The following is a 143,418-nucleotide window of genomic DNA, read 5'->3' on the forward strand; positions in this document are numbered from 1 at the left end:
AAAGAGTTCATCCATATTTATGTCGCGCCTTTGAAGATTATCATACATCCTTTATATCTCATGAAATTATTCCATAATTGGGCGATTATCATCAAACTTAAAATTATTGAAATTACTTACAAGAAACATTTTAATTGATGCATCTTCGGCCATATATTTAGTTTCAAGTGAGGACCATATTTAATTTTTAAACACTATTCGTCAATCACTCTTAATATGTTCTTTTGGTTTTGTTATGGGCGGGATACACTGGGTATGATGATGATAATGATGACTCTTAATATGTGCTTTGTTCTTAACCTATAAATTAAAACATAGTCAGATGAGATCTTGCTTTATTCGTCTTAATGTAAATTTTATTAATATCAACTTTTTATAATTTTTACTCAAGCATAATTAGAGATATTTAAAGTTAAAATAATATATTAACAAATGCGCCAAAACCAAATAGAACAATAATAATGAATGAATATAAACTTTCATTTATTTTTGTAATGTGTGGATTTGGTTATAACTAAATGGTAATATATGGATTTAAAAATATAAACTTTGCCCCTAAACCTTACCATGTAATGCTATCTAATACAATGTTTACTTTAAAATGAACCGTTATGTGAAAGAACATTTTATATACAAGTTTTTTTAAATTGTTTTGAAAGTCATAAATACATTGCTATGTCACATAGTGCTTTTGGTTTTGACTACAAATAAAAAAATAAAAAAAATGCTATTCTATGTGGGCAGTAAAGATGTAATTATTTTCCTCCAAATTTTGTATGAAATCGTTTTACTATAAGACATATCTATATAATTAACACATTTCAGAAATTGATCACTCTAAAAAATTTAAATGATTATTTAGAGTTATAACTTATAAGTTATCACTTTAAAAATAATCAACTCTAAGATTATAATTAGTCATTTTAAAATTATATATAATTAATTTAATACTATAAGTGTATATAAAATCAGATTAAAATTATAATTGATCACCAAGTATATATAAAATCAGTATAGCTATTTTAAGTCGATAAAAAAAATTTACTCCCTCCAATTCACCATCATAGTCTCATTTCTATATTAGGTCAGTTCACCATTAATGTCTCATTTCCTATTTTAGTAATAATTTTTTCCCATTTTACCCTTACTAAAGTAAGTAAATAACCCTTTACCCTTACTAAAGTAAGTAAATAACCCCTTACTTTATCTAATTACATCTATTCCTTACACCTTTTTAGTGGTTCCCAATGCATTTCTTAATATCCGTGCAAAACCAATATGAGACTATGATGGTGAATCGGAGGGAGTACTTTGTTAAGATTCATTTTTATGCAAGTCCTTTTTTAGTGTTGTGCATCAGAAAGTTGCGTTAAGCAAAATTGGAATTTGGAGAAAAGTTGCTACGCTCATATTCTTTTTTTCTTTCCCTCTTCCCTTCTTCTCATCGCTATTGTTTTTTGTCTGCCATGGCTGCCGAATCCGCTTCTGCAATTCACAGAAACCAAGTATATCTCCTTTTTTTTCTCTCTTAAAGTCGTTTTTTTCCAACTAAATTTGCTAGTAATTTATTCGTTATAATTATAATTATTGCTTTTGATGTTGAAAGGTGGATTTGTTGGAGCATATAGATTGGAGTGAAGTTGAATGTCTCAATCAGAAGAGCAGTAACTCTATTGCCAATGCCCTCAAGCAGGTTCTTCTCTCAATATATTCATTTTTTTTTTAAATTATTGCGTTGAATGAATTATTTGAGAGCTTATGTGCACGAAATTCATACCCAATTGATAATTAGGGTTTTTTAAATTGATAATTTGTTCTAGGTTATCAACATTCAACAGTCTATTGTGTTTGCAAAGAAACCTTCTTCTGAGAGAATGCAGGAATGTCTTGAATTATTTTGAAGTTGTGGTAGGGCAGTTGAGAACAGCAGTAGCCACAACATGCCATTATGCGGGATTTTGGGGGTTAGATGTACCAAACTCACCTTTGTAATAGCAACGAGTTAGTGACTTGTGACCTAGGGTGATTGAGAACATAGTAAAATAGTAATGGAAGGCAATTAAAATTAAATTCGTCTTTTGGTTATAGCTGGGGGGTTGACTTCATTAGTTGAACTTTGATTAATCAGATGTTGTACTACTTTGGCTATTTGGAATTCGAAACAAGCCTTGACTATGATAAAGCAAGTATAGTTGTACTAGCGTAAAAGAGATTGATGGCTATGGTTCTTCTGGTGCTGTGGACAGATGTTCATAGAATTATTGGCTATCACAACCTTAAAAGAGAAGAAGCAAGAAGCTGTTTTGAGTTTTTCAACATAGTACACAAGAAATAAGATTGTTTTGGGAATTATGATCGACCATGAATGGCTTCTTGCCTAGGCACAAAGTCATAAGTACCTTTTAGCAGATTTCACATTTTCATAGTTCCTAGCACTTGAGTACTTGTGTCTTGTCCATGTGGCCTACGTTGCTACTTTCCAAGAAATTTCCTTGATTTTGGCCCAAAATAATATGTTTTATACCCTAATGAGCGTTGAAGATTCAGCCTAGGTATGGCATATGTGAGTTGAAATGAAGATATCTAGTAATTTATACATTTGTCTAGATATTCATTACCTCTGCCTTCGTTGTCCTTCACCTCTATTTCTTTTTTTTTCAATAGCTTTTATGTTAAGGTGCCTAACATAGGAATTGAAGTTTGTACCCTCATTTTCATTGATTTATAATTTCTGTTGAAATTAATGTTTTGTGCAACTTTTTTTTTTTTGTTGAAGAAATTTAGCTCAAAATGGTTTACAATAAATTAGTGGAAATTAGCTCAAGCAAAAGGCTTGTCGAAGAAGCCAAGAAGTGAGTTAGAGATAGTTTGTGCAAGGATCCAAGATAGTGTAATTAATATAGGAAATTAGGGAGAAAGGAGTGCCGTAATGAATTTAGAAGTTTGTTTTACTTTGTTTAGTTTTTTTGGGAGTTTCAAACTTCTCGAAAATCTTGAATCTATCTTCACTATCTGCTATATCTTCTGCAATACAATTCCGCACTATCTTCTTCAAATGTCTATCAACATGTTTAAGATTCTTGTTCATAGCAGATACCCAATTACATAATTGACCAACATAGGTAAGAATGGCTACCTCAACCTAATAATAAATTAAATTATTGAAAAGCACAACTTGTTTTTAGCAACATTTGGAAATTTTTTGTGCCCCTTCGAATTGCCTTAGTTTGAACTCTGAATTTATTAATCACAATGACTCAAACATGTGAAATTATATTTCACACCTTTTGCGATGGGGTGGATCTACCTTTAATTATGAGGGTGTACTATTTAAAATTATAACTACATTGTTGTAAACAATGATACTTTAATTATGAATCAGGGATTAGCCTACCTTGAAACCTTAGGGCAACGTTAAATATGGAGGAGTTGGAAATCTTTGATTTTGACTACTAATAAGCACCATCTCATTGAATTGTTAAGAGAAGGAGGATGAATGATATTAGGAAGGATATTTGTTGTCTTGTTTAAAGAGAACTGAGTAGTATTGGGGACTACAAGGAGAATTACAATGAAACATGAGTAATTTTTGGGCCATACAACGTGTTCCAAGGAAACAAAATTTGTGGAGTATTGGTGGTAACCGGAGTACTATGAATTTTAAAGATGCTAATTATTTTTATGTCTAACAAAGATATTTTGTTATAGTCGAAAGTGCAGTATAAAAGTTAGCTTCCCACACTTGATCAATTTTGTTATCAACAAGGACAAGTGACATTGACAATTGTTGACCTTTGCTTGCTTTTTAATTTGGCTTTTGAGTTTTTGACTATTATTATAATGTGCCTTACAAGCTGTGTTGTTTGTGAATTAGGGTTACCGTGAAGATGACGGGTTGAATCTAGAGAGTGATGCTGACGAGCAACTTTTGATCTATATTCCATTTACGCAAGTCATAAAGTTGCATTCTATTGTTATCAAAGGACCAGAAGAGGAAGGTGACTATAAACTTATCAGAATTGTTTCCTCCCCCGCCCAATTTCAACTCCAACCCCAGACCCAAACTTCTGACAAAAGTGATGAAAGAAAGGGATTGGGAAGGAAATGTTGCATGTTTTAGACCTAGTATTTGTGCTCTTATCTTGTTCCCTTGAAACATATCAGCTAAGCAGTCTATTACTGGCATGTTATCTTGTGGAAATTTTTTTCTGGTTTCACTTGTTGATAATCAGTTAATCATCATGGAACATATTTTCATTATGTATTTTGATTCTTTATCATGTCTTACGATCAATTGATGCTATTGCTACATGCTTACGTTGCTAACTATAGGAGGTAGCATTTTTCTTGCTTATACTTGTCTAAAACACAACGTGAGCAATTTTTTCGACCTGGCAATTGACAATTGATTATTCTGGTTTATACTATGCTTATTGAATTATACTGGTATATTTTGCGTGTGCAAGGAAAGGGCTATATTTTGAATTATCCATTGGTTACTGGTAATGGTTTTTAAAGGTTAGAAAAGGTCTAAAAATTGAACTTTAAATTCTAAGTGTAAGCTAAAAAGAAATTTAACAAAAGTGAATTTTGCTTTTGATGAATGACTTCAAGGTGAGGTGTATAGAAAGGGAGAGTATAACACGTGAATTTCTATTCGTGTAGCATTTGTTATATATAATTTCATAGATGAACATTTTTTTCTCGAATTGAATTTATTGATATGATGATCGAAGAGACATTGTAGAAGAAGAAAGGCTGATTTGTAATCTATAAAAAGCAAAAAAGATAAATGATAGAATATACTAACAAGGAGGGACAATAAAAGGAATAAGGTAAAGAGGAGTGACACGAGAAATCATAAGGGAAGATGAGGTGGGACAAAGAATATACATTTGAATCAGTCATAGGGATTTATTCTAAGTTTTTAGAGTTAAAAGTAGTAAAAGAAAAGTAAGTGGTAGTAGCATTTGAGATTTGCTTTATTAATTCTTTTTTAAAAACACTTATATAGATTCCTTCGTCCATCTCTTTTCTCATGTGTTTGTTTGTGTATAATGTGAAGATTGCTTCTTCATGTCTCGTGTTGGTCTCGGGCAGCATTGGTGGGAAAGAGGGGAGAAAGAGTAGGTTAAGATAGCAAGAGATGTACTAAAGTTAGGATGAATCTTTGGTCTGGAATAGATTAAAGTGGATATATGCGCAAAATACACTAAGTTATTACACAATATTTTCAATATGCAGTGTGATAAAGATTGATAATACAGCAAGGAGTTCCCTTTGCACATAGGTAGCAACAATGTAGATTGAAGACACTGAGCTTCTTCGCATCAAGCAAGCGTTTGGGATTCTAGCATTTCTATCAAAAAGAACACTTAAAATCCATACCTCAGCCATTACCAAGTATCATCAAGACTCCCACAAAACCAAGAAGCCCAACTATTATATCAAACATCTCTGATTTATCCCATCCACAATTTTCAACGAGATTATAGGAGTAACCATAAGTAATCTTCAATATCTTAATTAGACTCAAAGAGAGGTGAATAACCTCAGCTACAACCGATGGCACAAGGAATTTTCCCTCACTATCTCAAACACACTAAAGATAAATTAGCCAAAAAAATATCTTGCAAAAAATAAAAGGAAAAATTAACATTAATAATCCAACCTATTATTGATCACCTAAAAATAAACCCACCTTTCGATCATCCATTGCACGTTTTTGCTGAAAATGTAACGAGTCTAGATAACTCATCTTTATATTTAACCATATTTGAGTCCTTTATACACCTTAAATCTTCATTCATTTTCCATGAATCTTTATATTTCTCTTAACAAAGCTTTTAAACCATTAAAACATCGGTTTTCATGCAGGTTTGATGCATTTTCAGCTGATACGTGCAAGATGGGATTATTTTAAAATAATTGAAAGATAGTTTATTTTCATTGGACACACAATAGGATTGGAGTATAAATGTCAATTTTCCCAAAATCAAATCAACAAAACTCCATACGGAAGTTGAACCAGTCATATCAACGGGAATGGATTATGGGAAGGGGGAAGCAGTCATATGAAAACAAGCAATTAGCCAACAACACTGTTGTGGACTTATGGCTTTCAACATAAATTACTGAGGTCAAAGGCTTGCTCTTCAAATTTAACAAAATCAATTACCGTGCCTAACTGGAGGAATGAAGCTAATTGCAATCGCAAGTAAAGCGACCAACTCGGCTTCGTATTCGGCGATTCCTCTCCTTAGTATCCGAACAATAACCCTAAAACCCGAATCGATTATCAATTATTCAAGCTAATCTAGCACAAAAATCAGAATGGGGAGTTTAGAGATTAAAGGTTGGAAATTGGAAGCCATTTGAGGAATTTTGTGAAGCGGAGATGAAGGAAGGTCATGGTGATGGAGTAACGCGTCGTTTTAGTAATAGATTTGGGGATTCTTAAAATTAAAAAAAAAAAATGGAATTTATTTGAGCGACGTGTACAATTTTTGTTGTTATTTATATGTTCAATGAAAGAAGACAGATCAATATGCTTGTCTTTCTCAACTCGAGTATCGGTTGGCATATGAGGTTCTTGCAAAAGAAAAATGGAAAAACAGAAAACAGATAACACAAAACATACTTCATAAACACAATACCATTCAAGAAAACAAATCTAACCAGATTACAAGCAGACAAAACGACTAAGACACACTAAAAATAGATGTTTAAAATATATTTTGTTGAAAAAAATTAAGAATGCTCTTGATTTCAAATACTATGGGTGCGTTTACCATAGCATTTTAATTAGCTATTAGTGATTTAATAAAGCTAAATCGTGTAAAAAAAAATTTATTCTTCGATTAAGTAGCAGTTTAAGGTAGTATTTGGTAATACATGTAACTATAACCTTTACTAAAAAATTCTAATTTACACAATAAATTACACAGCTAATATTAAAAACTACAACTATAACCATCCAAAAAAGCTAATATTCAAATTTTCGGATCTGTCATCCAATTTTAAACACCCTCTACAACTTTTGAGACATCAAACAAGGGACATATGAATTACTATGTGAATAATCAGGGTAATAAATTAGGAACTTCAAGACGCATACTAAATGCAACATTCAAGTGACATATTCCATATATGATAAGAGGCTAAAGCTATGGCCTATGAATTATGGTGCATTTCTGTGCTTGTTTTCTTTGCCTTATAGCTCCAGCAGCTACAAGCCAGAAACAGCACTTTATAAAAGACCACGGTAATTGGTAACACACTACAAGAGTTTCCCATTCTTATTTCAAAATCGAACTAAGAGTTTTCACTAGCTCAACTGACGGGCAAGGTTCATAAGAATATCATAATCCCATTCTGTAAATACAAATTCTTGTGAGAGACGATCCCTTTGGACTGACCAAAAAGAAAAATATAGAGTAAGTTTCTCGGTAAAAATTACGAGTATTGTCAGTAGACATTTAGAAATATTATAAGTAGACATTAAAGACATGATAAGTAGGGTAGTAGGCTAAGATTCTCGGTAGACATTAAGAATATTGTAAATATGAATTTAAGTTTTTTTTTTGGTGGACATCAAGTATATTATAAGTAGACATTAAGTTAATATAAGTAGGTATTAAGAATACACTAAGTGGACATTAAGGTTAATTGAATTAGGCTTGAGAGACATCTCAAAGAAATGAGAGACCGGCTGTTCTGCAAAATTGTGCTATACCAAAGCTACAATATTCAAGTTTGACAAGGTACTTTAGAGGGCCAAACCAGGTTGCACCAAATTGACAAGAACATTTTTCATTTATTGCATATTTGATGTAATCATGTAACCAATGAGGCAAATGCCTTAGTTCATTTCTTAAATTCCGGAATCAAAAATATATATTCGACATCCGCTATAGGTTAATAACTTAATATGAGCATCTGCCTGAGTTCATTTCTTGAAGGCCAGATGCCCACAGTTCTGCAAACCAGTACAGCTTATGCACATCTTTGTTTAGCTGATATATGAAGATAACTACGTCAATCTAGTGTTTCAAATCAAAATTTTCTAGCGAGTTTTAGTTTCTGAATGTCTGCTCAACAAACTTTGCAGGGTCACCCTTGGAAGTTAGCAGGGAAGACGAGTGACAATAGTAAGACAAACCCTACCATGGTGACCAAAGGTATCTGTAATTGATTTGCCAGCACCTGAACTTCAGTGTTCTTGAACATGATCAAAACCGTATAGTAACACGTCGAAAGACGTCCATAACTCGGGAACTATCTCCAAGTTCTTCTAGGCTTCAATCTCTTGTAAGCCATATATGTCACAGCAGCTGATAGAGAATACCTGTTTGACATGAACATCATATGTTACCAAATAAACTAATAAAACTTCTATTTCCTTATGGTCGGGAGTTGATTTTTGTTTGGTATAAGTTATGATACTAGTGCGTTATGATTCTGATACAATGTAATTTAACATTTAGTAAGAGGTTTAAACTTTAATACTTTTCTTCCTCAACTAAATCTCACAGCATCAATTTTCCTAGCATCTTGCAACATGGGACATGAACTTTCATACATGAACACAAATATAAGGACACCAATATTGCATCAAGATTAACATAAGCAGTAAATCATCGGGACTCCACAGGCCTCTTAGATACTAGACTAACAACTTCACTATATAAAAATGAGCAAGAATCATGTGGACATATGTTATCAGCTGGTCAGATGGGCCCTCAGAAAATTGGAATGCATGATTGTAAAATTGTTCTGAATCATGTTAGGAAGTAGGCCATCATACTGACACATCACCGAGATTTTTGCTTCATAATGATTTTCACTTCAATTTGCTTCAGCTAACTTCTTATTCAAACTCATTGTTTCTACCTTTTTAAGTAGGAGTATAAACATATTAGCTACTATAATTCAAGGAGGCACCACATCTTGAACGAAAATGATCCAACTCTCCAAATCCCATTCTACTTCATCTAGGTGTAAGAAAGAAAATGGTGAATTTAGTAGTTCTCTACCATATTTCCATATAGTTTGGTTTTAATGTTGAATTAGATGCTTTTATCATGTTACCGTGATCTTGAAAATATATGTAGCTTAACATTCAAATTTTCATAATCAATATTCAAGCCATCTAGGTGCAAAAGCACTACAAAATTATCCAATTCAAAACTGCTACCCAGAAGTCAATATACCAACCCCAAAAAGGGTAAAAAAGAACATAGAAATGGCCTTGAGATGATTTAAAGAACAGTGAAAAAGGCTGCAAGGGCACAGATAAGATAAAGTCAAATGGCAGAATATGTACCATGTCAATGTGTAATTTAGATGATCTTGAGGCATGACTGAGCTGCGAATTAAAGTTCCAGCATCTTTTGGAATAGGGTATGGATTGCTAGGGCTAACGTTTTCATTAATATCTTCAATATAGACTGTATTCTGAGGAAGACCAGATGCATGGGCAATAGCAGGAACATCAACAAAAAACCACTGACCAGAGGCAGGATCATTTTCTGGAACAAAAATGCTTGGCTTCTCACTCCCACGAATCACACCGACTACTTCTACTGGACTAACAGATGGAGCTTGATCTTTCACCTACTCAACAGGGAGATGGTGAGAAACTCTCAGCACGTATACTATGTTATAAAAACAACAATAGTAATGCAAAGCAAACCTCTGTGGGTAGGGGTGTTTTAGACCAAAATCGCCAAAAATAATGCTTTTCACCAGTTGATGAAGCAGTGCTAGACAAATCTTTAGCTTCTTCAACATCTTGAGAAGATTCAAGTGCCTTGTCCCTCCAGCTTCGCGGGACCCATCCCCTATTCACTAATACGGGGGACTGGACACTGAAATTTACATCATCAGCCAGAAGAAAACATAGCACAACCAAAACATACAGCTTATTAAGCATAAATACATATTACAAACAGCGAAGTATCCACAAAAGAGATGTAAAAGCATTCTATGTCTACAGCTATTTGGAAACATCTAGTATTTCGTAAATGACTAAGATGAAATTGTTCCGACTCTAAGCACCTCCTCAGTTGCAAAATGCTGGCACTCTTTCTCTGTTCTAACATCTAATGCTCTCTCTCACTCCAATCTCCTCGGTTTTCACACCATCCATCTCCAAGGGAAAACAAGGGTAAAAGGAGGGAAAAATAGTAAATATCAAAAACATCAAATTTCTTTTTTAAAGTCACATAAATCTCATTAATGACAATTGATATAATTGATTGGGTCACAAGTGCCAAGTTTTGCTTGATTGGGTCACAAGTGCCAAGTTTTGCAAAAATTAGGTCCTAATGTACAATTCATGCAACAAAACATGGAAATGACGCCAATTTCTATTGAATGACATTCTTGATAGATAATCAGCAGTAAACAGAAGTTTGCTCAGCAAGATAGGTACTGGCATTACGCAACAACACATCAAGGATTTCATTCCATATTCACTTCTTCATATCACACAAAGAGAAGATACCCAGATCACTAATGACAAAATAAGGTGAGACAAACAAAAGAGGAAAAAATAAAGACCACATTTTAATGAAAAGCAGCTTTCAATAAAAACTGGACAACGGAACAGGTAGACATCCACACATGTCAACAATTCAATTGCTCACCTGTCAAGATTACCGGTAATAGGCACAAGGGGTGTTACAAGGTAGTATCCATTTTCTGTAATTCCGGAGATACTTCTAGAGCGTGGACCCACGAATATTGACTTCTTCTCATCAAAAACGCCTATGCAGACCACCTTTTGGAACTCCAAAGTATTTGAATTTTCATTAGAAGCTATAGCATTGAATTGAATAGGCTCCATTTCCAACCTTTCTTTTCTGTACTCCAACATTTTGATCTACACCAGCAAATATCTAAAGTCAAACAAAACAGTTTAAGTAAATAATATAAAAGGTACTTGGATTCAAGTTACGAAATATATTTCATTTAGTTAAAGACTTGAGCTCTTGAATTATAAACAAGCATCCACCAGAAAATAACATCATTTAGTTGAAAGGTAGTGGGTAACAAACAAGCAATTATATAAGAACAAGAAAGGCCATCGTTGATCATCACAAGAATAAAAGAACAATAAAGTAGTAACAAACAAGTAATAACATAAGAAGCAAGACAAGCCACCGTTCATGCATCTCTCACAAGCATAAAAGAGCAATAAGAATAATATTGAAAATGAACAAAGTTTTCATACTCTATTAAGACTCACACCGGGATATAAAGGATATTGAGTCCTTCCTGATTCAATCCAAGACAATTAAGCTGTAGTGCTTTTGCAGGTTGCTAAAGCAATATAAATCTGATTCTAGTTCCTGACGACAATCATGAAATTCTGTGTCATCAGGCACTAAGAAACGAAATCAACACTATAAACGAAATCAACATCCATAGAAACTTGAAATGATCAACTATTTTTAGTCATTCTGAAAGCAAGCTGAATCTAAGCATGATGCTGATGTACTAGTTAGAATAAAGGAGTAACAACTTCATACACTAAACAGGCATGTCAACTTCTCAAAAATGAACAAAGAAACATTTTTTCTTATACATCTTACACTTATCATGTCATGTAAGCCAATAGGAAGCCCATAAGATTATAGCCATATTGGTATATCAAGATATTACATCCTTCATCCATTAAAATTTGAAACAAAGGCTTAGAGCTGTTTTATTAAGTTTTGGTTGGTATATAAGGCAAAAATACAAGTGGATAGAAGAAATATATGAATAAGATGAAGACAAAAATGAGTTTGTAGATGAGATAAAAGAGGGAATGAACCAAAATAGAAAAAGTGGCGAATTTAAAGGGACGATTTAAAGTAGTGTGACAAGTTCAAAGGAACGGACGGAGTATTACTGACATAAGAACTAATTTATTGAATTCCACCTTTAATATATCATCATTAAGAGGTAGCATTAGAGTCACCTATTGCACCATATTTTTCTCCTAAATTGTAGTATAATTGTACTGCTATAGATTCTGAGAAAAGAAACCACGGGTTCCCAATCTCAGAATATATATATATATATATATATATATATATATATATATATATATATATATATATATATATATAGAAAAGCTTTCCTTGTGAAAATTTGAGAAAGAAAAGTAATATAGCCTAAACTTGTTAAAATTATTCCACAAGAGAAAAGAAATCAGCAAAATTAGCGATACCTATCTTAGTATAGTCTATTATAATCTCAAATCAAAGAATTACAAAATATTGCCCTACTAAAAATGAACTGGAAGTGAGGTTAAAATCAAGAAAAAGATGAGAAAGTGAGTATCAATCATCAATAGTGTTCCAAAAAGAAAAAAAACACCCACAAATTAAGTAAATTCTGAATTCACTATGCTTTTGATCATCTCTTGTCTCCAACTATCCTTTCTTCCTCCTCTTTCTCTTTCTTCTCCCTTTTTGTATGAACATCTTTTATTTGAAATGATATGTGAACCATCTCTAATAATGTTACGTATCGTTTTGACGGACATGGCAATGTGAATTGTTAACTTCAAGAAAAATTTCATAGTAATTTAAGTTTTCATAAAAAGTTAATCTAAAACTTATAGTATACTTTTTAGAACCGAATAAATATTTTTAAGATTATAATGGCTAATATGTAAAATTACAGTCTATAATGGTTGTTAAACCATGTTCTTAAATCATAGGTAACCTAATGGAATTTCGCGGTGCAGTAAACTCAAAATTTGTTATAAAGAGCCTATTATTTAATGAAGCGTCCTCATTTTTATTTCATGAGTGTCATGTCGACACAAGTACAAAGGCTCCTTGCCATGTTGGAGTAACATAGCAAGAAGGTACTATACAAAAATTCAACAAATTTTCAATTTACAAATCCTGACCCAAGGATTCATCAAAAGCTATGATGCTTTATAACAGCCAAAAAAATTCCATGAAATAGTAACCAAACTCAACTTTAAGTAAAACTTTAAATGCTTCACATACATTTGACTTCGATCCATCCATTTAAGCACAAAAGTACACACAAGATCAACAACCAATACAAGCTTATCAAGTCTTAATAGGATCATATGAACTAACCTAGATTCTTTGTTCAAAATGCTAAAAAGATCAAGAATCACGGAGTAGAATAGAAACAAGTAAATCCAAACTCATAGTACACAAAACATTTTTAGATCAACAAACAAACAAAAAGTCTTCATCCACTCAATAAACCTCAATCGAGCTCATATATATCTCAAGCTCCCCAAAATGCTTTATATGGACTTTCAATACTATTTGATATACTCCTTCATTTTATTTTTAAGTTCGCAAACTGAAATGCATCCTATAACCTTTGTACTGACAATTTCACATGTGATTGGAATAACTCGTCTCCCTCAAAGAACTCCATATCTCAAATCTTGCATTAACAAATACTCAATCCTATTGTCCTATCAGTTAGAGCAAAATGGTGCACTAATTAACAACAGCACGACACTTCAGTCCCAGCTATATTGGCAATTAAACACAAATATGAGAGCAAGCAAATTGGATGGCATCAAAATAAAGCATCTTACATCAAATGTGAGTATACAAGTCAATTATCAAGTGTCAATAAAAAACAAAAAAGAAATAAAAAAATAAAAAAAAAAGAAGAAAGAACCTTATCGTGTCGTCGGAAGATCTGCCAAGTGCCAAGACCAAAAGCAATAGCCCCAGGAAGAAAGAGAAACATCTTGGACCATATTCCTTTCTCTTTTGCTGCACAATAATCAAAATTTCAATTATTTTAGCATCAATAACTGTAAAACGAAACAAAATTCAAATTATAGAGAAATCAGAAAACCTTGAGGTTGAAATTGAGGACATGGATTTTGAGGAGAGCCATCAATGGAAGAGATTGTTGATGCAGATGAAGTAGAAAAGTAACGAGGTTGTGAAAGGGAAGATGAAGGGCTAGATGAGATGATGAAGCGAATGTTTTTAGTCAAATTTCTGGAAATGGAGGTTGCCATTTCATAATGAAGCTAAGATGAACACCACTTTCCCAGATTCCAGACCCTGTTTTAAAGGGTTTTCGTTTGATTTTTAGCGCTTTGTAGCTCGTACGACTAGGGCGGAATGTGGGTCAACTTAAATTAGAATTATCAATAGTTGGGGTGATTATACTTATGACATAAATTTTGTGAGTCTATTCCCTAAATAATGCAATTTTGTAAAGAATTTCCCAATTTGCTTGAATTGCAAAACTAATTCCCACATTACCGTCCACGTAGGATAGCTTTGAGAAATTTTTTTTTTTTTTTTTAAATATAACCGCTACATGAGGTAGCGGTTTTGTTCAGGCACCTGAAGCAAAACGCCATCTGAAATGGCGGTTTGGTAATTTATTTTTTTTTAAAAAAAAAAAAAAAATATATGTTAAGTAAACCGCCACTTGAAGTGGCGGTTTGGTAGCAGTACAAAACAGCCAGCATCTCGTCGGTTCATTCATTCCATTCCATTTTCTTCCATTGCCGTCGGTTTTGCTTAAAAAAAAAAAAAAAAATCTTCACTCTCATTTACTTCAAATTTACAATTCCTCTCTTTGAACTAAGCTAATCAACTACATTCCCATCTTCTACTTCATTTTCATCCTCATTTAAGGTATGAATAAAACCCTAATTTTTGTTCAATATGCAAATTGTTTTTTTTGTTCATTATTGTTTGAATTGAAGTTATAAAAACGTTAATTGTTTGTTACATTCTATTGTTTTCATGATTTAAGCTTACGTTTTACACATTTGTAGTTGAATTTTAGGATTTGTTTTGTATGCATATAAAGTGTTTGATGAAATGCTTCAATGAAAGTTTATTACTTTGTAGGGTTAGTTTAATGGTTTTTGTATATATTCATGGTATTTTTAGCTTTTATATTTGAAATGAACCTTATAATAAGTGTTCTAATACCTTAGTATCACAAATTCTTGTATTCAAATTGGTGGAGATATCACATGAAAGATCATTATCCCATTGAAAAACATGTTGAATTGGTTGCAAATTTGGATAATGCGAGGGAAGTCATGATATTTTTATGATTTTTATAACACTTATGGCGATGAAAAACACGTAACAGCGATCATGGCGATGCCGGGCCCAGTTGATCCATCAGTGCTTACGCTTCAGGCGACCCACAGGAGCGTAGCTGTGTGGGAGGGCTCCACTGCCCAATTGGTTACTCGTCAGCACTACCAGGCGAGTACGTTACAGTGGGAGGTGGATGACAGGGTGTTAGAGGTAGTCGACATGGCAGGTTTCAGATACATTCACCGGTTGTTGGGCGGGGGCTTGGAGCTCGATCGAGCTCTTATCACTGCATTGGTGGAGAGGTGGAGGCCGGAGACACATACATTCCACCTCACAGTTGGCGAGGCAACGATCACGTTGCAAGATGTGGCAGTTATCATGGGACTACCGGTTGAAGGACAAGCAGTCATTGGTCATGGGGAGGGAAATTGGGCAGCATGGGTACATGAGATGCTTGGGGTTTGGCCGGAAAACCCTCAAGACCCCACCCAGCCCAAGATCATCGTTGGATCATCATTGAAGCTGACTTGGCTCCGACAGCATTTTAGCGCGCTTGAGGATGATGCAGATGATTTGACGGTTGACAGACATGCCCGCGCTTACATCTTGTACCTGTTTGGATGCATCTTGTTTCCAGACAAGAGCGGCGACTCGGTACAGTTGATCTATCTCCCTCTTCTGGGAGACTTGGAGCGCGTAGATGAGTACAGTTGGGGAAGTGCTACCCTAGCGTATCTATATCGTAACTTATGTCGAGCATCTCGTAAGGGTGCCAAGGACATTGGTGGATGCTTGATGTTATTACAGATATGGTCATGGGAGCACATTCATATAGGGAGGCCCATTATTCGCACGGTTCGACCGGATGGGCAACATGATCAGCAAGATGACGCGGATGATTTTGAACCGATATTAGGGTCACAGCATCGGCGCGGGATGGATCCTTTGGCAGTAAGGTAGCAACACTCAATTCACTATTCAATTTCATAATTTGACTATTTTATGATAGATGAAAATGTTAATCAATGTTTATTTGTTTGCAGCTGGCTTCGCGTATATCTTTCGAGATCCCACTCCCCACATACTCTCGTCTACTACAGGGACGCACTAGATCGACAACGGGACGAGCAGGTTAGTAACATTTACTATTTCTATTAGTTATGAATAAATTGTATACATTACTAAGCATATTGATTTCTATTACAGATGACATGGCAGCCTTACACAGCGGCTAAGATGGAAGCTCTACCGCACATATGTACATCGGGCCACGAGATTTGGAGATCGCGTTGTCCTCTTATTTGCTTTGACATCGTCGAGCTACATCTCCCGGATCGTGTGATGCGTCAATTCGGTTTGGAGCAGGTAATTCCGCAAGCCTGTGACACCCAACGTCAACTACATGCGATCGATCGGAGGACTGGGGACAAGAACTACCTCGTACGACATAGATTGCATGTAGATGCATGGAACGACCGAGCATCTACATTGGTTGCAGGAGATAACTTCACAGGTCATAGCTCTGCTATGTACATGAGTTGGTACAGGCGCATCTCCATATTACGCCTGACGAACACCGCATTTGCGCAGCCAGGATCACATTACCATCCGACATCTACGTTACTGGTACGTTTTCTTTCTTTCAACACTCATAACAAATAGTAATAGTTTTAAGTAACTGTTTTAACAAAATAATGATAACAAACAGGCTGAGCGCATCTGATCGGTGTTGATACAATGTAATGACACGATTCAAGGGGCCGCTACAACGCCAGTTGACCGATGCATTGAGTCAAGCGGGTTATGAGTACCTCATACCGACTCCACCCGTCATTGGCGACGTAGATGACACATTCCACACTCCTTCTCCAAGGAGTTCAGCCCATCGAGGTAGCTCTTCCGGAGGATCCAGTTCTCGGTCCACAAGAGGCCGCCAGCGTTCATCTACTATGTCGCCGTTCGTTCCCCCGTCTTCCATCAACACTCCTCCGCCACATCCATCGCCTCCGCAAAGGATTATCACATATCAGCGTGCTAGTCAACGACGAGCTCCTACTCTTAATGTCATTGCGGAGGTTGACGAGTTCACACCATCATCATCCACCGGTGCGCAAAACAAAAGGGGTCGGGGGTTGTAGTTTAACAAACTTTGTATATTATATGATTTTAACTTCTTGTATATTCTTGTATGATTTTAACTTTGTATGTTCATGATTGTAATATATCTTCGCATTATTTTCATAATTAATTTTTTCAAATCAAGCTGGTTCGTAATTGATTAATATGGAATAGATGGTATTGAACTAGTTTAGTGCAGGTCACGTTCACTATTTAGGGGAAATGAAAGAAAAAAAAAATTGTTGCAGGCCACCAGCAAACCGCCACATGAAGTGGCGGTTTACCAGGGACCAAACCGCCACATGAGATGGCGGTTTGCCTTGACCAAACCGCCACTTCATGTGGCGTTTTGGTGCTTTATGTAAACCGCCATCTCAAGTGGCGGTTTTGTCTAAAAAAATATAAAAAAAAATACTTTTCCACGTGGATGGTATTCTGGGAAATACTTTCCCAAATTAGATAAAGTGGGAAATTTTTTTTTTTTAAGCATTATTCTAGGAATATGCTCAAATTTTGTAGGTACTAGTCACTAGTGGCAATTTAGAGTTCAGACTTTTACGGGGCATCAACAATTAAAATTATATATTTTTAATCCTGCAAAATTAACAACGTCAGACGGTTAGGGTAATATAAAAGATAACGAACAAACTACAATTTTTATAATTTACGAAGAAAACAAAGGTCAACAAAATAAAATACAAAGTACGAATGAAGTACAATTGTTCTCGCCTAGTTTTCAGAATCGTTGTACATTAGCATTGATACTAACATTGAGAAAAAAAATCCTTCTCTAAAAAGATAACTAAACTACATTGAATAATTTAGAAGAAAAATGTGATTCAGATGCAAGTCTTTTGAATATCTATCCATATTGCATAGAATACACAACAACCATGAATCAATATATTAGGTATGATTCATTACTATATATATTATTAATCACTATAAATAAATTCACCCAATTTAAAAAAAACCCTAAAATTAAAAACTCTAAATGTGTAATTGCAAATAAAAAATTAATGAAAAATTTCATCATCATTCCAACCACAGAAATGAATCACTATAAATTAATTTGATTAATTTCAACATTAAGATTAAATGACAAAAATTTGCAAAGAAAAAGAAAAAAATAAACTTAAAGAAGAGAAATCGTAAATAAAAGTTCTAAATAACGGTTATTTGTGAGGTTAACAAATTACCCTTAAGTGATAGGATTTGATAGAGTGAGAGTTTTGTTGTTTTAATTTATCTTTTTTGTTATGTTTATTTTATTATTATTATTTTTGTCTTTTTATGATGATTTACAAATCACGATGATCGATTAGGAATTTTTAAATCAGAAATGGTCCAATCAATAATAGTGATGGGAGAGAAGAGCAAAATTGGCTGCTGGAGCGGTGCCGCAGACGGCAGGTAAACTCCGGTCTCGGGATCGTGGTCAGGTGGTAGCCGGTGACAGGTCATTAAAGACGCAAGTAGGCAGCAGGTGTAGAGGGTTCGGGAGAGGCTTCGACATTCAATGCATGAGTCATGAGGGCTTTTACTTTCTTTGGGGATTGGGGTTAATTAATTGGGGTAATAGAAACAGAAAAAAATTAAAAATAAAAAAATAAAAAAATAAAATAAATAAGTAAATTCTTGTATCTTCAATAATTGGGTCGACCTATAAAGATAAATATAGAGTAAGAGTATGCATTAAGCTTTATTTGACTGGGCCTGAAAAACGTCTCTTGAAAAGATGATCTCTCAGGAAATTAGTTGAAAAATATATAGTTCAAGAATCATACTATCATACTATCATATCATAATTTATATCATCATATCATACTATCATATCATCATATCATATCTCATACTATTATATCATATAATCATACTATCTGCTAATCATATCATCATATCATACTATCTACTATATAATTCAATAAAAGAATCTGACACGTGTCAATGATACAAGAGAGCTCTTCCCGCCAAATAAAACTTTTCAAAATAATCATCACAGATTCACATCATACTATCATCACACTTCATATCATACTATCATATCATATTATCATACTATCTACTTATACAATAAAAGAATCTAACACGTGTCAATGATACAAGAGAGTTTTTCCCGCCACAAAAAACTTTCCAAAACAATCATCACATCATACTATCATCATACTTCATATCATACCATATCATACTATCTATTAATACAATAAGAGAATCTAACACGTGTCAATGATACAAGAGAACTTTTCCCACCAAAGAAAACTTTTAAATACTCTATCAAATGCACATTTTGTTAACTTTTTGATTGAATATAATATTGACTTTACTCTATCAAATGCATATTTGTTAATTGTTTGTTTGAATTCAATATTGATTTTTTAATCCGTAAAATACTCATTATACATGGGATAAAAAATTAATTCATTATGAATTCAAATTAATATTATCTATTTAGAAAAATAACAAAGACAATGACCAACAATTAGAATGTCACTAACAAAATTATAGAGTCAACAACAATATATTCAGGTAATTGAATAAGAAAATTTTAATTTTTTAATTAAACTTTATTTCTTAAATAATATGAAATAATAATAATACTAATAATAATAATAATAATAATAATAATAATAATAATAGTAAGAAAAAAGTTAATTTTTGAAACTTTGATTCATCAATTAAACTTTTCTTTAAAGAAAAAGTTAATTTTGGTAACTTTGACTTTGGTTGATTTAAATGACTAAAAATATTGATTATACCTTATTTGCGATATAAAAAAAGTCAAATTTAAAAATTATTGTCAAGTAAAAATACCCTTATATTTGAAATAACATTAAAATATTCATTTACTTAATTATTCTGCTAACTTCAATATTCTATATAGTATAATGTATCAATATTTAAAAATAACATTAAAATATTCATCTACTTAATTAGTCTATGATAACCAAAATCTTATATAGAATAATTTTACAATGATAATTATTATAAAGAAATTTTATTTGTAACATGCCATGAATATAGTGTTTGTGTATAGTTATATCATATGTTTATTTCATAGAAGAAGTTTGATACAATGTTTGAACACTTTAGCCTTTATTTAGTAAATCATAAATTGATATGTTTACTTAGAAAAAGCAGTTTACTCAGTAAAAAAATTGCATTAGTAAAAATTATTTTTTATCAGTAAAATAGATTTAACTAATAATCTTTTAAGTAATTAAAATTTTGTTATGAATATTCAATAAAAAAATTTCATATAAATTAACAAACTAACAGATCTGTGCATTACACGAGAATATATAATAGTGCACGATGAATCCGAGTCCTTTTTGTGGGAGATGAGAATTTTAACCAAATGATCTAGTATATATTTACTTATACTATCTGATTTTATTTTAAATTTAACTGATGTTAACTGAGCTCGTTCACCTCACTTTAGATCTGTCAATGCACACATCTAACATGTTTCTAATAAAATTAAAAAGTCTTTATCTTGATGGAGTTTTTGCTCAAAGTAAAGCTTAAATTAACTCAAAATTTTCAATCAAGTGAACCTTTGATTTTATTTCTCAAAGTAAGATCTAACATGTAAATGAGATATGTACATGCCTTGTCAGATTGTATTTGTTAATTACTTCATAACGTTGATTGTGGACTGTTGAGGATTATGTTAATTTTACAATTGGGAAACATCATACATATTTGATGACTTGTGCTTGTAGGTTTCCAGTTCCACCATATAAAGGTGAAAAGGTTTTGGCTAGATATAGACATACCTTTCAATTCTTTACCTATTAAGGTTGGACCTCGTAAGCCTAGGAAAATAACAAAAATAAAAACGTGTTAGGTTAATTTATTTTATTTAATTTTCGACATTTTCATTTTGAGTAATGTCTCAACACTTTTTTAAATTTTAGGGATATTCTATATGGTAGATATATACTTTTATAAAATGCCAGTAGTAACAAATTTTAAAAAATTCACAGAATGATATTGTAATATTGTACTTAAAGCTATAGTAACAATAATGGGCTAAAAACGTTTAATTGACCGTTAAGTTGTGAAATATCTTATTTGCACTTGTCTTTTTTCATTAAAGCTACAGTAAATTTTATAGTTAAGATTTGCCACCATTGGCGTTTCATAAAAGTATGTTGCTACCATATAGAATATTCCTAAGATATTTCACAACTTAACGACTAAATTTAACGTTTATAAGCCATTAATGTTACTTTAACTTTAAGTACAATATTATAATGTTATTTTGTGGAATTTTTTTAAGATTTATTTCCACTGATATTTCATAAAAGTATGTAGCTACTATATAAAATTTTACTAATTTTTGTTCACATGTTTAAACACTTAATGACCCTTTTGGTAGGTGTTAATAAACGGTGTTAATGAGAATGAAAATTAGTGTAATCTTGGTTGAAAAACCTCTTGGCTACCTTGATGGCCATACTTGTCCAGCTTTAATCATCTCATTTTCTTCATAGAATCCATTTTAACGCATTACCATTAAAAGGGGTGGTATTAGGTAGTAATGAAAATTTATAAACAAAAAACTTTTTTGTAATTGAGTAGATTTCTTAGGAAAATTTATGTGCCTAGTAAAAATAAAAATCTATCGATGATTGAAGATGAAATTGTAGATGGAGATTGTGATCTAAGTTATTGAATGTTTGTCCAGTAGTTCTTGGTGTTGGCTATTTCAGCTAATTTGTTTAATCAACTGACATTTGGAAATATTTTTTTTTATTAGTTTTTAAACTAGCTGGATAAATTAGTTATTGATTATATATTGACCATTAACTATTTATTAAAAAAGATGAATTAACAAGCCTTTAGTGGATGTTGACTAAAGCCAACTTTATAAGGCATAATCAAGTTAATTTATTTTGGCTTATATATTGACTCATTATATATTGACCATTAACGTTTATAAGCCATAATCAAGTTAGTTTATTTTGGCTTATATATTGACCATTAACGTTTATAAGAAGTTAGTTTATTTTGGCTTATATATAGACCATTATATATTGACCAATAACGTTTATAAGAAGTTAGTTTATTTTAGCTTATATATTGACCATTAACGTTTATAAGAAGTTAGTTTATTTTGGCTTATATATTGACCATTAACGTTTATAAGAAGTCAGTTTATTTTGGCTTATATATTGACCATTAACGTTTATAAGAAGTTAGTTTATTTTGGCTTAAACTTAACCCATAAATCATTTACTGAATACTCCCATCACTCAACAGTTGCATGCTGGACAAATGATTTTTTCTTTTGTGGATAATTCTTTACAAAGAAAAATATTATTGTAAATAATTTTTGACGAAAAAAATTTCCAAACCGCGTGAAAGGGTTTTGTATAAGAAATGTACTCCATAAACCAAAATAATCCATCAACCAAGCCAAGGAAATGTCATCTCCATCAACCAAAATAATCCTTTGTTGATGTTATTTTCTCTCTTCCTCCAATTTAATTGATCTTTACTTTTCTTTCTTACCTATGGATTTACATCAAACTAGTCCTTCAATAATTGATATCCATGATGATATGAATCACTCTTCAGCTTCCATGATACACAAAAATCAAAAACCCTGGAATCTCTTAAAGTTTACAATTTTGTACAAAAAACTACTTCACAGAAACACCCAGCAGCTCAGAAACAGATCAGCAGTTGGTCGTTCATCATCTTATATTTCCATTGAAGTCCCTAATTCTGAACCTTCTGTTCAAGAGATTACCCATGATCCAAAACAGCTCACTTCTATGATTAGGGAAAAAAACCTTGAATATCTCTCTGAACTTCATGGTGTAGAGGGTATTGCTTTGCGACTAAAAACCAACACGAAAACTGGTCTTAGTAGCAACGATACTGATGATCTTTTTCATCGAAAGACTCTGTATGGATGCAATGTTTTCCAGAATCCATCCAAAATAAAGTTCACAAGCTTCATCATTGAAGCCCTCAAAGGCATACCTAGCATCATACAACTGGTCCTTGCCATTGGCTCATTAGCATATGGCATCAAGGTCCAAGGAAAGGAACAAGGGTGGTATGAGGGATTTAGTAACCTCATCTCCTACATTGTCAGTTTTTTCATCCAACTCATTGTTATGTTCAAGAACAGTCAAGTAATGGAGAAGCACTTCGAGAAGTTTGGAGACATACCCGTTGTCCAGGCACTTAGAGATGGCTCTCGCCAACAGATCTCCATTTTTGACGTTGTTGTTGGGGATGTCATCTTCTTGCAATCCGGAGATTACATCCTGGCTGATGGGCTATTTTTGGATGGGAAATCATTGAAATTACTGGACATGGTTGAGCAAGTTGAGAGAGAAAATCCTTTTTTATTGTGTGGTTCAAAGGTAGTAGATGGATATGGAAGGATGTTGGTTACTTCTGTAGGAAACCTTGATAACCCAAATAGTAATATGCCATTATTGCAATTACAAGTTAGCCTTAAAAAAATTGCTTTTAAACTCTTTTTGGTAGGGCTAATTATGGCATCATTGCTTGTTGTAGATTTGGTGCTTTGGTATTTTACAGGAAGAACAAAAGACAATAATGGAAATCGGGAATTCAAGGGAAAGAAAACTAAATGCAGTGAGGTGATGGTTGCTTTTGTGAAGATCATATTTGCAGCTGTTCCTATTTTAGTGACAGCATTTTCTGAAAGTCTCCCTTTGGCTGTATCCTTATTTTTGTCTTGTTCAATGAAGGCAATGTCAAACCAAAAAATCCTAATCAGAAACCTTTCTAGTTGGGATTATATGGGGTCACTTACTGTCATATGCACAGACAAAAGTGGCATCATTAAACCAGGTGAAATGAGTGTTTCTGAATTCTGGGTTGGCACAAACGAAGTTGAAAAGCCACCTTTCAAAGAAAAAGTGGGTGTTCTTGAGTTGCTCCATGAGGCTGTTGGTCTGAACACAAGCTGTGGTGTCTACCAATCATCATGCACTGAAAACTCTGAAAAGTTTGGGTGCTCCATTGAAAAGGCAATCCTGAAATGGGGCATATCTGATTTAGGGGTAAACATGGACGAACTAAACAAGAATTTTGAGGTTTTGAGAGTAGATTCTTCTGACTCTGTGAAAAGACAAAGTGGGATTTTGATAAGGAAAAAGATAGGTGGCGTTGAGATACAACATTATAAAGGAGAAGCTGAGGTTATATTAGATAAGTGTTCAACTTACTTTGATCGGAAAGGGAAACCAGTAGCTATGACAGAAAGAGATCAGGAGAATTTCAGAAGCATTATCAAAAAAATGAGAAAAAAAAGCCTTACATGCATTGCTTTTGCTCAGAAAGAAAAAGAGCACGGAGATAATGAAAAGGGTTTAACCTTGCTAGGGGTAATAGGTCTGAGAAACCTTTTACAACCTAATGTACTAGAAGCAGTAGAATCATGCAGGAATGCAGGGGTTTCTGTGAAATTAATAACTGGAGATAATTATTTAACAGCAAAAGCAATTGCTGCAGAATGTGGAATCCTCAACTCATTTGATGACAAATCAGAAACTGTGATAACGGGTATTGAGTTCAGAAACTACTCCGACAACGAAAGACTTGAGAAAGTAGACCGTATTAAAGTAATGGCAAGTGCATCCCCAGAAGACAAGCTCCTAATGATACAGTGTCTGAAGCAGAAAGATCATGTAGTTGCCATCAATTGTGGTGGAACAAACAACACTCGGGCACTAGATATAGCTCATGTAGTATTAATGGGTACCGACAGTGCTAGTTTTATTATGGAAGGGAGTTACAACATAGTGATTGTAGACGGAAACTTTAGGTCTATAGTTACCATCTTGAAGTGGGGGCGGTGTATGTTTGCCAATATTCAACATGTGATTCAAGTGCAGGTCATAATACTAGCCGTTGGCTTCCTTTGCAGCTTCATTGTTGCAATTACATCAGGAAATGCTGTACCACTTCTGTGGGGAAACATGATGGTGGATACAATGGTTGCATTAAGCTTGGCTACAGAAAAACCCTCTTACAAGGAAGATCTCATGAGGAAGACACCCAAGAAATTTTTTGTTGGAAAGGAAATAAGGAGAAACATAATTGGCCAAACCGTGTATCAATTAGCTGTCTTGCTAACGTTACAGTTTATTGGGAAGTCCATCTTGGGGGTGAATGATGGTGTTAGAAACACACTCATTTTCAACTGTTTTGTGCTCTGCCAACTATTCAACGACGTGACTGCTAGAAAGTTGAAGAAAAATATATGTGCATGTATTCTTGAAAACAAATTGTTTTGGGGAACTGTGGGAATAACTGTTACTTTTCAGATAGTTTTGGTGGAGCTTCTCTGTAAATTGCTTAATACTAGAAGATTGAGTGGTGGGCAGTGGGCTGCATGCATTGTAATTGCTGTCCTCAGCTGGCTTTTTGGTCGGCTGGTAAAATTTCTAATTCCTGTTTCGGAGACTTAAATTGGTTGGTTTTTATCTTTCTTAGCTATCGTTTTAGATGACACTAGTTAGTAGATAGGATGGATAATTCATTATCTATTTATTTCCCTTAATTACTTATGACTAGTTGTGGGGGTGCGTACCGGCGCACGCGCTCCTCCTAGTGATGCTCTTGAGTTATTAATGTTATACAAAGTGAAATCACTTAAAATGTAAGTCATCTTAGATCATTTAATCCAATTTCTCACAAGAATCCTTGTATCCCCTTCTCTCTTGGGACTTTTTTCTAGATTTCTCCACGACTGATGCTAAATGAAGAGTAAACCAAACTGCTGTGTACCTTGAAGTGACTTCAAAAACTCCAATGTCGCCATTCTCATTACCTTCGCTGCTTCTATGAAAACCTTCATATCAAGAACAAAGTAGAGGACTCCATTCAGTTACTACAATCAATTGATGAGAACAGAGCAAAAGATCAAAAGATCTTATTGCTCAAAATCTGCAGCATTCTTTCACAGTGAAAATTGGATGTAGGTTCTAATTGTACCAAATAAATTAACAGCTGTGAAAGAGCGTGTGACTAGAGTCTTGTGTAGAAAAGTTTAGTCTTAAAGGTTAAAGTAACAAACTATAATTGCTAGACCTTAAGCATGTACTATTATGAGTAGTAATGGACACTCTAACTCTCATTGTGTGCATAAAACAAGTGTATGGAGTGTGTCCACATGGGTTTGTCATTGACATATAAGACAATGTAGTACACACAAGCTAAATGAAGCTATGGGAGCATAGAGGAGACCATAGGGGAGCTAGAAGACTGCAACAAGCTGGAAAAAGGCTTCAGAAACAGCCTGGCACCTGCTGCTTGCTTGATTCTGATTTTTCCTTAGCTTCCCAAGTCCCCCGTTGGCCTATTTATATGTGTAGTGCTATATTGTATAGAGTAGAGCCAAGCTAAGAGCTTGAGCCTCCCATTCTCCTTACCATTCTCTTCTTTATTCTCTGCTCAAATGTATAGCTCACAGAACTCTCCATTGATGTAATTCCTTCAACATTGTAGTGAGACTCTCAAGCTCCCCTATCCTTTAAACACATAATGATACACTAGCCTAGGATGGTGGATGTAGCCTCATTAATGGTGAACCACCTTAAATTTTAGTGTTATGTTTACATTACTTTAATTAGTGCACCTTCAAGCCATGGTCATTAACATTTCATGCCACCTTTAGACCCACGCTTCCGCATTCGTTAGCTTACTCTAACAAGCTACATTAAGTGAAGGAAAATTATTACCTTTGTCTGGTCAATACGCTAACATTCTAATTAGTAATTCCCGCACACAGGCCATCCATCAAGTACTGAACAAGGATTACAGGCTTTACAAATATGAGCATCCATACTCACGACAGCAGCTCTTCTCATCTGAGTTACATCCCATCTGCATATTGGCTTACTGGGGTCTTATAGACTTCTGAATCTGATCTTCACAAACATCTGAATTTAAATTCAACAAAAAAAACAGGTGAGACGATCATATTAATAACCATACTTGTGTACAAAACAGATTTAGGCTTCTAAGAAAAGGTAAACTATTACTTGAACCATAAACCTTAGCGTGATATTTTTTTTTTTTTTTGCATTTTAACTTGGTGCGTTGGTGGGGATCCTTGAACCCATTTATAACAAAAATTAATTCTCTCTCATAACACATTTCGGCAACTAAGAAAAGGAAGACTATTACTTGAACCATAAACCTTACCATAATTGCGAAAACAATGTTCTAATTAGCATGAGTAAAATGAATATATAACAAACATCAATTCTCTCTCACAACAACAGTAAGAAAAATATATCCAAGTGGTGTCCCTTATCTGCCTCAATAAAATCCAGGGACACGGCTTCCAAATTTTAGCTCCCATATCCCAACGTCCACAAATCATGCTCCCAATGTAGAGCGTATGGGGTGGATTGGGAAAGCAAGGAGGCTTTAATCAAGGCAACAAGAGGCTCTACAAAGGGTTTTGGATGATGCCTTGAACGAGGCAAGATATGGCATTAGGGTTGCTCGCTAGAGGCAACACAAGAAAACATATTAGAAGCTTGTAGCAGGGTGCTCGTTCGAGCAGGTGGGGTGCTCGTCCGAGCAGGTGTGTCGGTAGCAAGTAGGCCTCTCATTCGAGCAGGTCATGGCTCGTTTGAGCACCTGTTTTGGATTCCTTTTCTTATCAGTTTGATCTTCATTGATGGCATTGAAAGGTTGCATTATTTCTGTTTTGATTGTTATGTTAATTGTAGATGATAATTATAGATTTAGAGGGTGCTTGATTCCTTGTTTAATTTAATGTTAGGTGTGAATGTGCTTTGATGATGAGTTAAGTGAGGATTCTAGAATTATGTAAGAGCCTCTATATAAGGGTACATCATTCATAGAATCAAATCACCACAACAAACATAAACAACTTGTTGAGAGGGCTATATATTGTACACAAATTCTTGTGAGAGACGGTCTCTTTGAGAGACTATCTATCTCTAATTGGGCGGGCCCAAAAAGGAAAATATATAGTAAGTTTTTTGGTAGTCATTAAGAATATTGTAAGTACGCATTAGAATATTGTAAGTACTTAAGTAACTACTCGATGGGCATTAAGTATATTGTAAGTAGGCATTAAGAATATTATAAGTAGGCTAAGTTTCTCGGTAAGAATTAAGAATGTTTAAGTAGGCATTTTAAGTACTTACTCGGTGGGTATTAAGTATATTGTAAGTAGGCATTAAGGATAATGTAAATAGGTATTAAGGATACACTAAGTGGACATTAAGGTTTAACGGGTCGGACCAGAGACGTCTCTTAAGAGACCGTCTGTACATTGTAAGGGGACTAGGGTAAACAACAAAAGAGTTTTTCTTCTATGTATTAGTATTGTGAGATTTCCATTGTGAGATGTATGGCTTGAGAGGTTGTTCTCATATATAAGAGTTAAGTCATTGATGTATTATTGAATCCATTAATAAAAGTAAACATTTGTTGAGGGGAGGTAAGATACCTCATAAAACTTGTGTTTTGTCTCTGTTGTTAATATTCAGTTTTTCATTAACTTTTACATTTGTTCTTACAATTGTTGGGTCCAATCGCCCCCTCTTTTATGAATCAAGGCCCTCCTTGTGCAACTTCTTGCCTTGTTCAAGACACCTTATACAAGACACTTTGTATGCACCTCATTGATCAACTAATGTAGTGATCTAAACCTCAACCTCTCATACTTCTTTGCAAACCCATTTTTATCCTCCAATATGCAAGCTTTAGATTGGGCTATAATCATTGCCCATCTAGGAGAATTGAAACTTGTACTAACAAGAAAAATAAATCAATCATCGATTATAATTCCACTAACGAATTATGTAAAGGTAGTCGATTTACACAATTACAGTTTGTAACAAATCAAAACCAGAACCAAAACAACCAATTCTAAACTAAGTCGCAATATGAAACAAATTTGAGAACAAAAAAGTTCTCTTACGTTCAACAATCATCTATTCTACAAAGCTAAAGTTGAATTCCATTGTACGTAATCGAATCATTAAAAAAATTACAAGCTAAGATAATAATAAGAGAAGGAGCTTACATGTTGGAAACGATTTACATCAAAATCAAAAGCTTTTAATTTCCTTTTTAATGAATTTCATCACCGAAAAGGCACAAACCCTAAGAATCTGGCCGGTAGGAAATGGTTCATCGTCTTCTTCTTGAGTGTGTAAATGTATATTGTATTTGAAGAAAATGGAATAGGATACGCCGATAGGGAGTTGGGGACGGCAGGAGCATAAGGCAAGATGGGGCGGTATGGAGAAATATTCCGTTCAATTACAAAAAAAAATATAAATAAATAAAACAGCCCGTATGAGATCGTCGTCCACGGTGAAGCAACTTCAAAATAAAAAATTTGTAAGTTAAGTGTTTTATTATTGGGCAATCTAATTCGATTATGAGGCATGTCTCACGGTGAGACCGTCTCATACAAGAATTTGTGTAAATAACAATAACATGGGGTCTTGTTTTAATTAAGAATATTTTATATGGTTGCAACATACTTTCATGAAACGACATTAATCACAATTTTCCAGAAAAACATTGTAATGTTGTACTTAAAACTACAATAATATTAATGGGCTAAAATATTTAATTGACAGTTAAATTGTTAAACATCATAGGAATATTCTATACGGTAGCAACATATTTTTATGAAATGCCAGTGGTATCAAATCTTAACTATAAAATATATTGTAGCTTTAAGGGAAGAAGAAAAGGACAAATAAGATATATTACAACTTAATGATCAATTAAACGTTTTTAGCCCATTAATGTTACTGTAGTTTTAAGTACAACATTATAATGATATTTCGTGGATTTTTTTTAAAGATTTGTTACCATTGGCGTTTTATTAAAATATGTTGCTACCAGAATATCCCTTTTAATTATTACCTTGTTTAAACAAGGTTATGGGTTTAATTCTTACATCATCCTCCCATCTACAATGTTATCAAAAAACTAAAAAAATATTAGATCACTTACCAAAAAAAACAAAAATTATTACGTCATTAAAAAAATTTTGGTATTCGACATTTGACATTTAATATGTAAATGACCCAATTCAAAAAAACTTGAATAAGGTGGATCATATTCGATCTAACATGATTTGACTTATTTTGACTCATTTTTTGAAGAATTTTTTTTTAAATTAGTTATCGTTGTTTAGTTGTAGTTCATTATACTTTCCGTAAGATTTTGTGTTTTTCATAAACAATTTCTTGTTGAATCTACAGCTAAATATTTCACTTAAAATAATACGTGTGTACGTTGGTTGATATCAATCTATTAAAATGATGATTGTAGTCTTCTAATATGTTATTAACTCTGCCAAATACCTTATACCAGTGCAAGTAACAAGCTGCTGGATCAGGCCTGGCCAACTTTAGTGCAAGCCTGCTGCAGACATACAGTCCACTGCCCACACACCCTTTTTTCGAGCCAAGCCGTGTTCATGAAAACCAGCTTTCACCAATCAAGCATTGTGCAGGGTCATACTTCAAGTTGTGCTTAGTTAGCAGACTAATGTGCTATTGTGCCGGGCCATACTCCAAATCACAAGTACATGGAGGCTAACACACCTCCATTAGATCGCACTCAAAAATAATTCTTCTTGAAAGGTCCGATGAATATCAACTCGTCCTTTTTAAATCCTTCAGCAATTAACAAACAATACTTCTATATTTATAATGAAATATATAAATTGTTACACAGTTTTATGATTTGGACTTTGGTATTACATTAGAGAATAAATGAATAAGAGGAAATACGAGCAATTGATTTTAGCTTGTCCCGCTTAGTAGCAGAGTTGGGTCTAAGCTTAGAACGACTTTATCTTGCAACAGATTTTCCATTTCTTCTTCGGGGAGAGTCACAGTCACTCTTCGTGATAAGCCTTCCTCGGGGGAAGGCATTACTAAGATCAAACCTTCACCTTCCGCGTTTTCCACATGATAAGACACGTGTGCAGGCTTCTGATCCTTCACGAACTCCACCCCATACATCAATGGCTGAGATTCACTATTGTGGGTTCCAATGGGAGCTATCATGCTCTCCATATTAACACACGTCAGCTCAGGACCGTACATTCTAAATGGTGGGAAAAATTTCCCTTGATCGTCCTTCCTAGAGCTAAGCCAATCGACAGCAGACCAGAATTCCTCTTCCTTGAGCCCTGTCACATGGCGGTGCACAAGTTCTGCGAGCTGGCCTATATCTCCACCACCCATCTTGTTAGAATCCACGGTTAGTTGAGAGAAGTGTAACGCATTGCCAACATACCCGTATGGCAAAGAAGCGTGCAAACGTTTCCTCATGTCCACGCAGATTGAAATGGACTGTTTAATGTCATCGTTTCGAGTGTTTTGAGCCTTAAGTTTTGCAATTCGCGTCCAAAAAAGAGCACTTAATAGGTCAAATGGGGTTGCATCAGGAAGAGTAGAGCACATTTTGGCTAGAGATTCCTTGATTTTTGAATTCGAGAAGTTGAAGGTTGCGGAGGCCATTTTCACTTCAGAGTCAGGATTTGGTGTACTCGACTTGGCAACATAGTGAGTAGTAGCCTTCGGTAGATTGGCAAAGGATGGTGGGATATTGAGAGCAGGAGGATGGATGAACGGAGGGTGAACGATAACATCTCCGTGGCAAGCTTCAGCCCATGACTTGATGAGGAGGGTTGCACTGATTGGATCAGCAAGCATGTGAGGGTAGCTCAAGGATATGGCTGTTCCACCACCTTCAAAGTCAGTCACCTGCATCAATTATATATAGTTTTGAATCTAAGTTAGAAAGAAGCGTGTGCCCTAGTGTCACATGATTCGCTAATCAGCCTTGCGAATCGCAAATCGCGAATCGAAAAAAACGAATTATGGTCAATTTTAGGCTATTTTTGAACCATTTTGAGCAAATTGCGAATCCAAAAGGCGAACCAACAATTTTTGAACCATTATGTTTCACTGGTGTGCCCTGAATTTTTTGCTAAAATATAAGATGCACTATGTTATTAACATGCACATAAATAATCCTCAGGGGCGGAGCAAAAATTGACAAATTCTTTGAAAGCCCTGTGCAATTTCAAAAATTATAATATGTTTCTAACGATTTTGTATCTTTTAACACTTAACATACACAATGTAATATAATATTGAGGCCCCTAATTTTTCGGGGACTGTACGGTCGAACATATTGAACATGCTCGAAACCTCCGCTGAATTTCCAAGAGGTACCATAGACCATAATTAGTTTAAAATTTCAAATTTTAGTCATATAATGGAATATAGTAAAATGACTTATTAAGTTATGTGCACTTCGTATTTGTGTGAAGTTGCGCCAAGATTCAATCAGGAACAACCTCTTTATTAATGTTATCATTGAAAATGTAAGACTACATACATCTGATCCCCAAAACCCCACAATAGATGGGAGTCATCTTACCACATTAGGCTAATGGAGCTGTTTAAGTTCATTGTTTTCTCAACACTAGATATTGAAAATATGTGATGGTGAGCTTGTTTTATAATTTCATAAAATGTACGTTGGCGTTATTCGTCTGTGGTTGCAAATTCCACATTATGATGGAGTAAGACTTGTTTGTTGGCAGTTGAGTAATTTCAGGAAGGATACACAATTTCAGTTATACTAGTGGGACAGTTCTTATTACTAAATTTATTCAATGTGAGGTATTGTGATCTGCTGTTATTATTACATCAGAACCCTACTTTGGCTACATATTTGTATCTGGATAACTATCCGATCTAAAATATTTGGTATTAATTTCAAAACCAAGATATTTTATCCGGCTTTTAAAAACCGGCTTATTCTGATAGTATAAAACTCTTTTATTATCCTATATTACTTTTTCCTATTTTTAATTGGTTTTTATAATCTCAATTGACTGTTGGAAATAGTTTAAATACAACTCAATTCCTTAGTTGGTATGTTAAATATATATAGTAATAATTCGAGAATTATAATATCTATTGCTTGATAGGTTGAATTGAAATTAGAAATAAAATAAAAATTGACTAATTTACCCTCACAAAAATAATTTGAGAATTCAGAGTTATATCTTTTGTTTAGTTTATAAATTTACCCATTTACAAGGGTATAAATGTCTTTTAATATTTTTCATTTAATTCTACTCATCTAATACCAACCCCTTGGTAATCATTTGATAGGAATTGACCAAATTTTAATCTCATTCCAAGGTTGTTTTTAATTAACCGAACATAAGTATTCACATTTTAAGATTTTTAATCTCATTGTCATCCTCAATTCCCTTCTACCACCAAACCCACCCATACAATGCAATATGAGCAACATTTTATTTTATAATTGATGAAATTTACAAATTAATAAATGTTTTATAATTGAAAATACATTTAATCTACTATTAAATTTAAACTCATCTGAGACAGTCACATATGAGATTAACCCATATAATTAATTTCTTTCTTTAATTGATCACTTTAAACTTGTATATAATCACTTTTACACAAATATAAATGAATTAGCTCAATAGAATTAGTCTCATCGTTTATATAATTTGTGATTAAATTTAACAATCTTAAAAACTTAAATATAACATTGATTAATGCATCCTAATAATCTTAAAGTCACAATTGCGCCTTCAAATAGTGTAAAGATATATTTATTTCGTTCCACTATAATTGTTGACTTTTTATGAAATCTAATATATTATTTTGATCATTTATATATTAAATTATACATATCTAAATAGTGTCTATAAGGAATTAATCACACTATAGCGAGTATTTCAAAATCGGAAAAGGACTAAAAAAGAAAGATTAAAAAAATATACCTGCATTCGATAAGGTGCCCAATATTTAGGATCATCAGGCATATCCTGCCGAAGAGTAAGAAACTTCTCATCATTAGCAGAAGCAGATCGAAGCCATTCATCAACACTAGTCCCCACCTTAGCACGGTGCACCCGCACTCCAGCATCCGTACATCTAATAACCCAATTACCATCTTCATCCTTGGCTAACCGCCCAATAACATTAGGGTACAATGTAAGAACCTCATTAAGAGCCGGTCTAATCCCATCAAAATCGATGGAACCGGATCGAAAATAAAAGATTACATGAACCGAATGTTGACCCATTGCCCGGTCTAATGGTGTAAGGGGGCAAACCTGATCGGGAGGGTTTACCGGTGTGCTCGACACCACAGTTAAAACTGACTGCAATTCCACATCTCCACCGTTGATCTTTTTCCGGCCATTTTCATGATCAGCCATTGTTGGAGAGATCGAGTATGATGATTGTGTTGAATGATTTGGTGATTGTAAGTAAATAGATATGGCCGTATGGGAAGGTTCAAGGTTATAAGGAAAGAGTCGGCCGCCATTAAAGAGGGATGGTATTAGTTGTGTAGATTGAGGAGAAGAACTACATTTAAGACGGTAGGTATTCGCTAGCTTGTTGTAGCATTTAGTTCTATCCCGCCCTTTTTTGTTTGGGGGTTATGATCATAAATTGATTGTCGTATGATTTGGTGATGAACAGATGGTTAGTGAGTCAATGAATTACACAATTTGTGTTGCACAAAATCTCATCTGAAACGTTCTCATTAATAAAAGGTTTTAGTATACTTCATAAGTAGTTTCTTAGTTTGATCAGCTCATTTCAATGTGAAACTCACAAAGCAATTAATTAATCTCTGTGTTGTAAGGTTTGATGTGTCATTGATAATTTTGACATGAAATAAAAACGATTTGAAATTTTAGATAATAAAGATATTATGTGGATAAATAATATCGCTAATTAATATAGAAAAGGTAAAGACTATAAACATTTAAAAAAAATACTTTTTTCGTTGATAATAACACATTAACACCCATTAGGGGTAATATCGTCATTAATATATCAAGGGTAAAATTGTAATCTTTGAATAAAGCCTTGTATAAAAGCTTCTGGATGAAGCTTCTGTTTTCGGTAATTTTTCAATTGATTGTTCTCTTCTCATTATCAATTAATAAAAGCATAATCTCCTTCTTCCTTCTTGATTTTCTGAGTTCTTCATTAAAAATTTCGTCATTGAATATTTTATCATGGTATCAGAGCAGGAAATCAAAGATCCTCAAAGTTTTCAATTGTTACAGTAAAATCAATTGCTCCAAATTTCTGCAGATCTCTTCAAGAAATCGTGAGAGTTTGAGTAATTTTCTCTAAATAAAATCACGAATTGAATCAATCAATTTGTTGTTTCTTTTTCGCTCATAACAGATTGAATCAATCAATCTGTTGTTTCTTTCAATTGTTTCTCTTTTCTTTCATTTTCTTCTTCCCTTAGCATGAAAATGGCGGCACATCCGTCAATTCCAATAACTTCCGATCCAACTTCACCTTATTACATTAATCCATCTGAGAATACTGCACTACCAATCATTTCTGAGAAATTTTTCGGTGAAGCTTATGGAGAATGGAAGAGAAGTATGATGATTGCACTTGCAACAAAGAATAAATTAGGGTTTATTGATGGAACTTTGCCAAAACCTGCTGAAGATGATCCAAATTGTGATGCATGGAAAAGATGTGATGCTATAATCATTTCCTACATTTTAAGATCTTTGGAAAACTCGATTGCTAGGAGCGTTTTGTTTTTAACTACTTCCCAGGAAATATGGAAAGATCTTGAAGAAAGATTTTCTCAGACTTCAGGACCTCAATTATATTCTTTACAGAAATCTTTGACAGAATTGAAACAAGGTCCAGAAACTTCAATTACTGAGTTTTTTACTCAGTTAAAGGCTCTTTGGGATCAAATAAACCAGATGAATCCATTACCTTCTTGTACAAGTAGTGGATGTACTTGTAATCAAACCTTCATGAAGCAGCAGCAAGAAGAAAGACTTGTACAATTGCTTATGAAGTTGGATAATAAGTTTAATGCTGTAAGAACCAACATCCTGATGATGCAACCCCTGCCAAACATTTCCATGGCATATAAACTGCTCATACAAGAAGAAAAGCAAAGGGAAGCAAGCTTAATTGACGAAGAATCAAGTAATAGAGCCATGGTCTTTGCTGCAGATTACAAAAAGAAACTACAAGAACCATTATCAAGGTTCAAGAATGACTTTTCAGTCATCAAATGGAAACAAATTAGTGGTAGCAGGAAAAAGACCCTACTGTGAACATTGTAGAATTCCTGGGCATACAATTGAAAAGTGTTTCAAGCTCCATGGATATCCTTCTACTTTTACTAAAGGAAAAGCAAAGAAGATTACAGCAATAGCACAAATGCAAGAAGAAAATGAAGAGAAAGCAGAACAAATTGCTCATATTTCTTCAGAACAATTCAACAGTATTCTTAAGGCTTTACAGTCTCAAAGATCACAAGAATCTCAAGTACATGTGGCAGGTACATGTTTCTTAATTTGTTCAAACCAAAATTGGATCGTTGACAGTGGTGCTACAGATCATATTTGTTCAAATCTAGATTTGTTTAAGGATTATAAAGTGTTTGATAAAAGTCCAAACACCATTACAATTGCTGATGGTAAGCATGTGATAGTTGAACATATTGGAACTGTACTCTTTGATAATGGTATAGAACTGCAAAATGTTTTACATGTGCCTGGATTGAAGTTTAACCTAATCTCTACTTATAGACTATGTAGAGATTTAAACTGTGAAATAATCTTTACTCATGATAAATGCTTAATTCAGGGACCAACTTTGAGTCAATCAATGGTGCTTGGTAAATTGGTATCTGGGTTATATGCTATTAATGACAAAACTATGCCAAAGATAGAGAAGACACAGAATCAGGAAGTTGCAGTTGTAAATTCAGCTGAAGTTGGGAAAATTACAGAAGATGCAAAACTTTGGCATCTTAGAATGGGACATATGCCCTTCAATAAGTTGCATTTAGTTAATCCTGTTTTTGACAATAAGGTAGGAAGTGAAGTAATTTGTCAAGTTTGTCATAAAGCTAGGCAGACTAGGAAACCATTCTCTGTAAGTTTGTCTCAAACCAAGAAGTGTTTTGAATTACTCCATATAGATACATGGGGACCTTATAAGAATAAAACTCATGATGTTTTTAGTTATTTTCTTACCATTGTAGATGATTTTTCCAGAAATACATGGACATTTCTTATGAAGAATAAAACTGATGTTGTGAGCATTATTTCTGACTTACTTGTCTTTATTAAGAATCAATACAGCAGCACAGTATTATGTATAAGGACTGACAATGCCAAAGAATTATGTGAAGGAGACATCTTGCTCATTTACAGAAAGAATGGAATCAAACATCAGAAGTCTTGTCCTGATTCTCCACAGCAAAATGGAATTGTAGAAAGAAAGCACAGACATTTATTAGAGACTGCAAGGGCATTATTTTTTCAGTTAAGAATACCAATAAGGTTCTGGGGTGAATGTTTGTTGACAGCCACTCATGTTATCAACAGAATGCCATTAAGTTCAGTAAATCTTGCTACTCCATATGAGCTTTTGAATGGAAAGAAACCAGATCTGAGTCACTTAAAGGTATTTGGCTGTTTATGCTATGTATCAACATTAAAAAATGGAAGAACAAAGTTTGATGAGAGGTCTTCACCTTGTGTTCTATTAGGCTATCCACCAAATCAGAAAGCTTACAAGGTTTTTGATTTGGAGAAAAACAAAATTATCATTTCAAGAGATATAATTTTCTATGAAACACAAGAGAACACCACAAAATATCCCATTTTTCTTCCCATAAACACATCCTTAGACCTGAATATGAACTATCCAATACCAGAAGCATTTCAAGACTACCCTAACACTGATGTTACTACAGAAATCAGTGAGTTCAGTTCCTCGAACACTTTAACTCCACAAAATACACCTTATCCTGTTTCTCAAACAAGACAATCAGAAAGATCAAAGATAAGACCTACATATTTGAATCAGTATGTGTGTACAACCAATTTTTTACACAATCATTGGTGTAATATTGTACAATTTGATACTCTGCCTTTACAAGTGAAAGTGCTCATAAACAAAGTCTCAGAAATTTCAGAGCCATCTAGCTATTTAGAAGCTTCTCAAAATGCAGGATGGACAGCAGCCATGAAAAGAGAATTAGATGCACTAATTGCAAATGACACATGGGAATTGGTACCTTTGCCAAAAGAGAAGAAACCAATTGGTTGTAGATGGGTATACAAAGTGAAACTTAAAGCAGATGGAAGCATTGAAAGGTTAAAAGCAAGATTGGTTGCTCAAGGATTCACACAAAGGTATGGAATTGATTATTTTGAAACCTTCTCACCAGTAGTAAAAATGGCTACTGTGAGATGTTTATTGGCATTGGCAGGAAATAAGAAATGGAATTTATATCAGTTAGACATTAATAATGCCTTTTTACATGGTGAACTCACAGAAGAAGTGTTCATGAGAGTTCCTCAAGGGCTTGACAACCCAAACAATTATGTTTGCAAGCTTAATAAGTCTTTATATGGACTAAAACAAGCCTCACGCCAATGGTATGCAAAGCTGAATTCTAAATTGCAGAACATGGGTTATAAACAATCTAAAAATGATTATTCTTTGTTCATTAAAGAGACTACTGATGATATCACAATAGCAGTGGTGTATGTTGATGATATAATAGTAACAGGCTCAAATGAATCAGAAATAATTTGGTTCAAGAATCATTTGCACTCTGTATTCAGTATCAAGGACTTGGGAGTTTTGAGTTATTTCTTGGGGATGGAGATCAGTAGACTGGAAAATGGGAATGTCATGACACAAAAGAAGTTCACCAAGGAATTACTTCTAGATTGTAATATGGATGTTACCAAGGCTGCTAAAACCCCTTTACCAGCCAATATGAAGCTTATGATTGATAAAGGAGAATTATATGCAGATCCAGAGCATTATAGAAAGATAGTAGGAAAGCTAAATTTTTTGAGCCACACAAGACCAGACTTGTCTTTCTCAGTACAAACTCTGAGTCAGTTCATGCATCAACCAAGAGTGCATCATGTGCAGGCCTTGAATCATGTACTGAGGTATGTTTCTCACACCATGGGTCAAGGAATCATTCTGTATGCTACAGATAACTTGACTCTAACAACATACTCAGACTCAGATTGGGCATCATGTCCAAACACTAGAAGATCAGTGACAGAATACATATTGTTATTGGGAAAATCTCCAGTATCCTGGAAATCTAAGAAACAATCAACCCTTTCTAAAAGCTCCAGTGAAGCTGAATATCGAGCAATGGCCTCAGCATCTTCAGAAACAACTTGGCTGGTCAGACTCCTCACAGAATTGGGTATAACAAACCTGAAACCAGTAACCTTGTATTGTGACAATCAAAGTGCTATTCACATTGGAAAAAATCCTGTATTTCATGAACGTACTAAACACATCGAGATAGATGTCACTTTACCCGTGAAAAGGTTCTTGAAGGATTAATTCTACTAACTTACACTCCTTCAACAGAACAACTTGCAGATATCATGACAAAGGCTTTGGGATCCTTACAACATGACAAGCTGAAGTCCAAGCTAGGAATGTATTTAGATACAATTCCCAGCTTGAGGGGGGATGTTGATAATAACACCCATTAGGGGTAATATCGTCATTAATAAATCAAGGGTAAAATTATAATCTTTGAATAAAGCCTTGTATAAAAGCTTCTGGATGAAGCTTCTGTTTTCGGTAATTTTTCAATTGATTGTTCTCTTCTCATTATCAATTAATAAAAGCATAATCTCCTTCTTCCTTCTTGATTTTCTGAGTTCTTCATTGAAGATTTCGTCATTGAAGATTTTATCATTTTTTGTTTTAAATTATTTGCAGTATTTGACTTTTCACGTAAAATAAAATAAAAAACTATAAAAAATTTAATATTAATAATCATTGCTTTGAGACGAATCGATAAGACTCCATTCGACTATAGTTTAGCTATAAATTAAAAATTAATCATAAATTAAGAGTGATAAATAAATAGTGGTATATTTGCAATGTTGCAAGTAATTTAGAACATGAAAAGTATAAAATAGAATAAGTGGGAACGTGGGGATCATAACATTATAAAAATATTAAAATAAAATTAATGGGAAATATGTATGGATCATAATTAAGCATTACAATTATTAAAATTAGGGTGACTAAATTATGTCCAAAAATATCATATAAGAAAAAGGAGAACAACAAATATAATTGTTCATAATGAAAAATGTGAACATCAAATAAGAAGGAAAGAAATGAGTATCATTTACTCTAAAATTAAAATTGTATCACTTGGAGCAAATATTATTTTTTTTTAGATAAAATTGTGAATTTAATTCTTACATAAACTATTTCTTCAGCATTCTATATTTCTATGTAATCTATTTACTCCCTTGATCGTCATAGATACCAATAATGAATAATGGTTCAAAGATTACGAATTAGACGGGACAATTAAATTACGTGGATATAATTAAAAATAAAATAAATTATGTAACATTACCTAACATTAAAATATTACAAAGTAAAATGGATATTTTAGAATAAAAATATAGACAAAATCATAAAAACAGTATTTGAAAGCGGTATTATCCATTCCTTAAATGGATGAACACTAATTCTTAAATGAGACGGATTTACGATGAGACTATCTTTATTGGTTGGCCTAATTTACATTTTTTGTCTTAGATCACTTATAGAGTTATAGTTAAAGTGATCATGTATAATTTTAACATAATCACTTTTTATAGTCTTAGAGTGATTACTCATAACTTTAAAACGATTACTTATGATCTCAAAGTAAATAATTGAAGAAATGAGTTATTATATGAACTCGTCTCATAGTGAGACGGTGAAACAGTTATAAAAACGTCTTTGCTAAAAATTACTAGTTTAATAAGTAAAATGAGTTTGTCATTTTAAAAGTAAAATTTTACTACGTTTTTTAGATATCAGAATTATTATTTTTGGGGACAAAATAAATTATACGATGAAAAATATGGGTATGTTATCCACCTCATAATGTGATAAGTATGAGTAGGAAGTAAATCACCCACGTTTTGCCACTGTGGCTTATGACTCACACCTCTCAATCTTACTCACCAAAATAAAATCCCTTTTTCTAAGTTATATAATTTGTAAGAGTACTTCCTCTACTCTTTCCTTCATAATCATACCATTATCACCTTTTTCATACCTTCTCAAAGAAACACAAAGTTGAGATCAAACTCCACCTTTATTTCTTCATAAAATGAAACAAAAGTCTGAAATTTTACCAACCTTTATCTTTTCAAATTAATAGTGCGAGTAAATCTAAGTAAAAGGTTTTTAATTGAAAACCCTCAATCTCAATTTCATAAAAATTTCACTCAAATTTTATGAAACTATAATCTAATTTAAGTGTTTTGATGATTGTAGCTATTGTAGAAGGAGGACACATCTAATTATCACCATCTCCATCTCTTTTGTGTACGAGTAAGTTTTCTTTATATGTTCTTGAATTCATACTTGTATATTAATTTAATGGCTAATAGGGCCTTAAATTGATATTTGAATGTTATAAAGTAATTTAGTATTTATGGATTCAATTTGGATCTTTGATTCAAATTTAAGCAACTTAAATTTAAGATGAGTATGTGAATTCAATTAGTTATTGGGTTGTCTTTGGTGTTGATTTGTATTGGTTGTTTGGGGTATTTGGGTTTTAGTATAAATTTAGTATTTTGGATATTGACAGAAACTGAGCGTTTTGTTTTGGCCATTTTTGGGTCAGTTGTGATTGTTTTTGGGTTCTGATGTCTTCATAAGATTTGTAGAGCTCTGATGAGGGTCGCGTAGCGCACATAAATCGCCCCCAAATGAGTTCGTATGAGGGAGTTATGACCAAAATACTAACAGACTGTCATGAAAATCGAGAATAACCAATCATGAGATTAATTGTTCAAATTGGGTATTTCTTTAATCAAGTATTTAAGATTATTTTATTTTTTTTATTGGGTAATTATGGATAGTATGAGTTTGTTGATTATTATTAATGGTGATGAAAAAGGGAGCTTGGATTGTTATCTTTTGGCGTTATAAGTTGATGTACACAAGGTGTTTGTTCAAATTTATCAATTAAATTCTTTGGTTTTCTAATTTTATTTTTGGTGTTCGAAATTTTGGATTTTGACTTCGTTTGACTTTGCTTCTAGTCCTTGATCAAAATTATGTTTTGTATGTTCACAGCTTCATAAATATGAGCTTTTAAATATATTGTACTATGAAAATGAGTTATGGTTATTGATTTCAAAGAAAACTAAGTGATTTATTGATTCATTTTATATTGAAATGTTCAACATTGAAAAATGTCCGTTTTGGGAATTGGTAATAGATATTTATATCCGGATTATTGTGAAATCCTATAGCTTGATAATAGGTAATGGTTATTCGAATCGGTCTCGAGCTCCCGATTCCGTTTCGTTCTTGCAAGAACCGTATATTCGGTGATGACGATCACCCGTGTTCTCAGATTTAGATCAAGCCTACTTCCTGACGGTTCATATATTCCCTCATTTTTAAGTGTTGTTAAATCATTGTTTTAATATGAGATTTGAATAAATACGTTTGGTATATAAAGTTTTGCTTGTTTCGCAAATGAATCCATATGTCGTATTTTTTCACGATTGACTTGTAAAGTAATAGCCGCATTTTGATTTTCGCTATTAACTTGTAAAGTTATAGCCGTATTTATGATTCACTGTAAACCAAAGGTTCTTAGTCGTATTTAAGTCGATACCAAACAGTCTTTTAAAAGAGTTTGGGTTTTAATAAATTAATCTTTTATAAAGAGTTACCAAGAGCAAATAAAAAATTTATTTGAAGATATCTATTAACGACTTATGTATAAAATATAATAGTTGGTTGGATTACTCAACAGTTCAATTGATATGTTCAATTGATTCATAATAAAACTATAAAATAAATAAAATTATACTTTTTTTTATTCTATAATTTTGCCTCCTATTATTATTTTATGTTTTCTATTAAATTTGCCATATTTGGATATGAGTATATGACTATTGATTTCACTTATATTACCTAGTATAATTTATTTCTTATTTCTACATTAAAACCTATAACTATATTCTATTAGAGGGCATGCTACAATACACCACTAAAATAGTAAAATACCATTTTTTGTTTTTATTTTTCTTAAACTTTGTGTCATGTTTAAGAAGAGCAATCTAAGGGGATATAGAAGTAGTTTATAAGGATTAACAACTTTTCCAACGCAAACACGTATATGCATAGTACGCATAAGTTTTGGAAAAATTGTTGAAAATAATTTTTTATTTCCATCCATTTATTCTTAAATTTTTCTCAAATAAAATACCCCTTCTATTCAGCTTATGTATCTTATTTCTTTTTATGGTCAAGTCACCTTAATTGTCTAATTTCTATTTTTAGTATGGGTTTTTGACTTTTATGCCCTTAGTAACTTTATCCTAGGTTCAATTATACCCTCCATTACCCTTACTAATTTTCCTCCCTTACATTAAAAAACCCATAATATCACTCTCTTTTCTACCCTTAGGGTCACACTTTTGACTTTTCTTAAAATCCGTGAAAAGTCAAATAGGACTTCTAAGGTGAATAGGAGGGAGTAACAAGAACATCTCAAAAAAAAAAAAATTAAAGAGCAAACATTCAGAAAGTTGCAGACTTTATCATAATTACCAATTTTTCAAAGTCGTTGAAAGAGAAGACGAAGCCCGAACCGTCGTAAATGCAAGCTACAGTCTCCATCTTGAAGATTTAACATGGTATGTGCTTAATTGATTTGTAATTATAATTTTCCATAGTTAATTTAATGAAATTTATTGAGTTGGTATTTATTTAAACCCAAAAATTGATTTGGGTTCATTGTCGTCAATGCAAGCAGTTAGTATTTGTAAATATAATTTTCCATAGTTAATTTATTTGTAATTATTCAATTGTATCATTTTACTAGTTAAATGAATTTGATGAATTTAAAGGTTCCAAATAATTAATTCACAAATATTGTAATCTCTTAGGTTAATTTGTTAACCATATATATAGCTTGAGATATTAAATTAACTCGTCCTAAGTGATTGATTTAGTCTTCAGTCTTAAAAATAATCTATTGGTTTATTAGTATGCGCAAAATAATATATAATACATGTCCCATTATCAGAACGGTCTTAAAAATCTATTTTGTATAAACGACAAGCAGAGATACCATAACATATACTTCTTTGACACACCCATTTAGCCCTATTAATTTTTAATATGTAAATTAGAAATTGAATATACTCCCTTCGAACCAATTTAGATGTCCCATTTATTGGAAATATAATGCAAATACAAATAAAACAAACCGATTTGTATTTCCCTTGTGTGGATGACAATGGAACTCCTTGCTTTATTTGTAAATCACCAAATGGACACCATGAAGATAAGGTTGCGACAATCAGAGAAGTCGCTCGGAAACTTGATATGAGTAGAAGGCGTTCATGCACTTTCCTATTGTGATATTTCTCCCACAAAGGTGCTTGGGATGATAAATGAAATTCACAATGAGATACAATCTACACAACAAAATCCTAGCACAAGGAAATTGCAAATGTAAATACAAGTGTTGTAGTGAATTATGAACTTTGATGATATTAAGAGTTAATTACTCTCTCAATATTATCTCATGAAAGGAAGAACAAGAATAAGAGTATTCTTAAGAGAGAAATCATAAATTATATGAAATTGGGATGGAATGTCCCTTGGCATGCAACCTCTATTTATAGAGCTATGCATCAAACAATACCTCATTTTGAAACAAAAGTGTTTCACCAAACAAAGCTTATGAAACAAAGTAATGTTTCACCAAGCAAAGCTTATGAAACAAAGTAATGTTTCACCAAGCAAAGCGTATGAAACAAAGTAATGTTTCACCAAGCAAAGCTTATGAAACAAAGTAATGTTTCATCAAACAAAACTTACGAATCAAAGTAATGATTCATCAAATTCTTTGAGGCATTTAATTTGGACTTATAATATATTTATTTAAGCCCCAATATTATATTAAGTATGTAGTATATACAAATCTAGGTCTATATACTCTAAATGTTCAACACCATTTGCTTGGGCACAGTTATTAAGGATGGTGTGGGGTCCATTAAAAAGGGTAAGTAGTGAAGGGTAAATAGTGAAGGGTAGTTGGGTAAGTAAGGTATATGAGGGTATATTCGTAATTACTTGTGTGAACTAAGGATATTTAGGTAAAAAAAGATTGACAAAAATAGAAATGGAACAGCTATAAAGACTTTGCCAAATAAAGAAATGAGACAATTAAATTGGTTCGGAGGGAGTATTAGATTAAAACAGTATTAGATTAAAACAGTAGAGTATTTAGAAATGACAGTTAGATTATAGAGAGTAAACTAATTTTCTAGACTTTAGGCTCTTGCCATGATACACTAACATCTTCGTCACTTAAAATCAAGCTAAGCATAAATCCAATAATTTAGGTTCAATCATTAATTTTTTTAGTTTTCAGTCTTTTTTTTTTAAATTTAAAACTAACAATAGTAAATTTAATAAGTGAATTTTACTTTTTACTTATCACTTTTCAAAATGATCAAATTTGATGTTCCAATAATCTTGAAAATTTTAGAAAAGTTATTTATATTTGTGAAATAAGCTCATACATACCTTCTTTTTTAAGTTGCTCTCAGATAACTATTTGTACAGTTTAATGCTTTTATTGGATGGTTTATATCTGAAAGTTATAAAACAAAAAATTATAAAATGTAATAGTATTAAAATATGTGATGAGACGAGTAAAACAAGATCACACATGACTATGTTTTTTCCTGTGTGTATTAACCGTAATAATGTGTAAAATATCATAAAATGATGAATAAGCATAGCTTATGTTGACCTCATCAATGGATTTGTTGAGTTATGGCTCAATAATATACCTTTTGTATGTTGTAATGGATGCAATGGTGGTGATAAAGCCTTCTTGTTTATTTTTGGGCTCTAAAGCGAAAATAAAAAAGGCTACTAAAAATTAAGGCATAATAAATAGTATAATACATAATTTGTTTTGTATTGTTGATATTCGTACTACTCTATTAAGAAAAACATTAATAAGTAATATTACTAAATTAGAAATAAGTACTAGTAACTCATATTAATTATTATTAAAAAATACAAATTATATCTAAATTTAATTCATATTAATATCAATATTGTACATGAAAATATCTCTCTTGGCAATTGTCTTATACTTGGTCGAGTGTACTACTATATAGTTTGTATACACATATTTGAATTAAACGTCTTTTTAATTCACTTGCTTTATTTAGCATTAAGAGAGAGGTTCACATGAAGTTTGGAGAGCATTTGTCTTTGAGGTTGTGAAAGTCACAAAGGGTGACTTTGAGGGTAAGATCTACTGAACTATGAAAGTTGTGTCGTGTTGGGCTACTCACATGTCATATCTATCGTGCCTCGTAGCAAGTTATGTTGTGAATAGTATAGTGCCTTGCTTGTACACCTCAAACGAGGTCTAACATGAAAAATGCGTCGTGTAAGGCCACCCATATGACGTGCTTATCGTGCCTCGTGTCAAATCGTGTCGAGTCAAGTCGTGGTCTGAACAATATTGTGTTGTGTTGTATCAAGTCAAGTTTGGGTGGCCCGCATGTCAACCCGACCCACTTTCATTTTCAATTTAATTGGTTTCCCTTATTTATCACCTCCCATGCTTCTCTTTAATCTTCAATACCTTGTTTTCTTGTTCATGTAACTTATGGATTGTTCATGCTTAGGTGGGCAACCAAAATCTTTTTACTAGCCACTTAGGCCAAACAGGAATACAGGTTTGATTATTAAAATAATATATTAAACGTAATTAAATTACGTAATATATTTTTTTTTGTAACTTTTAAATAATTTAGACTAAAACCCTTCCATCAATCCAAAAAGTTATAGTTTGGAATCGAGTTAGATTCCTTACCTTTTAAATTTGTTGTAAAACCACAACTTTCTATAATGGTGACTTGGTGAGTAGTGATTTAATTTTTCATAATTTTATAAATCTATCTAAATACGCCAATTAATGACTATTTTTTTTTGAAAATCCTTTTTATGAATAGTGATGTAAGTACCTAACAATGTTGTATGGGATGATCTTAACGCATTTTAATTTTGAATTTAATAATCTACTTTTATTTTTTTTAAAAAAAGAACACACATTGTTAAATGATATTGTATCATGGTTAAACCATTTTTATTAGATTGACCAATGAAAATTTAGTATGTTGAAGTGATAATTTACAATTTTAAAGTAATTAATTAAAGAAATAATCTAATTATATATATGAGTCCGTCTTATAATAAGAAGATCTCTTACGAGACGAGCCCAAAAAACACAATTCTCTTTTTGTAGCTGTCAAAATTTCAAAGAAAAAAGTAGAATACAATAAAACAAGTCCCTCAAAGCATACATGCATGTACTTTATTTTTTTCTATTTAGTTTAGAGAATTTATAAGAACAAAAAGAGACATAATTAAAATTGATGTTTTTTTAAACTTAAAATTGATGTCATTATGTTGCGCGAAAAAGCTCTTTGTTCGGGAAAATTTCATTATTGTGATAAAATAATGGATTTTTGGGTTTGATTACCGACTACCGACCTTTTACAGGCATCCTTATTTGTTTATACTTTGCTTCACAGCATAGGAAATCCAGAGATACTGACACGACACAAGATGGTAGCTCGGAAATTCATCGTCCGCCATGAAAACTCTACTTTCGACCTTGATTATGACACCGATGATGGCCTTGAAGTATTTTCATTCATCTTTCTTTTTTATTGCTTTTACTTCATTTTTTAAATAATCATTTTTTTTTTACTTTTTCACTTTACAGGTTTTCAAATTCCAGTTGTTTTCTCTTACTTCAATTCCACCTGATGAACAGAAGGTATCCTTCACTCACTCTTGCTTGAATCACTTTGGATTTGGCTATTTCATGACCGAATTTTCTTCCACTTATTGATTTTATGTTACAGATTGTCAGCGGTGATGATAGCAGAATCATTTCTGATGATTCTGACCTAATTTCGGTTTCGAATAAACTGCGTTTGCTTTCCATCAACGATGATACTGTTGCAGAGTCTTCTACTGGTAACTCGCAGTTTAATGAAGAGTTACTTAAGGCTGATGAAGAATTCGCTCGATTGCTTCAGGTGATCGATGTTAGATTTGGTTCTAAGTTGGTGCAAAATTGCAATTTTGAAATATTGCGTCACAATTATAGCATTTAGCTGGTGAAAGGTTCATGTCATGACTATTGTGATGGCTATCGTCAATCAAACATTTGAAGAAATTATGGTGACTAATTGTAATATAAAATCTGTTATTGTCTTTGATTAGTCTGCGTTTGAGAATACGTTGTTAATTTTTCAAGATTCTCAATCTCCTCTCACATAAGTTGCTGCTGGGCATAATTTAGGGGTTTTGTTTAGCCATTTACTGTTCTTGTTAGAGGAGAATGATGGTCTTACATATTGATATTGAGTAGCTCATGCTAGTGATGTTAATATTAATGACAATTAATTTCAGATGTGTATCTTAGTTGCTAAATACAGAGATATATAGAGGCTTTTTGGTGAACTTTTATTTTAGCTGATAAAGTTGCCATTTAGGCTGAGGAGGAAGCATTGCTTCTTCAACAGTATGCTGCTGCTGAGGATAATGGACAGATGGAGGAACGACTAAGGGGGTATATTGATCAAGTTTTGATGGTAATTAAGTGCTAGATTTTGTTTCTCTTCTCCTTGTTTCAGGGTTGTTTAGTAATCATACCGTTTGTGCTCTGTTGTTCAATGTTACAGTATGAGGACCCAACACGCCAAGAGGCTGCTCGTAAGACGGTACCTGTTGATGAGCTGGAGGAGAAAGCTCTGGTGGCTATGGCAAAACAGGTGGGGATGCTCGTCATTTTCATTTTGCTTCTATTGCTTGATTTTGTATTACAAGCGCTTATATTTGTTCCATTGTCACTTCACATTTGAGGTACTCTGATGGTAAAATATATTTAGTTGTTGCCTTTAGGAAAGGGGTGTTTTTATGGTTGGATGAGTTCAGGTTTTGTTTTTATAGAAAAGCTAAGAATTGACAATTCTTTCTACTTCATAAGCGAAAATGTTGTGGATGATAAGTTAATATAACTATTCTCATTTTATCTTGATTAGAGATTTAAATCCATAGTGGAAAAACAAGGCTGCATCATAGTATCGTGACCATATCTCAAAGAATTTTAGCTTACTACGCGACCGCTACCACGTCCGTGACCGAAATCCTATTTTTGCACTATGATTAGACATCAAATGCTGACCTAATCAGATACTTGACGTGAAATGTATTGATAATACCTATGTTACTCGGTGGCCGTCGTACCTATGTCGACATGGCATGGACATAGATACATGACATGTGTAGGACCCATGCTTGTCTCATGGGTTACAAGTTTACATGTTAGGCCGTAACAATTCGTCACATAATCACACTGTGAGCCTAGTCGTGTGGACACACCCACGGGGCACCCATAGGTGCAGGCCCACAAACCCACGGGTCATGAACATTGACTTGCATACAACACATAATGTATTTCACTCTTCTTCACATGTGAAGTATTTCCACACTCCACCTCACATGTGAGTTTTATATCCAAGAACCACCATCGGCTCTAATACCATGATAAATTTGTTATCAAGCTCGTACACAACACGACCCGCATAAGGGGAGAGATGACTGCATATAAACCCAATGAGTTTTCATTCTAAAACCAATTGGTATTTGGAGGATTACACGCTAAGCATTATATACAAGTCTACAACCCACTATTTTAGTGATGTGAGATCTTCCTTACATGTGAAGTATTTCCAACATCACAACATTACAACAACATTACAACAACCTCAGATTTTGATATGAAATTTTTAAGCTTCATTTTTTCAAAGTAGCAACTATAAAGTAAAATATCAAAATTAAAATTTCATTTCTTTAGTTTTTTGTAAAAAATAGTTCATATTATCGATAAATTTGACTCTTGGACACGTTTGGGACTCACACTTGGACATGTCTTGTTAACAGACAATATTGTGTTTCCAACAAAGATTTCATACTCAATACCCGTTATTATATGAACCTGAATGACCCATGAATAGAGGGTGAAAGCCCACTAATTATCCAATAATCGTTACATTATCATTACATTTAATACTACATTTTTGTTGGACTTTAATGTCATTTATATAGTTAAATGTAGTCATAAATCAACCAGTTTGTATAACTTGGTATTTGAACAAGATACTTTCTATAATTCTATCATTACATTTGATACAACTTTTTCCTGACGCAAATGTCACTTATATGGTTTAATTTGATCATAATTTGTTATAACTTGGTGTTAGGGAAGAATATTTGTGCATCTGAAGAGATGTTCTACGTACTGCACTAAACAACGAAAATAAGATACAAAAAACAATTTTCATAACCCATTGGGATGACCTAAACTCTAGATTCCGGTTCTTGAACAATCAGTATTTAACCTGAAAGTATCTGATACTGAAATTAATTTACTATAACCGGACACTGACACGCTTTTCTAATCTTGATAGTGTTGCACCTCCCATTCATTGAATTAAGGAACATAGGCCTATAAAACTTGAACTCTTGAGAAAGTTCTCATCTTCTGTGGGTGCCAGGTATCTGTTTCACATGCATTTTAGTGGTTATCTGTTTACAGTATGCTGCTGACCATATTTGTGACTGGTTGAGACATTAGAACTTAAGGCCTGTAAGTAGGCACGTGCGTGGCTTTTGTTAAGCTACAAATCTATATTGTGATATTCATGAATTCTGGCCTCCTAGGATCTAGTTAATTTTTTTTCACACTTCACATAATGTTAAGTTCATTTGATATAGACAAGCGAGAAAATTTCTGTTTGCAAATTGGACCTTTTGGTTTTACCCCAAGGCATAATTGCATTTCCATTTTCAGTTTCTAAAATATAAGATGTTAACTTTTTTCTTTTTGGTCTTCTTCCAAATGATATTTACACTTTACTTTATTCCTCTTTTAGCAATGCCTTTCTTTCACATTCTTTCTACTGTTTATGTGGTTATAACGTTCTTACTCCACCCACTTTCCTTGTCCTCGCACTTCTGTGATACTGTAAACATTATTTTGGAAATGTAAGCAGCATTTGGGAACAGTGGGCGTACATCTTAAACTTTTTTTATATATGAGCCTCAAGAATCATGACATTATCTTTTGTTTTCCAGGAGGGCAACTTTGAACCAACTAAACCTGAAAAAGATCTTGCTTTTTTGCTGGAGTTGCTGATTTGGTTCAAACAATCATTCAGGTGTTGTAGTTAAATAATTATTGTGTCACCTGCTTATTTCAAAGCTTTTTGTTTACTCTTTTCAACATGAGGATCCATAACTTGTCGTTACCCAAATGTCAACTGCTTTCCATCAAGGTTTGGAATGTTGGATATATGCAACCTTACCCTTGTAATAACAAGAATGTTGGTGGCAAACATTATCCTCAGATAAATAAGTAGCACAAATGATTTGATAAGCTTAGAGTTCATTATAATTTAAACTAAAGAACTATAAACTTGACTCCATCGAGAATAGACACTGCACGGATCTCATAAATATATTAAATCTACAAGGTACTACTCCAACTTGCAATTCAACAACAGAATGATAAAGCCAAAGCCTAATCCCAACAAACGGGGCCGACTACATGAACCAAAACAATCAACTTGCAATTAGAATGAATTATCTACATAGTAATCTTGAGTTCTATGTTTGAGTTTGAGCAACATTCTTTTCAAGAGGTATTAATGTGAATATGGAAGTGTATTTCTAAAAAGTATAAATGTGAATATGAAAGTGTATTCTAGAGAAGTGTATACGTGAATATGAAAGTTCATTACAAGAGGAACCAAACTATTGGAAGGAAAAAAGTGAACCAAAAGTAAATATAGTCAAGGATAAGAAGAAATAATATACAAAAGGAAGTCTAAAGGAGCTTGAAATAAGGAATATGTGGTTCAGTTTTTTCCCATCAAAATTATGTCAGTTAGCGATAATGGAAGGAGTGAAATACGAAGGTTTGTTTTTCTTATTAGAATATATTACCCAACCGAATTCATTCTGCATAGCTCACAGAATGAATATCTTTCTTGATCTGAACATGTGTGAAATTGGTGATTCTTGATTTACCTAAAGAATTAAGGTAGCCAAGGGAGGATTCACAAGTGATAATTGATTTCTGTACCATCTAATGTATGCTCACTCATTCTAATGTCATATCCATATTTCAAACTGGTGTTTCTTTTATGCATGTTTTGAATGGATTATTACTCTCTGCAGTTGGGTCAATGCACCAGCTTGTGATAACTGTGGAAACCAGACTATAAGCCAAGGCATGGGAGTAGCAGTGCCTGCGGAACTGCAATATGGAGGCTCACGCTTGGAGCTATATCGGTATGAAATGCATAATTTTGGTTGTGTTCAGTTTGGTGCTTTCACATGTTGTGGGTGAAGCCTTTCCCCTCTTTGCACATGTTATGGGGAGTAGGAATATGCACGTCTAATGAATTTCCAATTTGTATTTAATAAACAGTTAATACTCTTGCTATCTACTGAAATCTGTAATTATCCTGATATAATGCCCACTTATGTTGAAGTGCTTGCATGGGAGCTCTGGAAAGCTGTCTGTTTTCTTTTGTATATGCAACAATCAGATTTTGATATATTGTAAAAGTGCTGTCCTTTGCACTTGTTAATCACTAAATATTAATTTCATAGTGGGTAATTAGTTTGCAAATTGTTATGGTTTTGGAATAAGGAATGTAATAGGGGAAATATGGTTTGGAACTTGATTCAGTGTACCATGTGGTTGGTTTAACCTTGGATGGAATTTGACCGTCATTCTAAGTTTACTTTTTTCTTTCAAGAAAATACTGGTTCATGAAGACTAAATATTTTGACCTATGAAATATACACGAAGTCGCAAATCTCCTTTTTGATTGCATTGGCCATCTTATTATTGTTTCCAAATGAAAGATTAGACTTAAAAGATTGCAATGATCCACCACCCTCTAAAAATGATTTATTATTTTTTTCTTGGCAAGAGTATAAGTATTGGAAGTTTTGATATGCTATGTGCCTATGTATCATGAACATTAGAGGATTTGAATATAATGAATAGATAAAGGTTATCTGCAGAGCTGTTTACTTCCCATGAGTATTTGTTTAATATGTCAAAATACCTGCAAGCATTTATACAAGATTCCAAATTTCATCGATTCAAATAAGGAATATACAAAAGAACATATAAAAATTAATGCGAGAGAACTGATGTCAGAAGAAACAGAGATGTCTGCTTGTCCACACAAACTAGTTGGCAACTAGAGTTGCTGCTACTACATAATTCTCTTCTCTCTACCAATGTTTCTAAACCTAATACCTTAGGGTTTTGAGGCATGGGTTTAAAAGTTGATATTGTATAAAACAAATACTAGGTCTACGGTTTAGTCATTCCAAACCCATACCTAGTACTTGGATTTAGAAATTGATATTATATATAACAAACATTAGGTCTAGTTATGTCATTTGGACTTGTATACCCAAGTTGGACAATGTTATGTGTCCGAGTGGCCTATTTTATTAAATAATTTTATTTTTTGTACCAAATTGAAGTGTCCAAGTGCCCTATCCATGTTTGAGTGTCAAGGGTCTAATAGAGTGCTTGAGGTAAAGTGAAGAGTAGAAGCAGAGGTCTAATATGTGCAGAAGCTATAAAAGTTTATTTCGCAAAAGATTTTGTTATTTGATTAATTTATGTTGAGAATATACAGAACCTCTAAATATGTACATTCATATCATTATTTGTCAATAGCAAATTCTCCTATCATAATTCAACCACCTTTAGATGTAGATGATTCATTTATGAAGATAGAAATAGATGGTAGTTATTAGAATGTAATATTTTTCCTTGCTCAATATCAAATTGTAGATGCAAATTCATATATGTTCTGATTCTTTTAAGCTCATGTATGTTTTAATTAGTATCCAAAGAAAGTAGGCGAGGGATCAGAATAGCAAAAGCTATATAGTTCCGACTTAGAAGCCCTCGGTTCCTTTTTTGTTTTATTATGCATAAAAGTGCTCCTAATACTTGTTGTATTGCGTTCTATATTACTCAGAATTTTTTCTATCAACCTGCAGCTGCAGCGTTTGCTCAAGTATTACTCGTTTCCCACGCTATAATGATCCGATCAAAGTACTTTTTCTGCTGGCTTTGTTTTTTTGTCACATTTTCTTTTGCTGGAAGTATCTGTATGAACAATGTGAATCCTTTGTCCATCCAGCTCTTGGAAACTAGAAAAGGGCGGTGTGGGGAGTGGGCCAACTGCTTTACTCTGTATTGCCGGGCATTTGGCTATGAAGCACGTCTTGTAAGTATCTTTATCATTTGTCTGTTATTTAACTTACTGATTATCAAATTTCTGCCAATTATTACTTTCCCAGAGCTTGATTTCTAATGTTGTTACAATTGAAGTCACTACTTGTGAACGTATGCTTCAAGTTTCCCGTAGCTTCATAATCCTGCAGTGAACTTTTTTTAATACTATATTTGGATAAAAATTTTAGGAGATGGAAGGTGAGGGAAGAGGAAGAAAGGGGAAGGAATAATAAGGAGAGTCTCCTTGTTTGTTTAGGTTGGAGAGAAGGGCAAGGGAAAGGAAACATGGGAATGAAATGATGGTCAACATAACATTATCCTTCCAAATCTTCCTCTTGTGTATTGATTGGATTCAATCAGTGCATCTCTTTTTTTGCATCCTAAGATGTTTCTTGGAAGTGAGGGATTTAAGATAATGTATCGAGGATCTTTGTCAATGTGTTTGAGCCTTTGAAGGAAGCAAGTACTTGCACTGGCCGTGCTGCTAGAGAAGGGGGCAAAAAGATCAATAAAGTGTCCATGTGCAGGTTGTTTTTTCTTTTCTTGGTTGAGAGGGTAGGGGCTGTTTTACTCAAAGAAATTCTTACAGGTTTGATCCTTACCCCTTGCAACTTTACTGTAGTCAAACCATTTGATGCTATGGATAAAATTGAAATTTATCTTTCATTGAAACTTATCATATCAAAGCTAAATTGGAAATTTGGAAATACATTAAAGTCGAAATATTACGATGAGGAATGTCCAAAGCTACTTTTCTCGGTTCAAATAGTGTTTCAATCAATCCAAATTTACAATTAAACGAAAATTATCTGATCACCAACAGCAGCAATGCCAAAATCTTATTCCCAATAGATTGTGTCACAGCATGAACGAATTATTTAGTTGTAGTGGTCGTCCACATGAATTTTCCTTCAATCATCTCAATTTTCTTTGGATCTATCACTCAACCTTTAAATCTGAATTCTTCATATTCTTTTCCACTCTTGTGTCATCATCGGTTTTTCTCGCCTTCTTTTTAAATCCTCAAGTTCCAACTTTCTATCTTCGTTATCAATTTATCAATACCCTGTCATTGCATTTGTTCAAACCATCTTAAATGATTCTCATTCATCTTCTCCTTAATATTGAAACTCCTAAACCCTTTTTTATATCTCCATTTCGTATTCTATTCCTCAAAGTTATCCCCTCCAACATTTAAGCATCCTCGTTTCTGGTACTCGCATCTTATGATTCTTTTCTAAAGGCCCAACATACTAATCCATAGTGTTGGTCTAATGGTCATTCGATAGAACTTTCCCTTTAGCTTAGGGGCACACTTCGATCCTAGTGCCGCTCCATTTTTTGGATCCACCCTTAATTTTGTGTGGGTCACATCACTTTTGTTAATCTACATAAAGGCTTCCATGATTCTGAGTACCTGACAGTAAATCCCTTAGTTTCTAAGCGCCATTATGCAGTAGCTGTCAAATTGAGCTTAACAAACTGGAAGATGCACGTTCCCAATAAACTAGGGTGTAGGAATACAATGAGATCCCGTGTGCATGCTATTGGTATTGACAATCACCTTTATCTAGGTGACATCTAAGGAGTGAACCCAATGCCGTTGCTTAAAAGAAATATTGATGACACAGAAGTCTCCATGCTTCTACAGAACTTTGCTTCCTAAATTTCCTAATGTTTCTACAGAAACAGTGGCAATGCCAAAGCCTTTATTACATCAGATAAGGTTTGTTGCGTGAACGAAGAGTTAAACTCTTGTCTTTGTCCACATAAATCTTCCTGTATTTACCATCTCTATACAGTGAGTCAGTGATAAATGGTCCTGTAAACCCATTTACTTCGGATCACCTATAATTTCTACATCATCATAGTCATTTTGGCCTTCCTCAAATTCTTTCACAACCCACATATTCCGAAGTCCAACCTATTCACTTTTCTAGCAGTGCATATAGGGGTCTACCTCCTTAAAACAAACAAATTAAGTTCTCTCTTTTCGTATCTTCAATACATATTTCGCTTTTCACCAAGTATCTTCAGTCCAAGTTTTCTCTTAAAAATATTTCACACATCCATATGCATCTTCGCGTCCCCCATCATATTGATATGGTCCTTCTTAAATATATAACATATGGACCATATAATATGTTGAAATGTTGCTCTAGAAGCCATTCTATATAGAACTTTTAAAAATTCCCTTTCCTGAATTTAATTTGAAGACACTCCAATTGTATGATGATTCCCCATCTTCCCCTAAAAATCCTCAATCTCTCAACTTTAGAACTGCACTACGCACTCCTCAACACAACAAACCAGCCTAGTATTTTCCACTATCTTAGGTCAGCTTTAACCTCTTATCCTCGAAAGCCAATCCTCAACACCATTTCTGCCTTTCGTTTCACCATCTCTGGCCGTTGGCATCTTGAAAAATCAGCTGCATTACTGTTTTAGTTACGTCCATCCCCAACAGAGCAATAACATAAAAAACAAAGGTAAAGAGTGAACTTCAATTCAAATGACATTTATCAAGATGCATGAAGGTTGAGCATAGTGCATCACTCCATCTAGAGAAACTGGCTTAGTTTGAATTGGAACACCAAGACTTTCAATCTAGAGTTTCCATGGTCAACTTTGACCTTCCAAAGGTGTTGTGCTTTCTTCCAATGGTTGTTGATTGAGTTCTGGAGATGGTTCGCAGCAATGGTAGATGAAAGAGCAAGAAGATAATGAAGGTGTATCTTTTTACAGTGACGTTTATTTCCATTTCAGTGGCTAGTACTATCAAGTTCAGAACATTATTTCTGCTAGATTTTGTACTCTGATTACAGCAAAATTCATGTTTATTGCAATACTCTGTACTATATATCCTTTGAAGAGCTGCAATCAAAGATATGTTCACACTACTATACTAATTTCTGGCTTTTCTTTGCAACGGATGGATTTTTTTAGTAGCTCAGAATTCCAATATATGCTTACCCAAGTGGCCAATTAATTTTGATTATGCCAGCTTTGTTATAATTTATAATGATTGCATGATTACATACAATACATTTCACGTCATCAAGTTTAACTTATTCAGCTCTGATCTATTACCGTTTCCTGTTGTTGCCATTGAGCTCTTAGTATAGCTGGAATTTTGCTGCAAAGCCAGAGCATATTTTCTTCATAAATTGCATTGAACCAGAAATGGAAATGACATCGTTTTACTTTCTCTTAGTCCTTTTATCAAACTGTTGCTGGAGAGTCTTACATTCACTTAATGTTTTACTCTTGCTTTTGTGGTATGTTGAGAACAATACCAATAAGCCTTACTCCCAACAATATGGGGTCGGCTACTTAAACCAAACCAAATCATGATGTCGTTAACAAAGGCTATTCTTCATTGGCCTATATAATGCTAGCCTACAACAATGAAAATCAGCTCTAATGATTAACAGTTTGTCAACAGGAAGAAACCATTTTCCCAAAAGCGTTTACTTTCACATTTTTCACTTATTGGAACTAAAACTGAAAGCTCTATACTTGGACTCTTCACTTTAACTTAAGGTTTTGTTTTGGACCCTTGACACTCGTACATGAGTAGGACACTAGGATACTTTAATATGGTTTAAAATATTGAGATTTTAAATAAAATAGTGATACTTGGAACGTATCCGAGTTGGACATGGGTATACGAGTCTAAGTAACGGGTTGAAAAAGGAGATAAGTCGACTATTTTTTCCCAGTTGATAAGTCATTTCAGTGCAAGAAAAAGTAGTGAACTATTTATTTTGTTGTATAGTAAAACTTCCATTTTTCACATTTTCATTTTTCATTGCTCTATAAGCTCTAATCAGTTCACTTTAATTCTAATAAACTCCAACAAGTTTAGTTTAGACTTCAGTACCTATGAGGGAAGAAAACACTTTTGACTCCGAAGTTTGAATTCTTTCGTTTCCGCAAAGCACTGGGGGGGGGGGAGAAATGTTGACACCATAACTGACTTCTGAATTAGCCTAGGGTGAGGCGTTAGAAAGTAGACTAAGGAAGATGTTTCTAAATTTGATGTTACATGATCAGATCCGATGATAATTATCTCTAATATGGCACATCAATGATTTAAAAACTGAGGACAACATTGAATGGTAGCAATGTCATTTTCTTCAGGTTTACTGAAATGTCAAACTCATTAGATTTTTTGTATTTACTTTCTGGCAAAGTCAAAGGAACAATGGTCCTCTTCTGATTGGAGAAGTGAAGGATGGAGTGGATTTAGAGTTTGATGAAGTTTACATTCCTGTTGTTTTATTTGATAGCACCTGATTTTAGTCCTTTTCATCTCCATGAAGTAAAGACAAGGAAGGAGAAGTAGGAGTGGTGGGAATACGACCACATGCCTTGAATGTCATTGCTGCCTCGATAGTGAACCAACTTCATGTTTAAGAGGAGAAATTAGCGTTTTGAGAATGTTGAACCAAACACGTTAACATAGTATGAAATAGAAGTTAAATATATTACATTCCCTTGCCTAACCCTTTCATTTCATTTATTTTTTGGGTTTTGGATCATGCACACTTCTTATTTATGTGAAGTTGAAATTGATGCTTACTATCTAGTGTCAAACGGAAACAACCTTTTTATTATCAATGACGAGTGTATAACAAGGGTAAGGTTGGTACATCCGACCCCCAACCCCACCCTAGGGAGCCACTTAATGGCATTGGAGCAATTGTATGTTGAAATCTTGTTGCATCAAACATGCTCCAAGTTGATTTACTATAGCTATTAAGTTCAGTTTTCAGCTTGTTCTTGCATGACAGTATTGCCTAATTGAGTGTATCATGTCAATTTGCTTCAAAGAAGATTTTGTATTTAAGATGTTCTTTTGCTGTGTCAGTGACTGCTCAAAAATAAAACGCAAAAAAAACAGAAGTAATATGATGATATAAACTATTGTTGAGCATGAATTTATTTTAAAGTGTTTGTTTCTTGGACCCTTCTCTTTCACTTATACCACACCTGATGCTTCACATTTTGATAATTACCTACCTGATTTTCATTTTACTTTAGCTAATCCTTAGCAACATTTACCAGTTATATGACTAAAGACTTGCACTTTGCTTGCAAAAGTCGTCATGGTGATGCCGTTTTTCTTGGTAAGTTTTAAAAAGAACATTCAGCTTACATGTGTACTATTCCAGATTTTGGATTTTACGGACCATGTCTGGACAGAATGCTTTTCACATTATTTAGGGAGGTAAGCTTATTCATACAGCTTCGAGAATATGTATGCGTTTTGATAGTGGTCCTTATCATGTGGAAAATTTGAACCACTGTGATTTGATTTGAGTAATAAACTTCATGCTAATTGTATCTGGCTGTTTGATTATTCTGTTTACTGGCTCTGCTTCTTTTTCAATTCAAACAAGACTTAAAGGCCCATATTGAATTATTGATATCCCCACGAGTTAGCAGTATGTCTTTTCAAAAATCAACTAATGCTTAACTCTTACGCATTTTGGTAAAGATTGCTCAATATGCAATGCCTGTGGCACTCCCTCTGTCCACTTTGTTTTGCACACTCTCTTCAAATAGTGTCTCTATTTGGTTTTCGCCTATCTCTTTTAACCTATAAACAAAACACGGTCTGCCATGCAAACCTTCTCTATCCATCCCTCTTCTGTCACTATTTTCCCTCTCTAGTCAATTCAATCTAAAATTTACATTTATTATTGTTTTTAATCGTCGTTCCAGATACAAAATGCAAATATTGTGAAACATAGGGGAAACATCAAGTAATAAATTCTTGCTTCAATAGCTTAAGCTTAGTTCTTTTTTTTTTTTTTTTTTTAAAAAAAAAAAAAAAATCGAGTTCAGAGAATATGGTCTGAATTCAATAAGGTACTATAATAGAACTGTGTATGATGATCTAAAAAGCATTGGTAAAACTTTAATGGATAGCTGCTTGAAATTGCTCTTCTTTTATTCTATTATTTTTCTTTTTTCCAAGGTCTTACCATTGCATTTGGAGGTCTGATTTGGGATGGATTTGTATTTTTTATTTTTCAGGTGGATGCATCTTGATCCTTGTGAAGGAATTTATGACAATCCATTGTTGTATGAGAAAGGGTACACCCAGTTCTATTGTTGTTTGCATATTTTCTTCTCTATTATTTTTATGTTAAAGTAGATTTTTGAATGACTAGTACTTCCTCTTTGCATATTTATTGTTGTTTCATCATAATGTAGGTGGGATAAAAAATTGAACTATGTGATTGCTATTGCCAAAGATGGGGTATATGATGTCACAAAACGTTACACCAGAAAGTGGCATGAGGTAATGCAATGTAGATGTCATCTACTGGCTGCCAAATTTTGTTTTTGTTCTTGATCTTTTATTGTTCCGTCGTCGATTACGCTGTTATATCCTTAAAAATTTATTGCAGGTGCTGACCCGCCGAAATATGATTACAGAGACAGTTTTATGCACAGTTCTAGAAAGACTGACCAAACAATGCCGAAAAGATTTAAAACCAGAAGTCATTTCCATGCTTGAAGCACATCATAAACTTGAGAACGAAACTTTAGAAAGAGATCTTCACTCCAAGGCTAATACTGCTATTTCACTTCCTGGGAGACTTAGTGGGGACAAGCAATGGCGCATCTCAAGGTCAGAATATGCTGGGAGGGATGGTTTGAGTTGCTTCTCTTGTCCGGTTCGCTTGTGTGTGGATGAGCATGTGTCTAACATTTATGATGCATTGGGCCTAACCTTGTCCAAATTTGTTGAAAGCTGTTTCTCAATCTCCAGTGTGATTGATGCCCTAAAGACCTTAAGAAGAATCTTAATAGTTTTTCGAAAGTGTCCGTTTAAGTCTAGAAAGACGATCAAATCTTCACTTGTTTTACAACCTTCTTTGCATAATCTGCTGCCTATTTTTGGTGAGCTACTAGACATCCTACAATTGAAGTGTGAGCTGGACACAAAAAATGAGGTGTTTTTACATTTGGTTGGTCATCCTGTAAAGGCTTCATTGGCTTTGCCTGTTGCATTAGATGCTCTAAATGATGTGATCCAGAGCCTTGCTAAATCAACCAGCATTGGAAAAGATTCTCTCTCTTTGCCGCTTTTGAGACTGAATAGATTACATTCAGGCTCGGTCCTTGCCAGTGGAGAAGAGCTTCCTTTTGGAATTGTGAGTTGACTAATTGTTTGTTTCTTATTTGTTGTTTTATGTCTGGCATGAGGATTATTCTCCAAGTTCTTTTATGCTGGTGTGAACATAAACTGTTTTTGCAGTCTACGTCAGCTTTTGATGGGTTACAATTGTCAAAGTGGGAAGAACCGAATGGAGCAAAAGGTGTGCTTTACTCATTTATTAAGACATTGGTAATGATTTGATCTTTTGATCTGTTAATCTTCTGAGTTGTGGCATTTCAGGTGGTTGGATTGCATATAAACTGAAAGAGGGTCAAATGTGCAAGCTTGTGGCATATGAGCTGATGTCTGCCAACGACGCTCCAGAAAGAGATCCCATGGACTGGTATGATCATTTAACAATAAGTTTATATAATCATTCCTCCCTCCAACCCTGTGATAAGGATTAAGTAGACTAGATCATCAATTATTAGAAAACACAAGAGAGAGCACATTCTGGTTCTTTAGAACGAACGAACAGCACAGAGCTCAACTTGCACATTTATGGTGCTTTTACAATAAGCTGGTTTGTTTTTGAAACTCGACGGCATGGGGCCACTTGAAATCCACTTTTTTGTGTGATGAACCAGTCCCTTTTTGCACAAGTTCTTGTAAAGACGGCCAATGCAGGTCTCTTCTCAAGCAATGGTGCAGTATGATAATATTTGTTCTTTGTTTCTGATTGATACACAAGTATGACTACCAGCTTTTGTTTTTTAGCTCCAGTGCCTAGTCTATCCCAAGATTGGAGGTGCATCACTTTAACCTGACTTCATAACATATTGCCATATGACTGATGTCTGAAAGCTCTGAACTTAAAAGAACACCTATAGAGCTACCTGCAATTTCCAATGTTCTCATATCTATTCTAGCTCTGATGAATGATCAAACATTCTGTTGTGAATGGACAAATCTTCTAAGCGGTTGAATTTCTTCTAAAGTGTTTTTTCTTATCTGCCATTCCAAGAGTTATCCACTTACATCATTGACCAAATCTTAAGTTTGCTGCTCTTTATTATTGTACAGGGTTAATGCTCTCTTTGTGCTTTTGGTTTTGATACATTTTTCATTTTGGATCATTCCTTTGATTTAACTAGATATGTATTTTCGCTTGTGGTTCCACATTCTCTTTTAATATTGACGACATAATCATTCTCTCTCTTCGACTTGTTCACAAACACATCCACTTCAGACTGGAACATACTGGTGGGCCGGTGGCTACTATGATAATTTGTTTTTGTTTTTTTGTTTTGCTAGGGAAGTTGTCAATCTTCTGTAGGATGACCTCCTACAGTCCTAGGTTTCTTCCATTTATTAGGGCTTGATTAACAAGTTCTGTTCCTGAATTTGCATGGTGCTATCTTTTCTGAACCTTTATCAGGATTCTTGAAGGGAGCAAGGATGGAGGGTCCCGGTGGTATGTTTTGGATAGACAAACTTCTCAGAAATGTGAAAATCGTTTTCAGCGCAAACTGTACAAGATAGAATTAAGCAACACCCAATCAAACGCCTTCAGGTATCTCACATCCACTTCTAATTTCCCCACTTGCTTTCGCAGAAAAGTACAATCGATAACCTTTAAGATTGTGAACTTTGCAGGTTCACCTTTTTATCAGTCAAAAATGTTGACTCGACTTCCAGGTTACAAATTGGAAGTATCGACTTGTATGCCGAAAGCAACAAGTGTCCATGTGGGGAGAAATTACGGCATGACTAAAAAAAGAGCAGGTGAATAATATAGAGAAATCAAATAAATTGAATAAATCTTAGTTATTACTGATTGCAGGTACCAGTTTGATATGTGACATTTAAAACCAATCCTAGATTTTAGGATGATCTAATGTGAGGGTTGTATTTGTTTCAATTTATATTAGGTTGTGGAAGGACCCAGCAAATGTTGTGTACTTCTGACAGTTTGTATTGTGGAAATTTGCAATAATGTTATGTCGAATGACCGTGTTGTTCAAGTGTTATAAAAATGTATATTACTACAATTCAAGACATTTTTACTGATAAAAGAACAATTGTTATGTTTTGTTGAATTCATATCGATGTTATAGACACGTACACCTGTCAAACAGATCAGGTTGTGTTGGATTTGAGTTCGGGTCATAAATAAACAGATAATAATATCCTCGACCCAAACTCAACCTGTTTAATTAATTGGTTTTGGTCGAAAATTACAACCCTGACCTGACCAGTAACAGATCAAGTCGACCTGATTTTGACCTACTTAACCCGTTTATAATTTTTTGTTTTCAATTTAAGGTTTTTAATATTAATTAGATTTAATTTTTAGCTTTAATTTTAAACTTTATGTTTTTTTTTTGTTTATTTTGTGTCTACTATGAAAAATAAGAAAATATTAAATGTATTAAGTTTAGGGTATACTTATTGATTTAATCGAAATTAACATGTTTAATTGAATAAGTTTGTTTTAGAGTTAAAATTTTGACTTAAATCTAATCCATTTAATAAACAGATCAAGTGAGGTCGATCCATTTAATCAATTGAGTTAAAAGTCTCAATTCAATCCCACTTATTTCAAGTTAGGTTCAAGTCGAGTAAGCAGGTCAGGTTAGCTTTTGACAAAAAAGATATAGAGTTCAAAATCTCCAGTGACATCAAAATGACATGTACATGCACAATAATCTATAACTCTCAAGCCAAGGCCAAAATAATACAGGTCATTCATTAATCATACTCTCCTCAAAATAGTGAGAACCTAAAAGATTTATTAAAACTGAAAAACTTAAAACAAAACAAAGTCTAACAGGATTAACAATAGGATTGCTCCATTATTTGTGATAAGAGGCACACAGCCCATATAGGGTCTTTAGGAGTAGCAAAAGTTTAGCAGAACCAAAAAAATTGCATAATTGAACAGAAATTGGTAGGAATTTAATTTCATAAAGATCACTTGTGATTATATGCACTCCTGTCTATCTCAAGTTGAGCAGCCCAAAAATCCAGTTGACTCGACACGCATTCTGAACCTGTTGAACCATATGAACAGAACTTCTTGATGGAATTCTCTACCCCAAGATAATCGTACACATCCTCGCTAAAAACTGGACTAATGCCCCTGAGTTCATCAAGCGTTAGATCTTGAAGCTGACAACCCTTGGCGACACACAGCGCAACCGATCTTCCTACAATGTCATGACTAGTTCTGAATGGTACCCCCTAGTGGAATTGTAAAGTGAGAGATCAGGAGGGGCAAGGATATACAAAAAGAAGATATATACTAGCTACTAACATGAGTGTATGTATTTAAGCGAATTGCAATGGAAAAGGAAATTGGAAAGGTTACACAACTATGGTGCTACATGAACCCCAAACAAATTAGTGTAAAAAACGCTGCTAACATAGATTATTTGATCCTATCGAATACTAATTATATCCAATATAATATCTAGTCTACAATTGAAAAAAATCAATATCAATGATCCTTTACATATATTTTCTTCCTCCATTTTATCATATCTATTGTCATATATTGGTCCATAGATAAACTTAATACATAGAATTCTATGAAAATGCAGTTAGTCATCCATGAAACAATATCACGATGAAGGTAGACTAATGAAACTGATGAATGATATGTGATGAAGATATGCTTAGAGCCTCAATCATGAAAATACCACAAGGCTAATGAAATGAAATGAAAAAACGAAAACATAAGACGAATGAGGTTGTTTATGAATATTGAATATCCTGTAAAAACTTCCTGAAAATTCTCACCTTCTTTACAAGATAATCTGCAACTGTTGTAGCGTCAAGATGACCGGCTGGCAGAGAGTTCTGGATTCTATCTTTGTTGAAGGTAACGTTTTGTGCAAACTCAGAACATACCTCTAGCATCCCTACGATAGTCTTCACGCTGTCAAATACGGGCTCCTTGTCTTCCTGTTTAGAAGAAAGATGATAGCATCAAGTCAGCCAACTACCAAAAAGGGAGAGAAAGCGAGTGCAAGTAGCCTCGAGATGTAGTTTTTCATAATGAAAAACTAATTATCAACGTGAACGGTGTACCTGAAGATCACGGTTATAAGCTTGGGGAAGACCTTTGCATAGTACAAGAAGAGTGACTACGTCGCCTACAACTCGTGCACATTTTCCACGGACAAGTTCCATGGGATCTGGGTTTTTCTTTTGCGGCATTATACTACTTCCAGTTGAAACCGAATCATTCGGGGTCAAGAATCCAAATTCTTCAGAAGCCCATAACACCCACTCTTCACCAAGCCGAGAAAGATGAATGGCTGTGATAGAGTTTGCTGAAAGGAACTCCAGCAAGAAGTCTCTATCGGAGACAGCATCTATGCTGTAATATAAAAAAATAATTGAGGGCCTATCACTATATCAAAGTAGTTTACAAGTTTTACAAATTATGGAACGGAGACCTAATTAATATAGTCTAGAAAAAAATATATCCTACATCATATTATACATATGCAAGGATAATATAGCCCAGCACACAATAGTTTAAACTTTAATCGTAATTCTTAGAAACCTCAAAACTTAAATAACAAAGCATGCAATGACAAACAAGCAAACAAAAGCAAGCAATAGAAAACCGTGAAACTTCTATCTAATTCTAGTACTTGTTTGTTTTATGGTCTCATCGTGAAAAAGCGATTATGCAACTAATGTTTCTCTCATCTAAACGTGAAAACAATTTCTCACTCAAAAAAACTGTTGGCCTTTCTGAAAAAATAGCACCCATTTCATGTAGTCAAGTTCTTTAATATCAGATTTTTAATAAAGACATTGTCAACTTGTGTGAGACATTTGCTAGTAAAATTTTCACATGTACCTGTTTCTCAAGGGAGCAGTGAATCCTAAGGCATCAGAAGTCATAATTCTATCAATTGGTAGGCCGGTGCCCGCCAACGCACACGCACCCAACGGACAGTAATTCAACCTAGCTTTGCAATCAGTGAGACGACCAGCATCTCGATCAAGCTACAGAAGAAAGAGAAAGACCAAGGCAACATCAGATTTGCACAAATGTATCATGAAACAACAAACAAGACATGGATAATCATTCTATTGTCACACTCCCCAAATGAATTGAGGTAACGTAAAAATAAAAAAACCATAACGGCCCGTTTGGTTAGTGGTACTAAATGATGGTAATGGGAATGATATATAGTGTAAAATTTCATCATAAGTTCCATGTCATTCCCATAGTGATGAACTTTGATCACAAAAGATTTTTGTTTACAAATTTCCATTACCACCTAATACCACCTCCAAATAGTAATGCATTGGAATGAATTATATGAAGAAAATGAAGAAAATGAGATGCTTGAAATTGGACAAGCATGACCATCAAGGTAGCCAAGAGATTGTTCAACCAAGATTACACTAGCTTTTCATTCCTATTACCACCGTTTAATACCAACTACCAAACATGCTGTAAAAGTTGTTTAAAAAGGAAAGAAACATGTGTCTATCAATTGATTCTTAGTGGAATCTTTCAAAATAATAGTTTTTAGTAACAGTGTCAAGAAACATCTAAGAGAACTGATGAGATCATTGACCATTCTAGGACCTATGTTCTCTAAAAGTTAATGAACTTTACAACAATGCCAAAGTCTTAATCCGAAAAATGAATGAACTTTGAGTCAAAATGGACCTGCTCAACATAAGCTAGAAGTAGATGTTCCAGCAAAATAGGTTGCGCCCTTTGCAAATGTGTGTAGCCGGGAACAATAGTACCTTCATTCTTTAAAGCCAAGGTAACCAGTGCAACCTGCATTATACATAATATAATATGTAAGTTTCATTATTTAACAACCATATCGAACAATATAGGGTGTTATGTGCATCATATATCAGTAAGATAAGTCTTTTTACACTCTTCACAGATTGGCAAGCCATAACTAGAAGACGAGGAAGTCAATTTACATAATACTTTGACTCAAAAAAAAAATTATCGGTCTAATGTACCAAGTACAACATGATTAGCAAGTTAATTTGCTTTTGAAATTTGCGATTCATTCAAATGGTCCAAATATAGCAAAAAGCCAATCATAATTCGAATTTTTCGATTTGCGATTCACGAGGATATTAGCAAATCATGATACACTAATTGTACCGACAGAGCATTGTTAAGGATCGGGAAGGAAAAATCTAATTTTTAATTAAACTATGCTTGCTCAGCTTTGCTAACATGAAACAGTATCATTTGTCTAATGTATGCCCATCTGGAAGAAAATCCACATTTGATTAAGCCATGCATGCTGAGCTTTGCATAAAACATACAAAAAAACAAAAGCCAGCAAGCTGCAATCAGAACAAAAATATGAAGTTAAATGCATTTCCTTGGCCAAATAAATTAAATGACAAGGCAAAAACCTGAAGCTTTTTGATCTTCTTGAGGATATCATCAATGGCATCTCGACACCACAAACGAAAATCAGTAACAACTTGATCATTTCGGCTTCGTGCAGTGTGAAGCTTCTTAGCAGGCTCACCAATAAGATCAGTAAGTGTTGCTTCAATGTTCATATGAACATCCTCCCTATCACTCCTCCATACAAATTCACCAGCCTCTATACGCCTCTCTATCATATCAAGACCTTGGAGAATACTATCTCTATCTTGTACACTGATTAGTCCCTATAACCATCAACAGATTTAGATTCTCATATACTTCGTTTTATCATCACAAACCACGTATAAGAAGCAAGTGCATGATAGTATTTTATCTCAACACACTAAACATATAAAATCCCATATTTGCATAATTAGGGTTTTGAAGGCTGCTTTAGCAAATCTATCAACTAATAACCATTTCCAATGGTGTAAACCAAACCTTAACCACAATTATGTAGCTAGTTTGTAACCTAAAATCCCTGATAAATCATTCAACATCTAAAAAAATTAAAAATCTAGAAAACTGAGCTAAAAGGAATTAACATCAATAAAACAACCATTTACTGTTTACAACATAGATTATGATCGTGTTTTGCTCGAGAACAAAAATCAAAGCGACAAAATAAAGAACCCTAATTGGAGTATTCTTTACTACCCAAAAAAGATCTACACATTTCCATTGCATAAAAACAAAAATTAACCTTAATTATAGAAAAAGAACGAATCCAGAATCAATCAATAAGCTCAACAAATTGTGAAACAAAGAAGATGTGCGAATCTGAATTGAATAAAACAAACAATAATAACACAACATTAAAAAGTCCAAGTCCGTTTCATTTCATATAACTTCATAATTCAACAATTACATTAAATAAGAGATTGTAATCTCTTTCATTAACCTTAAAACATAACCCAAAGCAGCAAAACAAACTAACCCTAAAATAACCAAAAATAAAATGCAGATTAATTAAAATACCCAACTCAAATTAAACTCAAATAATCAAAACAAGTTCGGGTTGTATTAAGAATATTAATCATGCAAGAATCCCAAATTTGGGTAATTAGGTCTTTATATGTCACTTTAACGAATCATAAATTAAACATCTTTTATACCTACCCAAAAATGAGTTTGAAAATGCAGATGAATTAGAATACCCACCACAAATTAAACTAAAATAATTTCAATTAATTAAAAAAAACACAGAATGGAAACAAAAGTTAGAACCTGATTAGCAAGCATGGTAGCATGAGCACGACTACCCATAATATCATGTTTGTAAAGAGCTTTATCGAAAGAGATAGACTCAGTAAAATTCTCAACAGTCTCAGTAACACTTTCTTCAAATCTCCCTCCCCATAATTTAGCCTCTTTATCATCGTTCTTTTGAGAACTCATTGTACTCCTAGATGAAGAAGAGGAGGATGAACAACGTTGAAGCAGTTTTGGGGTATAGGAATTTTTAGGTATTTGTAATATTTGATTAGATAGGAGAGTATTTTGAGATTGAAAGGTGTTGTTTCTGGGCGATTGATAAAGGGAAAAAGACTGGTGAATAAGTGAAGAGGCAGCCATACATTCGATGGTAAGCTTTATATTACTAAACATTGACAATATCGCCGTCGATTATTGAGTAAATTCGAGTACGCTGCAAATGTAAACCTTATTTAGAAAAAAAAATAAAAGGAAAATCATGCATCCAATTATATTTAAATAAAAATATCTTTGATTAAACATTTACAAAAGATTTGAAAATCAATCTCAATAAACTTACTCTTTAACAATCTCAACAAATTTCTTACACTTCAATTGAAACTATTAGAAGAATATGAAATCAAGCTTCCCCTCACATTGAAGATTTATATTAAGGTTTTGAAGAAAAAAGTTATATACTATCATTAATTGGGATTAGACATTTATTATCAACTTATTAGTATTACAATATAATGAAAATGAATTCAATTTTTAATTAATTTTAAAATAATTTGACATGCATATGTGAGCCAAAAGTGTATGCAACCTAGAATAAAATAGGTACTATATTTAAGTTATCTCGATCATAAAAACGCCTGAAATCTTTAGCAACACCTATTTGAAACACGACTCTCATAAACTCAAACCAACAAGATTAAAAAAACCTTCCACTATGGTCTTACCTAGCAAGAGCACGAATATGGTGCAATTGATGTATATTTCACTGTTTAAGATTTAGAAGTTGTGGGTGTTATAGTTAGGGTAGTGCTACATTAGCCCACCTATATAGGCAATTGTGTCGTGCATCCTGAAAAGGAGCAAAGGATTTAGGAGGATGTGTAGTACTCCTTTTGATATGGGCATAAGAGCCAACTCATATTAAATGAACGATCAAATATGGAGCGAGGAACCCTCTTTATATATGTTTTATACTCTTTCACTTCTTTTATAATTAATTTAAGATTAAATGAGTGTATTTGTTCATAGTTTGTCCTTTTTCGAGACGAAATGATGTGGTATCCATTACTGCATATCAAAATTATTATACTTACCACTAATTTGTAACACAATTATTATACTTGGTTTCAACAGTTTATAGTTCCTTTTCTTATAGATGACATGGTAGCCATTTACATAGACCATGATGGCTCCTTTTCTTGCAATATGCATTGATGATCCACATACAATGAGTTATGAGTCTATTGATATGCTACAACATTGTGGAGTTCCATCAGTCGTGCTATGTGTCAATGCGGGTTCGAAGAATTGATTACAGGCCCAATTAACAGCAGCATCGACTTGCATGGGAATGAACCTCACCATAGAAACATAAATTATCCTATGTGACATGAAAGGGACGGGTCCAGACTTCAAACGCTCCAGGGGCACCAATATATGAAAAAAAATTTACGAAATTTTGATCTTTATTTTATTAATTTCAGTTTGAATTCTTTTTTTTAATTTTCTCACTTGATTAACTCTGGATAAATACATTTAATTATAAAATTAAAATCCAAAAAAAAAAAAAAGAAAATGAAGGAAGAAAGAAATGGGGTAAATCAGGAAAGTATTGATTTTTAACTCATGTTCATCATCTATACATGGAATTTTCATCATATATAATAAGTGTATGATTGCTTTTAGAAGAGAAAACCCGTAAAGAAATAAAATTAGATTTTATTGCTTTTTTTTTACAAATTTTTAAGCAAACATAGTAAATGAGCATAAATGAAAAAATCCATAAAAAGTATTCATTTTCATCTAATTGGAAAAAAAATCTGGGTGAAAAGGAGCAATCTTTTATTGTTATGTTGCTCAAATTTAGTATATATATTTTTTGAATAATCATTTGATATTTCTAATAAAAACAAAGCCCTGACTTTTGGGGATTTCAAAAATCAAAATAATACCTAAATTGAATTGAAGGTGGGTTGGTTTGGTGGTGGGCCGTCGGCGTTGATGGGCCTGGTGACCTTGATTTCACGTTCACCGGTTCACGGCAGCAGCAGTAGCAGCCAGCAGTGGCCTTGCGAAGTGCGACTAGGCGAACAACGAACTGAGTTTTAGGGATTTTAGGGTTCGCTCAGTGAACAGCAATCAGGGGTGGCGACTAGCGAGAAATTCCGGCGAGGGGTGGGTGGTGTGGGTCGTCACTCGTCACTCGTCCAGTCGTGGGTGGCTGTGGCCCTGCGGGTAAATGGGTTTTAGGGTTTTTGTTTGTGGGTGGGTAATTTTTTTTCTTTTTTTTTTTTATGATGCCTAGAGGCACGTGCCTCCTCTTGCCCCCATTTAAATCCGCCTCATTTTACTGTGATGGAATGCATGCAGAGGGTTGAACTGAGTGGATCGCAAACTCTCTTTCTCTTATTACAATTACTATATATGTCCGTACAAATACACGGTTGCATAAGTATGTAAATATATAAAAAAAAAATTAAAAAGGATATAAACTAATAATAATAGCGTATGATTTTGATATATTCTAAAAATAGAAATATTAAAAAATTCATCATGATTTAAATGTAATCGATTTATATGGGAACCAAATAGTTTTAGTGAGATTTATTTTATGCAACATACTCATACATAGATCATCATATAACCAAATTAATTAGCTTATTTATTATGTGATAATGATTTATTATCTAAGTTAAAATAAAGATTTATATGTATATTTTTTTTTTGGTTTATATAAAGAAATAAAATATTATAGATCATCGTATATAGTTATAGTCAATCAATAAATATTACATGTTTTAATAAGTTATTTGTTTCCTTAAATATCAAATTAAATATCTAAAGCTTCTCTGTCGATAATAGAAAAAAGAGGGAAAAATTCTTAATGACAGTGTGACAAGTGTCTCAAGTCGTTTCTTCATTAATTTATAATATTGCTTGATGTACAAGCTTCATATGTAAACCCAAATTCCTCATATATTTTATTTTAATTTATTTCGTGTTTGCAAGTATCTCCACCACCTCATCTATAACCTCCAACACCACGTTTAACCCTATATTGACGTCGAGCACCATCATTTGATTCCAATAGAGAGGGATTTACCCCAAATTTATCCTTTATTGGTCTAAGCTAGAGGTGATCAAACACCTGCCCGGGCCGAGCGGGGCCAAAGTGCGGGCCTAAAAGTTTCTGTCCAAACCCGTAATATGCGGGCTTTTTGCGGCTTGCGGGCTTATTTTATATATTATTTAATTGTATCATACAATAAAACTAAAATTAAAATATTAATTTTTCCTTTTCAAATTAATTGCAACTTAGAAAAATATCATTATTAATTCTTTACTCTTAATTTTTGTTTAATTTTTTTTATTTATAAGTTGAAATATAATTAAGTGATATCTTGTTTGAATCATTTCATTGCAAAGATTATTAATATATAACTTTTGTAATTTTCATTACATATAATTAAAAATATTAATAATTAAATTAGTACATCAAACTTCATAACAAATAAAATATTGCAAGAATATTAATAATGCTTTACTCTTTTTCGAGCCGAGCCGGGCCGGGCCGGCCCGCTGGCCAAATGTCAATCCCAAACCCGTCCCAAAAAAATTCGGGCCACTTATTTTCTGCCCAAACCCGCCCATCGGGCCATATTTTGATACCCAAACCCTCACTTTTTCGGGTCGGGTCAGGCCGGGCCGCCCATGATCAGGTCTAGTCTAAGCATACGAGAAAGTCGACCTTAAATTTTAGGTTTTTGTGTATAGCATGAAAGTGTAAACAATTGATTTTTGGGTTATGTAGATTATATATAAATACTAGCATAAAAACTTATGCAATACACGAAATTTTTAATATAAAGATATTATAAAATATATTTTAAATTAAATGTATGTAATAACCAAAAAGCTACTATAGCATATCCCCATAGTTGCTTATTTTTATTAATTTACTTTTAAAGACTTTGTGTATATTTATATAATTACATGATTTAGTATATATAAATATAATAAAATAAAATGTTAATTAAAGGATGACACATAAGCTATTTTATCACCAATAAATTTAATCCACTTAAGCAAATTGCTAAGAGATTGCCATGTGAAATTATTACTTCATCTTTATAGTATACTATAAGTATATAGTATATGATATAATATGATGATTCATTTATCTGTGTACAGTGTGGTTTTAGTTATAAGTTATAGGCTTATAGCGTAAAATTTTATCAAAAGTTCCATATCATTACCATGGTAATGAAACTTTAATAAAAAAAGTTTTTTTGTTTACAAATTTCCATTACCATTTAATACGACCTCTCCTAATGGTAAACATTGGAATGAATTTTATGAAGAAAATGATATGATTGAAGTTGGACAAACATGACCATCAAGATAAACAAGAGATTTTTCAGCCAAAACTATAAGATAAACGGACCATAAATGTATATAAAATCATATTAAAATTATAAGTGATCACTAACTATATATAAAATCAGTATAGCTATTTTAAGTCGATAAAAAAAAATTTACTTTGTTAAAAGATTCATTTTTATGTGTCCTTTTTTTAGTGTTGTGCTGTGCATAACAAAGTTGCGTTAAGCAAAATTGGAATTTGGAGAAAAGTTGCTACGCTCATATTCTTTTTTTCTTTCCCTCTTCCCTTCTTCTCATCGCTATTGTTTTTTTGTCTGCCATGGCTGCCGAATCCGCTTCTGCAATTCACAGAAACCAAGTATATCTCCTTTTTTTTCTCTCTTAAAGTCGTTTTTTTCCAACAAAGTTGTTAGTAATTTATTCGTTATATTTATAATTATTGCTTTTGATGTTGAAAGGTGGATTTGTTGGAGCATATAGATTGGAGTGAAGTCGAATGTCTCAATCAGAAGAGCAGTAACACTATTGCCAATGCCCTCAAGCAGGTTCTTCTCTCAATATATTCAATTTTTTTTTAAATTATTGCGTTGAATGAATTATTTGAGAGCTTATTGGCACGAAATTCATACCCAATTGATAATTAGGGTTTTTAAAATTGATAATTTGTTCTAGGTTATCAACATTCAACAGTATATTGTGTTTGCAAAGAAATCTTCTTCTGAGAGAATGCAGGAATGTCTTGAATTATTTTGAAGTTGTGGTAGGGCAGTTGAGAACCGCAGTTGCCAAAACATGCCATTATGCGGGATTTTGGGGGTCAGATGTACCAACCTTACCTTTGTAATAGCAACGAGTTTGTGACTTGTGACCTAGGGTGATTGAGAACATAGTAAAATAGTAATGGAGGGCAATTAAAATTAAATTCGAGTTTTGGTTATAGCTGGGGGGTTGAGACTTCATTAGTTGAACTTTGATTAATTAGATGTTGTACTACTTTGGCTATGTGGAATTCGAAACAAGCCTTGACTATGATAATGCAAGTATAGTTGTACTAGCGTTCAAAAGATTGATGGCTATGGTTCTTCTGGTGCTGTGGACAGATGTTCATAGAATTATTGGCTATCACAACCTTAAAAGAGAAGAAACAAGAAGCTTTTCTGATTTTTTCAACATAGTACACAAGAAATAAGATTGTTTTGGGAATTATGATCGACCATGAATGGTTTCTTGCCTAGGAACAGAGTCATAGGTACCTTTTAGCAGATTTCACATTTTCCTAGTTCCTAGCACTTGAGTACTTGTGTCTTGTCCATGTGGTCTACGCTGCTACTTTCCAAGAAATTTCCTTGATTTTGGCCCAAAATAATGTTTTATACCCTAATGAGCATTAAAGATTCAGCCTAGGAATGGCATATGTGAGTTGAAATGAAGATATCTAGTGATGTATACATTTGTCTAGATATTCATTACCTCTGCCTTCGTTGTCCTTCACCTCTATTTCTTTTTTTTTCAATAGCTTTTATGTTAAGGTGCCTAACATAGGAATTGAAGTTTGTACCCTCATTTTCATTGATTTATAATTTCTGTTGAAATTAATGTTTTGTGCAACTTTTTTTTTTTGTTGAAGAAATTTAGCTCAAAATGGTTTACAATAAATTAGTGGAAATTAGCTCAAGCAAAAGGCCTGTTGAAGAAGCCAAGAAGTGAGTTAGAGATAGTTTGTGCAAGGATCCGAGATAGTGTAAATAATTTAGGAAATTAGGGAGAAAGGAGTCCCGTAATGAATTTAGAAGTTTGTATTACTTTGTTTAGTTTTTTTGGGAGTGTCAAACTTCTCGAAAATCTTGAATCTATCTTCACTATCTGCTATATCTTCTGCAATACAATTCCGCACTATCTTCTTCAAATGTCTATCAACATGTTTGAGGTTCTGGTTCATAGCAGATACCCAATTACATAATTGACCAACATAGGTAAGAATGGCTACCTCAACCTAATAATAAATTAAATTATTGAAAAGCACAACTTGTTTTTAGCAACATTTGGAAATTTTCTGTGCCCCTTCGAATTGCCTTAGTCTGAACTCTGAATTTATTAATCACAATGACTCAAACATGTAAAATTATATTCCACACCTTTTACGATGGGGTGGATCTACCTTTAATTATGAGGGTGTACTATTTAAAATTATAACTACATTGTTGTAAACAATGATACTTTAATTATGAATCAGGGATTAGCCTACCTTGAAACCTTAGGGCAACGTTAAATATGGAGGATTTGGAAATCTTTGATTTTGACTACTAATAAGCACCATCTCATTGAATTGTTAAGAGAAGGAGGATGAATGATATTAGGAAGGATATTTGTTGTCTTGTTTAAAGAGAACTAAGTAGTATTGGGGACTACAAGGAGAATTACAATGAAACATGAGCAATTTTTGGGCCATACAACATGTTCCAAGGAAACAAAATTTGTGGAGTATTGGTGGTAACCGGAGTACTATGAATTTTAAAGATAGCTGATTATTTTTATGTCTAACAAAGATATTTTGTTATAGTCAAAAGTGCTGTATCAAAGTTAGCTCCCCACACTTGATCAATTTTGTTATCAACGAGGACAAGTGACATTGACAATTGCTGACCTTTGCTTGCTTTTTAATTTGGCTTTTGAGTTTTTGACTATTATTATAATGTGCCTTACAAGCTGTGTTGTTTGTGAATTAGGGTTACCGTGAAGATGACGGTTTGAATCTAGAGAGTGATGCTGACGAGCAACTTTTGATCTATATTCCATTTACGCAAGTCATAAAGTTGCATTCTATTGTTATCAAAGGACCAGAAGAGGAAGGTGACTATAAACTTATCAGAATTGTTTCCTCCCCTGCCCAATTTCAACTCCAACCCCAGACCCAAACTTCTGACAAAAGTGATGAAAGAAAGGGATTGGGAAGGAAATGTTGCATGTTTTAGACCTAGTATTTGTGCTCTTATGTTGTTCCCTTGAAACATATCAGTTAAGCAGTCTATTACTGGCGTGTTATCTTGTGGAAATTTTTTTCTGGTTTCACTTGTTGATAATCAGTTAATCATCATGGAACATATTTCATTATGTATTTTGATTCTTTATCATGTGTTATGATCAATTGATGATATTGCTACATGCTTACGTTGCTAACTATAGGAGGTAGCATTTGTCTTGCTTATACTTGTCTAAAACACAACGTGAGCAATTTTTTCGACCTGGCAATTGACAATTGATTATTCTGGTTTATACTATGCTTATTGGATCATACTGGTATTTTTTGCGTGTGCAAGGAAAGGGCTATATTTTGAATTATCCATTGGTTACTGGTAATGGTTTTTAAAGGTTAGAAAAGGTCTAAAAATTGAACTTTAAATTCTAAGTGTAAGCTAAAAAGAAATTTAACAAAAGTGGATTTTGCTTTTGATGAATGACTTCAAGGTGAGGTGTATAGAAAGGGAGAGTATAACACATGAATTTCTATTCTTGTAGCATTTGTTATATATAATTTCATAGATAAACATTTTTTTCTCTAATTGAATTTATTGATATGATGATCGAAGGGAGACATTGTAGAAGAAGAAAGGCTGATTTGTAATCTATAAAAAGAAAAAAAAATGATAGAATATACTAACAAGGAGGGACAATAGAAGGAATAAGGTAAAGAGGAGTGACACGAGAAATCATAAGGGAAGATGAGGTGGCACAAAGAATATACGTTTGAATCAGTCATAGGGATTTATTCTAAGTTTTTAGAGTTAAAAGTAGTAAAAGAAAAGTAAGTGGTAGTAGCATCTGAGATTTGCTTTATTAATTCTTTTTTAAAAACACTTGTATAGATTCCTTCGTCCATCTCTTTTCTCATGTGTTTGTTTGTGTATAATGTGAAGATTCCTTCTTCATGTCTCGTGTTGGTCACGGGCAGCATTGGTGGGAAAGAGGGGAGAAAGAGTAAGTTAAGATAGCAAGAGATGTACTAAAGTTAGGATGAATCTTTGGTCTGGAATAGATTAAAGTGGATATATGCGCAAAATACAGTTTTGGATGTGTTCATAAATACTAAAGACGTATATGTAGGGGAAATTTGAAGGTTTGCACATCCATTGTGGTAGATAAAATATGTCCCGTGGCAGAATGCTTAGATTTGATGAACAATTTTTTTATATCACCATTGGCGTCATGAAAAGTTTTCTCGCAAATGCAATTGATGTAAATTAGGCCATCATATGGTTTGATAAGTAAAAATATTTAAAGGTATAGACAAAAGATCAATGCTATTAGCTATGCATGGTTGTGTTCTGCACCTTCTACATCTGGCCTTTGATTGAAGTCTGTGAATCAATTCAGACATGAAATGCTTGAAGCTCAACATTATTTAAGCACTTTCCGTATTATGATGGAGAAGCGTATGGCCTTTTATTGTTTTTGACTCTACATTTGCTTGGGTGCAGTTAATGTGACCTCTTATCTGTGCCACCCCCTAGAACTTTAGTATGTTGTCAGAATCCTGAAGTCTTCATTTTCAGGTCCTAAAACTGTCAAACTTTACTCAAATAGAGAGCATATGGGATTCAGGTATGTTCTTATGTTTACATGTATCTCTCTACTGAAGAAGCTTTGATTACTTTCTCGATATTTACATCTGGCAAATGTTATGACAGTAATGTTAATGACTTCCCTCCAAGTGATACAGCTGTTTTATCAACTGAGAATCTTAAGGTAACAGCTCCCTGTTTCTAATATCGAAACTTTTTAACACTTGAACCACCTTAATAGAAGTCATCATTTTCTTACCGTGGGTACTACATTATCAATTGCAGGGAAAACCTGTAGTTTTGAAGTATGTCAAATTCCAAAATGTTCGTAGGTATGATCAATTGCCAAATTGACTTTTGTGCTTTTACTCTATAATAATATTAGGCTGACTTTTGTTATCTTTTTATTATTGGTTATATCAGCTTAACGATTTTTATTGAAGATAATCAATCTGAGGCAGAGATGACCAAGATCCAAAAAATAGCTCTCTATGGAACAACGTAAGTTATCCTCTTTCTTTGTCATTATTACATCTTAATAATTTGTTCTAGGCATGCTAGTAGTTTTGCTGCTCCAAGATTTTGTATCATTATTTGCTCCTGTAGTATTGTTTATGCAAATCTCTGATTTTATGTTCTTCCATAAGTATGATAGAGGACTGATTACAGTCAAGAAAGATGTTTATAGGTGACCAATTTTGTACTGGCTAGCAGGCCTAGATGACCCCCAAGTTTTTTTTTATAACTGATTCCAACCACTCCTTTCTATTTTGATTGTACAGCTACACTGAAAAACAGATTTTGCTTATGAAATGTTGCGCCTCTTCATGCATCATGCAATCTTCCATTTCGTAAAAAAATTCCCATTAGTTATGGATTAAACGAAACTTGATAGATTGATTCAGTTTAGTCAAAAACATTTAAGTTGAGCAACAGATTCCTAAAATAGTCATTGGGGTTTAATTAAAAGTGTCAGTGAACTATGGGGTCGTTTATCATCATAGGTGCTTGTGCTGACATGAGATGTACCGCTACGTTCTTTGTTTTTGGACATTATTGGTGCTTCATTTGAGATTAATAAGCTGATTGTTTCTTTCCAATTCAGGGTCGAGACAACAGATATGAAGGGTCTGAAAAAGATTGAAGACCAGCATTAATCCGCTGCTATCTAGAAATTCCGAGTCTGGGATAGAAGTGAATGATTGACCTCAAGTATTTTGGCCTTCCAGTCTTATGTCTGCTTTTTTTATTATTCTTGGATTGGATTACAGTAGCCATGTATTTGGCTTATACCCCAAAGCTGTGACATATCATCTTATCTGCAATAGTACCCAGGATTCGTACCTTTTTTTAACATTACAGTTCAATTTTCTGGTTCGTGGTTTAACGTTATATGGAATTTGGATCTAGGATTTGGGTACGGAAAACATTCACTGGATCTTGAATTGCAAAATCATATGCGGTCCTTATTCTCTTCTCTTTTGTGCTACATTTTGTGTTCTTGTTGCTTTGAAAAATTATGCATTTGTTCACATGACAGAAACTTATGAAATAATTTAGCAAATAATTGGTTTTCGGTTTTTTTAGTTTTGGGTTTCGTTATTAGAGTTCAAATAAGCGGGGTTTGAAATTCTCGAGTTTTATTTGAATTTTGAAGGTTATTGTTTCCATGGCATATTAATCTTAAAATAATTTTGAATTTGTTTAGCTTAATACCCCAATCATTTTTGTGTAGTTAGTAGTTATTATGCATTAGATTGGAGTATCATTATGACTGTTTAGTTCTAAAGCTCTCGCGTTTCTCTTTTCTGTGTGGTTGGTTTCTTAGTTTGGGATGTTATATGATAACTTTACTATATTTATAAATTTTGTAATCTTGTTGGATCTTACTTTGATCATGTCGAGTTGGGTCATGTCAAGTTTGAACGATTTCGGGTCCATGTAATTTAAGGGTCGATCTACGCCTATCATATACCGAAACGGGTCTAAGTAATTAATATGCATCGAGTCCATATTGACAATAAGGTAAATTTAGGTTAGGGTAGAATTTGAGTCGTATTTTTGAGTATCGTTTGATTTTACGAGTGATTGGATTAAAATTAATTTAGAGTTGAGCAAATTTTGATTATGTCCAACTCTTTTTAGGGTAATATATCAGGTATTATGAGTTCTAGTTACAAATTGGGTTAAGTTGGATCTTGTGTCACTATGAGTAAGGTTTATCGATAAAAAATTGAATAAAATGAGTTTTTTTAGGAAAAAGTTTTTAATTCGCAAAACAAATTTGTTTGTGTCCGAGCTTAAGGTCATGGACTCATGGCTTGTTTGTTGTTACTAACAACGAATAAAGAAGTTAATAATAACAGTCAAAATCTTATGTTTGTTGTTACCAATAGCGAATAAAAGAAAGATAATGACAAAACAAAAGGACAATAATATAATAACGTTTAAAAGAAAAAAAAAACAAATGGAGTACATGAAATTTAATTAAGAAATAAAAAAATTATCAAGTACAATTTTTTGCTATTTTCCTACAACAATACCAACTTTTTATTAATCATAAATAATATCAACTTAAAGGGGTGTTTTCTTAGAAAATCCCTAACATATTAAAAATCAAATTATAAGCCAAAAAATTGGTAAATAAGTTAATAAATTAAAGTTGTACTTGGTATTATTCAAGGAAAATACCCTTAAGTTGATGTCATTCATATTAATCAATAGTTGGTATTATGATAGGGTAATCAATAGTTGGTATTATGGTAGGAAAATCAATAAAAGTTGTATTATTCACGATAATTTTTCCTTAAGAAATTATGATCTAAAATTTCAAGTGGCAAATAAACTCTCATTTTAAAGCCGCCACATATTAAAGTGATTTTTGAATTAGTGCGCTATTTTATACACAAAAACTTGGACGAGACGGTTTTATTATGTGACCATCAATTTAGACTGGTCTAATTGGCGCGTGTAACAATATTTTAATTTTCTGGCATTTATTCAATTTTGACCTTAAAGATATCAATTTTGAAAATTGATATCTTTAAGGTGAAAATTAATACCTTTAAAATCAAAGTTAAAAAATATCAAAAAAAAATACCAAATTGTTACAAGCACGAATTAAACTGACCCAAATTAACGGTCGTTATCAGGCGATCTAGTCTAAGAGAGGCCAAGGAACACAAATACAAACATATGAGGCCGTCTCCTTCTATATTCCCATATTCACCTACCCAAAATACAAACATATGAATCCAAGGATTCAACCATCTTCATCAATCTCATCATATTCACAATTCACAAATCAAACCAATTCATACAAAATATAAGTAGATATTCAATCCAAGGAACACCATTTCTCTCCCAAATCCACCTCTCATTTCCCTCCATTCCTATCCTCCAATGGCTTCCGCTACTTTCTCTCTCCTTCCTTCACCAACCTCTTCCAAATTCCTCAAACTCCATTTCCGTCGAAACTTCACCACCATTAAAACCCCTTCCTTCACCATCAAATCTCTCTCCTCTCAAGCTCCGGCCTTAACTCAAGACCAACTCAAAAAACTCGCCGCCGAAAAAGCTGTCGAATCGGTTAAATCCGGCATGGTTTTAGGTCTCGGAACTGGTAGTACTGCCGCGTTTGCCGTCGCAAGAATCGGTGAACTTCTTTCCTCCGGACAACTCACCAACATTGTTGGAATCCCTACTTCTAAGCGTACTGAAGAACAGGCGTTATCTTTAGGTATTCCACTATCGGTTCTTGATGATCATCCTTGCATTGACCTCGCCATTGATGGTGCTGATGAGGTTGATCCTGATCTTAATCTTGTTAAAGGACGTGGTGGTGCGCTTTTAAGAGAGAAAATGGTGGAAGCTGCTAGTGATAAGTTTATAGTTGTGGTTGATGATACTAAACTTGTTGATGGTTTAGGTGGTAGTCGTCTTGCTATGCCTGTTGAAGTTGTTCAGTTTTGCTGGAAGTATAATCTCAACAGATTGCAGGCATGTTTTTCTGATCGTCTAACACATTTATAATTTGTCACAGGAAAATGCTATTTTCAGGCTAAATTAGAAACACCAAGCATTAATTTACTATGAATAATTCTTATTTTATCATAAACTTTGTAACTTAATATGGTATGAGAAGTGAATTTAATGCTTATAGTTACTAGTTAGTCATGTTGTTCGTGTATATTTGTCTGATTTTATTTGTTTTCCAGATATAATGAATCCATATTCAATGTTAGCACAAGGATTAGCAATAATAGACATGAAATTAGGTAGTTTTTTTCAACTTGGAAGAATAAATATATGACCTTTGCAGCTTTGCTGGGTGGCAAGGAAGGTGAGAAACTGATGGACTATTAGGGAACAGATAGTGTGGAATAGGAAACCTTACTTAATTGAATGGTCTAGTGAATAGAGTATGGAGTAGAGCATTCCACCTATGAAGATGTTTATATGTCGATTTTTCTGCTCCACATTCTTCAATCAGAAATCAGTCTATTTTTGTCAGTATGTTTATTCCTTTTCCCTTTATTCATTTGCATCATTCCTTCTATTTCCTTAACTAATAATGAATTTAATATGTTGATTATACCTAATCAACTATCCTTATGAATAAGGAAGGTTTTTTTTTTGATAAGGTATGTTGCAAGGTAAAAAAGGTTTAGTTAGTTCTTGCAGTTGTAGCCAACTTAAAGTTGGAGTTATTGCTAATATTCATGAATTTGTTAAAGAAAATTATTTGAGTATAGCTGAGTAGCATTGAAAGTTTGCAACTTCTTCCTGATAAGCATGAATTTGAAAATCTTTTTTTCTAAATTTTGAATGCATTTTCATGATGTTTATGTCCTTTTTCTGGGGGTTGCAGGAAATTTTTAAGGAGCTAGGCTGTGAGGCAAAGTTGAGGATGGAAGGGAATGGCAAGCCTTATGTGACTGACAACTCTAATTATATCGTGGACTTATACTACTCAACACCGATTAAGGATGCTGAAGCTGCAGGGCGGGAAATTTCGGCCTTGGAAGGTGTAGTGGAACATGGGTTGTTCCTGGGTATGGCTACTGAGGTTATCATTGCAGGAAAAACTGGGGTGAGTGTGAAGACCAAGTAAAAATTCCATCGGTTGTTTAATAAATTTTGGGTATGGAATAGTCTTCCTCTTCCTACAACTTGTTGTACCTCTTTACTTATGTTTTCTCACTTCGTGTAATGTTTAGTTGGGTTTCTAGGGTCTGAATTGGAAATTTTGGGTCTTCATGTATCCTTATTTGTAGATGAGAATCTGTGGCGAGATACATAGATAACTTGTCGAATTGTGTACATTACTCATTGTTGCAATAAAATTCATCAACTTTGAAATGGCTTGCAATTCTTATTCTTGTATTAACTTGTCATATGACTATTTTTATCATTTATCTGACTTTCATTTTGTCCTTTTGTTCTTGAACTTGCTTTTTCCCTTGATGGTCTACTTCCTTTGATTTTCTTTACATGATTGGAATTTACACTTATTATGGAAGCTTCTGTATTCTTTCAAAAAGACTTCTAGACTAAGGCATATGTAAGTAGTCTGCTGTTCTCGTCTGACTTCAGATATTTTTTTTGGGATGAGATTTGGCTGATCATAGACGCAATTCTAATGATTTGATGTGTTGTAGCATTGGGATATCAGAAACATATTAGTTGATACGTATAATAATGTATTGATGTTTAAGGGGAGGCTTAATGTACTTAGAACACTCACATATCACTGGAGTAATAGGAATTTATTTAAAATGAATTAACACTCACAAGATGACAAAACAATACCAATCAATATAATAGAATTCTAATTCGTATGCTATAGTAACAATGATAGTAATAGCCAATAAGCCTCTCATAGACTGTACGAACTATAAGCCTGTTGTCTCATAACTAGAAGCGTCCTCGAAACTCAGTAGAACTATGGTGGTAAATGAGCAGCTTCATTGTCACAAACATACCGCCAGAGACATCATTGTGATAACTATCCAGTTGAACTTCCATGACGAACCTGATAGGAACAAAATTGGAATCAACATAGGCAGTACGCTTTATCAGGAATGAGATTGAGACAAGAAAAGATATTCAAGTGGATAGTTTGATTAGGAATAGAGGGAGTAATGATGAACTTTTGTTTACCTTTTTTTTTTTTTAGAAATCGGAATGGAGTTTGAATATTTCGTGGGATCCATTTGTTTACTAGGTTGAGGCATTTTCTACCATTGGATGGTTTTTTTTTGTCCATTTACCCATGCGATGATCAAATAAATCCCAACGTTGGCGATCAAGATCAAGTTTTTTGCTTTTTGATTATGAGAGGGCAATGAGGATGGTCTAACAAAACTTTGCTAGAGTGGGGAAATTGCCTAATGTTTGGTTAACATTCAACTTACCATGGTTTTCACTTCCTGAAGACTGCCTGGAGCTTTCGATTGGGGCTGTACTTGAACCCGGACTTATTGATGCCTTAGAAACGTTAATTCCTAGCTTGGAGCAATCAGAACCGACAGCACCTAATAATCAAGAACGCTGATATGAGTTTTTGCAAAATGACTTATAGATACATTTAAATTCCTTTAGATCTCAAAAGTCTGAATCTCCTCTTACAGTCACTGTAACATGGGAAGTGTGATATGTTAAAGAGATTATAGGCGCCTGGTTGACATTCACACGTATGCTTGTAGTCTGACGAGTTTCTGCATGTCCCTTGGCCACAGTAGACCCAATAGCAAGCTAGAACATCAAAAATTTTACAACACTTTTCAATCCATTTAGTTCCTTGAATAGAAGATGTTGCTGGTAACATAGTATTAAGATTATACTTACGATTTAAGATAGAAACGTCATTTGGGTTTGTTGGGATCGGAGGCAGGGGAGGAGGAGCGGGCATGCAGGAGTAGTTGATAGAACCTGTTTAAGATGTTAATACATCCTATTAGATCATATGTATAGCTTTACTCGAGTATTCGTATCATTCTTTCTCCATACATATGATGCATTCATAGTATGCTCAATCTATGAAGAACCTATCAGCGAGCTATCCATTAGATATGAATCCAAAGACGAACACTGAAACTTCTCAAGAAGAGGAACTTACAATTTGGAATTATACATGGCAGAAATTGCAGATATTGTTCCTCATCGTCAGTTAACGGGTTCTTCTCGAACCAGAATCACACTCACATTCGTAACCATGTGGTATGTACTCTGGTTTTGATTTACACGTTCCTTTTCCGCAACTTATCTGACTGCAATTTTCTGTCACTACAAGAAACATCAGAAAGCACGAAAGAAAATTTCTTTTCGGTTATGTTGAGTTGAGAAATGAGTCAGGTTAAAACTCCTGTCGACAGTCGACAGTAAGCAGAGACCATTACCAAAATCTCCATAAGCAGTAATCGGGAGCAATACTAAAAGTAGAGCCACAGACGCTACGATACTAGAGCTACCCATCGGTTTTCCTGTAAATACGAGGATATTAAGCTCAATTTAGTTGGTCTGTTCCTAAAATTTGCAGCTTGTATTTATAGAGCAGCTTGAGCTAAATACAGACTGCTTTTTTTTTTTTTTTTAAACTTTTATTTTGTTTTATTTTATTTTTTTCACCCTGGTAGGTTAAGAAAATTGCCACTATAAGCATCGTAGGAGCTTTTTTCTAGCTATTCCTACTCCGACCTCGACTTATACTTTCTCCCTTTATCTTATGTTTACTTTGAATAATCAATAACTGATGAAAAATGATGCAGATGATTTAAGCAGTTTGAAGATTTGTTCAAATGTTCTAGACAAAGATAATATTATCATGATTTGCATGCTACCTTCTTTATGAAGCTTCTGAAGAAAATTTCTGGTATTCTGTTGAAAAAGTAATGTGAAATCCAGATATTAACACCTACTGCAAATTCTTTTTTGACGGGTTGCAGTTAGAATTCAAGTTCAACTGTTTGGTTAATGGTATGATAAAGTTGATGGTTTAGAAGTCAGCTAAATAACGATTGTATAAATGTATTGTTACCTGCTTCAACTTTTATAAACCTTCTTTCTGGCTTTTGACATTTTTTGGAAGGAAAGCACTAACGAAAAGATAATAGAGTTAAATTACATCCATGTCACAAAAGAAGGAACACTCTCCTCTAACTTAGGGGGAGGGGACGAGAAGATTCCGAAAAAAAAATCCCAAAAAATAAGTAGCAATCTGGTCGACATTGTGGAGGGCTAGGGGAACTCTAAAAAGCTGGTGCTAAGAGGTATTATAGATTCTGAGTTTGATTTTCGATGTCCTACTTCACCTACTCTTAACTAAATAAAAAAAAAGAGACGATATCATATTCGTCAAGCTAAGTCGAGCACAAAACGGAATATAGTACTATAATGACATAGCGAGTACCAAAAAAAAAAAAGAGAAGATATCATCCGTTCCAAGTCGTCTGCAAATGTGGCGTAAATGCAAAATTTACTAATCAATAACCGTGATTTATTAAAACAACAAAACTCTATCTTATCACATCCTACCACATAAGGGTGATTTATTAACCTTACATATAACCGTTATTTACTAAGACTTTCTCGATGTAAATGTGCACATGATGAAAAAGAAAGGTGCATTTTCAAAGGAACAGAGAATAATTGTCTGAGAAACGCAGAAGTGTCAAATCAAAAGAAAACTATATGTACTATTGAATTTGAACATTACAGCAAAAAGTGCTGAATTTTAACCATTCAGATAATGACAAATAAAAAAGAATTGTATAATATATAAGAAAGAATAATCAAGTTTGTTAAGAGAATGGTTACAAATGAAGGTAATACACAGCAACTAAGCTGGAAAAAGAACAAGTTAAATGTCAATTTCTGGCAGGACAATTTAGATAAATGATCACCTATCATCAACAAAATACTTGGTCAATTCTAGGAGCTGGTACTGGGAGTGTCAAAATTATTAACAGATGAAAAGGATTAATAACCTGTCAACAAGAATTATCATCAGCAGCAACAATGTTGATGAAACCAAGGTTGACAAAACCAATCAAAGTAGCAAACAACGGCTAAGCTAGCTTTCCGGCTTGACAGAAGTTTCTTTAAAACTTTTCGACAACCAGATAGCAGTTTCCCTAGGCGAAACTTTCTCGGGTCCAAATGGTTTCAACAACACATTGAGTTCGTCAAACCTCTCTTGTTGTAGCAACTTGGCGCTAAACTCGAGCAATCCTTCCAATGCTTCAGCCCTCTGTTGATATGAGGATGTATCAAATCGACGATGACGGAGATCCGATGAATCTTGGCTTGAAGCACCAGCAGTAGCATTTTGATCCGAGAAATTACCATTTTTATCTTTTCCTTGTACTTTGTTATCCCGAATACTCTTCCACATTATGTCGAGGTTTTTCTTGGGAAATCCTGTATCACAAAATTGAACGGAGAATTTGTCCTTGGTGATGGAACAGTCAGCATATACCGGAGATGAGGAGCCCTGTCTAGAGACCATTGAACTCCTTTGGTTTAGAAAGAATGGCTCCACAAAGGACGCTAGTGGGAATTCTGCTATCTTGTCAATGCGAGGTGAGTTGACAGAAATATCGGGAGAATTGATTCGTTTTAGGATGTCCACTGTTGGCCTGCAAGGAAATTCCTGATTTCTCCCTCTATTTGCTAATGGCATTGACGCTCTACGAGTGCGGTTTGCAGAGACAGATCGTTTCACAGGAGTACTTGAAGGGGGCGGCTGCAAATGTTTAAATGACAAAAAAAAATCAGCTAAATATTGAACAGGTGATGATGTTTCACGATGATAAGTACAATAATGCTGTTTAAACATTGAACATAGAGCCTGTAACTTTGCCAATCTTCGTTTCACATATCTTGACGGTTCACACATCAAAACTTACCGATCCTCGATATCTTGACGGTTCCGGTCGTCTTTTAGGAGTACCAAATGTTTTAGCTCGAGTTAATTTGGGCTTCCTTGCAACATCTGAAGCTTTTGTTGGTGCATCTTTGATAGCAGCAGCCCTTGCAAAAGGATCTAGAGCCTTTAACTTTGCCAATCTTCGTTCCAGATCAGACAAAGTAGGTTTTATTCTGTCATCAGTGTAAAAAGAATCAAGCTCGGCTTCTGAAATACTGGGATCTACAGTTCTTTCATCTTCTGCATCAGCTACTGTTGCTTTATCGACACAATTAGAATCAGTGTCATCCCAGTAGTCAGCTATTCCATCACACCTAGGATTGCTAGTTTGAAGATGAATTTTTTCAACGTATGGTTGAAGATGGGGATGTCTGAGCAACTCAGCAGCCTGTCGAAAGAAGCCAACTTCAGCTAAAACTTGAGAAAGAAGCTAAGAAATCAAATAAAAGTATGGACAAATGCTTAATGTACAAAAACTCTTGCAATTGCAGCACAGTATTTAGCAGTTGTCCCCAAATTAATAATAATCGATTACTTCTGACCTGTAGGGAGTATTAAGTATCAACCAAAATATATTGAAATGTTTCCTGTTTAGCTGTAAGCACACGAGTGACAGACTCAAATGTGGAGTCGAAGACCCACTCAAGTTTTACCAAGTACTTGTGCAGTGAGCTACTAAGGTACAGGTAACAATAACTAAAAGACAAAAAATAATGAATCAACGGGGATGCAAGTCTTGTTAAATCGGCAATGCAAAAATACTCTAATAGAATCAAATAATTTTAATTTAAAAGATACTTCTATATAGCAGCTTGAATTACTCAGCTTGCATACATTTGATATGAAGAGAAAACCTTCACTAGAAAATACTTACGCTAGGCCGAAGTTCTGGATTCTTCCTCAACAAGCTTTTAACAAGACCTCGACTGCAAACAAGGAATTGCAAAGATATTTTAGGGTGTCATCTGCTTCACCATAAGCAAACAATGGAAGTAAAGCCTTGCATGCAATAAAGAATCCTGAAGAATTGTATGATACTACCGAATAACGGAATAAGTATACGAAGAGTCTAAGCCACGATTAGAATATACTCCTCCATCCCCTTGAGTTTTCTACTTAAGGGATTGGCACAAATATTATGAGTAGTTTAGTTGAAAGAATAAGACAAAAAATGTGAATAGTGTAGAATCCATAGATGATATAAAAAAAGAACGAAATGTGTGGATGAAAAAAAAAAAGAAAGTGGGGGGACCATTTACATAATAGGAAATGTGTCAAATTAAGTGGGATAGACAAAAGTTAAAAATTGTAGCAAACAAAGCCCCCATATATCTCAACATAATTAACAGAAAGTTAAACTTTCAATAGCTTGCTAGAAACAGACTGGTAACACAATCGATGTAGGTGACAGTTGACACCACCGGAACCATTCCATTTCAGTCCCTAAAGGTACAATAGTTCTTCATAATATTATGATCAAAAGATTAGGATTTGGAGTAGTGGGGGAGGGGTGTAAAGATTCTCTCAAATGTAGCACACAATTTAATAATTATTTAGGTACAAGCATCCGCAAGTTATAATATGCAAGCAAAGGACTTACAAGGCCCCAGAATATTTGGTTGGAAGAGGTGCGACAGTTGACTTGCTAATTTTGCTGATGAGTGCTTGCATGTCCTGTGGCAGTAGGAGTACACAAATATATGAATCGATTTCAATCATTTAACAAACAGGGAAGGAAAGAAATAGATTAGGAAGAAAACTATACACAAAATTAAGATCAGTTATTGCCTGGAAAATTACTCTTATGGTCGAATTTTAAAATTTACGTCAAATAAATTTTTCTCTTCTACAGTTAATGTTTCAAAGAAAACAAGTTTGATTGAATAAGGCTGTTTTTTGGAACATAGAAGTATAAGCTTGGTTCAAGAAAATCAACAACAATGGTTCCAAGTTCAGCACAAAAAAGGGAGCATAAAGTTAATATGGACCTTCACACCAAAACAAAAATCTAATAGCATAAGTTGCTATACTTTACAAACTCCAAAATCATGTAAGACATGAAGTCTGATCATACAGTTTGTCGGTGAACTTGCAAGAATTGCTAAAAGCTCATAGAAGCAATATGCTGCTGGACTTGAAGGCTCTCTTCATCCTTTACCAAGCCATTACATTTTTCACTCCACTAAGCTGTGCAAGAAGATTTTGCAATCATAGATAGAACTATCTAAAGTGGTCAGCCAACTTCAAACATACAATTATGAGCTTAGTTTTGAAGAGAAGAGACCCGACACAGCCATTGTTGATTTAGATGCCCCAGCATCCAAGACCATTAGTAAGAAGAGATTTAAAATACAATGCCAACGATGTCAAACCAGTACAACAGCTTAAAAATTGTCCATAAGAAAGTGCTTTATGACAGAAAAATTTCACCTTCCGTCTCAAATTAGTTGATATGTAAAGTTTAACGTTTTTGGTTTCAGGGTTGGATGGGATCATGAGAATGGATTAAATTGTTGGTTTTTTAATCGAAATCATGTTGAGTAGAGTAAATTAAGTTAGAATTGTAGGGTTGACTTAGTAAAGCTTATTATCAAAAGGAAATATTGCAACAAAATCAAAAAAGCAAGACTTACAAAAGCTTTAAATGCAGGTTTGAGGGCAGCCATTTCATATATACAGCAACCTGAACATATAGAAAGAAAATGAAATGAACATTTGAGAAACTGATAAAAACTTCTAAATTGATGAAGACTGCTATATCATAAATGACTGACCCAATGACCAAATATCTGATTTTGAGCCATAAGGTATGTCAGCTAGAAGCTCAGGACACATGTAGCTGGGAGTCCCAACAACCTGAATAATATATAATTTGAAAAATAAGACAATCTACAACACCATACACAAATTGTAGCAAGTGAGGTTGATGAGCCAAAACTTACAGAGGATGCAAGATCATCCGAAGTCAGCATCTTAGCAAGACCAAAATCACCTGCATTCAAAAATTAAGAATTGTCACGGTTTATCCACTCTGAAAACAGGAAGAGAAAGCTAACTTTACTGAGTAGCTTCAACAAGTGAAAAAGGGAGGGGGATACCAATCAAATGATATTACCAAGTCGTATGTCTTTCTCCTTCGTCAAGAATATATTTGAACACTGAAGTAGCCAAAGAATGAGAGATCAGTGCTAAAGAATGCCATTAGTAAATAAACAGCTTGACAAAAAAAGGGAAATTTCTAACATAATCATACAATTACTGACCTTTACATCACGATGAAGAATATGGTTCCCATGCAAGTAGTCAAGAGCCATTAGCAGTTGAACAAGCCATTTACAGAGATTCTACACGCATTTAAAACAAATTCAGTGTTAAGGGAACAAAGTGCAGTGTGCTTCGACATTTTAGTAACAATGAAAAAGAACAAATAATAACAGGTAAAACTAAAACCTCTTCAGAAAAATGGACACCATTTGCGCGCTTTACAGCTCCTGCCCTAAAGAAGACAAGTTAGCATAAGATGTTAATGCAAAGAAATACAACCCAGTGTCAATTATATACTTTCGATCATCCAAGAAACTTACATGTCACCTGCTTCACAGTACCCGATGATTATGCATACATAGCAACCCTGATAATAATCCGTCAACATGATCAATTTTAGGAAATTGGGTGTAGTTTTTAGATCAATTCTTATCAGTGTCTATAGATATAGCATACAAACACCTCCTAGAAAAATTATTAACTGATCAGAATAGAAAAGGAGCTAAGACATCAGATTCTTGCCTAATTCTTGTTCTCGTGATGGAGAGAAAACACATTAATGGATAAAACATTAGTTCTATACCCCTGACCAGCTCTTCCTAAGAGAGAGAATTAAAGTTTCAGTGCAGTACTTACTCTTAACACAGTAATTGTAAAACTTGCAAAATACTCATACTGAAAATTGTTTTTAGTCTGCATTTAGTTACACCTATCGCATCAGAAACACAGAACTCGAACTTGCTAAAGAAGCTACACAATGATGCTTAAGAGAATGTTAGAATAACATTTAAGGAATGAAAGAAATGGAAGGGAAGGGAAGAAAAGGTAGGCATGGGAAGAAGGATGAATTGTCCTTCCAAATCTCCATTATTGAAAAGAAAATGTGAAACAGTTCTTCCTTCAAGTTTCCTCTCCATCATTTCCCCTCTCTCTCCTTTCGGAATCCAAATGAAGGATATGACACCACTCTATTTCCCTTCACTTTCTTTCCATCTACTTCCTCCCACCAAACCATGGCATTAAGTTTCAGATCCTTGACCTATTTTATACCTGACCATCAATGCAGAATCTCGTAATTAATCAGTTTTGAAACTCAAGACCCCAACTTGTTATGTAAGCTCCACGAGCCTCAAACCACCAAAAGACAGCAATTTTTTTCACTATTTGAATTCTAAAGCACCCTCAACCCTTTTACGTCACCATCATTTATTTCTACTTCTAGGGAACCCATACATTGAATCCATCATTGTCCAACTCATGCATCTATCTCCCTACCTCAGACACCATACAATCATTGGTGGTACATACTTTCAAAGCTAGTTTGTAAAGATCATAGAAGTGCACAGACAAAGTTGGCAAGTCCACTTGCAAGATCAGGTTGGCAACAATATTCACATTCCTCAGTCTCTTTTGCACAAACAAAACAAGGCATGCTACCTACCAACTGAAATAACATGAAAGACGCATACTATTATGCTCACCTTCTCAACCCATGAATCTTTGTACTCGACAATAAATGGATGTCGTATCTTACGAATGAGCTCCATCTGGAAGGTATAAAACAAGTAGTTAGAGCTTAGAGGTACAGATATACTTCGTAATTGGAGTTACACTGAAGAATTTACAGCATTTTCCACATAAACCAATTACAAACACAAAATTAATGTCCTAAATTGAGCTTAAGTGAAACTTACCCGTCTGAAGTAGAGTCTTCTATTTCCAAATTTCTAAGCATGCTCAAATAATCAATGTATGAAATTTTAAACATCTAATTCGAAAATTCTTCTTTTTTTGGTTGTGAAACAGCTAAAACCCACACATTTAGTCTTAAGTCAAAAGGCAAAGAAGTGAAGAACACTTAAAAATTACAGATAAAAGGTGAAGCGAGAACGAACAGGAGTCCAGCCCTTATCATATGGAGCATGATACATTGTTTCAATAAGTTATATAACTTTTAGATAAATGAAAACAAGAGAAACCAATTCATAATGCATTAAAATTGCTTTCACAAGTATTACGGCATTCATAAGAAAACAATACACAACTAAAACATAAGAACACTTGAAAAAATAAAACAATTGGAAAGCAGATATAATACATGCCAATGAGTTCATGAGCATCACCAAACACAAATTCTAAGCAAAAACCAAGATATCAACATGGGATAATACAAGATATAGACCTCCTGGTGAGCAGATCTTTTGGTCCTTTCTGTTTGGCGAGCTAGCCGGATTTTTTTCAGCACATACCTATAATTAAAGGTTAAACAATCAAAACCAGTAACAACACATCATGCCTAATATCTAATTCTAGGCAGGGCGCAAACAGCACAAAGACAGGAAGATACTAAATCTTCCTTACTTCTTCTTTTCATGCTTATGCCGCACAAGAAGAGCTGAACCAAAAGAACCCTTTCCGATTTGCTCCAAGACATCATACTGCTCCATCTTTAAATTTCCAACTACAACCTTTCCAACATATGGGTTCAGCACTATGTTGTACACATTCAAAATTCTGTCTGCACAGCACGTTTATAATTCAATATCAAGAAATATTCAAAGATAAGTCATTATAAAAATTTCCAGAGAAAGCTGACTGAAACAATATGGATAATGACTTTAAACTAAGACCACAAGATCAATAAATCACACAAAAAACAATTAAAATAACTAACAGCATATTCAACTTATGTAGCGCAAGAAATTTTCTTTGACCAAGTCATCATTTCCAAATCTCAATTTCTTAAAAATTTTCAAGACAAACAGTATGAAATTAAATAAAATTAGTTGCATTCAAAAGACATTTCAATCACATTAATTAGAAAACCACTAGCTAATAGCGATACCTTCTACATGATAAAGTGATATCTATCAAACAAGAAACAGTTGAACTGAGAAATCTACACAAATCAAGAAATGGACAAAAGACGAATCAAAAAAATGGATATAAAATAACCAAAACAGCAAATTAAAGAACTACCAGAAATTTAACTAAAATAGAATTCAAGTAAGAAAACAGAAAGAAATTAAATTAAAGCAACTAAAGGTACGTAGAATTACAACAAACAAGTGGGATAGTGGATACTACACTAGATTCCACATTCACATTATAATTTCTGAAAACTACATTTTCACTAAATTGTAGCATACACTCAACAAACAAGTTGATCGAGAGTAAAATAAAGATATTATTACCTCAAAGAGGAAATCAATAGTCGATCGGAGAATGAGAGGAAGTGACAATAGCAGAAATCAAGAGTAAGGGAGAGGAAATAAGTGGTCCGCCATTAATGGAGAAGAGAGGAGAGAGGAGAGAGGAGAGAGGAAGATGGGGAGGAAATCCAAGAAAAGGGAAGGAGGAGGCAACACTAAAAAACAAATTAAGCCTAGACAATAATGGCAAAGACCAACATATATATTTATATACTTTTTCTTATCTATATCTATCTATACTTAATATACCTAAACAAAATCAAAAGAGTATCTTATCGACAAGCGTCAAGCTATAGTTGAAAATTTTTCCCGCTTAAATAATCTAGTTATAATAGTCAATTTCATCATTAATTCAAGTAATAGCATAAATCTTATATTTAGACATATACCGTAAAATAATATCAATCAATTAAATAATTTGAAGGAATATTATAAAAATGATATAAAAATATAAAAGAAAAAATATTAGCTAATATGGTAAGGAAATAATAGAAATATTAAAGCTTTACTCGCATATTTTGAAAAATAGCAACTAATAAGATAATGAAAAATACCATGCTAATTTAGGAAAACAAAGAGCCAATATTCAATTCTAACCTATGAAATTAGTTTTATTTGACAAAGTTTAATGAGTTTGTCATTTATTATTTTTCAACTATTTTATTATATTGTATGATAAGTGATTCAAATTAAAAAAAATTGGTTTTTCATATAAAAATAAATGTTGAATGTTGTCACGATATATATAATGTCGTATTACATAATTTATATCTTCAAAAGGTGTCACTACAAAAAAAGTTGCATTTTCCCACGCTTAGAAAGGTTATTTCCCACGCTTCTTTGTGAGGCTAAATTAATTCTCCACGTTTAATCAAGTGTGGGTTAATAAGCGTGGATAAATCCACATTCAGTCACGCTTATAAGTGTGGGGAAATGTACTTTCAGCTAACTTATAAGCGCGGGGACATTATCCTCACCTATAGGCGTAGGGAAATCAATTACATTTCTTTTGATTTCTAAACTGTATTTTCATACTTATAAGCGTGGGTAATGTAAATGGCAACTACTTTTAAAACTAATTTTGGCGGAAAAATTTATAATATTAATTTTTTTATAGTAATAATAATAATAATAATAATAAATTAATATCAATAATTAAAAAAATGGAGTCCAAATATAGATAATGCATATGTTTTCATTTCAAAACATAAATATATATAAATATATATTAAGTTCACAAATTGTCAATCGTAACAAATAAAATATCTAAAAATATTGTTGTCATGATTTTACAATACAAAACTAAAAACTAATGTAAAACGTCTTCATTTATAACTGCTTTTGAATGCTTGTATCTAGTACTTGTGATTGTTGTACACGTTCCTTGGTGGCCACCTAAACACAGAGTAATATTTTATTTTTTTTAGTTTCGTTAGAAAGTGTATATATATATATATATATATATATATATATATATATATATATATATATATATATATATATACCTACAACAGTAAATATGAATGAAACTTGTTTTTCTATACTTTGTAATTTGACGCACAACTTATCTAGCATTTGTACATTAGCTCCTTTGCTCTCGCTCATTGCCTGAAGTTATAAAATAAAGATTAAAGAATCATCAATGCAAATAAAGTAATTACGAAATGTGATAAATGTTACATGATATATCATGCCAAGTAGAAAAAAAAAGTATAAGTTGACTATTCAGATTTAGGGATTCATAAGTTCAAATTACACATGTTTGTATGAATTTCAATTGAGAAAAAAAGAACTATAAAAACACCTGCAGGCTGCAACAATTTAAGTTTGTTCTGGAGTTTATGTTAGAAACATATTCCAAAAGCAAGCCACCAAGAAACCGGGTGTATCTAAGAGAACATACAAGATGACATTCGTTGGATGAAGTAAGCACAACAGTAGAAGAATGAATCTGTAATTCAGTTTCTAAGCATGGTGTCAACAACACCAATGGCCTCAAATACGTTTGTTTTAAGATCTTGATTCCTGAAAATTAAGGAATATCATCAAGGATGTTTCTAATCATAATTGAAAGCACAACATACTCCTAGCCCCTAGGCTAAACAACAAAATTCTAGTGTTGCATTTAGTTATCATCTCTATTCTCTACCTTCTGTTTGAGACTTTACTTAACTAGCCATGTAAATCCTGATGCAGGGCATGCTCTTAACCACTCAGAACGAATGTACTCAATGGAAGCTGATGAGGAAGGCACCACAATTAACCCTACTAATGGTGACAAAGGTGGCCTACAACTCTTAATTGATGACATGTTATGTTTTCCTATCTTTCAAAACTAATTTTGATAGATAACAGCCCAACTATTCTAGTCACTTCAATATGTAGGTTTATATTTTACAATTGATGTTCAAATCACAAAACTTACTGTAAACAGTTAATAGCCCACATTATTGATTATCTAAATGTACTTGATAACGAAACTGAGCACAATAGCAGAGAATAAAGGGCCAACGCAAACCTGACCAAATCGGGTAAATATGAGCATAATTTTTTATTTCTAGCTCCCAAAAACACTTTAAAAATAATAGTGCATACCCACACTTCATTGTGAAACTGCTCACAGCAGCACAGGAGGACGCAGCTCCAACCTCATTGAAAGCAAATTGCAGCACATGAGCAGATTGTTTTACAATTAAAATGAATCGTTAGGGAAGGCTACATAGTGATAAACTATCACAGAGAAACAATTATCCATTCAACCAAAAGAATCAATAATGATCTTGGTACAAAACGTAAAAGAACAGTGGACGCTTGGAATCATGAACATGACTTCAACTGCACAAAAGCCTCACAAAAGAGACCGAGCCAAGTAGATCGGATTAATCCTTCAAAACCTTTTGAATTCTTTTTCTCTGGACCTTGTGTGAATAAGCAAAGCCATAACTGTTCACTATAGTCAATGAAAGGATAGTAAAAGAAAGGGGAGACTCCTTCAAACCCTAAAAATTAAAACCCATGTTTAAAAACCAATTACTGATTGATCTGAACAATAGTCTTTGCATACAAACTCTCCTTGTTTTCCTTTGTTTCACGTACAAATATCAATAGGGTTCCATGAATCAACAAACATATTGTGAAGAAACAATTTGAGTCAATCTGAACCTGAAATATCAATAGGGTTCTATGAAACAACAAACTTAATTTCCTCTCAATTTGAACACCCACTTGAAAAAAGTAGCAAAACCCTTGATAAAAATTAGGATTTAACAGCAAAATTGAACAGAAAGAGGAGGGTTTAACAGCAAAATTGAACAGAAAGAGAATAAATTCAAACCTTAGCAAAGATGATTTGCAAGAATCTTCGATTGGTTTCCATTTTCATTACCTGATTCTAAGTTTCTTTGCTCCATAATTTCGCAATCAGAACCTCAAATTAGGGTTGAACGCAACGAAAAATAATGTGGGAAAAAAATAAGGAAGAAGGAGGTGAAGATCGGGGATAATTTCGCTCGATTATTTCGCACAAAGGGAAAATAGAGATATAGGAGTGTGGAAAGATGAGGGAGCAGCAATGACATTGAGGACAAGGCGTGAAAATAGCAGTTAAGGATTTAAGTTTTTGCTTTTACATTTGCTCTTACCCACGCATAAAAGTGTGGTTATTTTCCCACGCTTAGTAAGCGTGGGTAGATGCGTCTCAATCGTCATACATAACCTTCATTTAATTACTCAATTAGCAAAATTTTCCTACACTACTATATCCATCGATAATATTATCTATAAAATATCTTCCCTTATGTCATCAAAAATACACAAAATACTAATGAGTTAAAAAATTAAGATATTATATTAAATTAGTGTAAATCTTAATAGAGCCTTTAATTCTACAACCTTAGTAATTTACTGGATCACATGAAAAAAATTATATCACTAATACTCTATTGATATAAAGAAAATACAATTTTATTTGACCATTAATTTAAATTTACATAAAAGAAAAAGATTACTTAAATATTAATTACTTTTGTTGTGTTCTAAGTTTTTAAATTTTGTTTTAAGTTTCTAAATTATTGTTGTGTCAAACGTGTATTTTAACTTATTATATGATATCTATCTATCTATACTTACATATTAAAAGAGAAATTAAAAAAGTATCTTATTGACATGTGTCAAGCTATGGTTGAAATTTTTCCCACCTAATTGATCAGGTCATAATAGTCAATTGCATACTAAATTCAATTAATAGAATAAGTTTTATATTTAGACATATACCATACTAAAATATCAATCAATCAAATAATTTTAATGAAATTATAGAAGAATACTAAAGATTGAGTTGCACAATTTTGAAAATTATCAGCTAATAAGGTAAGGAAAAATATCATGTTAATTTAGGATAATAAAGTGCCAAGTAATCAATTCTAACCTATTTAATAAATTCTTTTGGAAAAATTTTAAGAGTTTGTCATTTGTCATTTTTCAACTATTTTATTAATATTGTATGATACGTGATTCAAACCAAAAAAAATATGTGTTTTTCATATAAAAAGAAATGTTGAATGTTGTCACGCTATATATAATGTCATATTAAATAATATATATCTTCAAAAGGTGTAAGTATTCTCAATCGTCGTACATACGTTTTATTTAATTACTCGATCAACAAAATTTTCCTACACTACTACATCTATCGAAAATATCATTTATAAAAGATCTTCCCTTAAATCATCAAAATTTACAAAAGCACTCAATATTTTAAAAAATTAAGATATTATATATTATATTATATATATATATATACAAAATTACACATAGAAGTATATATTCAAAAGATTTAATTGTGATTACTATAATACTCGACATTACATGCATAAGAAAATGCAAAGTGATATGTTTAATTTCTCTTACATGTCAAATATTATTTTCTCTATATTAATTATTGTAACACCCCAGAATTTCCGACCCCTTAACGAAATCAAAACCGTAAAGGACGGGAGAAAATTCGGGTGTTACATAAAAGAAAAAGGAAGAGAATTAAGATAAACGTTAAATATTAACTTTAAAAAGGTGAGTGGAAATTTTGGCAGCATCTCTTCTAAAAATCGAACATGCGGTAGAACAATTAGCACAATAAAACATTAAACTAATCTAAGACATCATTGCCTTTAAAATCTCACATAACAACGGGATGATTCGTCGTTGGCATCTCAAATCAACATGCCAAGCATGGATCGTGGTTCCAGTGTCGACGTTTGCGTTTTAAAAAGACTTAACTCCTTAAAACCATACAGAGTTATAAACTACGCAACAGAAATACAAATATACGAGGGAGGACACAAGGCCTCATAACAAAACATATACAACCAAAGTTTACAAAAGATAACCAAAGCTACAAAATCGAAAGATAGCGGTATGATACAGGTTATGCTTCGCCCTCATCACTCTCCCCCAATGCAATGCAATGTAAAAGAAATTCCAGCACCTGCTACGCCTGCCTATGATCCTCCTGCTGCTCGACATTAGACCAAAAGCCAATGTGTCATAGCAGGACAATCATAGAAAGTCATCAACAATCAAACATAAACACAAACACGTACACGTCAGTAACTAGCATCAAATATAATAAGGCCAACTACTAGATAGCATTATATCATAAAACAACATAAGATGATTTCAAAAAACGCAAGCACAAATAGTAACCGTTATCGGTCACTTATACTTCTTAATTTCATTACGTGCTTTCCAACCTGAACCATCTGTTCTTGGGTAGAATGCAGGTCTTCACACTCCTCTTTTCAAACATTAACTCTTGCAAAACACGTATAGTATCAACTCGACCAAGGCATTAATAGAATACCTAACACATGACCTTATAGAGCTTGTCTATCTTAAGGTAAGTGTGATCATAGTCTGTAATACCCTTGAGGTAACTTAACTTAGGCACACTTCTCACTAACATAAACTATTCTATCAATAAGTAGATGTTCTATCAATGAGTAAATATTCTATCAAAAAGTAAACTTTCTATCAATGTGTAAGCTTTCTATCAAAGAATGAACCTTCTATCATTAAATAACTTTCGATCAATGAATAAATTTTCTATCACTGAATAACTTTCTATCAGTGGATTCTTCTCTATTTCCTGGCATAGTGACACGGCCAAGGGCGTTATCGGCCATCCGGCGCCCATGGCAAAGTATGAGCTCATGCCCCCCTTCAGCTGACCTTCTCGGGTCCTACCTTCGGGAAAAACTAACACACTGGGGTTCTAAACCAGTGAAGAGGCCACCATATTGGGGTTTGCAAGGCCCGCATGGTAACACCTCGGTCAAGGGGCGATATCGGCCATCTGGGCCTCTGGCGCCCAGTGACCCAAGCATGCTCATACCTCCCTTACGGTGGTCCCGTTGAACCTCACCTAGGAGATTACTAAATCAACCGGACATAATTCAGTTGAGTCACACCAGCTAATCATAATCTAATACTTTATCAGATGGGAATAACTTTCACTTTCGACTAATAATGAGTGCCCTGGGATAGCAGCACGCCAAAACCCATTGAGCCACTCATCAAAATATGAAATTTACCTCTAAAGGAGTCATTCTAACTTCAAGTAAGGCATAATCCAATTCTTAAATAGATAAGGGGGTAGTTCTCGCCCTCTATTAACACTCTCATTCTCTAAAATATTCTAAGCGCAAGAATTTCATAGTCGATAGCTCTTCATATAAAGTGTACTCAGTCACTGGTACCTCATAGTTTCGATACAATGCATACTATCACAATAAACAATAATGTCTTAAAGCAAATTGCATATAAGGGTTAGTTACTGCTTGTACGTACCTGTAAGCGTCACTGCACGATCAAAAGTCACAAAATCACCCGACTAAGGCTCTACTGTCCTCTTACAAAATGGGCACCTTTATAAGTTATGAGTAGAACTAATAAGTTCCCTTATCTACTTTGCGATACCAACCTAAATACCAAAGTAACCGCTATCACCCATTCAACATGAGTCACGCACACAACTCATTCAATACAAGTCAAAATCATTAACTCAACACAACATAAGTCTTTCCATCAATTTAAAGTAGAAGTATGTGTGAATCGTTTCTTTACATTTTTGAGCATATCGGCTCGCGTTACCCAAAAACAACTAATCACAACTAAATCTTACAATTTTAATATAACATTAATATAATGATAAGGCAAATCTTAGAGTTATCATATCGGGATATCATTTGTTACATTCTCCGAAGCTATTAAGAACTATAGTCAAAACAACACAACAATTAACTTTAGCAACCATCGACGATAAGTTGACATTGTGCTCTTGGCTTACTAATATCATGTATCTATAACTTCAATAACAACCTAATAAGGGTATTTGTAATTCACAACAATCAAACCACAACAATTAGTAGCTATTATTCTCAATTTAATCAATCAAAATCACTTTCATAGTCAACTAACATCATCACCATCACTAATTATTCACAATAATAACTAATCGACCAAATCTTAAAACAACTTTTAAAGTTATTTAATCAATCTTCACCAAAATATAGTATAAAACACACATTATCAGTAATTTCATCTTTAAATCCAAGCCCTAATCGTTTTGTGTTCAAAGATAACATATTTAATTACTACCCATACTAAGATTCGAAGAAACTAATACAAAATCAACACACAACCCATAATTTCAAATAACACTTCAAACCCTAAGTCATAAACATGTTTAATTCATCAATCAAATTCTTACCCACAAAAAGATTCAATGAAATTAACACAAAACCAACATCAAACTCAATACACTTAATAAAACTCCAATTAAAACTAGAAATTAGTTAGAGAATAAAAGAGATGGCTTACAATGGAGGAACTAGAAAAGGAAAAGATTGTAGGTGGTTGTTGTGGAGGTGGAGGACCAAGATGGGGAGTTGGTGGCACTAGGGGCCGCCGGCTGCTGTGAGAGCAACATGCAGCCCTGGTCGCGGCTGGGAACAGGCGACACAGCCCACTACTGCTCGTGATTGTTCGTGGAGAGGAAGAGGGCCTGCCTTGCTTGGTGGCTGCTCACGGTGGAGGGAAAAAGGCAGGCTGCCTGATGGTGGTGAATGATGTGCGTGTTTTATATACTATTTCTTACCATGCCCCCATTGCATTTTCATAGCATTTCTCGCGTATTATGCTTCATTTTTCCATTGGTTTTTATACTTGGTTGGAGTGTTTGTTTCCCATCTGTTTTGTAGGAATAAAGCTCTAACTATGCCAGGAATCGACCCTCGGAGCGAGATTTGCAAGTTGAAAGGTCGTAAGCTACTCGAAGTATCAATTTTGTGCTGACAAAGACACGCACCCGGACGGGTTTCCACATACCCGGCCGGGTCAGCACCCAATACTTAGAAGATTTTTGAAGAGGCTTTTTGGCAGAAATGCTATCACACGGACCCGGACGGGTTTCCACAGACCCGGCCGGGTGAACCTCTCATACCCGGGCGGGTTTCCTCATACCCGGCCGGGTCTGTTCCCAAACTTAGAAAATTTTTGGTCTTTGAGATTTGGCTTTGCCTCGTACCCGGGCGGGTTTCCCCAAACCCGGTCGGGTCCAGCGGTTATTTTTGTAACTTCCGGTAACCTCCGATCTTTTTGGAAGGAGATATATATAGCATTGGAAGGGAATTTTAGGGCACGTTTCTTTCTCTTTTTTTTTTTTCTTTTCCTTAGGGTTTGGTATCAATGGGGATTTCTATTATTTCTTGCTTTGGAAGATTGTAAATCAACAATCGGAATTTGTAATTTTAATTATATTAAAGGTATTTCTTTCAATCCTAATTTCTTGTTCTCGTTTATCATCGTTATCTTTGCATGATTATCTCTCCATTAAGTTTAAATTTAATTTCCTCCATGAATTTCATTTTTGAATCTCTTGTTAGTTTTAATATGCTTAGTGAGTAGTTTTATTGCTAGGGCTTGGTGAAACTATGCAAAAAGTCATGATTTTTGTTTGATTTTAGGATTTAAACTTGGTTTGTCTAGGTGATTCAATTGATAGGTTTTGTATTGATTGCATGTTTGGCCAATTTGCAAGTTTTATTCACTCAATTCTATAAGCGAAAGTTGCGAGTTTGAGTGAAAGATTTCCTTCTTTGAACAGTTAAGCTTTAATCGCGATAGCTTCTTTTATTGTTTGATTGTCGAATTTGTTTGCGAGAGCAACACATTCCTTCGCCTATATTCATTCCTATCCCAATTATTGTTCATGAATCATGATCGATGCATAGTGAATCCTTCTTAGCCCTAGGTTTTTAATTATTGAATTTCATTCATCTCTTGTTTTTGCATTATATTAGATAAACAAAAAAAATCCAACATTTGATTGTTAGCGTTAGTGAACTTGGTTCAAATTGTGATTTTACTTGTCCTTCCACAGTGGTTCGACCCTACTTACCCAACTATACTAGTTAGGTGAATTAGGAATTATTTTTGGTAGCAAAACGACCTATCAAAAATTGGCGCCGTTGCCGGGGAGGGGCAACAGTTTTGCTTTTTGAATTTAGCGTTTGCTTTTGCTAACCCACTCGAGGAACAACTGTTCTTCGAGCGTATTTACGTTTGTTCTAGTGTTTTTGTGCATGACCAGGAGTACCAACAAGCAACCTTTGCTTTTTGATCCTGAGGTTGAGGCAACTGCTCGTAGAACACACGCAAGTGCAAAGAAAAGGAGAGCGGAGGCTCGTAAACAAGCTAAACAAGCCTCTCAATCTCTTGACATGGCGGCTCAGGCTCCCGAGAGAACTCTTAGGCAGTCTACACAGCCCAAGGCTAGCAATGTTACCGCGGGGATTAGGATGCCGACTACTAATGCTGGAAACTTTGACATCAAATCCCATGTTATGAATATGATCACAGGAAATCAGTTCTATGGTCTTGACAATGAAGAACCCGTTGATCATCTGCAGAAATTCCTTCAAGCATGTTCTCTACAAAAGATTACTGGGATGACTGACGACGAGCTCTACTTATACCTTTTTCGTTTCTCTTTGGCGGGCAAGGCTCAACGTTGGTATAACTCTCTTCCCAACACCATCACTACTTGGGCGCAATTGTCTGATGCTTTCTTAGTGAAGTATTATCCCGGTTATAAGACTCACGACTACAGAGTTAAGCTCTATAGTTTCTCACAAGATGCGGGGGAAACTTTTCATGATGCGTGGGAGAGATTCAAAGATTACCAATATATGTGCCCACATCACGGTATTGAGAAGGAATTTCTTATGCAATCATTTTATAATGGTCTTGATAATGAGACTAAGAGGATGGTAGATGGTGCGGCTGGCGGCTCTTTCATGAACAAACAAACTTCTGAGGCTATTTCACTCTTGGATACTCTTGCTGAAAATCAATGGAATAGCTCATCTAGGCGCGCAGCTCAAGCACCAAGGAAGGGGAAACATGAAGTTGAAACCTATTCCCTTCTATCATCACAAATTTCAGCTTTGAATGAGAAGATCGATGGGATGCGCATGAATGCTAATACATCTATGCCCGTCAATGCTATGGCTACCTCTAGCCAAGGTGGAGTTGCTTGTGATTATTGCGGTGTACATGGTCATTCTCTAATGGAGTGTTCTGTAAATCCCAATGGAGCTATGGGAGTGCCAGAGCAAGTCAATGCATTTCAAGCTCGTCCTCCTTTCAACAACAATAGCTACTATCCTGGAGTTCGAAATCATCCTAACTTGTCATATCGCAGCAATAATGTGTTAAATCCTCAACAACAACACTATCCACCACAAGCACCACAACAACAATATGGGCAACATCAGCAATATCAGCCCAATCAAGGACCACCCGGTTTCCAAAGGCCTCCTCAAGGCCATCAACAGCAGCAATTTCAGAACCAACAACCCCAATCCGAATTAGGGGAACTGAAAACCATGATGGCTCAAATGGCCAAACAGCTCGAGCAACTCAGTACTCATAATAAGATGCTTGAAACTCAAGTCGCTCAATTAGCTGCATCTAGCTCCTCTAGACAGGCTGGAGCATTACCTGGCCAACCCACTCAACCACATGGAAAGGAGACCGCCAATGCAATCACTACAAGAAGCGGGATGAGTTATGATAAGCCACCCATGCCTCAAGAGGGAGAGTCAAACTCGAAAGATGAGAGCACTTCTGAAACGATTACTAATGAAGCATCTTCTGAGGCAGTGCAAGAGAAGGAGAAAGCGAAAGATGAGGCATTGCAAGTGCCTCCCATCAAACTTCCTTTTCCCAACCGCCAAGTGAAGCACAAACTCGACAAGCAGTTCGGTAAGTTCTTGGAGGTAGTGAAGAATTTGCAGGTAACAGTTCCTTTTACTGAATTAATCACACAAGTGCCTGCTTATGCTAAATTCATGAAAGACATATTGACTAGGAAAAGAGCTTTTAGTGAAGTAGAAACAGTTGCTTTTACTGAACAATGCAGTGCTTTGCTACAAAATAAATCCCCTCCAAAACTGAAAGATCCTGGTAGTTTTTCCATCCCCTGTCACATTGGAACATTGTTTATTGATAAAGCTTTATGTGATTTAGGAGCTAGTGTCAGTGTGATGCCTTTTTCTGTCTGTTCTAAATTGAAAATGGGTGATCTAAAAGTTACTAACATTACTTTACAAATGGCCGACCGTTCTGTTAAATATCCTTTGGGTATTTTAGAGGACGTCCCTGTCAGGGTAGGTAAGTTTTATATTCCTGTTGATTTTGTTGTTCTTGACATGGAGGAAGATCGACAAATTCCTATTATTTTAGGAAGACCTTTCCTTCATACGGCAGGAGCAGTAATTGATGTGAAAAATGGTAGACTTACACTTTCTGTGGGGGACGACAATGTAACTTTCAATTTGAGCAATGCTTTGAAAAGTCCCATGCTTGAGGAAAAATGCTATGCTATTGATGTAGTTGATGTGATTTGTTATGATAACTTGCCCCTAACTCTTATGAAAGATCCTTTGGAGGCCGTTCTTTGTCTTGAATCTTCTATAGGTGATGCTAGCATTTGGAAGACTGAAGTTGATGCTATTGAACAAGCTCTTTGTAATGAAGAGCTTAGTCACAGCGAGAGCAAGAGAGTGCAGAGGTTAGTTCGGCCTATATGCCAAGTTGAAGTAAAGAAGCCTGAACTAAAACCTCTCCCTTCACATCTTAGGTATGTTTTTCTTGATGAGAAAGAGCTCCATCCTGTCATCGTCAGCACTACACTCAATGATGCCCAACTTTCCCAACTTTTGGATGTTCTGAAAACTCATAAGAAGGCCATTGGGTATAGTGTTGATGATTTGAAAGGTATTAGTCCCGACTTTTGCATGCATAGGATTCATTTAGAAGAAGGTCATAAGCCTTGTATTCAACCACAAAGGCGCTTAAACCCCAACATGCAAGAAGTAGTGAAAAGTGAGGTTTTGAAACTGCTTGACGCAGGCATTATTTTTCCTATAGCTGCATCTAAGTGGGTAAGTCCTGTGCAAGTGGTTCCAAAAAAGGGTGGGATGACTGTTGTTAAAAATGATAAAAATGAATTAATTCCCACTAGAACTGTCACTGGTTGGCGCATGTGCATTGATTACAGGAGACTGAATTTAGCTACTCATAAAGATCATTTCCCTCTCCCCTTCATTGATCAAATGCTTGAAAGGTTAGCTTGTCATAAATATTTTTGTTATTTGGATGGTTATTCTGGATTCTTCCAAATTTCCATTCATCCTGACGACCAAGAGAAGACAACATTCACTTGCCCTTATGGTACTTTTGCATATCGTAGAATGCCATTTGGGTTATGTAATGCACCAGCTACTTTCCAGCGTTGCATGATGAGCATTTTTTCTCATTTCATAGAGTCTATCATGGAAGTTTTTATGGATGACTTTAGTGTGTATGGTAGTTCTTTTGACTCTTGTTTGACTAATCTCACTAAAGTTTTGAAAAGATGTGAAGAATGTAATTTGGTTTTAAATTGGGAGAAGTGTCACTTTATGGTGACTGAAGGTGTGGTTCTTGGCCACATTGTTTCTGATAAGGGCATACAGGTAGATCGAGCCAAGGTACAGGTGATTGAGCAATTACCACCACCAGTCAATGTGAAAGGGGTAAGGAGTTTTCTTGGTCATGCGAGGTTTTACCGCCGCTTTATTCAAGATTTCTCTAAAATTGCTAAACCACTAACCCAACTTCTTCTTAAAGATGCGCCTTTTGACTTTACTGAGGAGTGTGTTGAGTCTTTTAACAGGATAAAGCAAGCTCTCATAACCGCACCCATCATTCGCCCTCCAGACTGGGAACTCCCGTTCGAGATTATGTGCGATGCTAGCGATTTTGCGGTTGGAGCTGTGCTCGGTCAAAGGAAGGACAAGGTCTTGCATGCCATTTATTATGCTAGCAAGACTTTGGATGAGGCTCAGGTCAACTACGCCACCACAGAGAAGGAACTCTTAGCTGTTGTTTATGCCTTAGAAAAATTTAGATCATATCTTCTTGGTTCTAAGGTTATTGTTTATACTGACCATGCAGCTTTAAAGTACCTTCTTGCTAAGAAGGAAGCCAAACCAAGGCTTATCAGGTGGATTCTCTTACTTCAAGAGTTCGATATTGAGATTCGTGATAAGAAAGGAGCAGAGAATGTAGTTGCAGACCACCTGTCGAGAATCAGGTATGACGATGGTAAGATCTCCTCCTCTATTGATGATTCGTTTCCTGACGATCAGTTGTTTGCGGTCACATCACAGGGTCCGTGGTTTGCAGATTATGCTAACTATGTGGTAGGCGGCATTTTGCCTCCTGATTTGTCCTACCAACAAAAGAAACGATTCCTACATGATGTTCGATATTATTTTTGGGATGATCCTTTTCTTTTCCGTGAGTGTGCAGATGGAATTTATCGCAGGTGCATTCCTGAATGGGAGGTCCATGGGATCCTCCAGCGCTGCCACAGCTCACCCTATGGGGGACATCATGGGCCAGATAAAACCGTTCGCAAGTTGAATGAATCGGGTTTCTTTTGGCCCACGATGTTCAAGGATGCTCAGTCATTTGTTATGTCATGTGATTCTTGTCAGAGGACCGGCAACATTTCGAGGCGGCATGAGATGCCCCAAACTGGTATTCTCGAGGTTGAAATTTTTGATGTTTGGGGTGTGGATTTCATGGGACCTTTCCCATCTTCTAATGGAAACTGCTACATTTTGGTCGCTGTTGATTATGTCTCTAAGTGGGTTGAAGCAGTCGCATCCCCCACCAATGATTCTAAAGTGGTCATAAGGCTTTTAAGCAAAGTTATATTTCCGAGATTTGGGGTTCCAAGAGCTCTCATTAGTGACGGTGGTTCGCATTTTCATGAACGAAAGTTGGATTCTCTTCTTAAGAAGTATGGGGTTTATCATCGTACTGGACTGGCATATCATCCCCAAACAAGCGGTCAAGTTGAGATTTCCAACCGCGAGATCAAATCTATACTCGAAAAGGTGGTTGCAAGGTCTAGGAAAGATTAAGGTATGAAGCTTGAAGACACGCTTTGGGCCTACAGAACAGCTTTCAAAACACCTATTGGCACTTCCCCATACCGGCTTGTGTACGGAAAATCCTGTCATCTTCCCGTCGAATTAGAGTACAAAGCTCATTGGGCAATTCGCGAGCTTAACATGGATAACAAGTTGGCGGGTGAGAAGAGACTTCTTCAACTTAATGAGTTGGATGAGTTTCGATTGTCCGCCTATGACAGTGCTCGAATTTACAAGGAGAAAACTAAGAAGTGGCATGATAAGAAGATCCTCCCAAGAGAGTTTGCAAAAGGAGATAAGGTGTTATTGTTCAATTCTCGACTCAAGCTCTTTCCTGGAAAGCTAAAGTCTAGATGGTCCGGTCCTTTCTTGGTTACTAGTGTGAATAAGTTCGGCTCCGTGGAATTGAAAAATGAGAAAGGTGACGTTTTCAAGGTTAATGGACAACGTTTAAAGCTTTACCATGAAGGAAGTGTGGTTGGAACGATGGAAGTTATCCACCTCCATCCTTCTTCCTCCTCTTGAGTTGGTCGAACAAGAGGGTCGTGCGGGACCTTAAAAACCAGCACTTGTCGGGAGGTAACCCGATTTGAGAGTTCACATTGTGTAAAAAAAAAAAAAAAAAAAAAAAAAAAAAGCAAAAGAAGAAAAAAGGAAAAAAAAAAAATAAAACACACGGACCCGCCCGGGTTTCTGGTGACCCGCCCAGGTTTTTCTCTCAGAACCGCCCGGGTTTGCTACCCACACCCGCCCGGGTATATCTTGACCCGCCCGGGTCCGCTCAATACCCCAACCATACTTTTTTATTTTTATTTTTTTCTTTCTTTTCTCTTTTTCCTTTCCCTCATTCACACTTCACTCACAACTTCATCTTCTTCCTCCATCACTTTCTCTCTCTTCCTCCATTACTCTCAACTTTCCTAAATCTCTTTCTTCAAATCTCCATTTTTCCTTCATCAAAAATACCTAAAAATTTCACCATCCTCTTCCTCTTCTCATTGTCTTTTCCATTCACTAATTTTTTTTCATCAATTCCTCCATTCCTTCAAATCTCCATCTTTTCACATTTCTCTTTTTATATTTTTATTTCTCACCCTCAAACTCCATTAGCAAAATTCCTACTACTCTCTTCTTACCCATTCCTTAATTCTCCCCATCCTCCCATCAATTTCAAAAAAAAAAAAAAAAAAAAAAAAAAAAAAAAAAAACAGGAGTGTAATGGCAAGCAAGCGGGCACGAGCTTCGGGGTCTACCTCACAACCTATCGTTCCAGCCATTGAGCGCGATGAGGATTTTCCCGACGTTATTTTCTGCAGTGAAGATCAGCGACAAAAATTTCAACATCTCAAAGGGCGCATTGTGTCATCTAAATGGATCGATCGTTCAGCACTCAAACGATTAGGTATACTCGAACCCACACGCGATTTATTTGCTTCTCTTGGTTTATCTACTTTGTTTAATGCATGTCATAATACTCATGAGCATCTTACCTTAGAATTTGTGAGTTCATTGTGGGAAGATATTAGTGATAGGAGCAAACCTAAGTTGCGGTTTCGGCTGCTCAACCGGAATTTTTCCTTGACCGTTTCGCAATTAGCTAAATGTTTTGGCCTCCCTACGGGAGGAGATTTGCGAATACCCCAAGGGGGTGAGGCATGTGATCTATTTCGCCGATTAACTGGTTTGACCAATGTTAACACGTCACACTTGCATATTAATCAAGTTCAACATCCATGTGTGCGTGTGTGTCTGAAATTCTTTAGTTCATGTTTGTTTGGTCGAGCCGATCATCACTCCGCTCGTAGTTTGGATTTAAACATCTTAGCTAGGTATTTCTTGGCGGGAAATACAGACATCAATATTAACATCCCTGTTTTCCTTTGGAAACACCTGTTATCCATTTCCCGCCATGCTATTTCTTCGAGCCAGGATGTTGTTATTGGGGGTTTGGTTACTCGCATCGCGACTAAATTTCAAATTCCTGATGATGAGGTTGTGAGTGCTGATTGTTTATTATCTTTACAGCACCTAGGTCAATGTGGTTATTTGGTGGAGGGTAGTCAGGGGGGTTTTCGGTGGAAAATTCATTCTCGTCCCCCGTTTTATATTGATATGCCGACAGAGGATTTACCATCTTTGGAGCCCAACCGGGCTCATTACTTATTTCCTGCGGCTTTCCCTGCTGAGTCCTCCGGAGCTCGTACGGGACCTCCGCTGGGACCATCCCCGGTGGCTCCCCAAGGGTACTCCCCTTTTGAACAGCTCATGATTGACAATTTCAATGCTATGCAATTATCTCAGCAGCAAATGGCCGCCCAATTGACCTCTTTGGACGCTCGATTCACTCACTTCGAGCTCCAATCCCAGGCTGCCTTTCGACCACTGCTTGATTACCATCATCAACAAGGTCATTTTCATGCCGACGTTCAGTATCCTGATTGGTATTCTCCCCCTCCTACCTATCAGGAGGATGACGATGATGATGAGCAGCAGGATGATGGCTTTGACCCCATGGGTTAGTAGGCTCTTGCCGCCCTCTCAAACTCTGAGGACAGTGCTTGATTTAGCTTGGGGGGGGGGGGGTCTTGATTGCTGCTTTGGCTTACTCTCTTGTATATTCTATTGCTTTTAGTGTAGTTGTTTTGGTCGGAGTTGGTTGTTTCTCTCCTTTTTGCAGGTTCTTTTGCAAGTCCCACTTTGGATAACGTAATGATTTTCTGTACTTTAGCTTGCATTAGGAAGTTAAGTGGTGAGATCTTCCCAACTCTTTCCATAATTTATCCTTGAGTGTTTTTACCGCTTTGTTAGGATTGTTGCATGGTTTGTACCACTCATTAGGAGTGGGAGTTTACATGTGACCAAAAATACTGTATTGCTTTCTTAGTTGTAATGTATTTCTTTCTCCCTCGATACCCCTTTGGATTCTTGACAAAGTATGTTTCCCTGTGCCCTATGGTTGAAAAATTTTTAACACATGTGATTACTGAGACCGGTCATTGCAGACTGTTGGATTCCTTTTCCGATTCCTGGGTATTATTGAAACTTGTATTTTTGAGCTTTATTACCTGTTGTTTGGAACAAGGGAGAGTTTACCTTGTAAGGACTTGGACTTTGATTTCTATCTTCCTATTTTCTTCTTGAGTGATTAGTTCTTGGTGTGTCGCTAATCTCCATCTTGGCTTGGTACTGGTCTTGTTAGCTGTGTAATCGCATGATGAGCATGATAGAAGGCGTTCATTTGTTAAAAGCCATGCCACATTATTTCAGAAGACATAAATTGCCATATGATCCTTTATTTTGAGCCCTACCTTTTCTTTCATGACTAACCACATTATAAACCCTTTTGACCCTATTTGATTAACCCAAGTCTAGCTTGGGGGAGCAGTTGGTTGGTTAGTGGGCGATATATGTTCCATCATTCGGCTCACATTTGTTCGCACGGAGTACTTGAGTTGGGTTGATTATTTTCCCATTGTTGGAGTGTGCTTATCTAGTTTGTCATATATCATCAATTCTTCATTGTTATATGTTACCATCTTTTCATTATTCATATTCATGTAACCCTCTTCATAGTTTCAATTTCAAAAAAAAAAAAAAAAAAAAAAAAAAAAAGAAAAGAAAAAAAAAGAAAGTAACCCTCTTGGTTTGTTATATACTTATATGTTACCATCTTTTTATTATTTTTATTATTCATATTTATGTATTTCAAAAAAAAAAAAAAAAAAAAAAAAAAAAAAGGGAAAAATTTGTCTCACATTTTTTATTTTATTGTACATTTTCGCCTTTGCAAGTTGTAATTCTCTTATCGGATTGATGATGATATGACGGTGCTTTCTATTAGTTGGGTTGGTTCGGTAGTTATGAGTCGAAGTTGTTTGGAGTTGTTTTAGCCTCATCTTTAGGCTACGTTACTTTTTAGATTATGCTCCCCTAAAATAGACTTCCAGCCCGAATATTTCCAAATTTGATCCTACCTTTGACCCAAACCTCACTACAAGCCCAATAAAGACCTTCTTGATAATCGTGCAGTTATATGTGCTTCCTCGATTTAGTACCTTGCCAAGATCTGAGAGTATGTGATGCATTTCGAGTCGACCTTTATAGGCTGAGTGACATTATCTGCCCTTTAAACACATGAGTGTTGTTGAGATGGGAGGGTGCCTTATTAGCATTTTAGGCTACAAAAACTGATTCATATGCACATCTTTTGCATATTTATGGGCGGAGAGCGATCGAGTACATTTTATACTCGCCACAAATAGAGGAGTGTCAACCGTGAGAACTCTTTCCTTGATTCCTCGTTATTCCTCAGTGATAAGGCTTGAATTTGCTTGTATGATATTTCACTCTTGGATCGGTATTGAATTAATTGGATGCTTTGATTGAGAGGATGTGATCACAAGTGCTTTGCGATGTTGCTTTTATAGGGTGAAGCATACTTTTATTCTTAGAACCTTGTCCTGTTTGCTTGAGGACAAGCAAAGGTTCGGCTCGGGGGAGTTTGATGTGCGTGTTTTATATACTATTTCTTACCATGCCCCCATTGCATTTTCATAGCATTTCTCACGTATTATGCTTCATTTTTCCATTGGTTTTTATACTTGGTTGGAGTGTTTGTTTCCCATCTGTTTTGTAGGAATAAAGCTCTAACTATGCCAGGAATCGACCCTCGGAGCGAGATTTGCAAGTTGAAAGGTCGTAAGCTACTCGAAGTATCAATTTTGTGCTGACAAAGACACGCACCCGGACGGGTTTCCACATACCCGGCCGGGTCAGCACCCAATACTTAGAAGATTTTTGAAGAGGCTTTTTGGCAGAAATGCTATCACACGGACCCGGGCGGGTTTCCACAGACCCGGCCGGGTGAACCTCTCATACCCGGGCGGGTTTCCTCATACCCGGCCGGGTCTGTTCCCAAACTTAGAAAATTTTTGGTCTTTGAGATTTGGCTTTGCCTCGTACCCGGGCGGGTTTCCCCAAACCCGGTCGGGTCCAGCGGTTATTTTTGTAACTTCCGGTAACCTCCGATCTTTTTGGAAGGAGATATATATAGCATTGGAAGGGAATTTTAGGGCACGTTTCTTTCTCTTTTTTTTTTTTTTCTTTTCCTTAGGGTTTGGTATCAATGGGGATTTCTATTATTTCTTGCTTTGGAAGATTGTAAATCAACAATCGGAATTTGTAATTTTAATTATATTAAAGGTATTTCTTTCAATCCTAATTTCTTGTTCTTGTTCTCGTTTATCATCGTTATCTTTGCATGATTATCTCTCCATTAAGTTTAAATTTAATTTCCTCCATGAATTTCATTTTTGAATCTCTTGTTAGTTTTAATATGCTTAGTGAGTAGTTTTATTGCTAGGGCTTGGTGAAACTATGCAAAAAGTCATGATTTTTGTTTGATTTTAGGATTTAAACTTGGTTTGTCTAGGTGATTCAATTGATAGGTTTTGTATTGATTGCATGTTTGGCCAATTTGCAAGTTTTATTCACTCAATTCTATAAGCGAAAGTTGCGAGTTTGAGTGAAAGATTTCCTTCTTTGAACAGTTAAGCTTTAATCGCGATAGCTTCTTTTATTGTTTGATTGTCGAATTTGTTTGCGAGAGCAACACATTCCTTCGCCTATATTCATTCCTATCCCAATTATTGTTCATGAATCATGATCGATGCATAGTGAATCCTTCTTAGCCCTAGGTTTTTAATTATTGAATTTCATTCATCTCTTGTTTTTGCATTATATTAGATAAACAAAAAAAATCCAACATTTGATTGTTAGCGTTAGTGAACTTGGTTCAAATTGTGATTTTACTTGTCCTTCCACAGTGGTTCGACCCTACTTACCCAACTATACTAGTTAGGTGAATTAGGAATTATTTTTGGTAGCAAAACGACCTATCAGTGAACTGAGGTTGGTCGTGAGCGGCTGATTTAGGCCAGCTACTGGCGGCACAGTAAGGGGAAAGGGAGAAGAGAAAGAGAGAAGAGAAGAGAGGGGGAGTGACGGCGTGTGAATTAAGCGAGGGAGGGAGTAATATCCCCTTAAACCCTAACTCATCCTATTTATTTAATTTATACACTTATTTATTTATTTGTTCACCTAGGTTCATCTTCTTGCGAGACCCAACTTAGAAACTCACCTTTGTGTGCTCACACATTTCAATAAAATAATTATTTTGATTCGAACCTCTTTATTTAGAAATCGTGATTGTGTTTTTAATATAAATATATGTTAATATTTAAATTCGTATATGAAAGGAGTTTATTAAAACTACTTCTAAATGAATTTAACATAATTATAAAATTCCCAAAAGTTATTAAAATATTAATTAATGACGTTAGAAAATCTCGGAGTGTTACAATATAGTTAACAAATAACAAATTAATATCATGATAATTTAAACTAATTTTGTTTATATTTAAGAAATTATTTAATTATTTTTAAATTATCTGTGCTTGGCACGGGATTTAAGCTAGTTTTTTTATTAAGTAGAAAAGATTAGTGTATAATTTATTGGGAATATTCAAATCATATTGAGTTATAGAATTTTTTTTATTTATTTCCTTTTTTGTAGGTGATGATCATTTAGAAAAGATTGCCACTAATATGAAGAATACACCTAGATGAAAAATGGACAAAAGTCACTAAACCCACTTAGATAAATAAAAAAATTAAATGAGTATTAAATGGTTAGTATATGTTCAGTTTTGAAATATTTGTTATATTGTATTTATTGACAGTATTTTTTATTCGACCTTATTTCATATATTACGGTTAATGTTTATGAAAAAATACAGTTAAATACAATATTATTTAAATCGTCTGACTGCATACTTTCATAATACTAACTTAAAAGTTTTTAATTATGCATAATTCAATATAAAAATTATCAAAATAGCGCATTATATTGCGTAAAACATCAAATATAGTAAATATAATAGAATAAAGAAAGTATGTACTAAAGAATTTACTGGTAACCTTATTAAGAATGACAATACGCTGAAAGAAAATGATTATAAATATATGGATGAAATTAAAAAGATTTACAAATCAGTTGAGGAAATTGGCTAGAATCACGGTACACAAAATTTTATTTTAGATTAATGGCTCCAAATTTAACCCACTAACAAATCAAAATCAAAATTTAACCTACAAGAGCAAATTAAATTTTGGAAAATCGAGTTTTATTTGAGTTGGAATAAATATCTTCTTTTTCAAGGAAAATTCTAAGATAGAATCTCACATAATCATTTTCTTTCATCAAATAATAAATTCATATTTTTATAAATTGTACTTCTTAATTAGACTATTTGATCAATATATGTACATGCATTTTACGATAAAATAATCTGATATGCTAAAATTTATTGTTTGATATGAAACATTTCTTATAACCTTCTCTTGATAGTCCCGTGAGTTGTGTGCAATAGTTTAACACATAAATATGATGATAGTCAACATTTAATCATTTGATGCAATCAACAAATTGATTGTTGGTGATATGTTTTTGTTCTTCTAACCTAGTTTGGCTTAGTGGAGTCAAATCCCATTTTTGAAACACTAATATTTTTATTATGAAAAAAATAATAAGGGAAGGGCAAAAATATCTAAGAATGTTTATTTATGGACCATATACAACCATGGCCCATGGATTTTCATGAATATTACTATTAGGCTCATGATTTATATTTATATTTTTATTTTTTTGTAAAGAGAGTCAGGGAAATATCAAATATAAAGTTTATTTGATTTATGAAAATTATATCTATCAAAAAAATTTATGAAAATTATAATAAAATATATTATAGGAGTAAATTTTTATTATGCGTATTTAGAGTCGTGCTTTTAGAAGTCATGTGTCTTGCACATTACTATATTAATGGAATATTGGACGAATTATATTATATGTATCTTTTGATCAAAAAATGTATTTTATTGTTCCTCTTATTTTATACCACTTGTCATTTTAATTTGTTTTACTAATTTGAAATTTTTTTTTTTGTAATGGTCCAACTCTCTTTTTTTTTTTCTTAATTTTATCCATAAACTTATACTCTTTCTCCATTTTAACCACTTATTTTTATTTTTTTCACTTATTTTTTGTCTTATTTTCAACCCAATTTCTTTTTCCAACTAAATTTCATTTATTTTTTATCTTATTTTCTACCAATTTGACTTATTTTACAAACTAAAGTGCAAATGAAGGACAGAGTGTGAAAATGCAGACAATCAACTTGCTCATATTTTCTATCATATTTTTAATTTTTCCTTACAAAACGATGAAATGGCTGGATGACATTGAGGGTCAATGTCGGTCCAATCAAGCATATACTTGTATATGTCATTCATCTAGTTCTAGGCTTCTAGCCAATTGCACCCCCATGGGATCTCAAGGTATGAACAAGTTGATTGTCTGCCATTTTTAACAAAGTACACCAACAACAACAATAATATTGTTGTTAATGATAAAATTAATAAAAATACTATTTTTAATTGACCTTTGGTAGCAAATAGAGATGTTCAACGAGGCAGGTTGACCCAACGGGTCAAGGGTCAGATTACATTTTAACGGGTTATTAGCGGGTCGGGGTCATTAACGGGCCTTGGTGTAAATGGTCAAGTCGAGCCGGATTGGATAATTTTAGAAATTGGTTGCGTTCTATATTTTTATATGATATTATTATATTCATAGGTGGGTCGACCCAACGAGCCATAAAATAGAATAAAAAAAACTATTTAATGAACTTTTACAAAACGGGTCAAAATGGTTCAGATTTAAATGAGCTTTGACCTGCCCCGGTCTGTTTACATTTGACATGACCCGCCGCCATCCTGCCCATTTAATTTTGACCTGACCTGCCCCGACCCGACTCATTGAACACCTATAGTAGCAAACATCATGTGCAATTTCATATAAATAAGAATTATACATGATTTAAGAATTATACATATTTTTAAGAACTGCAAAGAAAAAATAACACACCAATCAGAAATCAATAATTTTGAGTGTAATTCATAAAAGTGCCAAGGTGCATGTTAAGCAACTAAGGGACATCAATATACAATAATTTTAATTTTGAATTATGAATTAAAAAAAGAAAATGGTAACTTAATTAGTAAAAGCCAATTTGTGTGCATGCTTTTATCAGATTGATCCGGGCCTTATAAAATTAAAATGGGCTCTCTTAGTTCAATCCATTCACTACTTGATCTGTCAACTATAATGCAACTATGGACTATTATAAATTAATATTTACTAGTAAGTAAAAATGCATTGTAACTCGACCAAAAAAAGTCGTTTAAGCGTACTCCATTTATTTACAGGTCGTTTGTGCTCCATTTATATAAATAAAGAATTCGTATGAAGATCGGTCCATATAAAGTAAACTCGTTTAAAATTCTAATATTAAAGGGTCAAATTTTTGCCCTCAATAGGCCCTTTAGATTAGGTTGCATTTGTTTTGATTTTTTTTAGGTTAGCTCAACAAATTAAGGGTATTTAAATTTTTTTTCTTCATGTCAAAAATTTCATAAAATGCAACATTTAAAATTAGTTTTGATTCAACAAATTAATTATTCTTATAAGAATGGACCGTTATAAAGTTTTTATACTTTATAAGAAGATATTGTTTCTAAGCAGAAAATATGACTAAAATTTAGACCTGATAAAAATGATTCGACCTATTATATCAACCATAATCTAACTCAACATAAACAGATTTGGGTTGAGATTTTTGACACAACTAAGTAACAAGATCGGGTTAATCAGTTTATTAAATTTGTTAGGTTAAAGTTAAAATATTTAACCCACAAAAATCTTATATGACCCATTTAATTAAATGAGTGTTTGAAGTCAACTCAACTATTATAACCTAAACTTCAACTATTTAATTATTTCTTATTTACACTACTATTATACAATATACATTAGTCATGGACTAAATGTCTATAAATGTACATGGCTCAAAAATAGTTTCTCGCTCAGGTTGAAATCCTAAAATGAGAAACGAAAAATCCTATAGGCCTAGAATATTCGAGTATTTATCACTTTAGACATTAGACCGATTAGAACAATTTCTAAGTTTAATTTATACTCCCTTCTATTCACCTAAGGAGTCACATTTGACTTTTTACAAATTTTAAGGAGAGTCAAAAGTGGGACCCTAATGGTAGAAAAGAGAGTGATATTATGAGTTTTTAATGTAAGAAAGGAAAATTAGTATGAGTAATAGAGGGTATAATTGAAAATAAGATAAAGCTACTAAGGGCATAAAAGTCAAAAATCCATATCAAAAATAGAAATGGGACAATTAAAATGACTTGATCATAAAAGGAAATGGGACACATAAGCTGAATAGCAGGGAGTATTTTTTTTCCAGTTTAGATTATGATGGAACATGTGCGACTTACTTGCAACTTGTAAAAATATGTACTTTGATTGTAATTTGCTTAATTAGTGAGTTGAGTTGTCTCAAAATGCGTTTGACCTGTTTAAGTTTTTTAACTTGCCTTTATATAAACATGTACGTGGGTTCAAATTAGGTCAAATTAGGATTCTCATTGTCAACTCAATTAATTGAATAGGTTAAGTTCGCTTTAAAGAATTTCTAACCCATTTATATATAATTATAACATGTTTTTAATCCATTTATATATGACTAGAACACGAATCAAACCTAACTTAATTTGTTTGCTAAATTTAATAAAATATAGTTAGTCTAAACTAAAAAATGATGACATAAAATTTAAAAAACTAATAATTTTTTAAATAAGCAAGTAAAAATGGTCATATTCGATTAATAGTTAGGTTTGATTTGATTCATATACCATTCGGTTAGGTGGATTGAAAGTGACTAGTCAAAATTATTGGATTTTCAGTTCCATTCAAGTTAATTTTGAATATGATCAAAGCTCATCAAGTCCTATTAGCTCAATTTGGACTTAAATTGAAATGGTCAAACAAATAATATTAAGACCAACAATAATCTAGGTCAATTGAATTGTCAAACTTAAAGGTATTTATTTAAGTCATCGGATTGATTTTAAATCGGTTTAGAATTAAATTCTAATTATAAATGTATTTATAAAATCAAATTAAATCGACTTTAATTATAAGATTGGATAAGTATCGAATCATCGAATCTATTTTAAAATCCCAAACTTTTTACTCGTAAATCTATTTCCTCGATAGTGTTGGTTGAACTAATCATCAATACTAGTATTGTTTGTCCTTTGAGTAATGGAATTTTTATGAAAAGGATAAAAAAAGAAGTCCAGAGCACGATATATTATAAGTGCGCCACTTTAATTTGGACAACTTAATTGCCATCATGTAACATAAACATCTAATTAGAGAACTTTTCTTGTAAACCAATAAATTTATAAAGTGATAGGGATCTTGTTTTTAAAGAATTATAAACATATGTTACACTTCAGTCAAAATTAATTTCCTTGTTGAATGGTTTTTATAAATTAATATTATTGACTTTTATTTTGAAAACATATGTTTTCTGATTTTTTTATTTAAAAAATGATATGGCTAGATAGTTGTTAACAATGACTTTTATTAATTTTGACAAAACGACAACAAAAAAAAAATGGAAATTACTTTTTTTAGGTTAATATTTTTTTTTAAAAGTTCTTTCAATCACAAAATAATTATGAATGCTTATTCAATCATGATATAGTTGGAGTTATGAATGGTTATAGGTACAAAAGTCAAAACTCTATTAGACTGGTCGTAGACCCGTTTTTTTTTTTAAGGTTTGTGTCAATTCTTTGAGAGCCAGCAAATATGAGCTCGATTCCGAGTCTAAAAAAAATGAGTCTGGATCTGAGTTTAAATTTAATTGAACTAGATATAGACTTGATCTATGATCATTCCTAAGATCCTAGCTACACTTTTTGAGATTTGAACCTAACCTAATCTAAATAAGCTTATGTGTTTTGCAAACAACCCATGGACTTATATGAATTGAGGAACCTCATTGGTGATGACGTGAGATTTTTAAATTTGCGGAAAATGAGAAACAAATAAGTAAGATTAACAAAATAAATAAAAAAATTGAGCTTCGAGTAAACTTAATTACAAAAATAAGTGTCTTATGTTCAAGCCTAAGGTTAGGTTAGTTTGCAGTTATTAACAGCGAATAAAAAAATTGGTAAAAAAAAGTCAAAATTGTTTGTTCGCAGTTAATAACTGCGAACAAAAGGGAGACAATGTCATATCATTGGAAGGAGAAAAAAAATAAAAACATGTTTGTTAGCCGTTATTAAGTAGGAACTAAACATAATTTCCATTTTTTGTCTCTTTTAACAGTATGACATTGTCTCCTTGTTGCTCGCAGTTAATAACTGTCAATAACCAATTTTGACTTTTTTTGACCATTTTTTTGTTCGCTGTTAGTAACTGCGAACTAACCTGATCATAGGCTCGGACATAAAGACGCTTATTTTTAGAATTAAGTTTACCCAAAGCTCATTCTTTTTTTAAAACAAATATTGCTTATTTGTTTCAATTTTCAAATTTGCGTTGAGACTAAAAAGAAAAAGTGACACCATCTTCTTTCCGATGTAAATTTTATAGTATAAAAAATGGAAAAGAAAATGCCAAGATAAATTTTCAAATGAGTAGGTTCACGGTGAGGTCATTTTTATTGGGCTAATTTAACTTACAGTTACAGTTTTAAGGTGATTACTTATAATTTTAAATCAGAAATTTTTGCATCATATATAAGGTTATCTCATTGTAGTTCAACTTTTACATGTTATGTTAATATAAATTTTTTTTATTAGGTCTTTTTGTTCAGAGATAGTTTTTCATATGAGTAGTTAATTTTAAATTCATCCCTTATAATTTTAAAATAATTAATTATAAGTGAATACTTTATATAAATTAGTTATAATCATAATTTAGACTATAGTTTTAAGTGAACACTTATAACTTCACAATGATCATTTTCATTGTTAAAGTGATCCATTAAAGAGATAAATTAATTATTTTGGTCCGTTTTATAGTGAGACGATTTCCTTTAGTTGCAATGATTTGGTATAGAAAAACGGTATGGACCCAAATGTGGGCCATTAAAAAGTACCAGCAAATGGTTTTATGTTTGAAGAAAGGCAAGAGTGGCCCAAACTTGTACCAGATTTCTGGACCCGTCACATGTGACGTTAAATGCATAGCAGCATTAGCTAAGAAATCGTGGGCCCACAACATTAACCTCATTTGCACTTACACTAATTCTTAAATGAGACAGTTTCACGGTGAGACTATCTCTATTAGGGCCCAAAATACATTTTTTGTCTTAAAATGCTTACTTATAACGTTGCAATGATCGCTTATAATTTTAATATAATTATTTTTTATAGTCTTAGAATAATTACTTATAACCTTAAAACGATTACTTATGATCTTAAAGTAATCAATTAAAAAAGTAAGCTATTATATAAATCCATCTCATAATGAGACTGTCTCATACAAGACTAGTTGTTCAACTTATTTTAAATTTTTAGAAACTAAGAAAAGCGCCTTTCCAATTTTGGACTTTATGCTTCCCCCACCTCTTTTTTATTTGCATTTTGCAGCAAGCCTCATGTGGTAGGACCCACTGAGTTTTTGTGATTTTCTGTTCTAAATAAGAATTTTAAATGTTAATGATTATATTAGTTGGGCAATTCAATTCTTATATAGAAAGATAAAACCATCTCATATAAGAATTTGTGCTGAACAATGATTTTTGCGATGATGTTTTTGACTTTTTTAAATAGTCAAATACTCAAAATAATTCTGGAAATATAGATCTAATGAAGGTAATAAGTAAATAAGTTGAAATTTATGGTTAATTTTGGGATTAGATTATAGAATTCAATGATTTGAGCAAGTGTTAATTCAGGTTGCGAATTATCGAATCGATTTCGGATCAGGTGTTTTGGTTGATTTAAAATCGGTTAATCGGGTTTGTGTTATGTGTGATTGTGTCCACATTGATTTTTACATTATTTTTTCATTTTAAAGTTGGGTTTGGTTTTAAGATCGAATAAAAATCAGATCATCGAATTTGTTTTGAATAGTCGTATGTACAACGTAACCCTCTTCACAGCTCAGTCGTTTGGAGTCTCTGCTGTTGGCTGTCAAGTGCACGAATGGTAGTTTGGACTATTCACAGGCCTTTTTCTTCTGACGAGTGGAGCCCCAACCAGAACCAGATTGTAGCTACTGGCTACTTGTTACTGCTAGGATCTGGACCATTTCCCTCTGAAAACTTGCCAACTTTTTAGCCTGTGTGTTAAAATGATTTTTCTAATAAATTAAAAATAATATGTATATTTTAAAATAATGCGTATATTTTATAAGTTATTAGAATTCTTTCTTTTATTATCATATGGTTTTAAGATGGTATCTTTTTAGCTTATAAAATATATACACCTTCAATTTTTTTCGATTATATAATGATATTATATTATTAATAATTCCAATCCAATTTAACATCATTATATACGAGTAGAATAAATATGTATATGTGAAGAAAAAGTCAATAGCTTACTCTATATTAATGTGAAATTACTTAACTAAAGAAACTACTCAAGTTCTTAAGTTGTTTTGTCATGTTCTACCAAATTCACAAAATGGTAGTTGTGGCATGCCCCTTGAACCATAGCCACGATTGGCGGGTCGGGCCATGCCTACTTGAAAGTTATACCGTATCAAGCCATAAGAAAATTGCGTGCGTGAAAGTTATACCATATCAAGCCATAAGAAAATTGTGTGCATGTCGGTTTAGCCCGTGCCCATATAGGCTCTAGTGATTACAAGGCCTTGTATGGATGCTTACATTGGACATGCTTCAAATCCCTAATCGGCTAATTTTTCATCCATGCATGAACTTTTACATTTTCAGGAAATTATTTTCACTATTTTTGAAGTTAATTGCTAAGATCCTAGCCTCTATAAGACTTAAAAGGTCCTAAAGTCCAAGTATTTTTAGCTAATTTATGTTCGTTTACATCATCCATTCAAGTAAAAGGACCGAGCATTGAGGAACTATATATACTTATCTTTTATTGCTATTAAGGCTTTAACGTTATTGTTTACAAATTAAAAATATTAATTCAATATTTGGTACTTTCTTGTCTCGCAAAATTTTGGTCATGATCCATATTTTTTCTTTAAATTTAATTAACACATTTAACTTATTTATATTTCATCCACACATCTCTTATTTCCCATAAAATATCAATATATCAACTTTTTTTTTTTATTTTCACACTAAAATACTTATGGGTAAATTGAAAGAGAAAGAGGACGTAAATCATTTTTAAATTTATGTTTATTTGTATTTAAATTTAAATTATCTACTCTTAATTTTATTATTCCTCTAACTTTACAACATTTAATTTCCTTTATAATACAAATTAAATATTCACACTACTTTTTTTAAATTTTTTTGATTTCACTCATATATTTTCTGTCTTTTAATTAATATATATACTACTCACATAATACATTCCTGACATTTATATACTTGTTACAAATTTATAAGAACATACAAGAGGAAATAACACTAATAATAACACTAATCATTTATTATGCACAAATATAAGAATTAAGTGACACTTAAATGAAATATACTACTAAATTCAGCTTGCTAGCTAGCAACATCTATATATAGCTAGAAAGTGTTTAACATACAACAAAAAGGTACAAAATTATATAGCACCACACACATACAAATAAAACTTGGACCACACCTTCTTAACATACATTAAGAAGCATGCATAGTATTAGTTGCACCACCCTATGCAACACTACTAGACCCACCTTCACCCACCTGAAAATGCATTGGACTTACCAATTTCCGGCGACCCGGCGAGGTTCATCTGCCTATCAATGGAGCCCACTAGTGCTCCTTGACTATAAAGATGACTTAGTTGATGAAAATAAGGACAAGTTCTTGAGTCAATTGACCTTTTCTTGTTCAAATCCTTTGTTTTTCTAAAGTACTTGTTTATGTTCTCCCATTTCTCTTTGCACCTTTTTGCATTCCTATTGTACCCTAATTCCATCATCTTTTGTGAGATTCTTTCCCATAATGGACCCTTAGAACAACTTTCTTTATCATTGTTCACATCATTACCATTGTTAAAGAGGCTACACCTTATGTTGATCAATGCTAACACTTCATCTCTAGGCCATCTTCGCCCGGTATCATCCTTTCCTCCAATAACTTTTTGGCGATCAATATCATCTATTGCATTAGTGCCGGTATGATCTAAACTCGATAATTTATAAGAATCAACCAAAGAAGGAGGATTAGGGTTTTGACCCACCACTTGATCATTAATGGGTAAACTATCATTTAATGAAGAAGTTTTATCATGGGTTGTATAAGAAGATGAAGGTGGTAATTGTACACTAATGGGATTATCTTGATAATTAGTACTTGTAATTAAGGAATTAGACAAAGTAATAAGATTTGGTACCTTGCTAATATTTTCAATTGTCTCTTTAAAACACCAACTATTTTCCATAATATTTGATGATGATGCATTAAACTTGTTTAAACAATCAAGAATCTTAGCTTGCCTATCTCCAACAATGGCTTGTTCATGTGCCCTAATTTCCAATTCCTTCTGTAACCTCTCAATCTCTTGTTGTTTCCATGCTTCTTCCTTTGCAATCTTTTCTTCATCTCTTTTTACCATATCTTCTAGAATCTTCCAATGAAGTTGTTCTTGTTGATCCATCATTTTATTAACAATTTTCTCACAAAACCCTTTTAACATTTCAAATTTCTTTTGTGATCTTTTTCTTTTCCTCATCATTTTCTTTGTATTTTCCTCAGTCTTCTCACTATCATCATTCATAGATTGTTCATCTTCAACATGGTGGTTCATATTTTCAATTTTTCTTGTAATACCCACTTCTTTTTCTTCATTATTATCCTCTAATAAATTCTCTTTTTTTCTTTTTTCTTCATTTTCTTCATCATCCCAATCATCATCATCATGAACATTATTTTCATCTTCATCTTCATCTGGAAATTCACCCCTTTGAGATAATGAAGTCTGTGGATGATCATGATCATTAGGAAGATGATCATCATGATTAATATTTGTATTATTACTACAAAGTTGTTCAAGCTCTCCAAAGAGCCTATTATTATTATTATTATTATTATTATTATTATTATTATTATTATTATTATTATTAGTATTAGTATTATTATTATTGTTATTATTAATATTAATGTTGTTGAATTCTTCCTCAAATTTCTCCTTGCACTTCTCAGCAGTCCTTTTGAACCCAAGCTCTGCTAACTTTCTGCTCCCATAATAAATGAAAAAAACAAAATCAACCCTTTGAAAAACAATAATGTATTATTGTACTTTAAATATTATATTCATTAAAAAAAATTGCTAGGGACCAGAAAAATATATGGTGTAAACAACTCTTTCAGATACTGATCCTAATATCAGGCATGTGATGAATCTTATGGGACTTAAAAACCAAGCTACCAATCTTGAGCATTCTCTATCAATCTAGAGCTTTTTGATGGGTCCAATAAAATACCCATTTTTGTTAATCATTACAATTTATAAAAATCAATCAAAAATCAATCAACAATTTAATGTGGTAAAAATTATAAAAACGAGTTTAAAACTGATAAAGTATATAACGCATTTAAAATTTTGAATAATATTAATAAAATATGTTACAAACTCTATCCATCATAAAAGTTTTCAATTTCGAAGATTGAGTTTTACCAAAACATATTTAGTTATCATCAGCATTATATATCTCTGTTATAAAATTATAATTAGGATAATGGGGAAATTGGATGCATAATGACAATGTATATACTCATCAAAAGTGTTGAGAGAATATAATAGACTTTAACCATCAACTTAATTTTTTGATTGAGTTTTTAGCATGATATCAGAGCCAACGTGACAAGAGGTCATAAGTTTGAATTTCAATCATCCGTTAAATTTAAGTGAAATATTTCAAATCAGGTATAAAGAGTTTCATTTGTGCTCTCGTGTGAGGGGATGCAGTGTTAGAGTGCATAATATATACTATGGAGCGTGTTTGGGGCCACCAAAACGTTTAGTTTTAAATATATACATGTATCAAAATGCATAAATAAAAAAGAAAAAAGAGCAAGACATACCTAGAAACATTCTCCCAAATAAAGTCAGGAAACCAAGTATTATCCATACTAGATCTGAGTCTAAAGAGAGCAAGCAATTCATCATTAGACCATGGAATTTCATGCAACAACAATGATCTTGGATTCAAACAAGAATCATGTAAGTTAAGAATTTCTCCTTTAACTTCATTTCTATGAAGAAATTGTGAAGGATGAAGAAGATGGTAAGAAGAATCAAAGGTTGGTGGGTAAGAAGGGAAAGAAGCATGGTGATGATGATGATGAAGAGAAAAAGATAAAGGAAGATTAAGAGAAGAAGTAGAAGAATTATTAGCATTATTAGTACTATTATTAGTATTTGAATTTGTAGAGGCTAAGAATTGATAGAATTGGTCGCCCATTCCATCAAACATTTTTTTTGGTTGAATTGTTTTACAAATTCCTTAAAAACAAATTTACAAAAAAAAATTGGGGTTTTTTTTTAGTATGGGGAAGCTAAATAAAACCCCACATTGATGTATACCTTATAAAAGGGGGCCTAAAAATGCAATACTATCAAGGGTTTTGTCATCAACCTAAGCCCTAAAATAAAGAACAACTTTAAGGTAAGTGAAGGGCACTACCATAGAAAATGACAAGAAAAGATGGGATGTGATTTGGGGGTGTCCTACACTTGTAGGAGATGTGGGTATGGATTTATTTGAAGGGATATGGGGGGACTATTGAAAATGAAACTTTTAAATGAAGATTTTTTTTTTTGTGTTTTAAAAAAAATGGGTGTGTGAAGGAAGAGTAAGAATCCAATGTAGGAGGTGAAGGAGATGAGTATGATGATGCAATTAACGGCAAAAGATAGCAGGACACGTGAAAACATGCAGGACATGGGACCTATTTATTTATGTTTGGGGGGTTCTTGAATCTTGAACATAGGATAGGAAGTGTTGTAGTACATACAACTAGAGGTCATTATAGATAGAGGTGTTTGATTTGAGTAATTGAATTGATTATGGATTAAGTTTTTCAGATTGGTTTAAAATTAGATTTTATAATCATATTGATTTTTATATAGTTTTAAATTTATTTTGACGTCAGGTTAAGTTGTGTTTGATCGCAAGATCGGGTAAATACCGGATTATTAAGTTTGTTTTGAAAACTTGCGTACGTGGTCTTCAATTTGACATTTACTTGTGTTGGGATGGTTTATCCTACATTGACAAATTGAAGATGATGTTCAACATATTGTATGTTATTGGAGTCCTTCTTTCCATCGCGACATGATTTTGGGATGATATATATTCATGACTTACGAAGTGTGTGCATCTTGTGTTTCCCAGATAATATGCTGACATTCCAACGCGATACACCTGAATCGAAACTAATATGATAGCTCGAATAAATACCTCTAATTTTAATAGTTAATTCACCTTTTAAAAACCTGTATATAGATGTAGAATTAGGGCTGGTAAAAGTTGATCCAACCTGCTAAGCCGACCTGAGCCTAACCCAAAATAAGTGGGTTTGGGTTGAGGCTTTTGACCCAATTAATTAAATGGGTCGACCCCACCTGAATTGTTTATTAAATGGGTTAGGTTCAGGTCAAAATTTTAAACCTGAAAAACAACCTGTATAACCCATTTAATTACATGTGTTAATTTCGAGTTAAATCAATAACTATAAGCTAAACTTAGTTCAATTAATATTTTCTTATTTTTTCATAGTAAATACAAAATAAACAACAAAAAAACATAAAGTTAAAATTAACACCTAAAAAATTAGATTTAATCAACGTTAAAAATCTTCAAACGAAAACAAAAAAAATTATAAACGGGTTAAGTGGGTCGAAATCAGGTCAACCTGATCTGTTGCAGGTCGGGTCAAGGTTGTGATTTTCGACCCAATTAACTAAATGGGTTGAATTTGGGTCAAGAGTTTTATAATCTGTTTATATATGACCCGAAACCGAACCCGACTTAACTTAATCTGTTTGACAAACGTATATAAAAAAACAAATAAGAGTGAAGTCAAGATTTTAAATTCCGAGCATAAATAGTTGACATATATACTAAAATAACCAAAGCCGTGTGATTGATATACTAGCAAACTATATTTTTGGCGAACAATATACAAGCAAGTTGAATCTAATAAAATAAGCTAAAAGTCTAGTTTTTGTATGTAAATGAAAATATTTTGAAGTATTTTGGATGAAGTTGTTAAATATTAGTCTTATAACTATTTATAGCCTTTTTAAAGACTTAAATCCGTGAAACTCACCTTTTAACTTGATTTTTTAATATTTAATTAGTCCTAATATTATATGATATAGTATTATAAAATAGTAAATATATAAGAGAATCGAACTTAAATTACAATTGGCCTGTATTTAGAGGCCGAGAGTGGGTCCCCCAACCTTATGTGGCTTCAGCCATAATTACAAAGCTCGTATCTTTTTTGTGAGTCGAAATTAGGGAAATATAGAAGTAAAAAGAAAATATATAGAAGTTTACAAGGCCGTCTCTTAATTTTGGGGCCTCTGTGGTAATTTTATCTTAAAAACCCTTAGAATATAAGAAAAGAAAATATAAAATTTTAGTATATGATATTCTCTATTTATAAAATATTAATATTTAATTCTTTATTACTTGGTTACTCCCGTGTAAATTAGTATCCGTACGTTCGAAGTAATTAAAACAATAAATCAAATAAGCATAAAAATAGATTTGTAGAGCCCCTATAGCCTGTAATAACAGGCTCTATACTGTAGATCGCTTTCGAGTGTATATATATATATATATATATATATATATATATATATATATATATATATTACACAAGCTATTGTTCACCAACACTGCAATTCTATACATTCCTACTATATATATATATTACACAAGCTATTGTTCACCAACACTGCAATTCTATACATTCCTACTATTTACTAGTTCGTCGTTTGCACAATTCAAAATGAAGCATTCACAAATCATATGCTTTACTTTACTTTTAGGGAAATTCCATATGGTACCATTCAATTTTTGAAATATCAGTAATAGTACTTTTTTAAGAAAATTTCACATGATAACATTTAATTTATGCACTATCTAGTTGCTGTAATATTTTCCGTTAAGTTCTTGTTAAATTCCCTTTAATTCATCATTTTGTAAGTTTTTTTTTCACATGGTAGCATCCGGTTTTTAAACTTTATAATGCCAACAATTTTATTAGTGCTTGATAGAAGTGTTCATTTAGGTAATTGAATAAGTTTTGGATCAAGTTTTTCGGTGTGGTTTCAAATTGGGTTGTGTGATCATGTTGGTTTTTGTATAATTTCAAGTTTATTTTGAAGTAGGGTCAAGTCGCGCTCTCTTACATGATCGGGTAGATATCAGGTCGTTGGGTCTGTTTTGAAAATCTTTGTATGTGGGCTTCAATTTGACGTTTACTTGTGTTGGGATGATTTATCCCACATTGACAAATTGAAGATGGTGTCTATATTTTATAAGTTATTGGTGTCCTTCCCATTGTCATATGATTTCGGATAGAATATATCCATGGCTTATGAAGTGTGTGCACTTCTATTTCACCGATAATATGTTAATATTTTCAATAAGTCTAGCCTAATTTGACAACTTAATATTGAAATTCGACTTTAAAAATAAATTTTACCATAATTTAAAATCAATATGAATTCAAGATTTGATTTTGACTTGCGATACACCTGAATCGCAACTAATATGATAGCTCAAATAAATATCTCTAATTTTTATAGTTTATTCACCTCTAAAAAACCTACATATAGGTGTAGAATGACAAATAAGGTGAAGTCAAGATTATAGTTGACATATATACTACTAAAATAACAAAAGTCGTGTGATTGATAACAATGTACAAGCACGGTAAATCTAATAAAATAAGCTGAAAGTCTAGTTTTTGTATCTAAATGGAAATATTTTGAAGTATTTTGGAAGAAGTTGTTAAATATTAGTCTTAAAAAACTATTAATTTAAAATTTATAGCCTTTTTTAAGATTTAAACTTGTGAATCCAATATTCACCTTTTTAACTTGATTTTTTAATACATAATTAGTCCTAATATTATATAATATACTAAATTAAATTACAATTGGCCGCATTTATAGACCGAGGGTGGATCCCCCCGACCCTATGTGGCTTCACCCATGATTACAAAGCTCCTACCTTTTTTTTTTTGTGTGTTAAAATTAGGAAAAATATAGAAGTAAAAAAAAAGAGAAAATATAGAAGTTTACAAGGCCATCTCTTAATTTTGGGGCCTGCACCAATTTAATCTTAAAAATCCTTAGAATATTAAAAAAGAAAACATAAAATTTTAGTAATATGATAAAATTTCTCTATTTATAAAAATATTAATATTTAACTCTTTATTAATTAATTACTCTCGTGTAAATTAGTATCCATATGTTTGAGATAATTAAAACAATAAATCAAATAAATATAAAATTAAATTTAGTTATTCAAATGCAAAAACTATTGGGACTTGCGCTTATATATTACACAAGCTATTGTTCACCAACACTATGCAATTCTATACACTCCTACTATTAACTTGTACGTCGTTTGCACAATTCAAAATGAAGCATTCACAAATCACATGCTTTACTTTACTTTTAATATATTAGAATATTTGTCGTGCTTTACTAATCATCAATGCAATAAGTGTATTTATACGCATATACATAGTGTTGGGGCTAAAATTGTAATAATAAAAAATTATTTATACAATTAAATTACTATCATACCATTCACGGATACTCTTTCTAAATCATCAGATAGAATTTTTAAAAGTCTCTTTGTAGAGATATCTTCAATCTAATATCGAGACGACATGTAAAATGCAAAGTTCACCACGTTGAACTTTCTCACGAATGAAGTGCACATCGTCAAGCTCAATATGCATGGTTAGTGTGTTGATGATGCGTATAATTACCTAGAAATAAGTGAATATAACATTTCATACTATAAAATTGTTGCTAAGGATATGGGGAAGCGAAGATCAATCTAGTGAGATTCAGCAACATTAGCTACCTCACGATATTATACTTTTGCTCTAGATTTGGATAGAGTTCTTGCAGTTGATTGACCATAAAATAAAATTATCGTTGAGGAAAACACAGTTTCTAGATGTGAATCGACGAGTATATAGGCAACCTCGCCATTTTGCATCATTGTATGATAAGATAGGTCAAAGAAGATTTGTAGAATGAAGTCCAAAATCAAGATATAGTGCATCGACTATAATATAGCGTATAGAAGAATTAAAGTTAGAAATGCTTACTTGCTCAAGAATTTCTTCAACATATTTTCGCTAAGAAAGAAATAAAAAAAATAAAACCATTAGTTAATTTATGTATTTTATTTCCTATCACATACCAATTATACAAAGTGAACATGTGGATGAATCTTAAACATAATATGTCTATGGAAGCTAGTCATTAAATTATACTCATTCATTAGCTTATGTATGATGATATAAAACCCTATGAAACTCATGATAACATTTATTTACTTTATAATTCTCCTATTAATTAACAATGCCACACAAATTATTTTAGTCTACAACTCATCTTATATGAGACCGTCTTACCATGAGGCTGATCTACATATAATTAATTCATTTTTGTAATTAATCTCTTTAAAATATAAGTTATTTCTTTAATATATTAAATGTATATGGGATCAGCCCAATAGAGATGGTCTTATCATGAGACCATCTCATTTAAAAATTTGTGTTTAGTCGATCCCAATAAACGTACCTCATTACTATTTTAAAATATATAGATAAGACGACTGCACCACATTAGCATGTCTTTACTTTTATATTCTTTCTTATTTTTGAGCGAGTCCGTCTCAGCCCACTCAACTAATCAACTTTTTAATTTTCGTGTCATTTTCGCTTAGGGCAAAATTGGAGGGATGGAGTAGGTGGTATATTAAATGAGGTAGAGGCATTGAAGGAACATGATAATAAAAATGATGATATAGGGAGTAGTATTAGTACATAAAAAGTATAGACGACATAGAACACACTATATGGTGTATGGAATAGCAGAAAGAGATCTGGGAAGATACTAAATAGTAATAATAACGATAGATAGTTGATGAAATCGAGACCCCACGATGCAGATTGCTGAGTTTTTATTTAATGACATCCATCCATCACTACCAAGAGCATGCATGTAGCATGTTATATGTTCCCCTCTTTTTCATCACTTAATTAATTCTTTCTATATTCACTTTTCCTATGACAATGACCTTTCTTTGTTTTTTTTTAAATAACTCACTTAATTTTAGTTGATTTATTAATTAATTATAGAATTAGCTGATAGACCGAATATAGAAATTAAAATATTTTAAAGGTTATAATAATATTTGCTTTTTAACTCAAATAAAATGACACGATTCTTTATTAAGTCTAAACATTACTATTTTATTTCATAACGATCTTTTGATTAAAAATGTAAGATTTTGAAAAGTCAAAGAAAGAAGTCAAATATTAAAGGTAAATTCACTCATTTTACTACTTTTTTCGTTTTAATTTGTTTATATAATTCGACCAATTAAAAATTTTACAATTTTAGTCAAAGTGTAAGGTGAAGAAACTAAAACATAAGAAGTAAATTAATAATTAGCTGGTAGATATCTACTTCATATATCCTACGTTGGTTTTTTAAATGAATGAGACAATTATTCCCCTATTAATGTCATCATATATTATATATAATATAATAATATATATTCTCCCTTGATTTACGTAATAAACTATAATTAGTCCTAAAATCTAGAGATCTCATCACCGATTCTTATTATTATTATTTTTCCAAATTAATTTTGTCTTTTATGATGTTGTATTTATTCAAGAACATGAGCATCCAAACTAAGTCAAGGTTATAATTAATACAAAGTTTGATGACTACAATGCTTATACCTTTTAACTTCTATCGAACTATAAATTTGCTTTTTTTTTTTTTTTAATAAACTGACAAAATCCCATGAGCTGCTGCCTGCTTGCATGCTACAATTAGTATATAATGCATGCATTTGTTGTTGATATTTGATAGTATCATGTTCATTGTATTTGCATGTATGCACCCTTATACTTAATTTATGTTAATCATGACTATCGATTAGCATGTGTAAAAGTGCGGTAGGACTGGAGGCACATATATATATGTATGTACGTTGCCATTTGACTCTCGTAATTACTAATTAATTCTTTCAATTCTTGAAATTTTAGGTATACTTGAGAAAAAAATAAAATTATGCATGCATTGAATTTATTTGACATTTTGATAACTATTAAAAATATTTAAATTGAAAGTAGTATATTGTTATAGTGACATTTATTAATGAATTTGAACTAGTATAAAGGTAAAGATAAGACTTTTCTTGTATGGATTCGTTAGATAACTCAGTTTGGTTAAATATAAATTACTATTTTTCTAAAAAAAAATTATAATTATTGAGCCCAAATTCAAATTTCTTTAGTCAAATAATAACTATTTGAGGTTTCTAATCTTTATATAATCACCTTATTTATGTATGGCAACAAGATATAGATTGGCAAATTGAATGATGTACGTTACTAATTGCTTGCAAAATTTTTGGTCATACGACATGGAATTTTTTGACCTTTTAAACTATCTTAATATATTATGTGGATCCGTCATTGCAAAGAGGTCTATTGCATAAGACCCCATTTATTAATGGGCCCCAAAAATTATTTTTATATTTTATATATTGTTTTGATTACCGCAAACATATGTTTACTATTTTACATGAAAGTAATTAAGTAATAAAAAAACATAATATTAGTTGTTTTAGAATATGCAAACCAATAAGAAAAAAGCTAATGACTTCGGTCATACTTTCTCATTTTTTGAACTCTCATTTTTGTTTAAAAACTTGTATATTAGCTAGTTGATTATTGGTAAGTTTAATGGAGAGATTTTTCCATATATTGGTATTTAATTTTTTTTTTCTTAAACTGTAAGGGTCTATAAGATAGAATTGACACGGGAGTTTCAAAATTTACAAGACAGACCTAATCTTAAGTATAATATATTAGAGGTTCAAAACATATTTGATCCAATGTTTTTTAGATCTTATATAACTGAATCGACTTAACCCAATTTCAATAATTAATGAATTTGTAACAATGTAAAAACGAATGCGGACACAAAACTTCTTTTGGCTTGACCCAAAATACTTGACCTCAATTCGATCAAATGGCCTAAATTAGCACCTCTAAACATACTACAACTATATACATAAGTGGCGTATGTTTTATTCATTTAGCAAAATTTAAAGTAATTAATAGTCTATGCGTTTCAATTTATTTGAAATATTTTGATTATAGTTGTGAGAGTTTTTGGTTAAAGTGTAAGAAACAAATTAAAATCAAGGAATTTAATTACTATTCATATACTTCTTTTATCCCCTAACATTTATTACGAAGATAAAAATTGAACAAACTAAGATAAGAAATGAAAGTGGGTAAACAATTGTTAAAAAAGAAAAAAAATGTGCATGCCATATACTAAGGTTCGAACCAAATTAGTATTGTCATATAGGAAAACTCCTTTCAACTTAACCAACACGCATATTAATATTTGTGGCATGTATCCGCCTCTGGTTATTTCCATAAATAACTAAGTGGGCACATCTCTATTTGTCTTTTCCTTTGAAGAGGCACGTGTATAATCTGTACGCTATCCTTCTCATTTGAATTGTAACTTCTGGGTTGATGACTAAATAAGGCAACTCAATTGTTAGATTACAGTTTTAATTTAACTTAATTACTCATTTTTTTAAAAAAAAGTTTGACCTAGAAAGATTGTAATATTTTCATTATCCATATTAAATAGTAATAATGAGTTTGAGTTTTACTTTTTATAAAATGTATGTCGTTTCCGTGGTAGTGGAGCTAGCATTTTCTTCATAATTTTCTATCACCATTTAATACTGAAAACGACGATGTATTAGAGTTCGAACAACGTGTTTCAAACTCCAATATTACCAAGATCGAGTGTATGAGGTTTTAGTGACAAACAAATTACGCTAACAATGATATCAATGTTTGTAGGAGAAAATAAAGCAATAAAACGACACAAAGATTTAACGAGGTTCACCCAACTAAGGCTACGTCCTCCGGTGTGTAGTATCTCTTATATTATCAAAAGGAGTTCAAAGAACTCTCAAATATGGAGAATTACATTAGAGAAGAGATATAGGCTAGTGTTTGGCTTGGGGTGTAATTTTGTGGATGTCAATTTGATGATTGAGAGCTCCCTATATATAGTACTAGGTACATAAATATCATTAGCTCACTAAATACAGAATTAATATTGAATAATGAATGACATGAAACTTCTCCAAGAACTTGAAAGGTCGAAAACAGCATCTTAGGCACATCAGAGGAACCGCTCGGCTGGAACAGAGAGCTCGCTCGGTCGAGCGGCTCGGTCGAGCGGAGTACAGACCCTTTCTGGATGCATTCTGTTTGCTCGCTCGATCAATCAATAAGGCTCGCTCGGTCGAGCGGACAGGTCGAGCGACCATTCTGCTTCTTCTGTCAGAATTCTGATCGAGCTTCAATAAATCAAACATAAACCAAGTCCTTTGCACTTTTTCATTAAGTCCCATAACTCTCACACTTCATTACCTTATTAATCTACACTTAATCATCATTATAAATCAATCATCAAAACTTAACTTAATACATCCATATTAACACATTCATGGGATTCCATCCCAAAGGTCACACATGAATGCACCTCATTAAATGTGCACTCAAGTCACACTAATCACAACAAATACCATATTTTTTCAAGTGATAATAGATAAGAATGATGTTATAAAGATAAAAATAATAAGAGTACAACAAACTTGATATATAATAAGTCTTGATAATACCACATTTTCATAGTATGTGACTCATAATGTTATGTTTTTTTTACCTAGAACTATTGAAGATTTGTATTATCAGATCCTCAATTTAAATTGAATCTAAGTCTGGTGTTTTAGAGCACGCTTATTTCCGAAAACTTGAAAAGAATAAATTTATTATAAAAAAATTCCTAAAATAAGCTTCGAAAATTTTTAATTCTCAAAATAAGCATTTTGTCTCCGAGCCTAAGGTCAGGTATATTTGCTGTTGTTAATAACGAATAAAGAAACTGATAAAAAAGTCTAAATTCTTTGTTCACTGTTGGTAACAACGAACAAAAGGAAGACAATGTCATAGCGTTGAAAGAGACAAAAAAATAAAAAAGTTTGTTCACTGAAACTAATAACGAATAAATGTCGGCCTCAGCTTTGGCATGAAAACACTTATATTATAAATTAAAATTTTTCGAAACTTATTTTGAAATTTTTTTGTATAATAAATTTATCTTTTAAATTTTTCACCCACATGGGATGGTTTGGAGTTTGAACAACTTAGGATTCGTTTGTTATGGTGTTTTAATTAAAAAATAAAACTATGAAATTAGAAAAAGTAATTTTTATTTTTTATTGTCGATTTTTAAAACATTATATTCTCAATAAATTTAACTTAAAAATTAAAAAACCAAAAAAATTACAGTAATATCGAACAGACACACTAACGGTTGCCACGTTTAAGACACCGAGTAAGGCCGACAATGTGAGACAAACGTCGAAAAAGATGGAGTTTATAGATGTTAGTTTATACTTCTATGTTGATTTGTGATCAATGCCTTTCACTCACTGATCACTGCTCATTGACTTGTCAATTTAGATGTGTCATCTCATTACAAACTTTTTACTTCAACTAAATTATGTTTTCCTTTCAGCCTTAAATTAGCTTACTAGTACCATGTCTTGCACGTTCTTACACAACGTAACAAATTTGGATTTTCCCTTGAATATATATGGATTATTCAGGTACTAAAATTATTTATACTTTTTATTTATGTTAAGATTATTATACGTTAACTAAAAATTATTTTTAATTAGTATTATCGTTAACAAAGGTAAAATTATGTATATACAATCTTCCAAATCCTATTCTTGTTATGAGCCACTAAATGAAATTTGTGATTTGTTGGGAAATACAATTTGGTTATCTATTAACCAATAATGTAAAATCATTAAGATGATTATAGCGTAGTAATGAAAATGTACAATCATAGGCACAAAAATTTCTCACAATTCTAACAAGATGAAACTTTTTCCAAGGTCTTCACTTTATTTTTCTCCCCTCTTTTCAAGTCTAATCTCTTTCTTTTGAATCGGGATAAATTAGAAAATCCAAACAGACAATGATAAAAATAAATTAATCATTTTATACCTAGTGAGAATCAAACACTTGCCACTAGAGTGAAAGAAAAAGACTTTAACCACTAGGTTAACACATAATATTAAGTCTCACTAGTTTAACTCAACTTTGGTTCATTATGTCCATTTGGGTATAGAAAAAATGATGTTATAAATTCAGTCTTCAAATCAAAACTGGATTATAAATGTAATTTGCAAGTTTGTAACAAAATGTTGTTCACTTCAATTACGTTGCTAATAATAGCAAAACTCTCAGAAACAAGAATGAGCTCTGATCTAATCACTTGAATATGTTACACGAGATGAATGTGAAGCTCCAACAGAGGACATGTTCTCTGTTGAGTATGTCACATATAAGTTATAACCATCCCTTAGCAAGTTTGCAAGGATGGTTATAAAAACTGCCAAATCTCGGTCCGTGTTCTGCAAAATCAAATACAATGTAAACAATACTGAACAGGTACAAGACTATAACTTATTTACTGTTGTCATTCTTCAATTGTGAATTGCATACATCAAATCAAACTGTAGATGATTTTCCGAAGGGTCAGGTCTTGTCTCAATTGGAATAAACATTGCTTTCCCTAGACAAGCATTTGGGTTCGATTGTTACCAGGTTTTCCCTTTTCCTCAGCCTACCCTGTAAGGCTGTAATCAAACAAAAAGGTCATTTCCCAAAAAGTAGATTTAGAAACTTTTTCTCAAGTATATGAACGCTTCAGCAAGTACCTGGACATATCCCATTTGAGTATATTGCATACGGACCTAAACTTGGTTATTCAACGTTTTGTGAAATGCAACCTGTACATATGTTGTTAACATGAGGTAAGATGACAACGATTATAATAACTGTTCAGAAAATCTCTGTTGACAATAAATGAGAACGTAAAATGGAAACTTCATGAATAAGACCACAAAGATTGAGATACGTACAGATGTTGATGTTTTGACAAGTTCCCTTATAGCCATCGTCGCATAGCAAGATGATGGGAGGGTAAAACGGAGCTTGAGAGCTGTCAGTTGGGCCTCTGAATCGAGCGATCTATCATTGCCTTTTTCCACTTGAATCCTATCCCCAGATTTAGAATTTGTAAGAATATCTGACCCTGAATCGGAGATCTCATTTGCACAATCTGTCTCAGTGTCAACAGGTTTTCCATCTTTACATATGTTGGATGCATTAGTCAAATTCGCTGAGTAGAGCGTGCTGTCATTGCCTTTTTCCACTAGAATCGTATCCCCAGATTTGGACTTTGTAAGAATATCCAAATCTGTATCTGCCAAAGGCAAATTAGCATTCTTGTACTTCAGTATTTGCCTGTGAAAAAAATGTGAAATCTTCATATACAGAACAGGTCTGCATCTAACTTAACTGAAGCACAACTTATGATTCAAAATGAACAAGAATGAAAGACTACCATTCAAAATCAATTGGTTTCTGGAAAACACGTCTATAAGCACCACTCATACTAGTTATTGAAAATTCCCTAACAAGGAGAATAAAATTATTAAGATGCAGAGAATACTGAAAAAGAAGGACTAATTATTCAAGGGAAATCCTAAATATTTACTATTATTTGCTGCAAGCTCAATATAGTATTAAAACATACTTGACACTGTGCACACTCTCTGTCAAGCTGATATTATCCTGAAAAGCACACAAAAAAACGAATAAATAAAAGTGGGAAAAGGGGTTTGTGTCTATTACAAAGAGCTAACAATAAAACACAACCAAGGCATCGGATTATTACACTATAGCCTAGGCCTGTTAAAAATTGATGCAACACATGGATTGAACATATTTCGGCCTAAAATCTGAAACCCAATAAACATCGATGAAAACTTTGTTAGCAAAAAATGGAATGAGAAGCAATTCTGCCACTGTAGCATGAGCTTACACAGGTTTGTACCAAAACAAATCTTAAAAGCTACAGAAAGGGTATCTTACAAAGAATACCCACAAGGCATCCTTGGCTCCAAGCTTAGTGGTAAGTAGTGCAAGGCGCCCCTAGGAACAGGGGTTGCACCACTCCTGTACTCCTAGGCATATGCCTCATGGGCCTCTACTCTGCTAGCACATGAGGCAAATACAATGGTTTTAGGGAACTAGATCTTGACTACAGTAACCAATGAAATTACTGCTTTACCTAGATGGGAAAAAATATCCCTATTCCAGAGTCATAAGAAAAGCAAGAATTAGGTCCTTGGGGATTAATCACAATGTACCAGAATTCAAGTCTCCAACAGTGACAGACATTTGGTAAGCCATAAAATTATAATTTAATCATGCATGATAAATCACTCTGGATAGTGCTAAACTGCTAATGTAACTCCCAACTCCCAAGAAAACATTTTCCAAGTGTAGATACTCCACTACATATCAAAATCACCCACAAAACATGCAAGATGTTATAGTCCTTTTCAGCAAAAATAACTCAATAAATTTAAGAGAAGACACTTTCGGGTTCAATTGATAAAATAACTGAACTTTTAAGAGCGCCAATTATACCTCATGCCTAAATTTCATTCAATTAGATAAATATCCAATTCCCACTAATCCAGTCTATGTTGAGTGTTGACACTCGACACCGTGTTTGAGTTATAAATTGAGTAATTATACCTTCCTAGCCACCTCATGATAGACATGAGCAACATCATTCGCTGGATAAAATGCCTTTGAACTGCAGGTGTAATGGAGTTAACGAGAATTGTACATTGCAATCCAACATCATGCCAATTTAATGAAATATACATCAATAAGACAAGTAACTTACCCGGGCAATGGAAGGACAACATCATCAATTGTATACTTCTGTCTGAGTAAATCTTCCTCATCAACAGCCTGACAAGTTCATTATTAAATCTAACAAAAAGCTATAAAAGCTTTTCAAACCATTATAACCTTCCATGCCCAAAGGTGCAAAATAATTTTTCATAGTGAAACATGAACATTTATGTCCAATATCACAATAGGGCCAAGTTTCGTTTTTTTGTTTTGGATTTTAAAGAACAATAATAAAAAGGTTCAATAAACAAAACTTTCATACACCTTAATAATGTGAAGTTGCAGTTACTGATGATATTCGCTACCAAGGATCAATAAAAAACAAATTCTTTGTTATTACCAATAAGGGTAAGCTTGTGTGCATCCAAGCTTCCAATCCCCGTCTAGGTAGGAGCCACTTCATGACATTAGAGAATGGAATGGAAACATGACTACTGGTATAATGTAAATAAGCAACAAAGGTTTAGTCAGAAACAATAGTAATGCTTCATAACAAACAAGCACTCTAACGTTTTGAGCCTGCATACGCTGCAGCATTCTCGCCATTGGCTTTTATTGTTTACATTGGGAAATTTCCAACAAGTTAATCTTCATTATACATCTCATTTCTTTATTTCAACCCCCATGGAAGCTTCCACAATCACTGCCAATGGGCTGTCCTGCTGACTCTTTTTTAGTTATAATGATGGCAAGCCAAGGCTAATTAATCTTTGTACCAAGTTCCTATGTGACATAAAGCTTATATAAAGTGGAACTTGAGAAGCAAAGTCAAATGAGGTGGTGAGTGTTGACAAGTTTGAAAATCAAGCACCCAAGAAGTAGCCTTGAATAACTTCTGAGGCAAAAGCTTCATGGAGAAGCAAGAGTCCAAGGCAAATCTATGAGTTAAAATTTTCTTAATCTTTTGAATGTCAATTAATCATAGTATCATACGCAAGAAAACTCAATCTTATAACTTCTTGGGGAAAATCAAATCTACATATAGGAGCACCGATCTTATAACATGCACCTTCATAGCATATTAAGTGCATAAGTTCGAAGGATTACATTGTAATTTAATATTTTAAATTGCTTTTTCTTATGATAGAAATATTGGTCAAATTAAATTAAAAGCATTTTAGGAGTTTTAACAGATAAAAATGTCAGAAATTTTATTCTTTTCTTAAACTTTTTTTCTCCTTATAAATAAATCCATTCAATAAAATTGGCATATTTGTCTAAGTGGATCACGAGAAAGACTATTTCAAAATAATTGCTCCATGTTTACACATTCTTGGTCATACGTACTTTCAGATCAAATTTCATGTACAAATCTTGATTTTATAGTCTCAAACTAAGTAGAGAAGTGATCACCACTTTTCAGGTAATTCTTCTTATGATGATCACGCAAACTAGAAGATTTTGAGCAAAAAATCTGTCTAATCCATATCCGTTCATCATTAAATGTGAGAGAAATGAATTAAAAGCTTAAGAGTGTGAGTTGCATTCTTGAATTAAAATTCTAGTAAATCCACCTT

The 143,418-nt window shown here is 33.4% G+C and overlaps 12 protein-coding genes, 2 long non-coding RNA genes and 1 other non-coding gene across 22 annotated transcripts in view; 5 read left to right on the forward strand and 10 right to left on the reverse strand.

The window, feature by feature from the left end:
* The first annotated feature begins 1,309 nt into the window (after nucleotides 1-1,309).
* On the forward strand, nucleotides 1,310-6,571 carry LOC130828934 (PITH domain-containing protein At3g04780-like). The gene is made up of 3 exons (XM_057694981.1): nucleotides 1,310-1,505; nucleotides 1,607-1,693; nucleotides 3,875-6,571. The coding sequence occupies exons 1-3, from the start codon at nucleotides 1,467-1,469 to the stop codon at nucleotides 4,118-4,120; spliced, it is 372 nt and encodes a 123-aa protein (XP_057550964.1). The 5' UTR covers nucleotides 1,310-1,466; the 3' UTR covers nucleotides 4,121-6,571.
* Nucleotides 6,572-7,633: 1,062 nt separating this feature from the next.
* On the reverse strand, nucleotides 7,634-14,169 carry LOC130828935 (surfeit locus protein 1-like). The gene is made up of 6 exons (XM_057694983.1): nucleotides 13,858-14,169; nucleotides 13,675-13,772; nucleotides 10,650-10,885; nucleotides 9,695-9,869; nucleotides 9,326-9,615; nucleotides 7,634-8,347 (listed from the first exon to the last, which is right to left on the reverse strand). The coding sequence occupies exons 1-6, from the start codon at nucleotides 14,024-14,026 to the stop codon at nucleotides 8,278-8,280; spliced, it is 1,038 nt and encodes a 345-aa protein (XP_057550966.1). The 5' UTR covers nucleotides 14,027-14,169; the 3' UTR covers nucleotides 7,634-8,277.
* Nucleotides 14,170-16,424: 2,255 nt separating this feature from the next.
* LOC130828936 (uncharacterized) lies at nucleotides 16,425-17,339 on the forward strand. The gene is made up of 2 exons (XM_057694984.1): nucleotides 16,425-16,703; nucleotides 16,786-17,339. Exon 2 carries the CDS (start codon nucleotides 16,820-16,822, stop codon nucleotides 17,213-17,215), a length of 396 nt encoding a protein of 131 aa, XP_057550967.1. The 5' UTR covers nucleotides 16,425-16,703; nucleotides 16,786-16,819; the 3' UTR covers nucleotides 17,216-17,339.
* Nucleotides 17,340-20,372: 3,033 nt separating this feature from the next.
* Nucleotides 20,373-29,527, reverse strand: LOC130828937 (uncharacterized). The gene is made up of 4 exons (XR_009047434.1): nucleotides 29,260-29,527; nucleotides 26,930-27,130; nucleotides 25,977-26,040; nucleotides 20,373-21,010 (listed from the first exon to the last, which is right to left on the reverse strand). It is a non-coding gene; the product is annotated as an uncharacterized LOC130828937 (long non-coding RNA).
* A 1,356-nt stretch (nucleotides 29,528-30,883) lies between these two features.
* LOC130828938 (protein ECERIFERUM 26-like) lies at nucleotides 30,884-34,784 on the reverse strand. The gene is made up of 2 exons (XM_057694985.1): nucleotides 34,042-34,784; nucleotides 30,884-31,972 (listed from the first exon to the last, which is right to left on the reverse strand). The coding sequence occupies exons 1-2, from the start codon at nucleotides 34,480-34,482 to the stop codon at nucleotides 31,004-31,006; spliced, it is 1,410 nt and encodes a 469-aa protein (XP_057550968.1). The 5' UTR covers nucleotides 34,483-34,784; the 3' UTR covers nucleotides 30,884-31,003.
* Nucleotides 34,785-47,785: 13,001 nt separating this feature from the next.
* On the forward strand, nucleotides 47,786-63,974 carry LOC130828939 (peptide-N(4)-(N-acetyl-beta-glucosaminyl)asparagine amidase-like). Its single transcript, XM_057694986.1, has 17 exons — nucleotides 47,786-48,052; nucleotides 48,135-48,188; nucleotides 48,277-48,453; nucleotides 48,913-49,011; nucleotides 49,102-49,191; nucleotides 51,557-51,639; nucleotides 52,661-52,774; nucleotides 54,521-54,575; nucleotides 54,664-54,750; nucleotides 59,936-59,991; nucleotides 60,804-60,863; nucleotides 60,984-61,071; nucleotides 61,181-61,930; nucleotides 62,035-62,095; nucleotides 62,176-62,278; nucleotides 63,314-63,448; nucleotides 63,532-63,974. The coding sequence occupies exons 1-17, from the start codon at nucleotides 47,975-47,977 to the stop codon at nucleotides 63,647-63,649; spliced, it is 2,208 nt and encodes a 735-aa protein (XP_057550969.1). The 5' UTR covers nucleotides 47,786-47,974; the 3' UTR covers nucleotides 63,650-63,974.
* Nucleotides 63,975-64,601: 627 nt separating this feature from the next.
* Nucleotides 64,602-72,151, reverse strand: LOC130828940 (argininosuccinate lyase, chloroplastic-like). 2 transcript variants are annotated; one of them, XM_057694987.1, is made up of 8 exons: nucleotides 71,701-72,151; nucleotides 69,545-69,965; nucleotides 68,299-68,562; nucleotides 67,577-67,693; nucleotides 66,752-66,900; nucleotides 65,968-66,259; nucleotides 65,677-65,841; nucleotides 64,602-65,118 (listed from the first exon to the last, which is right to left on the reverse strand). In XM_057694987.1, the coding sequence occupies exons 2-8, from the start codon at nucleotides 69,923-69,925 to the stop codon at nucleotides 64,849-64,851; spliced, it is 1,638 nt and encodes a 545-aa protein (XP_057550970.1). In that variant the 5' UTR covers nucleotides 69,926-69,965; nucleotides 71,701-72,151; the 3' UTR covers nucleotides 64,602-64,848. The 2 variants fall into 2 exon arrangements, with proteins under 2 accessions (XP_057550970.1, XP_057550971.1); XM_057694988.1 differs by lacking the exon at nucleotides 69,545-69,965 and having other exon boundaries at nucleotides 71,701-72,149.
* Nucleotides 72,152-74,331: 2,180 nt separating this feature from the next.
* Nucleotides 74,332-80,276, forward strand: LOC130828941 (PITH domain-containing protein At3g04780). The gene is made up of 8 exons (XM_057694989.1): nucleotides 74,332-74,489; nucleotides 74,590-74,676; nucleotides 76,858-76,981; nucleotides 78,682-78,730; nucleotides 78,817-78,874; nucleotides 78,976-79,022; nucleotides 79,114-79,191; nucleotides 79,796-80,276. The coding sequence occupies exons 1-8, from the start codon at nucleotides 74,451-74,453 to the stop codon at nucleotides 79,845-79,847; spliced, it is 534 nt and encodes a 177-aa protein (XP_057550972.1). The 5' UTR covers nucleotides 74,332-74,450; the 3' UTR covers nucleotides 79,848-80,276.
* A 1,630-nt stretch (nucleotides 80,277-81,906) lies between these two features.
* LOC130828758 (probable ribose-5-phosphate isomerase 3, chloroplastic) lies at nucleotides 81,907-84,061 on the forward strand. The gene is made up of 2 exons (XM_057694728.1): nucleotides 81,907-82,689; nucleotides 83,561-84,061. Exons 1-2 carry the CDS (start codon nucleotides 82,093-82,095, stop codon nucleotides 83,801-83,803), a joined length of 840 nt encoding a protein of 279 aa, XP_057550711.1. The 5' UTR covers nucleotides 81,907-82,092; the 3' UTR covers nucleotides 83,804-84,061.
* Nucleotides 84,062-84,461: 400 nt separating this feature from the next.
* Nucleotides 84,462-87,257, reverse strand: LOC130828759 (uncharacterized). 3 transcript variants are annotated; one of them, XM_057694730.1, is made up of 5 exons: nucleotides 85,811-87,257; nucleotides 85,540-85,623; nucleotides 85,321-85,446; nucleotides 85,107-85,226; nucleotides 84,462-84,724 (listed from the first exon to the last, which is right to left on the reverse strand). In XM_057694730.1, exons 2-5 carry the CDS (start codon nucleotides 85,601-85,603, stop codon nucleotides 84,663-84,665), a joined length of 372 nt encoding a protein of 123 aa, XP_057550713.1. In that variant the 5' UTR covers nucleotides 85,604-85,623; nucleotides 85,811-87,257; the 3' UTR covers nucleotides 84,462-84,662. The 3 variants fall into 3 exon arrangements, with proteins under 3 accessions (XP_057550713.1, XP_057550714.1, XP_057550712.1); XM_057694731.1 differs by lacking the exon at nucleotides 85,811-87,257 and having other exon boundaries at nucleotides 85,540-85,767; XM_057694729.1 differs by lacking the exons at nucleotides 85,540-85,623; nucleotides 85,811-87,257 and having other exon boundaries at nucleotides 85,321-85,535.
* A 109-nt stretch (nucleotides 87,258-87,366) lies between these two features.
* Nucleotides 87,367-95,277, reverse strand: LOC130828756 (serine/threonine-protein kinase Nek2-like). Of its 3 annotated transcripts, XM_057694725.1 has the most exons (15): nucleotides 95,077-95,277; nucleotides 94,244-94,400; nucleotides 94,065-94,131; nucleotides 93,364-93,429; nucleotides 92,203-92,249; nucleotides 92,069-92,114; nucleotides 91,882-91,962; nucleotides 91,734-91,776; nucleotides 91,561-91,610; nucleotides 91,393-91,474; nucleotides 91,252-91,301; nucleotides 90,219-90,292; nucleotides 89,493-89,544; nucleotides 88,599-89,006; nucleotides 87,367-88,435 (listed from the first exon to the last, which is right to left on the reverse strand). In XM_057694725.1, the coding sequence occupies exons 2-15, from the start codon at nucleotides 94,327-94,329 to the stop codon at nucleotides 87,764-87,766; spliced, it is 1,824 nt and encodes a 607-aa protein (XP_057550708.1). In that variant the 5' UTR covers nucleotides 94,330-94,400; nucleotides 95,077-95,277; the 3' UTR covers nucleotides 87,367-87,763. The 3 variants fall into 3 exon arrangements, with proteins under 3 accessions (XP_057550708.1, XP_057550710.1, XP_057550709.1); XM_057694727.1 differs by lacking the exons at nucleotides 92,203-92,249; nucleotides 94,244-94,400; nucleotides 95,077-95,277 and having other exon boundaries at nucleotides 87,446-88,435; nucleotides 94,065-94,082; XM_057694726.1 differs by lacking the exons at nucleotides 93,364-93,429; nucleotides 94,065-94,131; nucleotides 94,244-94,400; nucleotides 95,077-95,277 and having other exon boundaries at nucleotides 87,446-88,435; nucleotides 92,069-92,109.
* A 953-nt stretch (nucleotides 95,278-96,230) lies between these two features.
* Nucleotides 96,231-98,779, reverse strand: LOC130797160 (uncharacterized). 3 transcript variants are annotated; one of them, XR_009038791.1, is made up of 4 exons: nucleotides 98,429-98,777; nucleotides 96,899-98,256; nucleotides 96,639-96,702; nucleotides 96,262-96,489 (listed from the first exon to the last, which is right to left on the reverse strand). It is a non-coding gene; the product is annotated as an uncharacterized LOC130797160 (long non-coding RNA). The 3 variants fall into 3 exon arrangements; XR_009038790.1 differs by having other exon boundaries at nucleotides 96,231-96,489; nucleotides 96,899-98,779; XR_009038789.1 differs by having other exon boundaries at nucleotides 96,261-96,489; nucleotides 96,639-98,256; nucleotides 98,429-98,778.
* A 6,471-nt stretch (nucleotides 98,780-105,250) lies between these two features.
* Nucleotides 105,251-105,358, reverse strand: LOC130797379 (small nucleolar RNA R71). Its single transcript, XR_009038847.1, has one exon. It is a non-coding gene; the product is annotated as a small nucleolar RNA R71 (small nucleolar RNA).
* A 19,804-nt stretch (nucleotides 105,359-125,162) lies between these two features.
* Nucleotides 125,163-128,631, reverse strand: LOC130797149 (trihelix transcription factor GTL2). The gene is made up of 2 exons (XM_057659629.1): nucleotides 127,811-128,631; nucleotides 125,163-126,960 (listed from the first exon to the last, which is right to left on the reverse strand). The coding sequence occupies exons 1-2, from the start codon at nucleotides 128,200-128,202 to the stop codon at nucleotides 125,460-125,462; spliced, it is 1,893 nt and encodes a 630-aa protein (XP_057515612.1). The 5' UTR covers nucleotides 128,203-128,631; the 3' UTR covers nucleotides 125,163-125,459.
* A 10,684-nt stretch (nucleotides 128,632-139,315) lies between these two features.
* The window catches only part of LOC130796710 (multisubstrate pseudouridine synthase 7), a 15,510-nt gene continuing 11,407 nt past the window's right edge, over nucleotides 139,316-143,418 (reverse strand). The window contains exons 15-21 of the mRNA XM_057659078.1: nucleotides 141,891-141,958; nucleotides 141,737-141,797; nucleotides 140,727-140,764; nucleotides 140,535-140,603; nucleotides 140,050-140,434; nucleotides 139,846-139,917; nucleotides 139,316-139,764 (exon numbers count right to left, since the gene is read on the reverse strand). Coding sequence (XP_057515061.1) covers nucleotides 139,882-139,917; nucleotides 140,050-140,434; nucleotides 140,535-140,603; nucleotides 140,727-140,764; nucleotides 141,737-141,797; nucleotides 141,891-141,958 — 657 coding nt within the window. The 3' untranslated portion in view covers nucleotides 139,316-139,764; nucleotides 139,846-139,881. The remainder of the gene's footprint in view (nucleotides 139,765-139,845; nucleotides 139,918-140,049; nucleotides 140,435-140,534; nucleotides 140,604-140,726; nucleotides 140,765-141,736; nucleotides 141,798-141,890; nucleotides 141,959-143,418) is intronic.

Source organism: Amaranthus tricolor, chromosome 12, assembly GCF_026212465.1.
Source record: "Amaranthus tricolor cultivar Red isolate AtriRed21 chromosome 12, ASM2621246v1, whole genome shotgun sequence".
NCBI classification, from domain to species: domain Eukaryota; kingdom Viridiplantae; phylum Streptophyta; class Magnoliopsida; order Caryophyllales; family Amaranthaceae; genus Amaranthus; species Amaranthus tricolor.

Bases quoted from the DNA above. Each gene is read 5' to 3' on its own strand.
- LOC130828934 (XM_057694981.1), top strand. From the start codon at position 1,467: ATGGCTGCCGAATCCGCTTCTGCAATTCACAGAAACCAA. The intron at 1,506-1,606 runs GTATATCTCCTT...TGATGTTGAAAG, and splicing joins CTGCAATTCACAGAAACCAA to GTGGATTTGTTGGAGCATAT. The intron at 1,694-3,874 runs GTTCTTCTCTCA...TTTGTGAATTAG, and splicing joins TTGCCAATGCCCTCAAGCAG to GGTTACCGTGAAGATGACGG.
- LOC130828935 (XM_057694983.1), bottom strand. From the start codon at position 14,026: ATGGCAACCTCCATTTCCAGAAATTTGACTAAAAACATTCGCTTCATC. The intron at 13,773-13,857 runs GTTTTCTGATTT...ATTATTGTGCAG, and splicing joins TCCTCAATTTCAACCTCAAG to CAAAAGAGAAAGGAATATGG. The intron at 10,886-13,674 runs GTTCTTTCTTCT...TTGCTGGTGTAG, and splicing joins TCTTCCGACGACACGATAAG to ATCAAAATGTTGGAGTACAG.
- LOC130828936 (XM_057694984.1), top strand. From the start codon at position 16,820: ATGACACGATTCAAGGGGCCGCTACAACGCCAGTTGACCGATGCATTG.
- LOC130828938 (XM_057694985.1), bottom strand. From the start codon at position 34,482: ATGGCTGATCATGAAAATGGCCGGAAAAAGATCAACGGTGGAGATGTG. The intron at 31,973-34,041 runs GTATATTTTTTT...TAATTGATGCAG, and splicing joins GGGCACCTTATCGAATGCAG to GTGACTGACTTTGAAGGTGG.
- LOC130828939 (XM_057694986.1), top strand. From the start codon at position 47,975: ATGGTAGCTCGGAAATTCATCGTCCGCCATGAAAACTCTACTTTCGAC. The intron at 49,012-49,101 runs GTAATTAAGTGC...TCAATGTTACAG, and splicing joins ATATTGATCAAGTTTTGATG to TATGAGGACCCAACACGCCA. The intron at 62,096-62,175 runs GTGTGCTTTACT...GTGGCATTTCAG, and splicing joins AGAACCGAATGGAGCAAAAG to GTGGTTGGATTGCATATAAA.
- LOC130828940 (XM_057694987.1), bottom strand. From the start codon at position 69,925: ATGTTTAGTAATATAAAGCTTACCATCGAATGTATGGCTGCCTCTTCA. The intron at 66,260-66,751 runs GTACATGTGAAA...TTTATATTACAG, and splicing joins ACTGCTCCCTTGAGAAACAG to CATAGATGCTGTCTCCGATA. The intron at 65,842-65,967 runs GTACACCGTTCA...TCTTCTAAACAG, and splicing joins CTTATAACCGTGATCTTCAG to GAAGACAAGGAGCCCGTATT.
- LOC130828941 (XM_057694989.1), top strand. From the start codon at position 74,451: ATGGCTGCCGAATCCGCTTCTGCAATTCACAGAAACCAA. The intron at 74,490-74,589 runs GTATATCTCCTT...TGATGTTGAAAG, and splicing joins CTGCAATTCACAGAAACCAA to GTGGATTTGTTGGAGCATAT. The intron at 74,677-76,857 runs GTTCTTCTCTCA...TTTGTGAATTAG, and splicing joins TTGCCAATGCCCTCAAGCAG to GGTTACCGTGAAGATGACGG.
- LOC130828758 (XM_057694728.1), top strand. From the start codon at position 82,093: ATGGCTTCCGCTACTTTCTCTCTCCTTCCTTCACCAACCTCTTCCAAA. The intron at 82,690-83,560 runs GCATGTTTTTCT...TGGGGGTTGCAG, and splicing joins ATAATCTCAACAGATTGCAG to GAAATTTTTAAGGAGCTAGG.
- LOC130828759 (XM_057694729.1), bottom strand. From the start codon at position 85,519: ATGTTACCAGCAACATCTTCTATTCAAGGAACTAAATGGATTGAAAAG. The intron at 85,227-85,320 runs GTAAGAGGAGAT...CTTGATTATTAG, and splicing joins CTTCCCATGTTACAGTGACT to GTGCTGTCGGTTCTGATTGC. The intron at 84,725-85,106 runs GTAAGTTGAATG...TGTTCCTATCAG, and splicing joins TTCAGGAAGTGAAAACCATG to GTTCGTCATGGAAGTTCAAC.
- LOC130828756 (XM_057694725.1), bottom strand. From the start codon at position 94,329: ATGGAGCAGTATGATGTCTTGGAGCAAATCGGAAAGGGTTCTTTTGGT. The intron at 91,611-91,733 runs GTAATATCATTT...TTTTGAATGCAG, and splicing joins GGAGAAAGACATACGACTTG to GTGATTTTGGTCTTGCTAAG. The intron at 90,293-91,251 runs GTAAGTCTTGCT...CTACTGCCACAG, and splicing joins AACCTGCATTTAAAGCTTTT to GACATGCAAGCACTCATCAG.
- LOC130797149 (XM_057659629.1), bottom strand. From the start codon at position 128,202: ATGTTTGATGGAATGGGCGACCAATTCTATCAATTCTTAGCCTCTACA. The intron at 126,961-127,810 runs GTATGTCTTGCT...TTATGGGAGCAG, and splicing joins ATTTGGGAGAATGTTTCTAG to AAAGTTAGCAGAGCTTGGGT.